This window comes from Leptodactylus fuscus, chromosome 3 (assembly GCF_031893055.1).
Source record: "Leptodactylus fuscus isolate aLepFus1 chromosome 3, aLepFus1.hap2, whole genome shotgun sequence".
NCBI lineage: Eukaryota > Metazoa > Chordata > Amphibia > Anura > Leptodactylidae > Leptodactylus > Leptodactylus fuscus.
Window position 1 is genome coordinate 24,155,099 of NC_134267.1, and position 128,157 is coordinate 24,283,255.

General features: G+C 42.4%; 2 protein-coding genes across 2 annotated transcripts; one reads left to right on the forward strand and one right to left on the reverse strand.

Annotated features, from left to right (window-relative positions):
• Nucleotides 1-1,474: 1,474 nt before the first annotated feature.
• On the reverse strand, nt 1,475-63,971 carry PLB1 (phospholipase B1). The gene is made up of 56 exons (XM_075269492.1): nt 63,889-63,971; nt 56,297-56,334; nt 53,963-54,021; nt 53,540-53,580; nt 53,309-53,352; nt 53,093-53,147; nt 52,963-53,014; nt 50,418-50,495; nt 50,039-50,101; nt 49,479-49,561; nt 48,997-49,063; nt 47,094-47,177; nt 46,654-46,719; nt 46,475-46,558; nt 45,469-45,535; nt 42,607-42,665; nt 42,146-42,219; nt 41,612-41,655; nt 40,899-41,007; nt 39,815-39,875; nt 39,479-39,563; nt 38,156-38,217; nt 35,943-36,043; nt 30,199-30,280; nt 29,676-29,780; nt 28,963-29,058; nt 28,080-28,151; nt 27,641-27,706; nt 26,564-26,624; nt 26,395-26,453; nt 25,206-25,279; nt 24,323-24,366; nt 23,205-23,313; nt 21,084-21,135; nt 20,171-20,251; nt 19,771-19,836; nt 19,058-19,158; nt 18,756-18,837; nt 18,551-18,655; nt 17,180-17,275; nt 16,449-16,520; nt 16,006-16,083; nt 14,702-14,765; nt 14,375-14,433; nt 11,856-11,923; nt 11,520-11,563; nt 10,835-10,934; nt 7,594-7,645; nt 7,233-7,313; nt 6,301-6,366; nt 6,120-6,214; nt 5,928-6,009; nt 5,666-5,764; nt 4,364-4,459; nt 3,700-3,774; nt 1,475-2,070 (listed from the first exon to the last, which is right to left on the reverse strand). The coding sequence occupies exons 1-56, from the start codon at nt 63,969-63,971 to the stop codon at nt 1,837-1,839; spliced, it is 4,275 nt and encodes a 1,424-aa protein (XP_075125593.1). The 3' UTR covers nt 1,475-1,836.
• A 6,716-nt stretch (nt 63,972-70,687) lies between these two features.
• LOC142198458 (phospholipase B1, membrane-associated-like) lies at nt 70,688-122,640 on the forward strand. Its single transcript, XM_075269493.1, has 62 exons — nt 70,688-70,790; nt 70,857-70,948; nt 71,095-71,250; nt 71,308-71,584; nt 71,772-72,314; nt 72,410-72,631; nt 79,555-79,598; nt 79,818-79,878; nt 80,120-80,178; nt 80,564-80,604; nt 80,792-80,835; nt 81,574-81,628; nt 81,707-81,758; nt 82,422-82,499; nt 83,064-83,126; nt 85,739-85,821; nt 86,368-86,434; nt 87,028-87,111; nt 87,481-87,546; nt 87,638-87,721; nt 88,372-88,438; nt 88,846-88,904; nt 89,453-89,526; nt 90,279-90,322; nt 91,499-91,607; nt 92,693-92,753; nt 93,510-93,590; nt 94,631-94,696; nt 95,543-95,643; nt 97,584-97,665; nt 97,951-98,055; nt 98,235-98,330; nt 100,062-100,133; nt 100,472-100,537; nt 100,651-100,711; nt 100,804-100,862; nt 102,118-102,191; nt 102,461-102,504; nt 102,930-103,038; nt 104,986-105,037; nt 105,575-105,655; nt 105,954-106,019; nt 106,359-106,459; nt 106,683-106,764; nt 106,875-106,979; nt 107,816-107,911; nt 108,605-108,676; nt 109,432-109,509; nt 109,805-109,868; nt 110,135-110,193; nt 111,612-111,679; nt 112,689-112,732; nt 113,344-113,443; nt 116,136-116,187; nt 116,703-116,783; nt 117,132-117,197; nt 117,284-117,378; nt 117,489-117,570; nt 118,468-118,566; nt 120,627-120,722; nt 120,813-120,887; nt 122,392-122,640. The coding sequence occupies exons 1-62, from the start codon at nt 70,688-70,690 to the stop codon at nt 122,638-122,640; spliced, it is 5,667 nt and encodes a 1,888-aa protein (XP_075125594.1).
• Nucleotides 122,641-128,157: the final 5,517 nt, after the last annotated feature.

Below are 128,157 nucleotides of genomic sequence, written 5' to 3' on the forward strand. Positions count from 1 at the left end.
CTATAAATGAGGCCCCCACACTGTAATGTAACCTCATTTTGACCTCCATACACTATAATCCCCTCTTGTGGCTCCCACACTACAATGCCTCCTTTGTGCGGCCCCCACACTATAATGCTTCCTCATTGTGGTGCCCACACTATAATCCCCCTTATTGCAGCCCCCACCCCTTCTTGTGGTGGCTCCCACACTATATTGCGCCCTCACACACTATAACCCCCCCCTTTTGTGGTCCCCACAGTGTAGTAGCCCTTCTTGCAGGCCCCACACTATAATGCTCACTCATTGTGGTGCCTACACTAAAATCCTGTTTATTGCAGCCCCCACCCTTTCTACCATCCCCTTCTCATGGTGGCCTCCACACTATAATCCCCCTTATTGTGGCCCTCACAGTAAAATTCCCCTTTTTTGTGGTCCCAAGTTAAATTACACTAAGGAAATAAAATTCCCACCCCATCCCCTCTGGTCTCTGTTGATAGTGACTTGGGAGTGTCAGGTGTATAGCATAACTCTGTGTCAGTCTTCACTGTCTAGTGTCCCATTCTATTCATGGACCTTTTTTAAATTAATATTTCCATATATGTACTAACTGAGGAGATGATGGGGGTTATCACCTATGACGATGTATCTGATCTCTCTTGGGGCGCATCTATCTATCTATCTATCTATCTATCTATCTATCTATCTATCTATCTATCTCCTATCTATCTATCTATTTATCTCTCTCTCTCTCTTTCTCTATATCTATCTATCTGTCACATTCCATGAGTGCCCTCTAGTGGTGACATTGATATCTACAGCACATGGCTTTTTCCTCTGTCATTACCTGCTGGTATTACCCACAGTCCAAGTGACAGCAGGTAGGTAGCTGGCACAGGGCGTGCTGCTTGGCGCCCTCTACAGTAGACCACAAGCAATGACCACGATGCTTTTTTTCATGTCCTTTATTATTAGGCTGCACAGTCACAATATAATACAAGATCCATTTATTAACACATTCCCTGCCATTCTGGAATCTATTTACACACGGGCTGCAGAAGTGATCCAAGGGTGTGATCATTTATGCAAAACATCACGATCATTCACATTGTGTTATACTCATTGTATGTTAAGAGGATCTACGAACTGGTGGTGCTGTGCGCCCGCCAAATGGACTCTTGGGGTGCCCTGAGGTGTGAGGGGCGCACACAGTGCCAATGTAAATCTCTGATCCCTCTCACAGTCTGTGGCATTGGAAAGCCCCATCTGAGCCATTCCTTAAAGGAGCGGCTGGTCAGGTGATGTGTCCTGGCTGCAGCCATGAGACTGTCATATTACTTACATCTAATTTACTGAATTATCTCCTGATCAGTCCTGCATTGCTCGTATTATGGTGGGGTCACATATGTTCTCACAACTGACTCCTATTATATCATGTCTACTCCATTCACACCTAAAGCTGCAGTCAGAAATCATTTCATGTCAGGCTGCAGAATGTTTTCATCTCTCTGAACCCCCTGCTGGTTTAGTGTCTGCACACAACTTTATAGCGCAATGTTGAAAAGTTACATCCCCCATAATGCAATGCAGCACAGAACAGTATTTATGATTTATAGCTATCCCAGCAGAATTGTGAGTACAGCTGTGGATGTGACTGGAGTATAAGACATGATATAACCTAGATAGAGGGAGTCCTCTGGGGTGTCACCGACCATCTTATGTACAGTACGGCTGCTACAATGTATCTCAGCAGGTGAATTAGACAGAGAGATGTTTATAGAGTTCATTATCATGAGATGTTTCTGGAACACAGTCAGTCCTTGTTCTTATACATGTTTCTTGACCCTCACTCACCCCTCAGAAGGAGGAGCCACTTTCACTCAACCGTTTCTTCTTTTTAGATTTGCTCCGGTTTTTTATGCAGACCACAATCCCGACAATTGCACAACCCAGAGCCACACCGCCGACGGAAGCCACAATCACCGACCACATGGGCACCTGATCACTGTCATCTTTTACTGGGTCCTCAACCTCTGGGTCATCGACCTCTGGGGGTCGGCTGTTCTTCAAGGTGAAAAGGAATGGCTGATCCTGAGAGAAAGATAAAACATGTAAATCATATGTTATATACATTACATTACTTACTCTTATACTCCAGAGCTGCGCTCACTATTCTGCTGGTGCAGTCACTGTGTACATATATTACATTACTTATCCTGTACTGATCCTGAGTTACATCCTGTATTATACTCCAGAGCTGCGCTCACTATTCTGCTGGTACAGTCACTGTGTACATACATTACATTACTTATCCTGTACTGATCCTGAGTTACATCCTGTATTATACTCCAGAGCTGCGCTCACTATTCTGCTGGTACAGTCACTGTGTACATACATTACATTACTTATCCTGTACTGATCCTGAGTTATATCCTGTATTATACTCCAGAGCTGCGCTCACTAATCTGCTTGTACAGTCACTGTGTACATACATTACATTACTTATCCTGTACTGATCCTGAGTTATATCCTGTATTATACTCCAGAGCTGCGCTCACTAATCTGCTTGTACAGTCACTGTGTACATACATTACATTACTTATCCTGTACTGATCCTGAGTTACATCCTGTATTATACTCCAGAGCTGCGCTCACTATTCTGCTGGTACAGTCACTGTGTACATACATTACATTACTTATCCTGTACTGATCCTGAGTTACATCCTGTATTATACTCCAGAGCTGCGCTCACTATTCTGCTTGTACAGTCACTGTGTACATACATTACATTACTTATCCTGTACTGATCCTGAGTTACATCCTGTATTATACTCCAGAGCTGCGCTCACTATTCTGCTGGTACAGTCACTGTGTACATACATTACATTACTTATCCTGTACTGATCCTGAGTTATATCCTGTATTATACTCCAGAGCTGCGCTCACTATTCTGCTTGTACAGTCACTGTGTACATACATTACATTACTTATCCTGTACTGATCCTGAGTTACATCCTGTATTATACTCCAGAGCTGCGCTCACTATTCTGCTGGTACAGTCACTGTGTACATACATTACATTACTTATCCTGTACTGATCCTGAGTTACATCCTGTATTATACTCCAGAGCTGCGCTCACTATTCTGCTTGTACAGTCACTGTGTACATACATTACATTACTTATCCTGTACTGATCCTGAGTTATATCCTGTATTATACTCCAGAGCTGCGCTCACTATTCTGCTTGTACAGTCACTGTGTACATACATTACATTACTTATCCTGTACTGATCCTGAGTTATATCCTGTATTATACTCCAGAGCTGCGCTCACTATTCTGCTTGTACAGTAACTGTGTACATACATTACATTACTTATCCTGTACTGATCCTGAGTTACATCCTGTATTATACTCCAGAGCTGCGCTCACTATTCTGCTGGTGGTGTCTAAATTAATTCTAATTATTACATGAAGGAGTTCTGCAACTTTCTGCAGCATATTTTGTGTTTCACTCTTTCATAATCTATGCTTTCTGTCGGTTTGTGTGTATGACTCTTTACATGACAGTGCTCTGATTCATTGTAACAAGCCCTCCACCTGTATAAGCAGCACTCTACACTTCTGGATACAATGGTTCTACTCTATGTCATCAAGCAGAAATCTTCTATGTTGCGAAGGAAACTGCATTTCGCTCAGTGTCTCCTGTGATTGTTCTTACATTGGTGGGACAGTTCAGCTTTAAGCGGCTGTGGGTGAAGTTGTTGTAGCTCAATTTTTGGCCAACAGGCTGTATCTGTAGATAAAACACAGATAAGTAGAATTCAGCACACAAAGTATAAAGATTATAATACAATGCCTAAGATAAAAAATATATATATTATAGAAACCTGCACGGCCAAAACTCTTTAAGGAAATCCCAATCTCAAAAGAAAGTGTGTCATAATTCGTGTTTTATAACCATCTGTGTACAGGAGTTTGGTTGGTAAGCCTGACCCATCTCTGACATTGAGTACGTGAACCGTTGTGTTCATACCCACCCCAAATTATGTATCAATTGAAGGGTTGATGATTTTATCTTTTTTGCTCTGCTTGGACTTTACGTGCCAGGCCTATCATCCGTGTGTGTAATTAACCAGACTTGACACAGATGGGAGGTTCCTGAAGGGGGGCTGGGTTAAGGTTCCTTCAAAAATTGCTTATAGAAAGGACCCCTTAGCCAGATACCTGAAGCTACAACCAAACTTGTAGTCTGCACATCTTCCTGCCGAGCTCCACGGCCAGACTAGGGCCTTAGCCTTAAGGTCATTTTCAGAGTCACATGTGACTGTGTGCCTAAGAGATTGTCTTGAATCCCTAAATACGCCCCCTACTGCTGCTCTTACCATGTTATTCCACAGGGCGATCGCCATCTCAGCGTGTCCTCTCTCAGAGAAGTGGAAACAGTCTACGGCGAAGAAGTCAAGGTCTGGGTTCCCGTCCTGTGGTAAAGAGTCATATCTTAATGTGTTCTATACTACTGCCCCAGCATTATACCAGAACTCTACACTACTGCTCCAGCATTACACCAGAGCTCTACACTACTGCTCCAGCATTATATCTGAGCTCTACACTACTGCTCCAGCATTACACCAGAGCTCTACACTACTGCTCCAGCATTACACCAGAGCTCTACACTACTGCTCCAGCATTACACCAGAGCTCTACACTACTGCTCCAGCATTATACCAGAGCTCTACACTACTGCTCCAGCATTACACCAGAGCTCTACACTACTGCTCCAGCATTATATCAGAGCTTTACACTACTGCTCCAGCATTACACCAGAGCTCTACACTACTGCTCCAGCATTATACCAGAGCTCTACACTACTGCTCCAGCATTACACCAGAGCTCTACACTACTGCTCCAGCATTACACCAGAGCTCTACACTACTGCTCCAGCATTACACCAGAGCTCTACACTACTGCTCCAGCATTATACTAGAGCTCTACACTACTGCTCCAGCATTACACCACAGCTCTACAGTACTGCTCCAGCATTACACCACAGCTCTACACTACTGCTCCAGCCCAGCATTACACCAGAGCTCTACACTACTGCTCCAGCATTATACCAGAGCTCTACACTACTGCTCCAGCATTACACCAGAGCTCTACACTACTGCTCCAGCATTACACCAGAGCTCTACACTACTGCTCCAGCATTACACCAGAGCTCTACACTACTGCTCCAGCATTACACCACAGCTCTACACTACTGCTCCAGCATTACACCACAGCTCTACACTACTGCTCCAGCATTATACTAGAGCTCTACACTACTGCTCCAGCATTACACCACAGCTCTACACTACTGCTCCAGCATTACACCAGAGCTCTACACTACTGCTCCAGCATTATACTAGAGCTCTACACTACTGCTCCAGCATTATACTAGAGCTCTACACTACTGTTCCAGCATTACACCAGAGCTCTACACTACTGCTCCAGCATTACACCAGAGCTCTACACTACTGCTCCAGCCCAGCATTACACCAGAGCTCTACTCTACTGCTTCAAATTTAAACTAGAGCCATTAGCTACTGCACCAGGACTCCTTCACAGTCCTTGTTTATGTAGTGGGGTGTTATTCCCTGCCATATTTACTCTCTTCTCCTCTGTACCGATCTTATATAGTCACTTACACCGTCTACAGGCACCACAGTGTTGGTGAAGAATGGTTGAGCCACTGCAGCAAAATCCTCCCGCTCTGTGTATTTCTCCGCCAGTGCAGCTACATGTACCTGTAAGAGGATGAGATAGAGAGCGACCATTAATAAATATCATATCTATACCTATACATATCAGGTCCATATCTTGGGGTATTCGTCTGTATGTGCGGAGCTCCCTCTAGTGGAGGCTGCAGTATACAGGATTTGGCTGCACTGACATGATGTGGTCACTTACCTGCAAGTCTCTGTTGAATTTCTTTATTTCATTTAGTTCTGGGGATCCCTCTGGGGGGTTAATGAAGCAGGGGCACGCGTTTCTAGGAAAAGCACCGATTCTCCGTTAGTACATGTAACATAGGGCGCTATTATTTATGCAATGAGAGTGATGGCCATTATAAGACACAAGGTCAGGGGATTAGATACTGACGGCTTTAGGATGCTGCAGCCAAAGGTCTCTGCGTTGACTGTGCGCAGCCCCTCCACCTCCATGATTTGCACCAGGTTGATGAAAACGCGAGGAATCTATGAGACGAAAGAAAATCAGAAGAAATAAGTTGGTGGCTCAAAGATGGCGTCCGAGTTATCAGATGGGAATGTATTAGCCGCACCTCCTTATAGAAGAGGTCCAGGGCTCTCTCTAGATGCTTGATGTGATTGGTCAGAGAATAGCGATCCTGCAAAAGAAACGCAACATTATTATTTATATTAACACAGTTTAAATTGAGTGCTGTATAGCGGCATTATTTCAGAAACACATGCGAGTATTAATGGAGCAATAGAGCATTGAGGTATAAATTGAGCACTTTATGGTGGCATTAATTCAATGTAATGTATTGGTATATTAATTGAGCGTCATATGGCAGTACTATTGTCAGCAAAATACTGTATGGGAGTATTGAATGGAAGTATAGCGGCATTAATTAATCCTTACATAGGATATATTAATTGAGCATACTGGAGGTGTATAGTTGAGCTCTGTATGGCAGCATTATTTCAGCAAAATACAGTATGGGAATGTTAACTGGCAATATTAAGTACTGCACTCTATACTGCCATTATTTCTGCAAAATATAACTGTGGGAGTATTAATTGAGCAATGTATGTATGTGTAATGTATGGGAGTAATAAATGATTGCATTTAATAATGTATTGCGGTATTAATTCACTAATGTATATTAACATTAATTTAGCAATATATTAAATAAGTACTGTATGGCAGCATTAATTTAGCAATATTGAACATGAGATATTGTACAGTATATCGATGAACTAATGCTACCATACAGTGCTCAAAATTGTTCATTGGCAGTATTGAGCACTGTATAGTGTCATTATTTCAGCAATACTTTAGTGTATAAATATAGCATAGTGTTTGGAGAACGGAAAAATGTAGTATTAAGAAATTAATTGAGCACTATATGACGGATTTAATTTTAGCAATATACTGTATGGTCATATTAAATAGCAGCATTATGTAATGTCTTGAGTATTATTTGGAAGTGAAGTCTATATGGCAGTGTTTTATATGGTATTTACTCACCCGATCCCTACAGTACTGGCAGAGGTCATTACCCCCAATGAAAAGTGTGATCAGCTTCCAGTCGTGATCAAAGTTTATATCCTAAGAGGAGGCGGAAAAGAATGGAATCAGCGGAAGGACACAGAATACCGTACACTGGTGCTTATACTGGACATTGGGAAGTGTTTTTGACATGACCACGATCACATGAATAGCCGGGGAGAAACTTACAGGTTGAATAAAATTAATGCTATACCTGAGGAATGAGAATATCACTGACTTTACATTAGTATTCCCTGTACTACATGGCTAAGCCATCTGATGGGAGAAGATCAACCCAACACCATAAAGTGGGAATTGTAATTGAGCTGATAATACTCACATTACTCTCCTTCATCTTCTTTACTAGATTCTCAGCTTGTGATGGAATATTCCTACATGAATAACAGGATAGAAAGATCTTATAATAGTAACATAACACAATGCTGGGAGTGATAGTCACATATAGAATATATAGGAAACGAACTAGACATACTGTTTATTAGTAGAGATGAGCGAACAGTGTTCTATCGAACACATGTTCGATCGGATATCAGGCTGTTCGATGTGTTCGATTCGAATTGAACATCACGTGGCAAACTCCAAAAAAATTCGATTCCCCTCCCACCTTCCCTGGCGCTTTTTTTGCACCAATAACAGCGCAGGGGAGGTGGGACAGGAACTACGACACCGGAGGCATCGAAAAAAATCGGAAAAAGTCATTGGCTGCCGAAATAAGGTGACCTCCATTTTAGACGAATAGTGGATTTCAAATCCGGGTCATATGAGAATGTGAACTTTGTGACTAAGAGACAGGGATAGCTGTACAGGCAGGGGTAGCTAGGGATGTGCCGGTCAGCCCATCTGATATAGCAGAGCCGAGTGTGTGATGTAGCAGAGCCAAGTGTGAATATAGGAATCCATAGGAATGCATTGGCCAGCGCTGATTGGCCAGAGTACGGAATTCAACCAATCAGCGCTGGCTCTGCTGGAGGAGGCGGAGTCTAAGGTCGGACCTGAATAGAGACTGGTGTGGAGCGATCTTAGACTCCGCCTCCTCCAGCAGAGCCAGCACTGATTGGTCGAATTCCGTACTCTGGCCAATCAGCGCTGGCCAATGCATTTCTATGGGGAAAAGTTAGCTTGCGAAAATCGCAAGCTGACAGGGATTTCCATGAAATAAAGTGACTTTTATGCCCCCAGACATGCTTCCCCTGCTGTCCCAGTGTCATTCCAGGGTGTTGGTATCATTTCCTGGGGTGTCATAGTGGACTTGGTGACCCTCCAGACACGAATTTGGGTTTCCCCCTTAACGAGTATATGTTCCCCATAGACTATAATGGGGTTCGAAACCCGTTCGAACACTCGAACAGTGAGCGGCTGTTCGAATCGAATTTCGAACCTCGAACATTTTAGTGTTCGCTCATCTCTATTTATTAGCAATTATAATCCTGTACATAGGAGGTAGTATTATAGTAGTTATATTCTTGTACATAGGAGCAGTATTATAGTAGTTATATTCTTGTACATAGGAGTAGTATTATAGTAGTTATATTCTTGTACATAGGAGTAGTATTATAGTAGTTATATTCTTATACATAGGAGCAGTATTATAGTAGTTATATTCTTGTACATAAGAGCAGTATTATAGTAGTTATATTCTTGTACATAGGAGTAGTATTATAGTAGTTATATTCTTGTACATAGGAGTAGTATTATAGTAGTTATATTCTTATACATAGGAGCAGTATTATAGTAGTTATATTCTTGTACATAAGAGCAGTATTATAGTAGTTATATTCTTGTACATAGGAGCAGTAATATAGTAGTTATATTCTTGTACATAGGAGTAGTATTATAGTAGTTATATTCTTGTACATAGGAGCAGTATTATAGTAGTTATATTCTTGTACATAGGAGCAGTATTATAGTAGTTATATTCTTGTACATAGGAGTAGTATTATAGTAGTTATATTCTTGTACATAGGAGTAGTATTATAGTAGTTATATTCTTATACATAGGAGCAGTATTATAGTAGTTATATTCTTGTACATAAGAGCAGTATTATAGTAGTTATATTCTTGTACATAGGAGTAGTATTATAGTAGTTATATTCTTGTACATAGGAGTAGTATTATAGTAGTTATATTCTTATACATAGGAGCAGTATTATAGTAGTTATATTCTTGTACATAAGAGCAGTATTATAGTAGTTATATTCTTGTACATAGGAGCAGTAATATAGTAGTTATATTCTTGTACATAGGAGTAGTATTATAGTAGTTATATTCTTGTACATAGGAGTAGTATTATAGTAGTTATATTCTTATACATAGGAGCAGTATTATAGTAGTTATATTCTTGTACATAAGAGCAGTATTATAGTAGTTATATTCTTGTACATAGGAGTAGTATTATAGTAGTTATATTCTTGTACATAGGAGCAGTATTATAGTAGTTATATTCTTGTACATAGGAGCAGTATTATAGTAGTTATATTCTTGTACATAGGAGCAGTATTATAGTAGTTATATTCTTGTACATAGGAGCAGTATTATAGTAGTTATATTCTTGTACATAGGGAGTAGTATTATAGTAGTTATATTCTTGTACATAGGAGGTAGTATTATAGTAGTTATATTCTTGTACATAAGAGCAGTATTATAGTAGTTATATTCTTGTACATAAGAGCAGTATTATAGTAGTTATATTCTTGTACATAGGAGCAGTATTATAGTAGTTATATTCTTGTACATAAGAGCAGTATTATAGTAGTTATATTCTTGTACATAGGAGTAGTATTATAGTAGTTATATTCTTGTACATAGGAGCAGTATTATAGTAGTTATATTCTTGTACATAGGAGCAGTATTATAGTAGTTATATTCTTGTACATAGGAGTAGTATTATAGTAGTTATATTCTTGTACATAGGAGCAGTATTATAGTAGTTATATTCTTGCACATAGGAGTAGTATTATAGTAGTTATAGTCTTGTACATAAGAGCAGTATTATAGTAGTTATATTCTTGTACATAACAGCAGTATTATAGTAGTTATATTCTTGTACATAGGAGCAGTATTATAGTAGTTTTCGTTTTGTACATAGGAGTAGTATTATAGTAGTTATATTCTTGTACATAGGAGTAGTATTATAGTAGTTATATTCTTGTACATAAGAGCAGTATTATAGTAGTTATATTCTTGTACATAGGAGCAGTATTATAGTAGTTATATTCTTGTACATGGGAGCAGTATTATAGTAGTTATATTCTTGTACATAGGAGCAGTATTATAGTAGTTATATTCTTGTACATAGGAGCAGTATTATAGTAGTTATATTCTTGTACATAGGAGTAGTATTATAGTAGTTATATTCTTGTACATAGGAGCAGTATTATAGTAGTTATATTCTTGTACATAGGAGCAGTATTATAGTAGTTATATTCTTGTACATAACAGCAGTATTATAGTAGTTATATTCTTGTACATAGGAGCAGTATTATAGTAGTTTTAGTTTTGTACAATAGAGGGCAGGATTAGAGTTTTGTTTATTACTTCATGAATGTTAACTTCTCACTTACTCAGCTTTGGCACCACTGACTGCCACATTAAACATTTGGTTAGCTGTGCCAGTCCCAGTGGAAAACCCCTTTAAGTTTGAACTGAACTTCTTAAAAATGTCTAAAATATATAAAAATAACAGGTTAAATAGAAAAAGGACATTAGCATAAAATAATTTAGTCTAAAAGTACTCATCATTTCCAGGATAACCTGAATCTTACTATTACTGCTTCATTTCATTACTGATGAATGTATATGTTTCTATGCTCACAAACAACACTTCAGAACTCTGACAGATTAGTGTTATCCTAGGGACACAGGGCCTTATATTACCACACAATCAGATTTTGCCTTTCAATAACAACTAGATCTGGAAAGGAATGAAAACTGGCTTCCAATTGTATTCTATGAGGCCTAGTATTTCTGTGAATGCAGGAACAAGAAGTGTTATCATGGGGTCACAGGCAGACTGAGCTCTTTTCACAGTGGACACTGCATCTCCCGGTTCCCCTGTTCTCAGTAGTTGTCCCCGGCTACAGAATAGTCCTACCTTGGTCAATTTTGGCTATGTCCATATTCCATCACACATAACGTACACGTGTACATTGATCTCTCCACAGACAATCATAGATGTAGTTTAATAGACTGTCACTCAATGAAAAATCAGAATCTGTGTAATATCCAGATGTTTATGAAAGCTCTTACTTGGTAATGTGGTGTAGGTCTCCAGAGTCCCATCTCCTCCAATACTGAAAGGAAATGTAAATATATCAGTCACAACTGGTGGAGATGGCGCCTATAGAGTTGTTCTGTCCCCCCTACTCATATACAGTAATGGTGGTGGTGATGCTACAAAATCTGAAATCTGTCCAGACTTACAGTAATCCAACAATATAATGCGATGTGTTATAATATAATGTATAGTCTAATATTACATAGGTAATATGATATCTAATATAATATCTAATCTAATGTGATATCATATCATATACAGTAATATATAATAGAAGTGTAGTTCTTTCTGTATATTGCAGTTCTCACCTCCAGGAAATTCCTCTCGACTCTACAGCAAGGTTTACCAGTGACGTTGACTTGGCACCAAATGCAGCCTAAAATATAAATAATATAACACTACAGTAAACTATTACACATTGATACTTACATAAACAGTGAGCATCTAAAATATACAGAAGAAAAGATACTAAAAATAATGTTCAGTAGTCAGAGCTCCCCCCATTGTACTGGCAATGAATAGTATTTATCTTTAGATTTCTGGGCAGATGATATTAAATACACTCATTAACAAAATAAAAAAATATCCCCCCATATTAGTTGTTGTCCTGGTGAATATTCTCAGTGTAATATAATGGTTATTTATTGATGTGATGGGGATGGTTACGCTAGAACAACAACCAATTCTGGGGGATGGATTCACTCCCTGTTACTAGGGAAGTTCCGTCTTTAGTAGAGATGAGCGAGTAGTATTTGATCGAGTAGGTATTCGATAGATTACTACGGTATTCGAAATATTCATACTCAATCGAATACTACTAGCTATTCGCAGTAAATATTCGATTCAGAACCAGCGTTGATTGATCAACGCTGGTTCTGCAACAGGCTCGTTCTTGCTAGTCGGGAGAGCTGGCAGCTTGTGGTTACGAGGGAGATGACTTTTTCCTCATAGGAATGAATTGACCAGCATTGATTGGCCAGTGTACAACATTCGGCCAATCAACGCTGGTTCTGCCAGAGGCTCGTCTGTGGTCCGATTTTAGACTCTAGGGGCACAGTTCATGAGATCTGCATCTTGCTCTCTACACACCATGGCTACAGGTATATCATTTGTCTTTAAATCTAAGCAGTGACTTTTCTTACTGCGCTGACATACTGTTGTGGGATATGCTGTATATCTGTATTGGTCTGCTGTAGCTACAAAGTTAGTGGGTTATTATAGTCATTTATTTATATAATTGTTGCTTCTGTCCAGCACATATTCTGTGGTACAAGCTCTGGTTCAGTTTTGCATATATTCTTGAGAATTTATTTTGACTGTTGATTATTACCCCTGACACATACTTACCTGTTACTCCTTGATATACTTATATGCCATTTTACCTGGTGTGCCACTTTACCTGGTGTGTAGCTATTTATATCTGTGTCTGTATATACTCCAGATTATTTGTTAGATCTACTATCTAGTACATACACAGCATTACTATGTTGTTGTTTCCTTGTTTGTATGGTTCAATTTGCTTTTTCCATCTGCCCTGCTGAAATGAATTTTTAATATTTATTCAATAAAAATTTATATATTTTATAGATATTGTATTGAATTCATAAAATTTTTGACCACTATTTCTATGGTATGTTTAACCGATTTTAGACTCTGCCTCCTCACAGACGAGCCTCTGGTAGAACCAGCGTTGATTGGCCGAATGCTGTACACTGGCCAATCAACGCTAGTCAATGCATTCCTATGACAAAAAAGTCAGCTGCCTTGTAACAGCAAGCTGCCAGCTCTCCCGACTAGCAAGGACGAGCCTGCTGCAGAACCAGCGTTGATTTGCCGCAGGCTCGTCTTTGCTAGCTGGGAGAGCTGGCAGCTTGTGGTTACGAGGGAGCTGACTTTTTATCAGCGCAACTGCAAGCGCTGTGCAGTTAAAGCGCATGGACCCCATAGACTATAATTGGGTCCGTGTGCGTTAACTGCACAGCGCTCCTCCTAAACACTTTCCTCCTGCTATTCGTGGACTTCGTGACTCTCCTTTAGTCGAATAGTGGTTTCTCCTGAAACGAGCATTTTTTCCCATAGACTATAACGGCATTCTATATTTGATCGAGTAGTCGAATATTGAGGCTCTATTCGAAACGAATCTCGAATATTTCACTGTTCGCTCATCTCTAGTCTTTAGTTACCTTTAAAATCAAGATGCGTTCACAGTAAGCAAAGGGAGGAGGGGATAGTTTCCTTCACACACTGAATACAGAGGGGAAGGGCTGGTACACGTCTGCACAAAGCTTTCTGCAGTTTCTACAATGTAAGGAGAGTTTACAATGTACTTCTAAGTACTACTGACTAGCTGCTTGTGTTATTACACATAGACATTGAGCTTCTTTCCCTATTGTGCTCATAGATTTCTCTATTTTTGTGTCAGGGATCTTTTTAGGTGCATCATGCCCTGTATTTGCAGTCCAGTGCCCTAGACCTCCTATATGATGCTTAGTTCAGCTTTTCTCAGCTATTTGTTTGCTATTTTACAGTTACACCTGGCAGAATTACATATAAAGAAACCAATAATAGTAGTAGTAGTAGTCGTGATTAATAAGGGAGGGGTACACTGCTCTGTATTGTACACACTTCTTGCATCATGTTGAAAACTAAAATGTTCTACAGTTATTATGGGGCTATTAGCAGCAGAAAACTGATATGACTCCATATATGAATGTATACAGCCAGAGAACAGACTGCCTAGCCAGACATATTTCAACTTTTCAAGAAAGCTCAGGAACCCTTTGAATCCCACATTAATAATAACATAAAGACAACATAAGAGACTTACAGTCAGTGAATCCCCCAGAGCTGCCACCACCTTGATATCTCCTGGGCGGAGCTTGTGGACTGTAAATAATAAGAACTAGTTGTGATATAAAGACCAAACACTATAATACGTCCCCTTGTGGTCACCTCCAGTATTACAAGTGATATAAAATACTGTATATTCTGAATTCTGGCCTTCCCCGTACACTAAAAGCTACAGAAATTGTCCCTGCTGGATGGCGTAATATACAGAATAAGGAATATCTGCACAGTAAAAAGTTATAATAATAAAATCAGTGAAATTATAGTAAAATATTAATTGGAGATTTTCATTTTATGTCATCCTCACCTGACTCGGGAATACTATTGGACTCTGCGATGAAATCTCGACAATTCATATCACTGCCCCAGTTCTGTGAGGAGACAGAAGATATGACTGGAATAATAATATAATATAATAATCATAGTAATGAGCAGCAGATCCGTTACTGATAAATGATGTCCCATACAGAGAGTTATAGCATACGGGCACACTAGGCAGCTGTCCGGGGCAGCAGAATTTACAGAAAATGTACAGACCATGTTGTCAGGGGTCCGTAATGTCACAGAAGAGACGTAGCCAGAAGAGGACTAAGGATGTGAGAGAACGCGCACCGAATGCTTCATTACAGCCAAGGAGAAGGTGGCGGACATCATTATTTTACCGCACCTCCACTAGGCCTCAGTTTATTATACATCGAGGTCTGAGGAGACCCCAGTGCGAATATGAGCAAAACGAGTCACACAAGGTTCACCCATCTCTAGTATCATGTCTGAGTGCAGGGTGACAGATCAAAGACATAAACATGTAACAAAATAGGTATGGGAACCCGGACGCTCACAGCAATGGGGACTCAGCCACGAGCAAAGGTGGCCATACCCAACGTACACACAACAGAATGATCTGTAAGGGGTTAATGTAGAGCATAACACCCTAAAATTCTACCATGTTTTGCATTTGGTTTGCACTTGTCATGTATATTTAATGCTGTGTCTTTTATTTGCAGAGATGAAGGCTGCAGTTGTTAGGAGGCGGCTATACAGAGTCGGGCTAGAGAGACCCTGCGGGGAACCTGGAGCCAAGTGGTATGACTGTAAGGGTAAGTTCAAATGGGGTTTTTTGGACCGGAACCTGAGGCGGAGGCCGTCTCAGATTCAGGTCCAAAATACAGGTAGCTGTGACTGGATGCCGATGCAGTCACGCACTCCGCTCCGGATTAAGCCCAAATGAATGAGCCTAGTCGGGAGGAGGGAATGTCTTCAGGCGGATGTCGCAAGGCAGTAAAGTACTGTTCCTGCTTTTAACCACTTGCTGTCCGTGTGACTTTCCCTGCACCTTGCCTTGCCCCTAAACTTGGTTATGGTGCATAATTCTACCCCTGGTGTCCGCCTCTAACCTTATACAGTATACGATGTGTATAAAATATTTAGGCGTGCTTGTTTGATGAGGGAGATTAGAGAAATGGGAGACCTTGCACACTTGCATTTGTTTAAGGGGGGGTTCAGTAGGAATGAATAAGAATATGGACAGCTTAAGATGGAACTCCCCTCTAAATACATGACCCAAGCGGTTAATATGCAGTGAGATAAGGCCCATGGTATGAGTAACCTTACATCAACAGGCTTTGGTGTGGGTGATGGGACGGGATAGTTGTAGTTGCTGTTCTTGTAGGTCCTCAGGTATGGCTGTGCCTGAAAAAGGAAGGAAGAGTCATAATTCAGCATATTTACAAGTGTTTGCTCTTAGAGCCCGATCCTTGTAGGAGGTGGAGTTGCTTATTCATTGTTATAGTCTAAAGGACGACCGTCATAGGGTTTCTCTAACACATGGCTGGCTAAATGAGATGAGGTCTTGACAGTTTCCCAAAATAGTGGAAATTGTCTTAAAATATGCCAAAAATTATAGCAAAATAGAACAAGCTTGGAGCTGACCCCACATCCAAAGTGATTGCAAGAGGCGACTCTACAGGTGGATTTTAGGTGCATGTTCTCAACCCATCTCTGTTACTTTAGGGTTGTCTTATCTCCAGTAGCGGATGAGGACGGAGGCCGCCTACCTGTGTAGGACATCTGAGCGGGATATTCTCAGTAAAATCAAAAGTGTCCGTCTTCTGGTCAAGAGGCTCAAGCTGGGAAATAAAAGCAGATAAGAGACCCAATGAGAGGCAGGAACTTTGTAAACTTTGTCACAACGAGATGAAGATGTGTAAATCCAGACTAGACATGAAGATCCTACACAATATTGTAAGACACTGCCTGGCAGCGACTAAGGCTCTGCCTCTGAATAGTATACGTTGGGACCCCTGCAGATCAGCTGCCTCTGGGAGCGTACATTCAAGTCTATAGGATACCAATGCAGTACTCATTACATCCTCTTTTCTATCCATCCTCCTCTGAAAGGGGTTTACAAAAATTGATGGCATGTAAACAATGCGCGCGCTCCAAGGAACAATTTTGCAACAGTCAGACCCCCGATCATCGAAAATCAATGGGTTATCTTGAGATTTTGTATAGGTGGATGACCCCTTAATGTTTTGTTACATTGCCTTGTTTATATTTATTCCATACAGAGTAGGAAAACATATCACTACCTGGAAACTGTCAACAAGATCAGATGATATTGCAGACAGCAGCGCTTAGTGAGCCCAGCCCATGTGGTGCTGCATGGCCCCCAATCTCATCCATCACCAGCAGCTTGTGGACATTTTCAGTTGATGAAAGTCAACTGAAGAATCATCACTAAAGACAATGAAGACCTCAATGTTATGTAATCCATGAATGACTTTACCATGTTGTTCCAGAGCATCCTGGCGAGCTGAGTGTGAGACTTCTGGCTGAGGTGGAAACAGTCCGGGGCGAGATACGAAATATCAGGCTCTCCTGTCTTATAAATATGGAAAATAGATTTATATATTAGATATATGTTATTTAGTTTTCCCCTCCTAGTGTACAGTACCTCCTTATAGTGTACCCCTACCTGCTCCTGGTGTACCGCTATCTTCTCCTGGTGTACCGCTACCTCCTCCTAGTGCACCTCTATCTTCTCCTAGTGTACTGTCATCTACTCTTAGTGCACCACTATCTCCTGCTAGTGTACAGTACCTCCTCATGATGTACCGTTATCTCCTCTTATGTACTGCTATCTCCTGCTAGTGTATCACTACCTCCTTCTAGTGTATGGCTATATCCTCCTAGAGTACCGCTACCTCTTCCTAGTGTATGGCTATATCCTCCTAGAGTACTGCTACATCTTCCTAGTGTTCCACTACCTCCTCCTGATGTACCGCTATCTCCTTGTAGTGTACCGCTACCTCCTCCTAGTGTATGGCTATATCCTCCTAGAGTACCGCTACCTCCTCCTAGTGTATGGCTATATCCTCCTAGAGTACCGCTACCTCCTCCTAGTGTATGGCTATATCCTCCTAGAGTACCGCTACCTCCTCCTAGTGTATGGCTATATCCTCCTAGAGTACCGCTACCTCCTCCTAGTGTATGGCTATATCCTCCTAGAGTACCGCTATCTCCTCCTAGTGTATGGCTATATCCTCCTAGAGTACCGCTACCTCCTCCTAGTGTATGGCTATATCCTCCTAGAGTACCGCTACCTCCTTCTACTGTACCTCTACCTCCTCCTAGAGTACCGCTACCTCCTCCAAGTGTATGGCTATATCCTCCTAGAGTACCGCTACCTCCTTCTACTGTACCTCTACCTCCTCCTAGAGTACCGCTACCTCCTCCAAGTGTATGGCTATATCCTCCTAGAGTACCACTACCTCCTCCTAGTGTATGGCTACATCTTCCTAGTGTTCCACTACCTCCTCCTGATGTACCGCTATCTCCTTGTAGTGTACCGCTACCTCCTCCTAGTGTATGGCTATATCCTCCTAGAGTACCGCTACCTCCTCCTAGTGTATGGCTATATCCTCCTAGAGTACCGCTACCTCCTCCTAGTGTATGGCTATATCTTCCTAGAGTACCACTACCTCCTCCTAGTGTACTGCTATCTCCTTGTAGTGTACCGCTACCTCCTCCCAGTGTACAGCTATATTCTCTTAGTGTACAAGGAATTCCAGGGACCCCAATATTGTATATTTAACCACTATGTATTATTAGAAAATCTAGGATAAAACACAAAGTCTATATACAAGGACTGGATTACCGAGAGATGAGGAATTTTTGGATTGCGGAAGAATGGCTGGAGAACCACCGTGAAATCTTCTCTGGTGTCGTATCTTCCAGAGTCAATGAACTGACGGAGACTGTGCTGTACGGGGAAGAAAACATGAGTGGTCAGAAAAGGCTGAGTGTTTGATCCAAAGGATTCATGCGGTTCACCAATCTCAGGTTATAACACCGTCTTGTACCTGATAGGCGCTGTTGGTTCTCCTCAATACTTGGAGCTCTTCAGTATTCCCCTGGACATTCAGCAGACAAGGGCACAGCATACTATGAGGATTACAGGAGACATCCAGGTTATACAGACTCACATCTACCGCCCGGGGCTAACACCACTGCTCTACTACTTATATAATACTACACGACAATACTCCTTACACTCAGTGGATGCCGCCTGGTCTTTCAGTTCAGTATTCAGTGCTATACAATTTATTAATACATCTTTATAAGAGGCAGAGTCTTGTGTTTTAGATATGGAGCTCCATATTACCTTGTCAGGACAGTAGGACAGCTGACACGCTGGTCCAGCACCGCCTCTCTTAGTGGCATAATGTCCATCACCTCCACCAGGTTGACAAAGGCCCGGGGAACCTGGAGGAGCAATACAGGTAGTCAAGTAACAGCAGACTCAAAGGAAATTCACTTACTGACATGTCGTATAGAGAAGGGTGGGGGGCTGGGTGACTGCAGGTCAGCGACCATTCAAGTGGACACAAGCAGAGCTGCAGTACTCTTGCACCGCCACTATACAGTGGATGGAGCTCTCTGGCCCTGGCACTGCCGCTATATAGTGGATGGAGTCTTCTGGTTCTAGCACCACCACATACAGTTGATGGCGTCTTCTTCTTCCAGATCCATTCCCTGTATAGTTTTTGGCACTGAAGACTGCCTGGAACAGCTGATCTCTGTGGGGTCTGGGAGTTGGACCCCCACAGATCTGATACTGATTGGGATACTTCAGTATCAAAAATTCCCCCTAGCTAAGGAAACGCCTTCATAGAGGTCCTCCACTTTTCAACTGCAGTTTTATGAAGGGTCTTCCAATAATAAACTGATCACTTCTGGAACCCCCAACCTTCACCTGTGATCGGACAGGAACCTATCACCAAGGGGTTAATTATCTGCACCACCATAAGGGAAATGACGCAATACACACTTGTCATCGCCATCAATGGGTTGCCTGTGTAATGTCCAGAAACCAACCTCAGCATGCAGGATATCCAGAGCCCTCCGGATGTTGTTGGTGTAGGTGGACGGTGAGAAGACATTCTGAGGGGGAACCACAAGGACATGGACATTAGATGAAGTCTGAGGTACAACATGCATTACAGAAGTATTCACACTCACTAGAAGACTCACCTTATACGTCCATACAAATTATATGATCAACTTACTGAACACAATCATTTTTGGCTCATCTGCAGATGTAGCCCCTTAAATGTCTATGTGCAGACCCAATACATATCTAGAACTGGGGGAAGGGAACTGACAACCGATCGGAGTATCTTCTGGAACCCTGACATAATCCTCTATGATAGGTTGTCACTCTGTTACCATCTTGTATTCCATATATATAGCAGTAGTATTAGTTCTCATGACTTACGCTGTCGGTACAGGACGCACACAGGTCATTGGCTCCGATGAATACTGTGATCACCTTCCAGTCATTGTTAAAATTAATTCTCTGCAAAATATTTAAGATTTTATTAATCGTCATCATTATATTATAGTTATATTTCCATCATTGTGTATTCAGTTTCAGATCTCTCTCACGTAGACGTGTCCCTCAGTATTACATGCTGGATGTGAGGTCTGTGTGTCCAGGATGTGGCTGCCATAACTATTAGAGATGAGTGAGCACTGTTCGGATCAGCCGATCCGAACAGCACGCTCGCATAGAAATGAATGGACGTAGCCGGCACGCGGGGGGTTAAGCGGCCGGCCGCCGTCAAAGCGGAAGTCCCAGGTGCATCCATTCATTTCTATGGTGCGTGCTGTTCGGATCGGCTGATCCGAACAGTACTCGCTCATCTCTAATAACTATCTATCATGTATCAGCACAGATCAGTCCTTGGATAATCATGAGGGATCTTCTCTCCATTGTGCTGCCTGACACTGATGCTGAGTAGTGTGCAATTCACCTTCCCTCCCCTGCAGAGTCTGTCCTCTTAACATATACAGCCTGAGTGATTCACGTCTCCCTCTGTGATCTGCCCTCCCTGCAGACTTGGATGCTTCCCACCCCTCCACACTCTGATCTACCCTATATAACCTTCTCCCCAACACATATAGAAGGGAGAGGGTTTGCTGACCTAACAAAGAGCTGTGTCTTGTCAGAGATATATAAGACTTAGCAGGACAGCCAACTATATGAAGGAGTTACACAGAGGGAAAAATAGGATGTAACTGTAATAATGTAGATTATTTAGCAAATTGCTTAACTTTTCATTTACAAAATTTACAAATGAATTAAAATTGGTTATAACACACATCTCTGAGGTTATGTAGTAACTCACCTTGTCTTGTTTCATATGGTCCACCAGAGCTCTGGCCTGGGTGGGCATATCACTGCAAAGCAACAAGACATCGTTTTTATTACACAGCTTTATAATAGTGTACATGTAATAATTTTACACCGCTCTTTAGCTAATGTTTATACCCTGGCTATAAAGGGCTGAATTTAGAATACTGTTGGTTGTGAGCACTACAACTCCCACAATGCACGGCAGCAGAGCAGTCTATAGGCACATACTGAATGATACAGGAGGGAACAAGGAGATGCGATGTCCTGCAGCCTGTGCATTTACCTTATACAAGCACAATCCCGAATGTAGCTTAGGATGTGACTAAAGTATAAGATCAGTTCACAACAGTATTTACTGAGTGCTACATATGTATTGATATTAATGGGGTTTTCCAAGACCTACACATTGATGATAATGTGGCTGCCATCACTAGCTCTCATGTATCAGCACAGATCTGTCCTGGACTGATCAGGAGGGATCTCCTCTCCCTTGTGCTGACTGACACTGATGCTGAGTAGTATGAGAATCACCCTCCCTTCCCTGCAGAGCCTATCCTGGGTGCTGTTCTTTTAAACAAACAAAAAAACATATACCCAACCTGAGTGATTCATCTCTTCCTGTGTGATCTGCCCTCCCTGCAGACTTGGATGCTCGCCACCCCTCCACACTCTGATCTACCCTATATAACCTTCTCCCCAACACATATAGAGGGGAGAGGGAAAGCTGACCTAACAAAGAGCTGTGTCTTGTCGGAGATATATAAGACTTAGCAGGACAATATCTGGTTGGTGGGGATCTGACACCTGGGACCCTCACAGATCAGCTGTTTGGGTGAGGGCCGAATTCTTAGCACAGCACCATACATTGCATAGTGGTTGTCCTTGGTATTTCAGATCAGCCTTATTCATTTAAAAGGGACTGATCTGCAAGCCTCCTAGAGGGTCAGATGAGGGGCCACTATCACCTATAGGGGCAGTATTGTACTGTAGCTCCTGGTCTTCCAGTAGTGATCAGTTGGCGGTATATAATAAGAGGTAATGATACGTATATCTGACATTATACAGTTCATTATATCATGGGTGTTAATGGTTCCTTTACTACGGGCTGTAAAATGTACATTTATGTGCTGTATAGATCACAATCCGCTGGAACATTGGAGCAAAGTACAGGACGATATAGGAAATCCTAAGATAACCCCGTGATCCGGACCAGGAAGAGCCGCCTCATTTAACATGTATGGACTATGCTCTAGGGCGGGTCCTGTGATATGTAAAGTGCTGCGGAATATGTTGGCGCTATGTAAATGAAATCGTATTACTTGGGGCGCGTGGTTTTGTGTAGGGGAGATCTCAGGCACTTCCAAAGACCAGTATATTGAGAGTTTCCTTCATTGTGGAAAATCTTCATATGATCTTTCCCTGGTGTTATTCTGCTTGGTAAGATGCCCTCGGCCACCATAGTCTCCCATAAATGAGAGGAGATGATGTCATTGGCTCTCACACGACAGAACAGCTTCGGAATAAGTTGGAGATTTGTAAGCCACCAAAATAAGTCATGGTTATGCAACAGTTAATAAAGGCTTCTCATTTTACAGCCTGTAGTAAAACACTATAGAGGGAGGATCGGGGGACAAAGTAGATATTTCCTACTTCCTAGGTGGAGCTTAAGGTACTGACAATTTGTACCTGTAGTTTCCTGATTATTATTAGTATTCTATATAGTATTACAATAGTGTAGTATAATGTGTATAGATATTATATAGTATGTTTTATATGAGTTAGGGTGCATTCACACTGAGTAAACGCTAGCTTATTTTGTAGAGTAAAATTACACTTGTAAATTTTGCTATCCCATTGACTTCAATGATATTTTTTTACAAGTGTAAAAATACGCCAGTAAAAAATACGCCTGTAAAAAATACGCCTGTAAAAATACGCCTGTAAAATGTCATTGAAGTCAATGGGATAGCAAAATTTACAAGTGTAATTTTACTCTACAAAATAAGCCAGCGTTTACTCAGTGTGAATGCACCCTTACATAGGGCTAACATAAGCAATTCTGCAACTTCTACAATTGTAAAATAAACTTGATAAAGAAAGATAAAATTCTTACATAGCTTTGGCCCCGGGAACGGCCTTATTGAGAAATGAGTTGTGCGAGTTGCTATTCCCATCCTCTAAAGAGAATCCCGCAACGAAAGGGTTAAACTGTCGGAGGATATCTTAAAGCACAAGAGAACAGTCAATGGGAAGGGTTAGAATTGTAAGTGACTGAAGATAACATCCAAAAGTGATCAAAAATAAACGTAAAACTAAAAACCAAAAATCAAAAATAATTAATTTGTCTTTTTGTATTGTTGGAATGACCTGTCTGTGTATTCACTGCCTTCTACACCCTACTATATGGGCTCCATAGTATACTCTATAGTGACACAAAAAGATGGAGGAAGCACGGATGTTTTTATTGGTACCATTTTTGGGAATATAAGACTTTTTGATCACTTTTTTTGGTAGTGGACACACAAACCTCAGCAATTTAGCCAATGTTTTTTTTAAGCTATAATATAGCACAATGTATTATGTTGTCAGTAATGATACTGACAGGTTCTGAGTTCACACGGAGTAAAGTGCCGCGTGATATCGCAAAATCACGGCTGCAAAATAGCACTGCGTATACGATCCCGGCTCCCATTGAAATCAATGGGAGCGTATACGGCCCGCAAAAGCTCACGCAGACTCTACGTGCCACATCACGCGGCACGTTACTCCGTGTGAACTTTCCCTTAGGCTGCGCCTCTGGAATATACTGTAGGCAGACCTGGGGACCTGTTACCATCATATAACATGTATTGGGGGTCATTAAGGGGTTAAAGGGGCTATCTAGGGATGTGTAAACAATTTCTCTGAGGTTCCTTCTGTGCCGATCTATGGGTTTCCGCCCAGTACCGGCCCTGGGTCATGTGATGTAAACCAGAACTGTCTCCTCCTTTCTCTCTCGTGCTCATAAGTAGCTAATCCTCTACTATTCTAATAATATGGTCTGCCCCATAGTAAGCTATGAACACAGGGGAGAAAGAGGCAGAGAGACTGGAGGGCCCGATGCTGGTTCTGATCACATGACCCAGGGTCAGAACCAGCCTGGAAACAAAAAGTTTGGTGCATAAATAAACCCAGAGGAGGTTTACTAAACCCTTTAATGCAATGAATCATTTTACATATGGCTGAACTTACTTGGTAAGGTAGTGACTTGATCTAGAGTAGAATCCCCTCCGACACTGAAAGACATTGACATAGGACATCATTATATTACATTCATTATATTACATTCATTACATCCTGGCTGGCTATAAGACATGGTATCCTGGCTGCCTCACCAATATATATGTTATCCTGACTGGCCATAAGACACATTATCCTGGCTGGCCATAAGACACATTATCCTGGCTGGCCATAAGACACGTTATCCTGGCTGGCCATAAGACACATTATCCTGGCTGGCCATAAGACACATTATCCTGGCTGGCCATAAGACACATTATCCTGGCTGGCCATAAGACACGTTATCCTGGCTGGACATAAGACATGTTATCCTGGCTGGCCATAAGACACGTTATCCTGACTGGCCATAAGACACATTATCCTGGCTGGCCATAAGACACATTATCCTGGCTGGCCATAAGACACATTATCCTGGCTGGCCATAAGACACGTTATCCTGGCTGGCCATAAGACACATTATCCTGGCTGGCCATAAGACATGTTATCCTGGCTGGACATAAGACATGTTATCCTGGCTGGACATAAGACATGTTATCCTGGCTGGCCATAAGACATGTTATCCTGGCTGGCCATAAGACACATTATTCTGGCTGGCCATAAGACACGGTTTCCTGGATGGACATAAGACACTGTATTCTGGATCGCTCGCCAACGGTTTTATTCTAGATTGCAACAGTAACATGGCTCATTTCATAATAAAGCATTACAATGGATGTCATCTGAGTGTGATCCTAGTGCAACCACTCAGTCGTGTGCATGAGGCCTATAGGTATAAGATGTTTGGAGTGTTGTGTGAGGTTTATTGGTATTATTTATTATTATCTAATAGCCGTACCTCCATGATAATCCGCGATATTGTTTGATCACATCCAAGACATCATTGGGATTGGAACCAATTCCATTACCTGCCTAAAATATATGAAACCAGAAAGAGTTATAGCACAGTAACATAAGGACCTGTGTATTATAGAAACTCACCAGGGACTTCTGAAGGGAAAGCTGTTTATGTATATTCTACTTATATTCTTACAGTATAATGGGGGCCGGAGGGTAGACCGCTACTAAACTGGGATATACAACACAATATGCATTCTCTGATTGTCTTGCCGATTTTTTTATATTGTTATTATTATTATTATTATTATTTTATTTTAATGTCACATTGTTATTTTTATTATTATTATTATTATTATTATTATTATTTAAACCAATTAATAAAATCTAATCTATTTTTTTCTTAATCTGTTTTATTTTCTGCATATTTTTTTATTCTATTTCCTGTCCATGGATATGGGGGCGGCCATGTTGTCTGAGATTCTCCTCTGTCCTGGTAACAGCATTTAGTGATCTGCTTTACAGCACAGTCAAGGCCATAGGCAACAATACTCTGGAGCCGACTCATTGAAGTCTATGGGAGAGTTTTTGAGACATGTTTTGTGCAGGGAGGGGGTGCAGGATTTAGTACTATTTAAAAAAATATATAGTGATGACATTTTTAATAAAATTATCAAAAAGTCTTGCAAAACACGTTTAAGTTTTTTTGTGATGTTTTTAAAAAATGACATGTTATTCTTATATTTAAAAAATTCCTAAAAATTTTGCAGTTCCAACTTTTACCACTAAGGCTAAAATAGTTTGTCACCTCTTGTCTCTTGGAGATGGGATAGACACAACAGTCAGGAGCAAACACTTTTAATTTTTATGGGAGAGTTTTCTAGGCATGCTCATTGTACAAAGAAGAGTAGCTGAGCAGTGATATCACCTATTTTGACTCGTTCTATGTATACATGATTGTTGTGATAATCTGTGTGCTGTAAGTGAGGTGACTGCTGCAAAGAAATCCCTTACAGAAAACAGGAAGTCTCTGTATATTATTTGGCTTAGTGGTCATAGTCAGAACTTCAAGATTTTTAGAATTTTTTAAAAATATAAATAATAACATTAAACATGTATAATTACCACAACAATTGATTAAAAAATAGGTAATACATAAATGCCATCTAGTAAACATTTCAGTTTCTTACTGTCAGGGAATCACCAAGAGCTGCCACAACAGTGATATCGGCTGGCCGAAGTTCATGAACTGAAAAAATAGGAAAACCCATAAATAAACTCATCTGTGAAGACGAAACTCGAAGAAGCAAAGAGATATTTAGGCAAGTGAAATGGATTGTATAGATATTTGGGATTTACCAGAGGTGGGTGTCACAGGGGATCGGTCGCGTTCTGTACATTGCATTTTGGTTCCATGCACCTAGAACACATGACAATGAATAAGTAACATTGTACAAAGATGTTCCTCATGTTCCAATAGCAATGGTGATGGGAACAACTAGGACAGGACCCTCACTCTCCACTGGGCCAAGCAGCAAATGGATGGGATATCTCAGTGGTACGTAGATCACTGGTAACATAAAATGCCAGAGAAGTCTTCCTTCTTCAGCCTGGCAGCTCCTCCACTGACACCAGCACAGTTGGATTTTTTTCTCCAGCCCCACCATTCTGGAGTAATCAGTGCAGTTCAGTATGATTCAGAACCTCCCACGCTCGTATACAAGACTTCTCCCGAGCTGCACCACTTCTCTGGCATGCTCTACCCCGGACAATCAGATTAACTCCCAATTTCTACAGCTTCAAACGCAAACTAAAGACACATCTTTTCAGACAGGCCTATCACAATGTCTAACGTAATCCCTTCCGTACTATAATTAGAATCCCCAAAATGTAACCTTCCTCTGTCCCCGCTCCCACATTTCCCCACATGATATAGCCATCTCAGGCTAACTTTATATGTCCAAGCTCCATCCACATGTTAAAGGACACCACTAGTGACGGCTCATAAAGTTTTATGTTTGTGTAATGACAGTAACCTATATTACAAAAGTGTCTGACCTCTGTATAAGCAATGCCGCCCCTGCTACCTCTTGTGTCACCCCCTCTACCTCATGGATTGTAAGCTCTTGCGAGCAGGGCCCTCAGTCCCATTGTGTGAAATGACTTTCTTTGTAATGTATCTTTCTGTCTGTATTTGAACCCTACAAATTGTCCAGCGCTACGGAATATGTTGGCGCTATATAAATAAAATTTATTATTCTTATGATTCCTGATATGGTATATCAGACACTGAAAATAACAGCACTGATTGCTCAGTAATGGTCAGGGCTAGAGACAAAAATTCCAACTTTGCCAGAATCAGTTGAGGGTGACTACTAAAGGATGTAAAGAACTGGAGGTGGTGAAAGTTTTTCTTTATGCGACATGAATACTTACTGGGTTGGTTGTAATGGTGGGATAGACATAGTTGCTGTTCTTCACAGTCTTCACATACGGGTCATTCTAAAACAAAGTACAATATTAGGGTGCATGCACACTACGTAACGCCGGGCGTGTATGAGAGCCGTACACGCCGGCATTACGGCAGACTGCCGAACACTTCCCATTCACTTCAATGGGAGCGCTCGTAACAGCGGCCTTTACGAGCGCTCCCATTGAAGTGAATGGGAAGTGTTCGGCAGCCCTGCTGTAACGCCGGCGTGTACGGCTCTCATACACGCCCGGCGTTACGTAGTGTGCATGCACCCTTAGATGGTGACCACTCAGTTGGTTTTCAGCTTCAAGGACATCTATAAAGTGACCATATCTCAGATACAGGTAAATACTGTATGAAGCTCGACAAGTTATTATTAGTTCTAGATCTAAGTGCACTTACCTCAGGGGGGCAGAAAATACTGATGTTCTCATCAAGCCCCTGGTTATCCGTCTTCTGTCCGACAGGTTCAAACTAAAACACAAAAATGTATTAATGGTTTTACAGGGTGGTGGACTACAGGGCGGTGGACTAAGGGGCGGTGGACTACTGGGCTTTGGACTATGGGGCAGTGGACTACTGGGACGGTGGACTACGGGGCGGTGGACAACCTCTCTATACATGGAGAAGCAAAATGTGTACAAATGTATAAACAAGCATGGAGTCATGTCCATACTGAAGGTAAATCAGACCTCATTGTCCATGGCAAATCCATATTTTAAAGAGTATCCATAGACAACTCCAAGGCTAACACAATAACGCTGATGTGCCATCGATGTGTCTCAGATCCCCACAAGCCTAAGGATGATGACTGTGACTTTTCCTTGAAGAATTAACAATTTCATTGTTCTCATGGTCAATGCAGGTAAAAACTAACCAGATTTTTTATGGAGCACATGGAGGAGCTTACAAAAACATTGACACTCATTGGAGTTGGACCATTACTGTGTTTTGGAAATTTTTGTATAGACAATGAATCTTCTCCAAAAGATCAGGTCTTTGAAGAGACTACCCCCTTAGCCAGAACACTTTTTCGGAGACAGATTCTATCCTAGCCATCTTCTTTGAGAAGACCACCCCATAGAAGACCACTTTTTAATGTGGTTGTCTGAGAGAGATTTCAGTGTATATGACCAAACCTTTAGCCCATTTCTCGACTCAGTAGATGATGCTTTATCTTATATAAAGACTTATGGCCAATACGAAGGTTGTCTACAATGCATTGAGGTTGTTAGGAATAGGTCGATCAGTCCATGCAAAGAAAAAAAAAAAATCTGAATCTCACCATATTTTTCCATAAAGCACGTGCCCCCTGAGCGTGAGCCTTCTCTCCAAAATGGAAACAGTCCGGAGCCATGTAGGATCTGTCCGGGACTCCTTCCTGTACAGAGCAAACAGATATCTCTTTAGATTAAAACCAAGACTCTATCACAAGATGGTCCATTCTATTCTTCTATAGAATGGACACCTTCGTTTTTGCTCAGTCATTACAAGACGATGTAGGATTTCAACCTAATCCTCTGTGAAGTCCACAATTCAGAATATTTAAAGGAGTTGTCCAGGATATAAAATTTTCCACCAGGAGACCAGGGAAGGTGAAAAATTAAAAAAAAAAAAAAAACTCACCTGTACTCAGTTCTCCGGTGTCCCCACTGCTGTTTCATCCCGTGGCACTTGATGGAAGTCTTCATGTCACATGACCGCCAAGGCCAAGCAGTGGCCTAAGGAAAGGAACCGGGACATCACTCAGATACGTCACTTGTGATGTCCCATGTCCTTTCCTTAGACCGCTGGTTGGTCTCAGGGGTTACATTCAGTGATGACTTCTGTCAGAACAACACCCTGGGAACAGCAGGATTGGACCACAGTGGAAGACACCGGCCTACCAGGGGCAGGTGAGTATGGTTTGCTTCTTTTCACCTCCCCTGGCCTCCTAGTGAAAAATTTTATATCCTGTACAACCCCTTTAAGATTATTTTTATACTACAAATTGCTTACTTCATTTCTTGGTATTTGAAGGTGCTCCATAAATGGCTGAACGACAACGGTGAAGTCTTCCTTGGTGTCGTACATCCCAGTCTCTATCAACTGGCGAGTTTTTTCCTGAAAATAATTGTAAAATTTCAGTAATGGTTTTATATATTCTATGGTCTATTTCATTGGTAGTCTCACGATGAGGGTCATTCTGAGGTTAGAATAGAATATCACTTTATTTATTCTGGGGGGATTGGTTTGCCTTAGTGGCATCTGAGTACAATACCGTATAGCCAAAAAAGATACAGACCAATGCACAACACAATCCAGGGCGGAGGATAAGGCATGGGAGTGCAGATGTAGATCATGGATGGATGGATAGATAGATAGATAGATAGGAGATAGATAGATAGATAGATAGATAGATAGATAGATAGATAGATAGGAGATAGATAGATAGATAGATAGATAGATAGATAGATAGAGTCCATAGTTCCAATGTGGTGTGAACAGAGCCCTATAATGGATTAGTTCAGTAATGACTTACCTGATATTGCTTGTTGAATAATTTAAGAGTCGAAATTTCATTTGATCCTTCCGGATTGCTGACCACACAGCTACACAGCCCCCTGCGGACAGGCATATTTTCAGTTATTACTCTAATTTTCTACATTTGAGACAGGATCACAAAGAGCTCTGAGATACACCCCCTTGTCTGCTCCTGCCTAACACGGCCCATCTGACAGTACAGAACCTAAATAGTATCAGGCACCAAAACAGCACTTGTTACTCTGAAATGGTGGGGGCCAGAGAAAAAAACTCAGCTCAGAATCAGTGGAGGGGCGGCTATTAAAGTATGTAAAGAGGTGGACTTGGTGGAGGTGGTATAAGGTTCTCTTTAAATGGAGTGTGTCATTAGTACCCAGCCCAGCAGATCTATAGGCTACAGTCACCTGAATAAAATAGTGTTTTCCCCTTGTGAATCGCTGACACCAATGCCAAGATATCACTGGTTTTATCATCATGCAAATGAGCTCTTTGGAGCAATGAGGGTGCTGCTGAGCTGGGGTGATATGCTGGTTCTGGTGACAGTAACCTATCTATCTGCAGGACTGGGGTGATATGCTGGTTCTGGTGACAATAACCTATGTATCTGCAGGGCTGGGGTGATATGCTGGTTCTGATGACAGTAACCTATCTATCTGCAGGATTGGGGTGATATGCTGGTTCTGGTGACACTAACCTATCTATCTGCAGGGCTGGGGTGATATGCTGGTTCTGGTGACACTAACCTATCTATCTGCAGGGCTGGGGTGATATGCTGGTTCTGGTGACACTAACCTATCTATCTGCATGCTGGGGTGATATGCTGGATCAAGTGACACTAACCTATCTATCTGCAGGGCTGGGGTGATATGCTGGATCAGGTGACGCTAACCTATCTATCTGCAGGACTGGGGTGATATTCTGGTTCTGGTGACACTAACCTATCTATCTGCAGGACTGGGGTGATATGCTGGTTCTGGTGAAACTAACCTATCTATCTGCAGGGCTGGGGTGATATTCTGGTTCTGGTGACAGTAACCTATCTATCTGCAGGACTGGGGTGATATGCTGGTTCTGGTGACAGTAACCTATCTATCTGAAGGGCTGGGGTGATATGCTGGTTCTGGTGACAGTAACCTATCTATCTGCAGGGCTGGGGTGATATGCTGGTTCTGGTGACACTAACCTATCTATCTGCAGGGCTGGGGTGATATGCTGGTTCTGGTGACAGTAACCTATCTATCTGCAGGGCTGGGGTGATATGCTGGTTCTGGTGACACTAACCTATCTATCTGCAGGGCTGGGGTGATATGCTGGTTCTGGTGACAATAACCTATCTATCTGCAGGGCTGGGGTGATATGCTGGTTCTGGTGACAATAACCTATCTATCTGCAGGGCTGGGGTGATATTCTGGTTCTGGTGACAGTAACCTATCTATCTGCAGGACTGGGGTGATATGCTGGTTCTGGTGACACTAACCTATCTATCTGCAGGGCTGGGGTGATATGCTGGTTCTGGTGACACTAACCTATCTATCTGCAGGGCTGGGGTGACATGCTGGTTCTGGTGACAGTAACTAGAGATGAGCGAACAGTGTTCTATCGAACACATGTTCGATCGGATATCAGGGTGTTCGCTATGTTCGAATCGAATCGAACACCGCGTGGTAAAGTGCGCCAAAATTCGATTCCCCTCCCACCTTCCCTGGTGCCTTTTTTGCACCAATAACAGCGCAGGGGAGGTGGGACAGGAACTACGACACCGGGGGCATTGAAAAAAATTGGAAAAAGTCATTGGCTGCCGAAATCAGGTGACCTCCATTTTAGACGAATAGTGGATTTCAAATCCGGGTCATATGAGAATGTGAACTTTGTGACTATGAGACAGGGATAGCTGTACAGGCAGGGATAGCTAGGGATAACCTTTATTTAGGGGGGAATGTTATTAAAAATAACTTTTTGGGGCTCTATCGGGTGTGTAATTGTGATTTTTGTGAGATAAACTTTTTCCCATAGGGATGCATTGGCCAGCGCTGATTGGCCGAATTCCGTACTCTGGCCAATCAGTGCTGGCCAATGCATTCTATTAGCTTGATGAAGCAGAGTGTGCACAAGGGTTCAAGCGCACCCTCGGCTCTGATGTAGCAGAGCCGAGGCTGCACAAGGGTTCAAGCGCACCCTCGGCTCTGATGTAGGAGAGCCGAGGGTGCACTTGAACCCTTGTGCACCCTCAGCTCTGCTACATCAGAGCCGAGGGTGCGCTTGAACCCTTGTGCACACTCTGCTTCATCAAGCTAATAGAATGCATTGGCCAGCGCTGATTGGCCAATGTATTCTATTAGCCTGATGAAGTAGAGCTGAATGTGTGTGCTAAGCACACACATTCAGCTCTACTTCATCGGGCTAATAGAATGCATTGGCCAGCGCTGATTGGCCAGAGTACGGAACTCGACCAATCAGCGCTGGCTCTGCTGGAGGAGGCGGAGTCTAAGATCGCTCCACACCAGTCTCCATTCAGGTCCGACCTTAGACTCCGCCTCCTCCGGCAGAGCCAGCGCTGATTGGCCGAAGGCTGGCCAATGCATTCCTATGCGAATGCAGAGACTTAGCAGTGCTGAGTCAGTTTTGCTCAACTACACATCTGATGCACACTCGGCACTGCTACATCAGATGTAGCAATCTGATGTAGCAGAGCCGAGGGTGCACTAGAACCCCTGTGCAAACTCAGTTCACGCTAATAGAATGCATTGGCCAGCGCTGATTGGCCAATGCATTCTATTAGCCCGATGAAGTAGAGCTGAATGTGTGTGCTAAGCACACACATTCAGCACTGCTTCATCACGCCAATACAATGCATTAGCCAGTGCTGATTGGCCAGAGTACGGAATTTGGCCAATCAGCGCTGGCCAATGCATTCTATTAGCCCGATGAAGTAGAGCTGAATGTGTGTGCTAAGCACACACATTCAGCACTGCTTCATCACGCCAATACAATGCATTAGCCAGTGCTGATTGGCCGAATTCCGTACTCTGGCCAATCAGCGCTGGCTCTGCTGGAGGAGGCGGAGTCTAAGGTCGGACGTGAATGGAGACTGGTGTGGAGCGATCTTAGACTCCGCCTCCTCCAGCAGAGCCAGCGCTGATTGGCCGAATTCCGTACTCTGGCCAATCAGCGCTGGCCAATGCATTCTATTAGCCCGATGAAGTAGAGCTGAATGTGTGTGCTAAGCACACACATTCAGCACTGCTTCATCACGCCAATACAATGCATTAGCCAGTGCTGATTGGCCAGAGTACGGAATTCGGCCAATCAGCGCTGGCTCTGCTGGAGGAGGCGGAGTCTAAGGTCGGACCTGAATGGAGACTGGTGTGGAGCGATCTTAGACTCCGCCTCCTCCAGCAGAGCCAGCGCTGATTGGCCGAATTCCGTACTCTGGCCAATCAGCACTGGCTAATGCATTGTATTGGCGTGATGAAGCAGTGCTGAATGTGTGTGCTTAGCACACACATTCAGCTCTACTTCATCGGGCTAATAGAATGCATTGGCCAGCGCTGATTGGCCGAATTCCGTACTCTGGCCAATCAGCACTGGCTAATGCATTGTATTGGCGTGATGAAGCAGTGCTGAATGTGTGTGCTTAGCACACACATTCAGCTCTGCTTCATCGGGCTAATAGAATGCATTGGCCAGCGCTGATTGGCCGAAGTCCGTACTCTGGCCAATCAGCACTGGCTAATGCATTGTATTGGCGTGATGAAGCAGTGCTGAATGTGTGTGCTTAGCACACACATTCAGCTCTACTTCATCGGGCTAATAGAATGCATTGGCCAGCGCTGATTGGCCGAATTCCGTACTCTGGCCAATCAGCACTGGCTAATGCATTGTATTGGCGTGATGAAGCAGTGCTGAATGTGTGTGCTTAGCACACACATTCAGCTCTACTTCATCGGGCTAATAGAATGCATTGGCCAGCGCTGATTGGCCGAATTCCGTACTCTGGCCAATCAGCACTGGCTAATGCATTGTATTGGCGTGATGAAGCAGTGCTGAATGTGTGTGCTTAGCACACACATTCAGCTCTACTTTATCGGGCTAATAGAATGCATTGGCCAGCGCTGATTGGCCGAATTCCGTACTCTGGCCAATCAGCACTGGCTAATGCATTGTATTGGCGTGATGAAGCAGTGCTGAATGTGTGTGCTTAGCACACACATTCAGCTCTACTTCATCGGGCTAATAGAATGCATTGGCCAATCAGCGCTGGCCAATGCATTCTATTAGCGTGAACTGAGTTTGCACAGGGGTTCTAGTGCACCCTCGGCTCTGCTACATCAGATTGCTACATCTGATGTAGCAGTGCCGAGTGTGCATCAGATGTGTAGTTGAGCAAAACTGACTCAGCACTGCTAAGTCTCTGCATTCGCATAGGAATGCATTGGCCAGCCTTCGGCCAATCAGCGCTGGCTCTGCCGGAGGAGGCGGAGTCTAAGGTCGGACCTGAATGGAGACTGGTGTGGAGCGATCTTAGACTCCGCCTCCTCCAGCAGAGCCAGCGCTGATTGGTCGAGTTCCGTACTCTGGCCAATCAGCACTGGCCAATGCATTTCTATGGGGAAAAGTTAGCTTGCGAAAATCGCAAACTGACAGGGATTTCCATGAAATAAAGTGACTTTTATGCCCCCAGACATGCTTCCCCTGCTGTCCCAGTGTCATTCCAGGGTGTTGGTATCATTTCCTGGGGTGTCATAGTGGACTTGGTGACCCTCCAGACACGAATTTGGGTTTCCCCCTTAACGAGTTTATGTTCCCCATAGACTATAATGGGGTTCGAAACCCATTTGAACACTCGAACAGTGAGCGGCTGTTCGAATCGAATTTCGAACCTCGAACATTTTAGTGTTCGCTCATCTCTAACAGTAACCTATCTATCTGCAGGGCTGGGGCGATATGCTGGTTCTGGTGACACTAACCTATCTATCTGCAGGGCTGGGGTGATAGTATGGGGTCTGGTGACACTAACCTATCTATCTGCAGGGCTGGGGTGACATGCTGGTTCTGGTGACAGTAACCTATCTATCTGCAGGACTGGGGCGATATGCTGGTTCTGGTGACAGTAACCTATCTATCTGCAGGACTGGGGTGATATGGTGACACTCTCTTTACAAATGAGGATCATGAGACTGAAAATAAGGAAGGTCCAAACAATAGACATGATACTATGGAGTGACTGTATAGCATATACTGCAGCATATACTCTTGTACTGTATGTAGACAAGTCGTTGAGTTGATTCCTCTATAGGTTAACCATTAGTGATCAGAAATGTCTGTAAATAATTGAGTCCTCGGTATCATCTCTTCATCAGGTCAGGGTTTCAGAGATGACATTGAACAATAGTGTACACCCCTGGGCTGACAAAGAGCCATAAATATATGTGATTAACCCCTTCACAAGATCTGCTGTATGGGTTCATGGCTCTTTCTTGCTCCACTGTTTATGTCTTGAGATATTGATTTACATTTACAGGGATATGGAGCGGTTACTCATCTTGTATCTCATATTTGTAACATTAAGAAGACCAAACATTCAGGAATAAGAGTAATGGAATACAGAGACATGCTTCCATTATGGTTATATCCATTGGTTATGGGAACCTCACTGTGCTCCTAAAAACCTGACGCCCTGGGATGAATGTGCAGGAGGTGACCTGCAGTATTGACCAATCTGGAGAACGTTTCGAGACTAACCTCATGATGATCTGTGGGCAGTACGTCCTCCTATCATCGTACAGTTCTTTCAGGGGTAGGATATCCAGAATTGACACCAGATTAACAAACATCCTGGGGACCTGCAGATTTACCCAAACAGGAGAATTTAATAAAATGTTTTTCATATATATATATATATATATATATATATATATATATATATGTATATATATATACACTCACCGGCCACTTTATTAGGTACACCTGTCCAACTGCTCGTTAACACTTGATTTCTAATCAGCCAATCACATGGCGGCAACTCAGTGCATTTAGGCATGTAGACATGGTCAAGACAATCTCCTGCAGTTCAAACCGAGCATCAGTATGGGGAAGAAAGGTGATTTGAGTGCCTTTGAACGTGGCATGGTTGTTGGTGCCAGAAGGGCTGGTCTGAGTATTTCAGAAACTGCTGATCTACTGGGATTTTCACGCACAACCATCTCTAGGGTTTACAGAGAATGGTCCGAAAAAGAAAAAACATCCAGTGAGCGGCAGTTCTGTGGGCGGAAATGCGTTGTTGATGCCAGAGGTCAGAGGAGAATGGCCAGAGTTGTTCGAGCTGATAGAAAGGCAACAGTGACTCAAATAGCCACCCGTTACAACCAAGGTAGCCAGAAGAGCATCTCTGAACGCACAGTACGTCGAACTTTGAGGCAGATGGGCTACAGCAGCAGAAGACCACACCGGGTGCCACTCCTTTCAGCTAAGAACAGGAAACTGAGGCTACAATTTGCACAAGCTCATCGAAATTGGACAATTGAAGATTGGAAAAACGTTGCCTGGTCTGATGAGTCTCGATTTCTGCTGCGACATTCGGATGGTAGGGTCAGAATTTGGCGTCAACAACATGAAAGCATGGATCCATCCTGCCTTGTATCGGTAACGGTTCAGGCTGGTGGTGGTGGTGTCATGGTGTGGGGAATATTTTCTTGGCACTCTTTGGGCCCCTTGGTACCAATTGAGCATCGTTGCAACGCCAAAGCCTACCTGAGTATTGTTGCTGACCATGTCCATCCCTTTATGACCACAATGTACCCAACATCTGATGGCTACTTTCAGCAGGATAATGCAATGCCATGTCATAAAGCTGGAATCATCTCAGACTGGTTTCTTGAACATGACAATGAGTTCACTGTACTCCAATGGCCTCCACAGTCACCAGATCTCAATCCAATAGAGCATCTTTGGGATGTGGTGGAACGGGAGATTCGAATCATGGATGTGCAGCCGACAAATCTGCGGCAACTGTGTGATGCCATCATGTGAATATGGACCAAAATCTCTGAGGAATGCTTCCAGCACCTTGTTGAATCTATGCCACGAAGAATTGAGGCAGTTCTGAAGGCAAAAGGGGGTCCAACCCGTTACTAGCATGGTGTACCTAATAAAGTGGCCGGTGAGTGTATATATTAGTATATATTCAATTAGCAATTTTCAACCTGGCCACTATGCCTAATAATAGACTGACACTTGCCAATTCTGTTGGTTTTTTGCAGCAATCACCTCATTTACATCATAGGCAGTATTACAATAGAAGATAACACCTCTACATATAACACCACTGAGCCATCACATGTCACATGTTATCTCCGCCCCCTCCCTGCACTGAGCATGTCTAGAAACCTCTCCCATACACCCCAATGAGTCGACTGCGGACTATTGTTGCCTATGGCCATGTCTATGCTGTAAACCTGATCTCTAAATGCTGCTAACAGAGCAGAGGAGAAGCTCAGGGAAGATGGCCGCCCCCATAATCATGGACAGAACATAGAATAAAAAACGTTCGATTTAGTTGCAATGGATAAATCAAACAAATTGGTGACACATTCCTTTTAAGCTGGCCCTGCACCTTGGATGGGTATTAACTGAACCTGCTGATTTTGATGGGTTCTGTCCACCCTCTAATAGGTATAGGGACCCCCTCCAAAACCCCCCATGTGCAGAATGTGGGTAGAGATAAGCATAGGACCAGAACCTTAATTTTTTGGATATAGGCAACTATCAGAGGGGTCAGGCAGCGGAGTTCTCCCCTCCCCCTCTTCAGGACACATGCATGGCTGTGCCGCACCGAGTGTGCATGTACCTGGGGAACAAGATGGCTGTTGGCAACTATGTACAGTGTATGGCCAATGGATGAAAGTCTAGATAATCTGACAGACAGGAATGTGGTTGTGTGACGCCATGTACCGTACCTCTTGCTGCAGATAATCCAGGGCCTGCTTAATGCGGGAGACAAATTTTTCTGGCGAATGATCTATCTGTTAAAATGAAAAATAAATGAAATCTTTTCAGTCCATTTTTTTCACTCGTGACACATAGAAAATATTGTATTATATTATAGTAGAAGTGGGTAAATAACCGGATATACGGGTATACAATGTCACCATATAAAGCACTGATACAATGTATCGTCTATATACATATATAGTATTATATCATCTGCTCAGTAATATAACATGCGTGACCTGTAGAGACATTGCCCGGGACAGATACTGAGGAGTCTTGGATGATATCTCAAGGAGCACAATGGATATCGGTAATGTGTTTATTGCACATAAAATACATCACAGATAGAGAGAAAGCCGCCATAAATATACAAAAGAAAATATACAATACATTGTGCTACAAGTGGGATAAATCGGATTACAGAGACTGAATTTTCCACAAATTTTGGGTTTGATCATACGTCTGTAATATATTAGGGTGCATTCACACTGAGTAAACGCTAGCTTATTCTGAACGTAAAACACGTTCAGAATAAGCGGCGTCTAAAGCAGCTCCATTCAGTTCTATGGGAGCGGGGATACGAGCGCTTCCCATAGAAATGAATGGGCTGCTTCTTTCACTCCGTGCAGTCCCATTGAAGTGAATGGGGAGTGCCGGCGTATACGGCAAGCTCTGCTCATGCCGGAGCGTACACGCCGGCACTCCCCATTCACTTCAATGGGACTGCACGGAGTGAAAGAAGCAGCCCATTCATTTCTATGGGGAGCGCTCGTATCCCCGCTCCCATAGAAATGAATGGAGCTGCTTTAGACGCCGCTTATTCTGAACGTGTTTTACGTTCAGAATAAGCTAGCGTTTACTCAGTGTGAATTCACCCTTACTCTGTATTATCCTGTATCTGTATTACTATGCTGCTGTAACATGCTGAAATTTCCCCAATGTGGGACTATTAAAGGATTATCTTATCTTATCTTATACTTAACTTTTGGGGGTTGCTACCCATTAATTACTTTTACATTGTGGAGTCTCTTCAGACTCAGCGTATAATAACTGGAGGTCCAGGGAGGTGCAATAAGATAATAAACACTGATACTCACTTTCTACCACTTCTCCTGGGTTTACGACAGAAAACCTGCAGATTTTAATGGTCCAAGTTCTATATAGTTATAGCTGGCTGGCACAGATCTCAGTGCACCAGAGGCCCATGCCAGGGAAGGAATGGTCTCAGTAAATTGGGCCCCCCAGGTCTTTATGGTGTGCCAATGCCATAGATGACTTAATAATACAACATACCGGATTGTTACAGACACCGCATAAGTCATTTCCTCCAATGAATATGGTCAGGAGTTTCCAATCTTCTGTGTAATTAATTTGCTAGACAAGAGGAATACAGTAAAATTATCAGATACAGGAGATATACAAACTGATGGTTTCCCTGCAATGTTGTTCTCATCCCTGGAAGGAAGCCACTTAGAAAATGCCTTTCAGAATGGCCCAAAGCCAAACCGGTTGGGTGATACAGTAGGCCTACATCCTGCTGACTGTTAAAGTGGGCATTTTATGTGGCATAAATGAACCCAGAAGGAAGAATATGTGGCGTGCAGGAATCCTTCATTTATACTCACTTTTAGAAAGTCCATATCTTTCAGTTTTTTTACCAACGATTCGGCCTGTTCAAGCATATGACTGAATAACAAGGGAAGACAATCAAAATAGAAAAGTTAATGGTAGAACAACATTGATTTTCCGATACAATCTTAGGAGTTCATGCACAGGTCATATCTTACCGCAGTATTGTATAATGTAATAGACATGTAACATAAGAATATTTGATGTCCATACAGAAACATCATGGTCTTCTGACTATGCTATAGTCTTGTCCTCCGGTCTGTCACTATCCTGACTCCAGTGAAAGGCTCTCTATATGTATTATGGGAAAATTTATAGTGTAAAGCTGGTCATCACAAATTGCGCTACCTCTCCCATATTGGGCTCACAATCTACATCCCCTAGAAGGATGTCTTTGGAATGTAGAAGGAAACCCACACAAAGACAGGCAGAACATACAAACTCCTTGCAGATGTTGTCCTTGGCAGGATTTGAACCCAGGACTCCAGTGCTGTCCATTTCCTGTTCTTCCACATTGCTGTACTCCGTTCTCTTACACAAAGGGCCAGCGGGTATGTAAAAAAAGTCATCTTCACTGGACAAACTCTGCCTGAGCAATTAGGTTCATAGCCTGCTTGTGTTGCTGCTAAGGTGTTTTTATGTAAGTCTGCTACTATTTTTTGACCACCTGTTGCCAACTGCAGCCTGTTCCTGACTACTGAACCTGTGCTGCGTACTCTCACCTTCTGCCCGTTTTCTCTGCACATGCTCTGCTTGCCCTGACTTAAGACCTGTCATCTGATCTTGCAAGCACGCTGCCAGCCCTGACCTTGGCAGTAGTCATCCTACTCCAATTCTAATCAACCTCTAGGTGCTATGCAAAGTAGTCCATGATCTACTTGGTCTAACACTAGGGCAACTCTAAGACATAGTGATTTGGTGCTTTCCCTGCAGCACTGTCCATATCCCCCACATAGACAATGCCCTTAGGAGTCGCCCAAAACTAAACCTACAAAATAGCCAGGTTTTAAAATGTGGGAAATCAGTTTCCATTATATTTTGTAAGAAGACTAACATGGTAATTCCCCTTTTTGTACATACCGGGCTTTTGCTCCAGGGACGGCACGGTTTAGCTTTGAATTTGGTAAATGATGAGATCCTCTTTTTAAGGAGTAACCTTGTATATTCGGGTTGAACAGCCGGAGGATGTCTGTAATAGATACATTTTTTTTTGCAACGTTGCAAATTTTAACCCCATTAATCTGCTCTATACCCCAAAGAGCTACACATTTTTCATATTATATAACAAAAATTAACATTGTGGCACTATCATGAAAAACAGCACTTTTTGCCCCTTCCTTCTCCCTCTCCATGACAGGTCTCGGCCATCATTTCTTTTGCCGTAGGGAGGAGGGAAACCTGGAAACCTCTACCTCACTTACTAATGCATGCTGGACCCTCCATTCTCTTCAGACCTAACTACATGGTATGTCTTTATGGTAACTTTTTGGTAGTGCACCCAAATATAAAATCCCCCTATGCCAGAAGACTGGCGTAGAGGGATTGATAAATTCGTTCCAGTGTAGACCTTACCCTGTAACAGATAAAGCGGGCATGACGATTACTGTCCATTGTAGGAGAAACACAATTCAATATTGTCCCATCTCGACCCCTTGTCTTTTCTTACGCCCTGTCCCAGCAACCCCAGGTAGGAAACCAGAAGGAAAGATCAGCGAGGGGCAATAAGAAATATCAAATCCACTCAAGTGTGCTCGGATTTTAAGATGTAAAGAACCTTTCTTGATTGTACGTACTTGCCACTGTGGTGACATTACTGAGATCTTCATCCCCACCGATGCTAAAGGAAGGAAGAGGAACAGTCTAAGAAGTAGAGGAGGTATCAGGCATTACATAAGATGACATAGCTTAGAACTGCAAATTATAGGACGGCTTTTTAAGAAACAAATATTCAAAAAAATTTTAAGAAAATCTCACTCCCCCCCCCCCCCTCCCCTCCAAATACTAAACTGAAGCGACTGTAGAAAACTTCTGAGCATTGGCCCCCAGCAACTATCTTTTGGAAGACATTAGGGCACATTGACTCTATCCCTAGCGCTCTCAGAGAGAGATAGTAAACAAGCTCCGCCTCCTTGTCCATCAGCATGGAGAACAGGATCTCCATTCTCACGATTGATGGGGGTCTCAATAGCGAGATCCAATTAGGAAGTTATCCCCTATCTTATCAATAACTTCAAACCTTGGTCTAACCCCTTTAAACTGCACCAGATCTATCAACATGTATAACGCTGGATGATAAATCTGGACTGACGTGATTTCCTTCTTCTTACCTCCAGGATAATCCTCGATACTCAGTCACCACGTCTAAAGGATCCAGGACATATGCACCGGCACCGTTACCTGCCTGTAATAGTAATGGCGGAAAGGGTTAAACAAGTTATTACAGGCTAATGCAATATAAGGCGTAGTCCGGTTATAATATATTTGTTACCTGTTTGTCTCAACATGAAGAATATAGCTGTCTCAGTATACGTCTGTTCTGTATATGGTGGCCAGTGGCTCATATATATGCCTGTGGCTATACTCTGACATATGTTGGAGGTATACAGCAGAGGTATAAATTGGGAATAGGTATATAGTGATGTGAACAGGGTCTTACAATGATGGGAATGCTTCTTTAAGCTATATCAGAGTGTAATATACATAAGAAGGAGCGACACCATAGTCTGGAGTCCTAAGACGTCTGACTTGACTAAAGAAAATTTTACTTAAAAAAACCGCCATAACTTACCGTAATGGAGTCTCCCAGAGCAGCGATCACTTTAAAATCTGCAGGTCTCAGTCTGTGAACTAAAACCAAACTGTGTTACCTTGGTCATATAATAAGACGAGGAACTTCACAACAGCCCCATATAAAGCAGCAGAATAAAACAGACAGATGACATATAAAAACCATCACACCAGAAGAATAGAACCCTACAGGTGACATATAAGATATATATATATATAGGGCACTCGTTGTGAGTAAGGATTTTTTGCAGAGTTTGAAATAATTTTATAATATTTTGTGTTTGTCTTTTTATTTCCTAGCTGTGATTTATTTATCACCATTGGGGTCTTCTGGAAATACAGGCAAATCTCCTGATGTCCGGGTGCTGTGTGATGTGTCGGCCAGGTTTGGTAACTCTAGGTCTCATGTGAGGGCTGGACAGATTTTGGGGTCTGGTTCCTTTAATTATTTTGAGGTCTGGGGTCTATTACTTGGTATCTATTTTGAGGTCTATATTTATTTTGTAGTAAGGAGGTCTGCTATAGGGTCTACGTATATTCTAGGGTCCAGGATGAATATGTATTCTGGGGTCTGTAATTATTCTGGGGTCTATATGTGCACGGGGGTTTGGTCTGGAGTGTATATGCATTCTGGGGTCTAGTCTGTGGTTTGTATGTATTATGCATCTGGGGTATGTATGTATTTTTGGGTCTTTTTTGGGGTGTATATATACTCTAGGGCAGGGGTGCTCACACTTTTTCAGCATGTGAGCTACTTTGTAACATGCCCAAGTCTAAAGATCTACTACCCACTTCTTGTGGGCGGGGCTGGGGCGGACCTGTGGGCGGGGTGGGGCAGGGCATGTGGGCGGGGCATGCAGGTCTGTGGGTGGGGCCGGCACGGAGCGTGAGAGCAGGAGTTAGCGGCGTTCTGTTGCCGCCCAGGGATCCCCGGTGTCTGCTTGTTCACAGCGCAGGCAGAGAGTTATCTCTGGACACTGGCAGTCTGGGGCTGCGGCAGCCCCAGCCTGCTAGTGTCCGTAGATGGCTGTCAGCCTGCACTGTGAACAAGCAGACACCGGGGATCCCTGGCTTCATCCCGCAATCGACCCATACGTCCATTGCGATCGACCAGTAGATCGCGATCGACGTATTGGGCACCCCTGCTCTAGGGTGTATATTCAGTCTGGAATCTTGTCTGGGGGCCATATGTATTCTGAGGTCTGCTCTGCTGTGTGTATATTCTCTCTCTCTCTCTCTCTCTCTCTCTCTCTCCATATATATATATATATATATATATATATATATATATATACTCTGGGTCTATAAACATCCTATCCTACTAATATTATAAATGTGAATGTGAAAGTTTGGATGTTTGTTCCTCAATCACGCAAAAACGGCAGAACAGATTTGGATGAAATTCGGCACATAGATAGATTGTAACCTCGATTAAAATATAGGCTACTTTTTTTTCGGGTAAATTACATGGGTTCATGACAGTTATGAATTTAGTTTCACATACTATATTACACTGCTCTTAGCAGCACCTTATCTCAGCCAGGCCTGTTATCTCTGAGGTGTAAACACACTCAACCCTCAGCGTATAGACACGTTGGCATATTATCTGATCTGCTCCAGTAGCGACAAACATGGGCAAACACATTTAATCCAAATTGGCAGTTTGCCAATTTTTAACATGCCTGGAAAAAGAGAATCTAATTTGTCGTAAAACAACGAGAGCTATGAAGGAGCCAGAAGTCACAGAGTTCTTCTCAAGCGGAGCTGAGGGGGATCATCGACCTCAACAACACGCTCATTATATGGTGTCCCAGCGAGCTGCTGAAATGCCGGAACAATCACAGGCACGGTGTGAGGAACAAGTTCAGCAGTAGGACAGCTTAACAGCTGCCGGAATGCTGAAGCAGGCAAACCATTGATGGCAGCAATTTGCTAAATATAGCCGGATCATCGACGCCAACAACCCGCAGACGAAGTCGCAGGCAGAGGCTAGTATATATATATATATATATATATATACAGTATATATATATATATATATATATATATATATATATATATATATATTCTGGGGTCAATATAGATATAGATAAAGATATAGACAATCTAGGCTTTGTATTCCCTTATGAGTCTCACATATGAGAATTATCTGACAGGAAACTTCTCATCCACAACAACCAATCAGATCACTGCTTTCATTTCTTACACTGCTCTGAAAGAATGAAAGCTGCGTTGTGTTTGGTTGCTGTGAACTACAAGGTCTCATTTTCTATCTCCCATAGCAACCAATCACAGAGCAGTTTTCAATTTACCACGGCAGTTTAAGAAATGAAAGCTGTGATCTGATTGGTTGTTGTGGACAACAGTGCCAGTTTCTGTAGATTTTGGGATTAGGCCTGTCTGCTCCTGAGTTACATTACCTTACAAACACAGCTCAGTGACTCAGTAGCGAGGTGAGAGAATCCTCCCAAGATATGAACCCGTCACCTGGTTTCAGCCCCTAAACTATCATACCCGATTGTTGAGATCTGGTAATCCCAGTTTTTCCCGCAGCACTTTTTACCTGTGCCCGCCATGTGGAGCCTAACAGAGGGGTGGATAGGACTGAGCCTGCCGCTACAGTATAAGGACATGCTGTTGGCTTAGGTGCCCGAAACCTGGTGACGGGTTCCTTAAAAAATACATTATAATATAACATTGGCTGTGATGTTCCTTTAAATGTAATTTACTTATGTAAATAGGTAGTCACAGCTCCGCCCCTTTTCCTTGTATCAGCCGATCGTGATGTCATTGGGTTGCAAAGGAACCTTTACATATAATAGTATAAAATAAGTATAAGGTATCATTCACATCATACACTCACCTGATGTAGGGATTGTGTCTGACGGCGACAGGTTTGTACAAGAGAACTCGGATCCGAATTCCCTCACCTGTAAGAACAAGACGGATAGGTCAGTAGGTGCGATATTAGCATTTCTGGGGGTATAGAGGGGACCTGCTCTACTGTCTCATAAGATTTTCATCTTCTTGTAGATATATCTATAGAAGGGCTTGTTTTTTGCATGACAAGTTGCATTTTTCTATTGTTTTTTGGGGGATGAGCTGCAGTTTCCAGTGGTTCTGGGTTTTACATTTTTTAAACACTTTATGTTAATTCATTTTTTAAAAACATTTTTGATTAATATCCCCAGTATGGGACTTGAACACTAGGGGGCGAGATTGTATGTATAAAATACAGTAATACTTCTTTATTGCAGTGCATTATATAGCTCAAGATAACACTGACTGTCATTTAGACTGTCCCTGGTGACATGTTGGACCCCAAATCGCATGACCGCTACCTGTACCCGGATATAATAGTACATCCGAGTCCGGGAAATGGTTTTAATTGATAATTCCCAGAGGTTCAGAAATAAGAATAATATGGAAGTCTGCAGCGTATTTCAGATCCTCAAATCCTCCTGCACACTGTATATAGGAAAAGCTACTTAAAGGGAGTTGTCACCAGATCCCTGCACATCAGCCTTGCAGATAGATAGGTGAGTGTGAGCTGAATGATACAGTGTTTTCCCCTTATGTATCGCCGCCTCCGTTGCTGAGATATCGCTGTATTTGTTATAATGCAAATGAGCGCTCTGCGACAATGGCGGCTCCATTGACACTGACAAAAAAGGCGATATCTCGGCAAAGGAGACAACGATTCACAAGGGGAAAACACAGTATGATTCAGATGATCCTAACCTATCTATCTGCGGGGCTGGGGGTGTTAGGCCGGAGCCTGGTGACAATTCCTTTAAGCAATGTGGCTATAGTGGAGTTTCCTCTTTCTATTAGTTTATGTACAGTATATAGGACATATATGACGTTACCTCTACTTTATTCTCTGTATCCTGCATCATGTCCTTCAGCCACAGGTACGGACTGTTCTGATGGGTGCTCAAGTAGACGGAGTCCTGTGTATAAACCCCACACGTTACAACGTTTCATCGAGTCAGTCAGGTAAGGTAGCTAAACACAGCAATGGGGGCACTTACTTATCAGGACCTACCTGCTGTGCGCACTGCACCTCATACACCTCCCCATAGTGATGAAGGTTCTTCTTCTCAGAATCCACCTGCAGAGTCCACCATGTTATATGAGTCTCGGCTCTTCATGATATATTGTAGTAATAACTAGATATAATACACTGCAAGGGTTAACAGCCCACGTGTCCTCAGGACAACACTCCCTGACCATCCTGGGGTGGATCAGTCAGTCCTACAGGCCGTGTATAGTCGCAGTCACTATCAATGTCCTCCTCTATACACAGATATTCCCGCGGCTCAGGGTGTGGACATTGATAGGAGCCATAATGGCTGAAACTCTATAAACACACTGACAGGTAGTGTTGTCATAGGGAACAAGACTACAACTATTATACAATGCTTCTGACCCCGATGTACCCCATAAATCCAGATGTGTACCCCAATATTATCCTATAGTCCTCACCATACGCAGCACAGGGTGTAAGGCCACCGTGAAGTCCGGCCTTGTGTCGTATCTCTCCGAGCTTATTAGATTCTCCAGGGCAGACTGGAAAAGAAGAGTCATACATTAGCGCCCCCTGCAGGTCCCCAACAAGACACCCCCGTTCTATTATAATATGTAATATAATATATTATGTCTACACCAGCGGTCTCCAGATACTTGAGGGATGTGTGATAAGAGCGAAGGAACCTGGAGATGTTCTAGAGGAGGCCATTCAGCTACGTGAGGTCACGTCATGCTCCAGATTCAGGAATTCAGTTTTGTTTTGTTATTCTTATAAATGTAGATTGTCATGCCCATATGGCGAACACAATATATATTTTTTTTAAATTTTCCTATCAGTATGTTTTTGTAGAATAGGAGGAAATCCACGCAACATGGGGAGAACATACAAACTCCTTGCAGATGTTGTTCCTGACAGGATTCGAACCCAGAACTCCACATAATTTGTTTTGTCACCCAGAATTATTTTGTAAGACATGATACTTTGTGTGAACCCAGGAATACACGTTGGGATATAAGTATTAACCCATTATTATCTGCTTTAGTTTTCAGGGGTAATTGTGGTGCATCTTATAGAGACAACATCACACAGTAAATGATTTCAGCCCATACGTTGTGTATTTTTGGGTATACAGAATGTATTTTGTGTTACTGTAATATATTTTGTGATTAGAACATTTTTCTTTGCAGTGAATATATGGCGCCCCATAGATTTTTGGCCTCTTTATACCACTGATCTCCATCCTCTGACTCTCCATCTGCAAAACTACAAATCCCAGCATGCCATGGAACGTTTTACAACTGCTGGAGACCCAAGGTAAGCCCTGTGTAGGTTGATGCTACTTGTGGCAAGGGAAGAGCTGGCAGGGCATTTGTGGGATACACCACTAGTGCGGTCAGGCATTGTCCCCATTTACCTCATTGGGGGGTGAGAACCTCTGCTCAGGATCCTCATCTATTAGCCAGGCAGGGGCTACTGGAAAGAGTACAAGGTGGCCCAGGAACTACTTCTGCTAGGACTACTGTATGGGTACTAAGTAAACCCTTTACAATGGTCCCATAGTGCCCCTTAGAGGAACACCCTATAGCCATCAACCTGTAGACTGTAAGGTGCGCGGCCTGCGTCATCTGCTTATTGTCACCACACGAGGTGCAGATATGGCGCCACAATGACAGGTCGGGTGTTTACAGGTTACTAGGATGAGATGTAGACTAGAAGGATACCAGGAGGACTTTGTCTTAAGATGTTGAGATAAAGGTCATTAATATTATCTGCGGCGTCTCCTGACTCATCTCATCCGATTCTGGTGATAATGGCGGAGGAGGTTTTATCTCCACAGGACGGTCCAACTCCGAGATGGAATTCATGATAGACAGGCATTATGTAATGTATTTATGTGATAATCGTGCGCTTATCAGATGGGGTCAGAGAGCAGGATAGGGGGAGTAGTCCTCAGGGTGCGTCAAAGGATCAGACATACATATTACAGAGAACCTTTGGATATGTGGCTTATATTCTACATAACCCAATCATTCAAGTGATCGCGGCGGCTCCTACCCTCCGATGAGTTGGGGTCCTCTGTATGACTGGAGCAGTACTGGGCATGTCTGACCACCGCTCTATTCACTTCTATGGGACTGATGGAGACAATGAAGCCAATGGCCAACGTCTACATCAACTTTTACAAAACTTGTATTGTACTGTATATTGTTGTGGGGGTTCAGTCAAGAATCTGCACTGAAAATCCGCAACAATTCCACCATGTCTGAACATGGCCTTAATGTTTATGCTTAAATTAACTTGTGACCCCAAATATCTTCACCACATTCTGATACTCTGTCACATAACAATCTATCTCACCTGAAAGGAGAAGCGAAACATGGCTTTATTGTAGTCTGAAGGTGTGCGGAAACACTCACAGGACTGCCTGAAATACAACAAAAGTGGAAACCATCAGCAGCCAGGCACCTGGGTATAATAATGATATTTGCAGTCTGGAGCCCCCTCCTGATCTTAAACAGGAAGTCACATCTGAGTGACGGAAAAACATTTTAATAAAAGTGTCTCCCAATGTTCACAATGTGACTTTTATCTCATCAAGCGTTCAATGCCCCCACAGCTCCACCATTGGTGAAATGTGGTATTACCTGGTGACCACCATTGATATCTACCTATAGTTCTCTTTCTACAACCCAACCTGCTTGATCCTTGTTTTCCTCGATATCAGGATTAATATGACGTGCCAGCACAAATCTCCCAGCATGCTCAGCGTTATACTCCGTAAGTGACGCTATAATAACAAGACCATCTATTATAGAGAAGGTGACAGAGATAGAACCTACCGGAGCTCCGCATTTTCAGGATAGGACAGGTAGAGGCCACTGAGCAACGTCAGATCCACCAGACTAATAAATGTTTTTGGGAGCTGAAATGTAAGAAACGGATCAGAAGATGAATCCATGTAATATAAATGTAACATCTGTATAATATCTATCTCCTATCTATCTATCTATCTATCTATCTATCTATCTATCTATCTATCTCCTATCTTTCTATCTATCTATCTATCTATCTATCTATCTATCTATCTATCTATAATAAAGTATAAATAAGAGAAATAAATAGAACCTTTCATATCCATCATATATAGGACGGTGACTGCAAAGAATTTGATTCATAGCCAATTTACTAAAAGAAATAGATTGAAGAATTCCAAAAATTTGTAAAAAGAAAAAAAGAAAAGAAAATGCGATTCCTTATTCTGATGAGTCAATAAAGAAGAATCTCCTTTTTCTGTAAATTTGTAGAGTTCTTCTATAGTATATATATTTATATATATATATATATATATATATATATATATACAGTATATACAGTGAGTATGTGACCATCTGCCACTTACCTCTTCATGTAAGTAGTCTAGCGCTGCAGTCAGGTCTCTTATTGTGTTTTCTGTGTGATCCTCCTACAGGAAAGGAAAGAGTCCATTTATTATTTGTAGGTAGACGGTGCTGATCTTAAAGGAAATGTCCTCTTATAATCAATCCTTTATTTTTAAAGGATTCCATGGTATATTTCTATATACACAGAGCTGCATTTATCTGATACAGAGCTCCAAATCCTCTGCTACATCACAAAATTCTAGTTGTAATGTATGCCGTCAGCTCCTGAGCTCCCCCTTGTGCTAGCTCCAAGTATCTAAAATTTTGTGGTGCATCTCTGTCTAGGCATCAAGTAATTTTGGTAAAACTTTGTTATTTTGTTAAAAGTTCCTTTTTTACCTGAATGCAGAAGCCGCACGGATCTTCAGCGGACACAAATAGTAAGATCATCTTCCAATCATCAACGAAAGACACCGTCTAAGGAGTGGAAAGAGTTAATTGTACAATGTGAAGGCCTTAATATGATATTTTTGCAACATGGGAATACCCCTTTAAGCAAAGAAGAAGGAGGAGGATATGAATAGAGGAAAGAGAAGGAGAGAACAAAAAGAAACAATATCTCATGACAAGAAAGTAAAGAGAAGAAAGAAAATGAAAACAATGAAAAAAGAACATTAAATGAAAAAGAAGAAGTAAGAGATAGAGAAGGAGAAAGAATAACCTGATACAAAGAAGAAGGAGGAGGAACAGAAGGAAAAAGTAGACAACAAGGTTTTAGAAGAAGAAGAAAGATAAGGAGAGGTCAAAAAGAAGGAAGAAAAGGAAAACAACGGAAAAAAAGAACATTAAATGAAGAAGAACAAAGAGCTGAAGGAAACGGAAGATACATAAGAAGTAGAAATATAAAGGAAAAGAGGAAGAAGAGGCAAATAAGCAAGAGAAGAGGAAGGAACACCTGCAAGAAAAGGGAGTAGGTGAAGACTCATGAAAACCTTAAAGGGGTATTCCCATGTACATAGTTATTTTTAAATTTGTAGAGAATTAGAAGTTAAACATTTTTTCAAATATAAGTAATTAGACATTTTGCAGAGTTTTTATGATCTTCTCTAAATATCTTGTGGTCACAGTCTGTTGTCTTGATTGGTTACCAGTGGATATGACCATGAATGCAGGAACTTTCTAAGGTCAGAAAATCAGCCATGATGTCTTTATTGTGGCCGGGATATCTCCTGATACATGACGTGTCCCTGTCTGATAACCCGGCTACAATAAGAAAATCATGGCGGGGTTCCTGACAAGTCCCAGACCATAGAAAGGTTCTGCATTGGTGGTCGTAACCATTGGCAACCGATCAAGACAACAGACTGTCAACACTGATAAAGTTAGAGAAAATCTTTAAAACTCTGCAGAATTTTTAATTACTTATATTTGCAAAAATGTTTCACTTTTAATTATCTACAAATATAGATAGGATTATATTCATGGGAATACCCCTTTAAAATAAGGTAGAATCAGAAGGAGAGTAAACATAAGATAGGCAAGAAGGAAAGAGAAGAAGACAAGCAAAAGAGAAGGCAGAATAAGGAGTGAAAGGAAATGAACAAGGAGAGGAGGAAGGGAAGAAGCAACATTAAATGAAGGGAAAGAGAGAGAGAGAGGAAAGAAAATAGACAAGTAGAGGAAGACACAGAATAATCTGAGACAAAGGAGAAGGAAAGACAAAAACTAAAGAGAAGGTGTAAAATGTATAAGAATAAAGAAGGGGAGAAGAAAGGAAGGTGGATGATAATAAAGAAGGCAAGACTAAATTATGAAGGAGAAAAAAATGAAGACAAAAGAGAAGATGAAAAGATGAGCAAGAAGAAGTAACGGGAAGGGGAAAAGAAGACAAGTGAAAATAAAAGGGAAGAAGATAGAAGGGGAGGAGGACATATTATGCATTATAGGGGTTGTCCCATCACAAACATCGTATCTATACTGCTAGTTTATGTGGATATAAGACTTTTCCTAAATACATTGCTTTATCACAACTGCTTTGTTTGGCCGCTATCTTAATTTATTCACTTCATTGTTGACATTGGCCCTTGGGATTGTCTGCTCATTTGTCAAGTGAGGTAGCTGCCTGCTCTCAGGGGGGAGGGAGGGGCTGACAAGCAACGGAGCTCCTCATATAGGGGAGGGGGAGGTGAGAGCTCCGGGATTACTGTGCTGTCTATCTTCAGCTTTTCCACTTATCAGCTGGTTTAATTGAATTTGGCTGATAAGGGCTGAGATAAGGAGTCTGTTACCTCTGTATGTAATGCAAACTGACTCAAATCCAGCTCTGCTACATCAGTTTCCACATCAGCGTCATAGTGGGGATCATAGCAGATAGCAGAGCGTGAATCCCCGACCACCAATGTGCGAGAAATCCAGGAAGTGACGAGAGTACAGAGCCAACAGTTAGGGGAATACCCCTTTAACTTCTCACTTTATAGGTGAAGCTGTTTTAGTGAAGTCTACAAGATGGCGGAAATGTCGCCTTTGCTGTATACTGAGGACTAATGCCCTGATGTTCGGTGCAGTGACATATTTACTGGTTGTGGTGGAAACATGTGTTGCACAATTGTCCTAAAATGATTCTGTGGGACACACTGATACTCCTGGAGTTGATTTTTAATATAATCTATCCATAGAACTTTAAGCTTCTGTTCACACTACAGTTCAGAGGTTCTCTTATATCCAGGTTGCAGCACTTTTCTTGCCGTCACACTTATGGAAACCCCCATAGAGCCCCAGTATAACCCATTAAAGTCAATGAAGTCCAGTGGTGAATTGGTCATACAACAAACCTATGGCAGCTTTCCTTATATACAGACACTATAACCGTAGTGTGAACATGGCTGAAATCTCCATCTTTGCTCAGTCCCATTAAAACAATGTGAATGAAATCTCCTGGACTTACTGCACTTTTCTTGAGACTTTCCACCAGATTCTTGGCATCATCCAGCAGGTTCCTACAACACAGATATCCATGTATGTTGTATATAACAGAGACATCCTAATAATAGTAATAGTCTCTCCTTACTACTTACCCCTGGGGGGCCGGGGAAACCTTGGATACTGAAGGAGGAAACCTCTGTCCTACAACTAGAATATAGAGATATAATACAACATGGTGTAATGATATTATATACAAAGACCCTCGTGTATTAGCCCGCTGTGATATTGCTAGTGTAAGGGCGGACACATCTGTAGCGCCCCCATATAACACCCCCACACCCTATAGGACATGAAGTGATGGGACTTACACAATCCGGTGACCTGGCTGGCTTTCAGGAGCGTCTCTTCCAAGCTGCTCACAAACACAATAGTAATAAGGAAGGATCAGTTGGTGATGTGCCCATCGGTTATTATAAGATAATCTGGATGACATCATCAGATAACGGCCTCAATTCTTAGATTTTGCTTTTATGATCACATGTGATACGATAAGACAATTCTGATCAGATCTGAGATTTGACTACAGTTCATGAACCTACCGTGTGGCAAGATGGACGTTGTGATCATCTGTATCAGATTTCTATGGAGTAGAGGAGAGGTTATAAAGTTATTACAGTCACTACGTGGAGGTAACAAAAAGTTAGATTGTATTATATCTGCGTTTGGGTTTCTGTTCAGGGAGTCCATTTGGGGACCCCCTGAATAGAAACCTATCTGCATTGAAAAGCGGTTACCTAAAAAAAAACGCAGACCCCATAGACTATAATGGGGTCTGTGTGGTGTCCGCTCGAAACATACGGAGAGAAAAGTCCTGCACACAGCGCCTCATATCTCTGCTCCCAGGACCTCTCTGAGTGTGACATAGATGGAGGGATATTCGCTGGATGTGACAGGTTACTTAATATATGAAATGATGGATTTATTTTTTTTTACATTTTTGAAAAAAAACTACATTGACTTACAATTTTTAATCTTTGAAGGGTTGAAATCACTTTGATGTCTGAAGGTGTCAACGAATGAGCTGAAACACAAGGAGAACGTCAGACGTCTGGGCGAGAAGCTGAAGTAACGGGGTGAGCTCTAATAGGCATATGGGGGGGGGGGTCTGAGGAATCAATGAGATAGACAGAGGGGGGAACCATGATAATCGTCCCCGCTCACAGACCCCTCCCCCTGACAATGACAACTTCTTGTGGTTAAGTATCAGAGACTGAAGACCCCCCAATTATAGTATATAGCTGGAGACCCCCGAGGGGCGCTCACCTGATATGTCTTTCAGGGCAGGTTCTCCGTGTGTGTTAGTATTACAAGGTAAAAGGTATCTCTGTGGAAGATAATGGGTTAAATGAGGCGGCATTAATATCAGGATATATCAGCCACGCGGCCTCCGAACCATCACCGACCGGTATTTCAGGATTGAAATGAGGTTTATTGTACTAACAGAAAATGTGCAATATGCATTAAACCAAAATTTGACCGGTGCAAAAGTATGGGCACCTCAACAGAAAAGTGACATTAATATTTAGTACATCCTCCTTTTGCAAAGATAACAGCCTCTAGTCGCTTCCTGTAGCTTTTAATCAGTTCCTGGATCCTGGATAAAGGTATTTTGGACAAACAATTCAAGTTCAGTTAAGTTAGATGGTCGCCGAGCATGGACAGCCCGCTTCAAATCATCCCACAGATGTTCAATGATATTCAGGTCTGGGGACTGGGATGGCCATTCCAGAACATTGTAATTGTTCCTCTGCATGAATGCCTGAGGATTTGGAGCGGTGTTTTGGATCATTGTCTTGCTGAAATATCCATCCCCGGCGTAACTTCAACTTCGTCACTGATTCTTGAACATTATTCTCAAGAATCTGCTGATACTGAGTGGAATCCATGCGACTCTCAACTTTAACAAGATTCCCGATGCCGGCATTGGCCACACAGCCCCAAAGCATGATGGAACCTCAATAAAATTTTACAGTGGGTAGCATGTGTTTTTCTTGGAATGCTGTTTCTTTTTGGACGCCATGCATAACGCCTTTTTTTATAACCAAACAACTCAATTTTTGTTTCCAAAATGAAGCTGCCTTGTCCAAATGTGCTTTTTCATACCTCAGGCAACTCTATTTGTGGCGTACGTGCAGAAACGGCTTCTTTCTCATCACTCTCCCATACAGCTTCTATTTGTGCAAAGTGCGCTGTATTGTTGACCGATGCACAGTGACACCATCTGCAGCAAGATGATGCTGCAGCTCTTTGGAGGTGGTCTGTGGATTGTCCTTGACTCTTCTCACCATTCTTCTTCTCTGCCTTTCTGATATTTTTCTTGGCCTGCCACTTCTGGGCTTAACTGTCCCTGTGGTCTTCCATTTCCTTACTATGTTCCTCACAGTGGAAACTGACAGGTTAAATCTCTGAGACAACTTTTTGTATCCTTCCCCTGAACAACTATGTTGAACAATCTTTGTTTTCAGATCATTTGAGAGTTGTTTTGAGTAGCCCATGATGCCACTCTTCAGAGGAGATTCAAATAGGAGAACAACTTGCAATTGGCCACCTTAAATACCTTTTCTTATGATTGGATACATCTGGCTATGAAGTTCAAAGCTCACTGAGGTTACAAAACCAATTTTGTGCTTCAGTAAGTCAGTAAAAAGTAGTTAGGGGAATTCAAATCAATAAAATGATAAGGGTGCCCATACTTTTGCACCGGTCAAATTTTGGTTTAATGCATATTGCACATTTTCTGTTAGTACAATAAACCTCATTTCAATCCTGAAATATTACTGTGTCCATCAGTTATTAGATATATCAAACTGAAATGGCTACTGCAAACACCAAAATATTTAGAACTAAAAATGATTAAGATTAATAGGGGTGCCCAAACTTTTTCATAGGACTGTACATTGCTCATAAGACAGTACCACACATAATAGGCTTAGATACACTGCTCATAAGACAGTATCACACATCATAGGCTTAGATACACTGCACATAAGACAGTATCACACATGATAGGCTTAGATACACTGCTCATAAGACAGTATCACACATGATAGGCTTAGATACACTGCTCATAAGACAGTATCACACATGATAGGCTTAGATACACTGCTCATAAGACAGTATCACACATGATAGGCTTAGATACACTCGTACAATGACAGTATCTTACATTATAAACATGTCTATGCTGTTCAGCAGACAGTATCACAGATGGAAAGCTTAGATACACTGGATAAGACAGTATCATACGATGGGCTTAGATACATCCCCTAATCTACACACTTAGTTTGCTCTCTTACCGGGGTTCTTGCCTTCTCCATCTTTATTGCTGGGTTTCCTAAAATAAGGAAGAGTAGGAGAACGAGGTCAGTAAATAATTGATATATATATGTGCTGTGGACTCTATATATACTGTATTCAGTCTCTCTGGTTAGGACAGGGGTGTAACTATAGGTGGTGCAGTCACTGGGCCCCAAACATCTCCAGTCCCATAAAATATACCGCTATTATAAATGGCACAAGGTTGGCGCCCCGGTACAGATTTTGCATTGGGGCCCAGTAGCTTCTGGTTAGGCCTCTGCTCAGTGGAGAAGATTCTGCTTCAGATTCTCCCATCATTGGTCTCTGGACAGGGAGTAGCTGTCTGTGTCCTACTGTCCGCCATGTCACCTCTCATGGGGCGGCTTTATCTGTCACCCAGGTCGTTCAGTCCTCCCTGGCAGTCACTTATATCTCGCATACGGCTTATCAATGTGAATATAAAAAATTCAATACATAGATAGATAGATACGATAGATAGATACGATAGATAGATAGATAGATAGATAGATAGATAGATAGATAGATGGATAGATACGATAGATAGATAGATACGATAGATAGATAGATAGATGATAGATAGATAGATACGAAAGATAGATAGATACAGTAGATAGATAGAAGAACCTGCTCCTAAGGGATTATACAGATTGCATAGTCATTGGTTCCAATACACATGTACATGTTTTGGGGATTATTTAACAATGGGCCTAGGGACAATTGCCAAAAAATCCCTGAGAATAGCTGCCCCTGCAAAATCCTAAATGTACAGCGATGGGGAGTGAGTGACTCCTCGGACTATACACCCTTTTATATGGCAGTCAGACCTTTAGGACCCGTTGGTCCAGATTTACTAATGGTTACACAGTGTAAATTTTTAACTGCTATTTTGTTGTATTTTTGTTACATTGTGGCCCATTTCAGCCACACCCATTTTGAACTTCCAATCCAGAGCCCCAACTCGGAGACCTACAACTGAAAAGGACTTTGGGCGGAGCCTATTGAAGGAAGTTCTATCTGTCCCTCCTGGCCAATCACAGTGCAGCTCCAGGTTAGGAGTTGTACAAGAGGAGTCTTAAGAGCCCACAATCTTTAACCCTTTATAGGCCACCTCTGATGTGCAGGTATAAACGTATGTGACAAGTATATTCCCCGGAGCACTTGCCCCATATCAGCCAATCACATTGCTCCCTTTATGTTCTAAATTCTGCGGTATGATCTGACTATGGGCGACGACCAGAAGACGTCCGGGGTTACTTCAGGTGATTGGAGTCACTTTTATCTCTTCTCCTTGCGGCTAATAAAGTCTTCAGTGGAATTAATGCCGTGATGTTTCTTATTAGTGATGGCGGAGATGAGACGCGGCGGCCAAACAAGCCGGTGGCATTAATGAGTTAATGATCTTAGACACTGCACTGATTTCCTGGACTCTGAGAATTTCTGGAAGGAGCCCAAGTTTAATAAGTGACAGGTTTCTACAGCCGGAAACAGCAGTGACATGGTGGAAATACAGATTTCCAGAGAATTGTTACAGGTTGGGGCAATTACCAGGCTCAGATAACAGGTTTTGGCTCATTATGCGCCCCCTCCTAAGTATGTATGGGGTTCCTACCCAATGATAATCTCACTAGGGTAACCATGTGTCACCTACATGAAAATCTCCATCATTTTTAGTAGTACTTTGTGCTATTAAAAAAAAATAAAGCAAAAAATGTATTTCTAAATGTATCTGAAAAAATATGCAAAAATAATAATAACACAAAAACTAAAGCCCAATGTTTCACCAAAAAAAATAATAAAATAAATCATTTGAATACCCCCCCCACTACCCCAAAAAAGTTGTAGCCTTCAAAAAGACATGCACCAAAAAAAAAATCTGTCCAGTCATGGATCAAGGTCTGTTCATGAAGATATTAAAGACCTTTAGGGTGCCCGCTTACTTCATAGCTATTTTGGAAGTCCTATCTTGTGCTGAGTAGTCCAGAACCTTAAAAAAACGGAGATTTGCAGGAAAATGGGGTCAATGATCGGTCTCAGCGATTATGTTGCATTTTCGCTTCCAACCCGGCAAGTCCCAGCATGAGAGGGAACAAGGACTCCAACTGGGCTCCTGGATGTCCTGTCATTTCTGCAGAACCCTGCAACAATTGTATCCAATCTACACAATGTCCTGTGAGCTAAGGCCTGGTTCACATCTGCGTTCGGTATTCCGTTTGGGGAATCCGCTTGGGGACCCCTCGAATGGAAACCTATACGCATTAAAAAGCGGTTAACTAAGAAACCACATGGACCCCATAGACTATAATGGGGTCCATGTAGTTTCCACACGAAACATGCAGCGAGAAAAGTGCTGAACCGGGCCTAAGAACAAATGTCTTATTCACAGACTGCAAGCAGAGGTCTTGAAAATCATGAGAAACTGAAGCAGAATTTTGCAGCGTGTTTTATGATGTTTACATGAACTAGAAATCCATATTCCGTGAGAAGTAATAAAGATCTTCGTACAGACTTGTGGTCCTGGATTACCTGCCTGAACCCTTCATATGTCAATCTCCAGAATATTTCTTACTCTTATCTGACGTACAAGACAAGGACACTTTACAGCCTCACAGATTAGATGTAGAGCCGGTCCAGCGATTATGGACGCCAGAAGGAATAGATCGATCTTACAATACAAGTGTGGCCGAGATACTATGGAGGAGACCTGGTACCTGCCAGTCATCACCATATTGCTTATACAGCTGATAGAACATATAGACTTATTATACTTATGTCTATGCCTCTCTTACATAGTGGATCGCCCTCTAGAGGGGTGTCCCGAGTAGGTGACCCTAATCTATGATGTCTATGGACAGGGGCTGGATAGTCTGCAGTCATTATTGGGGTAGTTATAGCATGTACAGAAGTAGCAGTCACCCCAGGGCCCTGGAGCAGAGGAGGCCCCTCTACCACAGAAGACATCAGTGATGTAAATGGCACATGGTAGGTGGGGGGCTTGGTGCAGATTTTGCATTGAAGTTCAGGAGCTTCAGATTACATTTCAGGTCTGTGACCTATGACCATCACTAATGAATAAAATAAAGGGTGCTGCTCCGAGCATCATTGACCCTTCATCTTCTGAGTTGGTAGAATCTGGGAACAGATGTAGACAACAGATGGACAGAAGATTTTCACCATACTTGAAGAGCGAGACGTCTCCAAGTAAGAAGATGAATGAGACAATTCACAGGACACAGTCCCCATCAATGTCATCTTTGGACATGTTTATAGGTGAACCTTAACAATGTTATTAAGTGGAAATGGGCTAAACCAGAAGAAGGCGAAGCAAATCCCTAGTTAAAGGAGTTGTCTTAAAAAAGGGGATCCTGACAATTAGTGGAGCATTACATGGTACAAGAACCCAAAGAACCCCTTACCTTATATCAGATTGGTTCCATCTAATAACCTTCACATTGGTCAAGTTACTATTTATTCCTCAATGTTTCGTTACAGTAAAATTCCAGTTGTCCAATGAATCCAGTATGTGTCTCAATGCCGAAGTAGATGGATTGGACCAGCTAATATCAGAATGCACTGGATTATAAGACGTCCTTCCAATAGTTCACAAATCTCTTGGTTAAACAACACGATTGTCCGATGAATGTTGGAGTCTTTTGGATGAGTGAGTCTACCAAGAACAACCTTTGGGTAGCAGATTGGACGGACTGGGAAACTTTTAGGTATGCTCATTGGTGGACTGGGTAGCTTTAAAAAGTCTACAGACCCCCTTCACCCATCTGTGGAACTTATTGGACGAGTAGGTGACAGTAAGTTATGAACAGTCCCATTAGTCCTGGACTTAAGGTGGTCATACACCAACAATAGAACATTTGGGCAACAACAATTCCTTCCAACACACATGCATACAAGTTTGGCCAAGTACATGTGTTCTGAATGTGATGGCAGCCTATATCCTCCAAGAACAAAAGGATCAGGTATTGTAATTCAACCCGGAAACCCCCATACATGTAAGATACTTGACCAGTGATGTATATAGTGGCCTCAGCCCCAAGAACTACGAGCATCTAAGACGTTTTATGTAGACGAGTACCAATGTCAACCAATATCCCATCCATTATAGTATATCCAATACTATACAATATAATCTATATTTACCCAGAAGACTCGAGCCCACAATATACTGTATCAGTTACCTTAAAACCTCTCAGTACAATTGAAGAAACATAAATATCAACTATTGACAGAAATCAATGAAGATAATGTTGAAAAAATAGATAACAATGGACGTTATCAACCCTCCATTACTTACCGTCCACGTGAATCAACAAGAGTGCAAATAAGAAGCACAACGCTCCACCTAGGTGGACCCCCATGCCTGGACCTTCTCTGGGGCTTCTCCGAATCGAGGTCACTACCTTATGTATATAACGGAGAAGAACGTTTCCTACATCTCCGGCTGCTTTTATACCCCTAGCAAGGGACTGATAACCAGGCAACCATAAATCGTGTTATCATCTTCACCTTTGAGAGCTCGAGCCCGGCCTCGTGCACAATAAAAAGTCATCATGAGCGCAAACATTTCAATGCCACACTTGTAAAATCTTATCTGACACGATGAGTCCCCCAGGAATGACTGTCACTGTATCTTAGAACAATGTATGGCGAGGAGCCCGACCCCTACGGGGCGAAGACTCTTTACAATCCAAAGGAAAGGCACAGTCTGCTTCCATCTTAACTTCATAAGTATTCAGCAAACAGCAAGTGTCACAAACATCACATCAAACCTTCCTACGTTCCATCGGAGCACATTACATATAAGCCAAATGGTCAGATCAAACCCCCCCCCCCCTATAATGGGCCTGAGAGGTCCAGCAGAATCAGCCCCATTTTGAGGTGACTTTGGAGCCAACCACTTGTCACCGGGGTCTTGTCAAACTCTGGGTGACCGGAATCTTCCTCTTGGCAGCTGCTCCGATGTAGCATTATATCATTCTAGCCGTGGGCCGCACACATGCACCATATATTAAAAAGACAGCACATACTAATCACCCCGGACTACGGCCAATGCCTGGGTCCTGTTAAAACACAGTTTTCCCTCCACGCGCCCTCTATGTTATTGTCCGAAACACTCTATACTTCTATTATATACATTACACAGTCTCCTATTTGTTTCCGAACAAACACCATCTTGGTTTTTAGATTGTTTTTTCTCTATGCTCTGTAATCAATCCTATCATGCCACAACACAGCATCACATGGGCAGCTAGAGACAGAACCATCCTTACCTGGTGGGGACAGTGTACTTACCCTTCTGTTTATAGTCTCCTACATAAGCTAAGACTATATGTGCACAGCCATTATCATCTCCTCTACTATAACTGTGTGACCGGCGCCTGTCTAATCATCATCAGTGACTGTGATAGGAGATTGTGTCCAGCCTGCGGAGAGTCATACAGGAGTTGAGCTGGCCACTTTTGTAGAGATGTGGGGTATCTTATTCTATGTAGGTCAGAACATAATCACATGGCCCAACTGAGAGATAGCCAGTAATAACTAAATAATTATATATATTAGGGGAATAAGTACGTAATGAAACACACGGATGGCGCCATTTTGGGGTAGATTGATGGGCCCCAGGAGTGGGCTGGAAATACATTAGTATAACAGCCGGGGGTTAATTGAATTCTCCCAGATTTGTCATTATAAAACGTCTGTTATAGGTTATGCCAGGCAGCTTGTAGTAAATGTATAGAGATTTTACAATGCATTAGCATCACCCTGCACTGTATTAGTGATCAGATCATTTGGGTTTTGAGACCTCTAGGGATGGGGGTCTAAAATAAAATAAAATAAAATAAAATTCTAAAATAAATAAATCAGCAAATTGCTATGAATAAAAAGTACATCTGGCTCCACAAAAAAAGACGCCTTATGCATCCCCATACATGGAAATACAGTTAGTTATGGGTGTCAGAATATATTGACTCCAAGAAAATTTCATTTGTAAAGTTTTGGATTTTTTTAAAACGTAAAAAAACTATATAAATTTAATATCGCCATAATTGCCCCAACCCATAGAATACAAGCAACATGTCATTATGGCTGCAGAGTGAAATGAAGCCCATAAGAAAGTCGCGCAAATGCAGTTTTTCTCCAATTCCACCCCATTCCGAATTTTTGTTCCAGCTTCCCAATACAGTGTACAGAATACTAAATGGTGCCATTACAAAGTACAATTTGTTTTCCCAAAATTAAACCCTGATACCAAAAAAAATAAACAGTTATGGCATTTGGAAGACATAGAGTCAAAAAACAAAAGTCAAAAAAACTGTGGCAGGAAAGGGTTAAGGATTCCTCCTCTATCAACCTGTACCTGAGCAATAAGGTCTTGTTGTGTCTGCAAAATGTTTTCATTCCTCTACTGTTTGCTATCATCCCGGCTTGTGTCCTTTACCACATCTTCTTGTCTGCTGACCGTCCTGACCTCCGGCTATGTACCACTCATGATCAAACTTTGGCTGTGCTCCAGTTGACTATGACTTCTGCCCACTTCCTTGGTACCAACACTAGGTGACCTCTGCCTGTAGCATAGACTACTCTGGGCATAGCAACTTGGAGATTTCCTTTCCCCTTCATGCTGAATCCATACCTTACAAGTAAATTTTGCAGTCTGGAGAAGTTGTCATGGTGGTCTGGGCTGGATTGAAAAAATGAGGAACAAGAACATCTCTAGTCGGAGACGTCACCCATGAGTCACAAGATTTATACAGTAGAGTGCTAGTTGGTCCCAATATAGTCATCAAGGTGTTTCCATTCTCATTTGTTGATAGGATGTTCCCTACACATTTGTTTATAGCTACAACATGGCAGGGAGATGGTGGGAGAAGGTGCCAGGGCTACCTAATGTTATGGTGACTTAGCATGCTTTGCAAAACCATAGATTGCCTTCCTTGCTGATTATATGAGTCCACACGAGACCTCATACAGTCCCAAAAATCTGCCGATATGATTCATGGTCAACACAAAGTGCAGCGTCATGTCATTGCACAGGAGAAAGTTGACATCTTGGAAATCAAGGGAATGATCTTCTGATTGTTGTTCTACCTTAAGAAAACATTTGGCTATCAATTGTCTCTTATCTTTTCACCTTTGAGTGAAGCAGAAATTATATTATATACCATAAAAAGTCATAAGAAACAATAAACATTACAAACAAATCACTGCGGGGACTAATCCCCTCCCCCCCTCAATGTGCACATGGCCCTAGATTGAATCCCTCCATGCAAATTCAACTGTTATAGGACAACGTCAGTTTTTTTGGCTGTAGCCATCGTGGGATGGTGACCACCTTCAAAGACATTAGATAGTCCTGTTTGATTCCCATGTCTAATAATTTTCAGCAGAGATGAGTGGAACTGGTTTCTTAAGAAGCCCAATTCATTATAAATTTTCCAAAAATTTTGGGTTTGGCTGAACCCAAGATATTATTATACTCTGAGGTCTGAAGAGATGTTTTTAGAATAAGCAGAGACCCAGGGGAGGTGCAGACAATATAGAAACCATGGATACTTACCTCTCCTCACCTCTCCTTAGAGTCTGGTCTTCATCTGAAGGCTCTTTTGGTTGCTCAAACATCACGCACTCCAGGGTCACCATTGGGATCCTGATGTCGGACTACCCAATATGATTGGGCCTCATCGGTGATCCCAGGACACTTGATATTGGAAAAAATGTATTAAAAGGCTGGACGAGACAACGGGTGAAGTCCGGACACTCAGAAGAGGTGAGGAAATGTGAGTACCAGGGGAAGTACAGACAAAATAACAAAAAAATATTGATACCTCTCCTGGGTATCTGGTCTTTATTCGACCAGTCTTTACCCATGAGCTCTTGTGACTATTGTCCCATGTCACGCTAGCACTCCCCACATGATTGCTGTGGCCCAATCACAGTCCTCAGAGGTGACCCTGGGGCATCTGATGTCAGAGAAGACAATATAAAAAACTAGAAGAGGCTGCAAGAGTCCTTGGATGAGGACTGGATATTAGAAGGAAGACCGGACCCCCAGGAGAGGTGAGTATCTGAGTTTAATTTTGTCTGCACCTCCCTTGAGCCTTGTTATACTCTGCACTCTGAAGAGACCCTAGAACAGGGGTGGGCAATTAATTTTCCCATGGGGTCACATGAGAAATTGTAACGGTTCTAGAAGGCCATGCGCGCTGCAGCAAATTTAGCTCCACCCACTTCTCCGCTGACTCCGCCCATTCTCAATCATTTTTCCATGTGCCCCACAAAGTAAAATCTGTAAACCATTATACACCCCCACATTATAACGTTTTCCTCCAAATGTCCCACAGTATTAAGTCCCTCTCCTGGTGCCCCAGTATAAACCAGCAGAAACTAGAGGGGACATTAAACTGGTGGCAACTAGAGGCAGACGTGTCCCCCTCCAGCTACCCCCATGGTTTAATATCCTCCTCCAGCTGCCACAGTTTAATGTCACCCTCCATCTTCCCCTAGTTTAATGTCCCCCCCTCCATGTGCATTCAGTGTAACTGCCCCCCTACATCTGCCCCTAGTTCCCCCCTCTTGCTCCCACATGCTGTCTCTTCTCTCTATCATCCAGCAGCCTCCATTGCCGGCAGCTTGCAGGAAGCACACAGTTCAGTGTGGCTCCGCCCACTAACGAGTCATAGCCTATCCTGGTGATAGGCTGTGATGACATCATCACAGGGCCTTGAAAAAACTTCCACTAGCTATGCGGGCCGCATAGAAGCAGTCAGAGGGCCGGATGTGGCCCACGGGCCGGACATTCCCAGGTCTCCCATAGAATATAATAACAGCTGGGCCAAAACCAAAATATTTCCTGGTTTCTTACAAACCCTTTCGCTCATCTCTGTATATTATTAATGGAGTGCACCAAGACATTGATATAGTGGACTATTCTAATAGTAAGTGCATCAGAATGGTGCTATACATTAATAATACAGTGCCGCGGCTCCCCACATAATACTACAGTCTCCATCTGTAAGATAGCGCCCGCTCCATCTATAATCCATTCTGCAGAACATGTTACTGAGTGAGGGCAGAGCGCTGTCCTATCTCATCTCTATATCTGTGCTGGAGATAAGTTTGTCCCTTCGCAGATATCTGCTCACTTATTGCCAATAACAAATTTCAAGGCTATTGCGTCTTTACAGAAATAACTCCCTTATCTCCGCACAATATCCTTGACCAACATGATACAAAGCTTGTTATTCCATTTATAGTGTTTATGAAAATCGCCATATGGTATCTAAAGTTGTCAGAATGAGGGCTCAGATATGCTCAGATATTGTGTATCCCATAATGTAGGGTATAGCAGGAGGCAGCATAGTCACAGGAGGATCAATGGGGAGGCATTGTACTGTATGTTTGTTATAGAATCCCAATGTCCTGCCGGTACCTAATAGGATCAATAGACCGCCAGCTATATACCCTACCTCTAACCCTACACCACTCCGGTCTGAAGAGCTGAAGGCTACACTGGGGGTATACAACAGAGCCCACTGCAAGGCAGGATAGACTTAATGGAACCAAGGTGTGTCAGAAAACAGGCTGAGTACTTGCAAGCTAAGGACCTAACCAGAAATCCTATGGCAAGTAGTAGAGTCATCCAATTGCCAGAGTCAAAAACCAGGAGAGTACAGGTATGGCCAAAATTAAAGGGATTCTATCATTAGAATCCTTTTTTCTCTAATACCACCTAGGATTAGACTTAACAACAGCTATTCTTCCCCTACCTCTAGAATTCTTCTCCGCACCGCCGTTCCACAGATATCCTGTTTTTTCCTGATATGCTAATGAGTCTTCAGACAGCACAGGGGGATTTTCCCACATGCTCAAACAGCACTGGGGGCGTCCCCTGTGCTGCATGAAAACTCTCCAGCACCGCCTCCGTCTTCTACAGCTGCGCCTCTCCGCCGTGTCCTCTGTGGTGTCTTCTTCCAGTGATCCCGGGATGTAAATCCAGTGCATGTACAGTCAGCTCTGCCAGAGCTTAGAACAGATCTGACTGCGCATGTCTGTTCGACCATTTTACTGTGGCCACTTACTGGAACAGTAAACTCAGCCATAGTAAAATGGCACAGACACACGCAGTCGGCTCTGCCTGAAGCCCAATGGCAGAGCCGTCTGACATTTACATCCCGAAGACAGGATCGATGGAAAAAGACAACGCAGAGAACGCAGTGGAGAGGCATAGTGGAATGGATTATTCCTACGTGGCATTAGTTAAAATAGGGATTTTAAGGATAGAATCCCTTTAAAGAAGAAATATTAGAAAACAAGGCCATGGCCGAGTCCTCGAATTGTCAGATATAGCCAAATCCGCAAGAGAAGGGTTAGCCAAGAAAACGAGCAAAAAGAGAACCTAGATACTAGAAGGTAATGGACACAGGTAATGGACGCTGGGTCAGCTCTATGATTGGCTCCAGCTGTCAATGTTCCGACTAGGGACTGGCTCAGTTTTCCAAAAATTTTGGTATAATAATATAATCTCGCAAGGTTCGCCCACCACTAGTTGTGCTGTTGAGCAGACCTAGTCAGAGTTTGGCTGGTAGGCATGGCATCCATGGCATCCTTATAGCAATGGCCACGAGCTCTACGTCACTGGAGGGAACAATGACTGCTGAGTGGAGAAGCAGAAACATGGATACTGAGATTCCTGACCATGGTGTTATTATCTCAGCACTGTATCACACTAGTAAAAAGCTGTGAAATATTTGGCGGTGTTATTGAGACTCTATATGGCAATATTATTCGGTACTGGTATTTCAGCATAATTTAGTGTCACTATGTCAGTACATTATGTTAGTATTATTGGTACTACAACACAGGTATCTGGATGGGCACTTTATGGCAGTATTACTTGTGTGCTATATGGCAGTATAATTTGTGCAACAGATCATTATTATCGCCATCTCCTACTTGCAGCGTGTATATAAGGTGAGTGATAGGCCGTCTGATCACATATCGCTCATTTTGTCAGAATTCGACCACCACTAACTGGCAAAGGATTGCCTTCTCCAAAGAGTGACGTGTTCTGTTTCACCCAAAGGATGGACATTAATGTGGGGACGGCGTAAGCGTTCTCAGGGCCCGTTCATTTATGTGGATGGTACTCTGAAGCGGTTTGGGTATGAATCCATCCTTGAAGGTCACATATACCCATATATGATGTTTCTCTACCTGGGGGCAAACTGAATCTTCAGGCGAGGCAACATGACACGTCACATGGATAGAAATGTCTGACAGTGGAAGAAAACGACCAAGACTTCTAAGTACTTCCCTGGCCTCCTAATTCTTCACACTTGAGCCCAAATGTGCATATCTGGGAACACCTCAATAGCCTTGTTCACACTGTGGATCCTCCCCAAAACATCCTCCACCATATTCTTGAGACATTCTACTGGCATCTTATGGAGTCCCTCTCGGCCCACCTAGCTGCTGTCCAGGCTGCACATGGTGGTTACTGAGGATATTAGCTGGTGGTCATATTAATGTGACTTGACTTTGTATGATGGTGTCAAATCCCATTACATGTCCTGCCATTGACAACCTGACCTTTATCTGTAGGGTTGTCGGGAACAAGTACCCTGGACTGTACAGACTGGAGCCGTATCATCTATAGTGATGGATCTGTTTGGGATCTGATGATGGTCAGGTTGGAGTATGGAAGCCTCGTGGTGAGCGCTGAGCCCCTAGTAGTGATACAAGGACATAAACAGCTAAGGCTAGGTTCAAATTAGCATTTGGGTTTTCATTTGAGGGAGTCTGATTGCTTACCCCTTGAAGGAAACCTAATCTGCTTAAAAAAGCAGTTATCCATAGAAATTTGCAGACCCCATAGACTATAATGGGATCCGCGTGGTTTCTGTTCAGTTTCCACCCAAAATAAGTGAAAAATACAGACAGAAAAGCGCTGCTTGCAGCTCTATTCTCTTGCATTTTTCATGCGGAGAAGAGAACAGAATCGCTACCCCTCCGCCCTGTCACATGCAGGTTATGCAGAGACAAAGATGATTTATCATCTCTGTGCAGTTTGCAGCTCCTTCCACCCCCTCCTTCCTCCTTTATGCTGCTCTAAGATGCTGACTGAAGAAGGAGCCTCATAGCTCAGGATCCGTTAGGGCTATGAAGATGACCTTGGAATCATTTTAAAGGTGAGAATTTCATCATGATAGTCCTTCCAGATTCTGAGCGATTTACTGCTAAAAGTGCTGCCGGGAATTGGGATCTGCATTGGGATCTCAATGAAGGACATTTTGTTCATTGGAATAATGTTAAAAATGAGATTCTCATCTTTAAAATGAATTCAAGGTCATCTTCATAGCCCCAACCAATACTGAGAAATAGGTATTAGTAGCAAGGAACATATTACATACGTTCTCTGCAACTAAACTGCCACTAAGGAAAGGGTTAAAGCCCCCTGAATGAATTCTTGGTGTCAGATTCTTTTTTGTATTTATAAGGCTACATTGAAATGAGTTGAAGATCACGCAGCTGATTCTGATGTTTTTGTGAATAAATCCTGAGCTGTAATATTTAGCATGAGCGCTGAATACTTCCTGGCAGGTTCTTGTGTTCCTCTAAGGGCCCCTTCACATGGAGTATACGCTGGCTGATTCTGAACGTGTAAATGTTCCAAATCAGCAACGTTTAAAACAGATCCCATTGATTTCTATGGGAGCCGGCATACGTGCGCTCCCCATAGAAATGAATTGGCTGCTTTTTTCCATCCATTTCTACGGGGAGCGCACGTATGCCGGCTCCCATAGAAAGCAATGGGATCTGTTTTAAACGCTGATTCGGAAGATTTACACGTTCAGAATCAGCCAGCGTATACTCCATGTGAAGGGGCCCTAAGCCTGTAATTCTTGATATACAATGGATGCTTTCATCAAAATGAAAGTGACACAAAAAAATGATTTCTATATGACCATATCTCAGGTAATGGTGTCTTAGAAACCTCTCCTACAGCAGTTTTGCAATGCTGCACTTTTATCAATCCGCCGCGCTATCAGGTCCTTATCGATTCTCAATCACAGACATCAATATCTGAGAAACACTAAGATTTATGACTTTGGCAACTTAACTGCAAGAGAAATCCAGATAATATCAGTCAGCATTAACCCTATCTTCGATATATACCCAGTGAAAATGTATTTCTGTACTACACAGTAAACTGTCTTTATACACAAGAATAAAACTACTATAATACTGCCCCCTATACAAAGGAATATAATTAATACTACCTTCTATGTACAAGAATATAACTACTATAATACTACTCCTATGTACAAGAATAAAACTACTATAATACAAAAAATATAAAACTTCAGATCCTAATTACACAAATGTAAAAATATTTCCCTGTCGTCCCTACCAGCGGCACAACTGGGGGGTATTTTCTGCCCCTGTGTGCTGGTAGGACAGGCGGATTTTTAATTAGCCAGTATCAATTTCACATGGCTAGGATCCCTTAAAAGGACACAGCTTCCTTCCCCAAAACGTGTTTTTTTTTTATGTCTTGTTTGGACCAGGACAGGTGGGGAGGATGTTCTGTCCTCCTAAGGGATCAGGACCACTTACCTGATCCAGGTGATCTTTGCTTTAAGAAGATCTGTCCCTTCAGCTTCCTCCATTCTGTAAGCTGGTGCCTGTAATAAGAAGAAAATATTCACTTTAAGGGCACAGTTTGGTTCCAGGGAGCTGGGGCAAGTTGATGTATGCTAGAGGACTCACTACGCTCCAGTTTGGAGGCAGGGAAGACCGGCGCTGCTGCCGTGCTTCCATTTGCCCGGGGATCCTTAGGGCCTTCTGAGCGATCGCCGGCATGTGGAACCTTGGTGCTGCGGCTAGTTCCCGGCCGGTTCCTGTTTGCGGGTGCACACTTCCGGTGCGGCCCGCATACTTCCTGTGTGGCTGCAGTAGAGAATTCTACCTGCCTTTAATGTTTTAGGGGACTAGGTCCCCCGAGGAGAATGTTTGGTATCCTAAATAGTTAGGTTACCTTAAATCTGCAATTTGGAAGGGTCTTAAAGAGCTGGCATTTTAGCCCCGTCCCTTCCTCTCAGCCGATTAAGATGCCGGATGCCCAGGCTCTCTTTACCTTCCAGTATTGCTCCTGGCAGGTCGCCTAGACTTCTAGGTTCTTCTGTGCCAATTGGCCTTACTCTCAAGTGCATTGTGAAGAATTTCAGGTGCAAGCTCTCTACAGTCTAAAGGTAAGACTTTCTAGCCTTCCAGCCTTTTAAAAAAAATAATAATAATTTTTTTTTGTCTCCTTCACCCATATTTTATTGCATAGGTGCCTTGCGTCAGATTGTAAAATGTCCTCCTCTACTACGCCACCTTGTGATCGTGGCAGAGGGAAGAGACCCACCAAAAGAAGGCATCCACCTTGTGTGAACTGTGATATCCCGCTCCCTGACGGTAGGTGGCAGTCTGTGTCTCTATTTTCTCAGGAAAAATAAAATCCTAACTCCAGTTTTCAATTAGGCTACAATTATTCTCGTTGCCGCCAGTGTAGAGGTCCCCCTCGGGATGAAGCCTTCATCTCTGAGGTTGTGACATGGGTCAAGGAGTACATGGTGAGTAATCACACCAATGATGCAGAGGGCTTTTCAAGTGGACGCTTCCATGGTCGGCATCATGGAACAGGAATGGAAACAGCCAGAGAAAGCTTATGTCACATCTAGGGCCTATAAAATCCATTTATCCATTCAACCCATCACAGCTGGATCGGTGGGGCCCCCCACCTAAAGTGGACCTGGTTGTCTCCAAGCTCTCCCGTAGAACCGTCGTTCCCCTAGAGGATGGTTTGAATCTCCAAGATCTCCTGGACAGAAGAGTCTACACTCAAGAAGGCTTATTCTTCTGCATCCACCCAATTGTCAGTGGCCATAGCCTCTACTGAAGCGGCCCAGAGACGCATCTGGATCGCCTCAAGCACGATATCGATTCCGGGGTGAACAGGGATGATATCCCGGCCTCCATGAGTGACCTTCGCCTAGCCTCGGATTTTCTCCGTGAATCATCGAGACAGCAGCTTAAACTGGCTTCAAAGTCCATGGCCCTGACCACCGCTGCCAGGAGACCTCTCTGGCTCAAGCCCTGGCGGGCGGACGCCACCTCTAAGTTCGCCCTATGCTTCCTCCCCTTCCAACCGGGGAAGATTTTCGGCCGAGGGCTGGATGATCTTATGGAGGGGCTAGCCGAGGGGAGAAGTAGGTCACTTCCTCAAGTTTCAAAGGGCAAGAGGCTCCTCTAAAGGGCTAAGCTATCACCCCCAACAGTCCCAGAGACGCCCTGGTTATCGTCCAAGAGGTGCAGGTCGGGGGGTTCCAGAGAGGAGCCCAAAAAGAAACCTGCCTTTTGTCGGGATGCGGCTCCCTGTGACCTTTCTTCCCGTAGGAGGACGACTTTCTGCATTTCTCTCGGCCTGGCGTCTAACCATCTCGGACCCATGGGTCCTTCAAATCATCCATCAGGGCTACGCTATAGAATTCTCCACGCCTCACTATCACTCGGTTCCTCCCGGCCCTTCAACAAGCCTGCCTAGAAAAATCAGTGGAAGAGTACATCGCGAAGGGGGCCTTGTCCGGCGGGTCTATTCACCAGTTTTTCTTGTCCCAAAATCTACAGGAGGCTGGTGCATGATAATAGATCTGAGGTACCTCAATCTCCACATCAAACAGAAGCCCTTCAGGATGGAGTCCATAGATTCAGTCACAACATTTCTTCAGCAGGAAGAAGCTATGGCTACTTTGGACCTAAAGGACGCCTATCTTCATATTCCCATCTACCAGCCGCACAGAAAGTATCTTCGGATCTCCGTACTCATATCCGGTCACAGCGAGCACCTACAGTTCACTTCTCTCCCCTTTGGCATATCATCAGCCCCCTACGTCTTCACCAAGGTCATCGCTCCAGTCGTCGCTGCGCTCAGACTGCAAGGCCTTTTTGCTGTTCCTTACCTTGACGACTGGCTTATAAAAGCTCAGTCTACTTCAATTCTCCATCACCACCCGATAGCCATCTCCTTCCTACAGAAGTTGGGCTGGCTTATCAATTGGGAGAAATCAGAAATTGTGACGTCTACCCAGAAGAAATTCCTGGGATTCCTCATAGATTTGCAAAGGATGCAGATCTTCCTAACCAGCCCAAGGAGAGCGAGGATAGAGACCGACGCGCAATTTCTTCTGCGGACTCGCCGCGTTACAATACGCACAGCTATGCGAGTCTTAGGCCTGATGTCATCCTCAGCCAAGGCGGTCTCTTGGGCTTTATGACATTTGCATCCCCTGCAGATGGAAGTGTTGAGCGCCTGGAACAAGTCACCATGGGAATTGCACAAGAAGATCTGCCTTTCTCCCAGTACCCGTCTTTCCCTCAGATGGTGGAGACACCTGAAAGACGGAAGGTCCTCGGTTCAACCTTGTTGGACCCTGTTGACAACAGATGCATCCCATACGGGGTGGGGAGCCCATCTAGACGACAGGACTATCCAAGGTCGTTGGAGGAATCCGGAGGAAGGAGCATCCAATCTGAAAGAGCTAAGAGCGGTTTACCTGGCGCTATGTCACTTTGCCCCCTTTCTCAAAGGGAAGGCAGTGAAGGTGCAGGGGCAGAAACCTCTCCCAGTTGTGCCGCTGTTAGGACTAAGGGAAACAAGATTATCTTCATAATCACTTGTTCTCCCGTACGGTGCACGGCGTAGCGGTGAAAAAAATGAAAATGGCCAAATGGCTGGGTTTTTTTTCCACATTTTAGGTCCTTTAAAAAACGGAATAAAAAGAGATCAAACCATCTGAAAGTTCCCAAAATGGTATCAATAAAACCACCATCTATTCCTGCATAAAGACACTGCACCCAGCTCCATACACATAAATATAAAAACAGGTCACAATATGGCAACACCAAAAAAATTTTCTATTTTGCAAAGTTTTCAAATTTTTTAAAGGTATCAAAACGTCACAAATACAATATAAATTTGGTATCACTGTGTAACTTCTGTGTGCAGTTCAAGGTAACGAGGGGTTAACAGTTTGCAGACATTATCCATGCAGGATGAAAGCAATTGTGTTTGTTTATCAAATCCTTGGAGGATGGGAGGGGCTGCTTTGCAAGGAAGACCATGTGCTCAGTCAGTCTGCAGGAGAGAGGGATCACAGGTCAATGTAAAAGGAGGATCTCTTGAGCTCCCAGAGGCTGAAAGCAAAAAGAAAGAGGATTTCATTCCTTCAGAGAAAAGGTTACCGGCTCCACAGGAGGATCTGCTGAAGAGACTGGGTGTTTATACCTTCCACAACCAACGGAGGCGCCTCCCAGCTACACCTGAACGTTCTTCCAGACTTAACCCTTTGGCAGCCTTTTGGACGGGACGGGGTTAATCCCTCTGGGACTATAAGTGTACCTACCACCAGCATTCTTATTTAGACTGAATCCTATGATCCAGGAGTAAATGGTTCTTGCTAGTGTAATCTTCCTCTAGGTGTAAGAGACTTGTTCCATGCAGATATATGCTGTGCTGCTATTTCATATTACAAGGTATAGAGATTCTGCTGCTGATACATGATTGTAGCCAGTATTGGATTTTCTGCAGTGTACTACATCATCTGCACTAAGGAATCTCACCCTGCTAGGATTTAAAGGAGAATTATTAACTTCTGATATATTTCATGTGCACCAACGAACGAAGAGTTTCCCACAACTGCGGCAACAGGCCTTATAGTAAGTCGTTTTTTTGTGATTGTTATACATTGTCCTAGGGCTTTGCCACATAGACTTGCCATTTTCTATATAGGTTTATCGCTTAACCCCTTCCCGCCGATGGCATTTTTTGATTTTCGTTTTTGACTCCCCTCCTTCTAAACCCCATAACTTTTTTATTTCTCCGCTCTCAGAGATCTTAAAGGGTTATTCCCACCTCGCATACTCACCAGTCTTCACTCCTGTAAAATCTTCTTTCTTCCTGGTTTCTTGCATCATTTTGTGGGTGGGGTTTCACATGCAACCTGCTGTTTAGCTCCGCCCCCAAATTTGAGTGTAGCTCCGCCCACCCACATTGGACTATGAAGTACAGGCAGCAGCAACTCCATTCTGTGTTACATACAGAGACTGCCTGTCTCTGCCATAATGAACACAATTGTATTAGCTAGCCTGATAACTGGGAGAACAGAAGAAATGCAAGCAGCTCCTCTCCCCTATCTGATAGCAGGAAGCTAGGTCACGTGGTGTAGACACAGGAATAGCTAGATACACAGGCTCGCTCCCTGCACTTAGCCCCTCCTCCCTCCCCCCTGAGAGCAGCAGATACATCACTTGCCTTTTGAGCAGATAAGTCAGGGCTGTGGCCACAAAGAGTTGAATAAATTAAGATAGTGGACACACAAAGCAGTTTTGCCGAAGCAATGTATTTAGGAAAAGTCGTACATCCACATTAACAAGCAGTATAGATAGGATCCTTGTGATGGGACAACCCCTTTAATCTTTGCGGGACAAATTATTCTTCATGATGCCACCATTAATTATTCTATATAATGTACTGGGAAGCTGGAAAAAGATTCAGAATGGGGTGGATTTGAAGAAAAAGTGCATCAATGCGACTTTCTTACGGGCTTCGGTTTTACGGCGTTCACTGTGCAGCCAAAATGACATGTCCCCTGTATTCTGTGTTTCGGTAAGATTCCGGGGATACCAAATTCATTTGGTTTTATTTACATTTTAACCCCTTTAAAAAAATCCAAAACTGTGTTAAAAAATTTTTTTTCTAAAAGTCACCATATTCTGACAGCCGTAACTTTTTTATACGTCCATGTACGGGGATGCATAGGACGTCTTTTTTGCGGGGCCGGGTGTACTTTTTAGTTCTACCATTTTTGGGAAATGCTATTGCTTTGATCACTTTTTATTCAAATTTTTATCAGAATCAAAACAATGAAAAAACAGCGGTTTGGCACTTTTGACTATTTTTCCCACTCCATCTTCTTCAGGAACGGCCCCTTCATGTCTTCTTCCAGCACGGGTGGTCAAACTTCTAGGCCTCGAGCCGAGCCAACTGCGCATGCCCACGGACACAAGAAAAATGGCTGCTTACACAGTAAGTAAGCGGCCATTTTCTTGTGGCCCGTGGGCATGCGCAGTCGGCTCTGCCCTAGGCAGAAGTCTAGAAGATTGACCGCCCGCGCCAGAAGAAGACACTTGAAGAGGCCGTTCCTGAAGAAGATGGAGGCAGTGCTGGAGAGTTCTCTCGCAGCATTGGGGACGCCCCCAGTGCTGCGAGAGAACTAATTTGCATACCAACGAAAACCGGGATTTATACCGAACGGCGGCGCGGAGGAGACATCTAGAGTTAGGAGAAGAATAACCTTTCATAAGGCTATTCCTTTGTGTCAAAGAGAAAAACAATGATTTTAATGGAAGAATAGCTTTAAATCTTGAAAGTTCTCTCATCTCTAAGCAACATTCAGGATCAGGTGTTTATTCTGAGAGGCCTTAGAGCGCCCCCTGCTGTCTGAACAGGCAACTAAGAATAAACCTCCCACTCTAGGGAATGGAAGGAGTGATAGAATATTTATTACATTTCCTGCACTTCACTTCCGTACAGCACGGGCCTGCAAGGATCAAAGAGTAAAGGATAACCTTTTACAGACAAGGCAAAGTATTGAAGGCTGATTTATAAGCTCTAGTTCATACAGCTAGTAATAAACAAAACCGGTCATACAGCACAGGGGTTACTTGTCCTCTGATACGACCAATATTTAGATATTATACACTTAAAGGGGCAGATGATGAGATATCTACATCAGTATCTCTAAGACTACTGCCCATGGACCACCTCGCTGTATAAACCAGTCCTTGGGTTCTCCTGAAGCCGTTTCCCTTTTGGCTATTGAGATATATCAACATAAGGGTCAGTTCACACGTGAAAACCGCCTAGCTTATTTGTGCGAGGTAAAAAACCTCGAGGAGTTTTTTTGACGCTGTTTTTTGCATTCCACGCGGTTTTTGACGAGGTTTTTGACGCGGTTTTCGCTAGCGGTTTTCGCTAGGTTTTTTTTTTCCTATATGTGCTATAGGAACTGCAGGCGAAAACCGCGCGTTTTTTTGCAAAAAACCGCGCGGTTTTGTGTGCAAAAAACCGCGCGGTTTTTTACCGCGCGGTTTTCGCCTCCCATTCACTTCTATGCAATTCTTCAGGCGTTTTCCGCCTGAAGAAAGGTCATGTTGCTTCTTCAGGCGGAAAACGCTAGGAGGAAAAAAAAAGCTAGTGGTCTACATAGACCACCATGTTAAAGGAGAGGTTTTTGAAGCGAATTCCGCTGTCAAAAACCTCCCCTTTGCCCACGTGTGAACTAGCCCTTATAAGTACTTTTCTTTTACTTGGATCATCTGACTAGGAGTCTAGGAGAAGTCTTACAACTAGAGTAGGGTTGGAGTTTCTTGGCTACAGCACAGGAGATGACTCTGAGGACCACGCTCCATCTATAGAGAATAGACACTTACGTTCTTTGATGTTATCACTACGAAACCAATTATGTGATCAACAGAAGACGTGAACCCAGTGGGCAACTACTGGTCTGACTAGGGCTAAACTAGAAGGGTTGCCGAAGAGAAGTTCTTCACCACCATGAGGAGTTTGGACTTTCCTACAGGACATCTCCAGTCCAGTTTGACTTCCAGAGTAGTTGCCAGAAATCATATAATGAGTAGTCGAAGTCAGGCGGAGGGTGGGATAACCCAGTCCGAGTTTGATCATGAGAGGTAAATAGGGAGAGGTCAGGAAGAGCAGAGGACAAGAAGATCTGGTAAAGAACACAAGCCAGGTGGATAGAAAACAGTGGAGGAACAAAAACATCCATACAGACACCAAAAGTGTTCAGGCACAGAATATGGGAAGAGTCCCCACAGCAGCACTCCGCAATCATTTTTCTTTTCCTATATACCCATTCCCCTATGTCTTAATATTCGCTTATTTAGTTATTGATTTCTATCTGAGAATTCACGGGATCCTTCTCTTCAGTTGGGTCATGCGATCTCATTCTGAGATGTCTCTTGACCTCATGTATGACTCTCCGCAGGCTGGACACAAGCTCCTATCACAGTCACTGATGATGATTAGACAGGCGTCGGTCACACAGTTATAATGGAGGAGATGATAATGACAGTGCGTATATGGTCTCAGCTTATATAGGAGAATATAGAGAAGGGTAAATAGACTGTCCCCCACCAGGTAGGGATGGTTCTGTCTCTAGCTGGCTATGTGATACTGTATTGTGGCATGATGGGATTGATAGCAGAGCATAGAGAATTCTAAAAACCAAGATGGTGCCTGATCAGAAGCGGAGAGGAGGCTGTGCAATGTATCTAACAGAAGTGCAGAGTGTGACGGACAATCCCGTAGAGGGTGCAGGGAGAGAAAAATGTGTTTTCACTGCTTCATACAGATAAGATTACATTAAAATGTTTGCGTTCATGATGATATTGTGTATGAGGCCGAGCTCAAGTTCTCAAAGGTGAAGATGATAACATGATTTATGGTTGCCTGGTTATCAGTCCCTCTCAAGGGGTATAAAAGGAGCTGAAGATGTAAGAAGCGCGCTTCTCCCTTATAGTAATATACTTAAGTGACCACGAGAAGCCCCAGAGAAGGTCCGGCCATGGGGGTCCACCATGGGGGAGCGCTGTGCCTCTTATATGCACTCTTGTTTTTTCACGTGGATGGTAAGTAATGGGGATTGATAACGTCCATTGTTATCCATTAGTTTCCATTTTCTGTTCATAGATTGATATTTTTGATTCTTACAAGACCCTTTATATTCGGGGATATTCAGTAAATGGCATCCACTGATATAGTATAGCGGTATATACTATTATAATGGAATTCGGCCAACATTGGCTTAGTATCTTAGGTGTATGAGGGCTTCCCGGGTGAGTTTAACACCCAATCTTTTCGTTCCTGGAGGATATAAGGTGTCCATCCCGTTCATAACACACACACTTGGCCTAGGTGCATATGTATGGATGTTGGGAGAAGTCGTTGTCACTATTGAAGGTGTATGACCCCCTTAAATGGTGGACTAGTGAGGACGTTCATGCCTTGCTGTGATGGTTGAGGCGTCTGCAGGTGTTTCTCAGCTTCGAGGCCATCAGGTTATTGACTCTGACTCCAGCGTCAATTATTTTACACTGTAATACATCATTATTGATATTGTACAATTGTATAGTTTATTACATATTTACTGCTATGGTCAGCAATCGGTCAGTAGGAATATGAGGATCTTTACCGCTTCTGTCTAACCATGGTTGTCGGCCATTTATGGAGTCGGAGTTGGCCTACCAAAACCATGGCCTTGCGTGCAATATATCTCCACCATGTTACTGCTGTTTCTGGTTGTAGAAACCTGTCTGCATTCAGGTTTCGGTCCACTTGGGGAACCCCTGAATGGAAACCTATGCACGTAAAAAAGCCGTGGACCCCATAGACTATAATGGGGTCCATGTAGTTTCCGCACAAAAAATGCAGAGAGAAACGTTCTGCTTGCCCTTATTCCCCTATCCACATATTTCATGCGGATACGAGAACGGAATGGCAGATGTGAACCGGACCTCACTTATTAAACTTGGGCTCCTTCCAGAAATTCTCAAAGAGTCCAGGAAATGAGCGCAGTGTGTAAACTTATTAACTCATTTACGCCACCGGCTTGTTTGGCCGCCGCGTCTCATCTCCGCCATCACTAATAATAAACATCACGGCATTAATTCTACTGAAGACTTTATTAGCCGCAAGGAGAAAAGAAGATAAAAGTGACTCCGATCACCTGAAGTAACCCCGGACGTCTTCTCGTTGTTGCCCATAGTCAGATTATACCGCAGAATTTAGAACATAAAGGGAGCAATGTGATTGGTTGATATGGGGCAAGTGCTCCGGGGAATATACGTGTCACATACGTTCATACCTGCACATCAGAGGTGGCCTATAAATGGTTATCTCCTATCTCCGGACGCAGATCTGAGTTGAAATTGGGACATACCTCCCGCCAACCGGGACCGCGGGACAGGACACCGAAATCGTGAATGTCCCACGGAAATTGGGACGGTTAGGAGGTATAGGGTGTGCGGCACATATATAGAGTTTATGTAGTTATATATCCATCATTTATTGACCTCGCTGTCTTGCTCATCCTTATTTTAGGAAACCTAGTAGGAAGTACAGAGAAGGAAGAAACAGGAACCCCGGTAAGAAAGCAAACTATGTGTGTAGATGAGGAGGTGTATCTAAGCCTATCATGTGTGGTACTGTCTTATGAGCAGTGTATCTAAGCCTATCATGTGTGGTACTGTCCTCTGATGTCACTACAGACAGATTTGTGCTGCTGGTCGGTGATTGTTCAGACGCCGTGTGACTGATATATCCTGATATTAATGCCGCCTCATTTAACCCATTATCTTCCACAGAGATACCTTTTACCTTGTAATACTAACACACACGGAGAACCTGCCCTGAAAGACACGTCAGGTGAGGGCCTCTCAGTGGTCTCCAGCCAGCCATATACTATACTTGGGGGTCTTCAGTCTCTGATACTTAACCACCAGAAGTTGTCATTGTCGGAGGGAGGGATCTGTGAGCGGAGGCGATTATCACGGTTCCCCCCTCTGTCTATCTCATTGATTCCTCAGACCCCCCCATATGACTATTAGAGCTCACCCCGTTACTTCAGCTTCTCGCCCAGACGTCTGACATTCTCCTTGTATTTCAGCTCATTCGTTGACGCCTTCAGACATCAAAGTGATTTCAACCCTTCAGAGATTAAAAATTGTAAGTCAATTTAGTTTTTTTGCAAAAATGAAAAAAAAATAAATTCATCACTTCATATATTAAGTAACATGATGCGTCCAGCGAATATCCCTCCATCTATGTCACACTCAGAGAGGTCCTGGAAGCGGAGATATGAGGCACTGTGTGCAGGACTTTTCCGCATGTTTTGTGCGGAAACCACACAGACCCCATTATAGTCTATGGGGTCTGCGGGTTTTTTTTACGTAATCGCTTTTCAATGCAGATAGGTTTCCATTAAGGGGGTCCCCAAATGGACTCCCTGAACAGAAACCCAAATGCAGATATGAATACAATCTAACTTTTTGTTACCTCTGCCTCCACGTCTTGACTGTAATAACTTTATAACCTCTCCTCTACTCCATAGAAATCTGATACAGATGATCACAACGTCCATCTTGCCACACGGTAGGTTCATGAACTGTAGTCAAATCTCAGATCTGATCAGAATTGTCTTATCGTATCACATGTGATCATAAAACCAAAATCTAAGAATTGAGGCCGTTATCTGATGATGTCATCCAGATTATCTTATAATAACCGATGGGCACATCACCAACTGATCCTTCCTTATTACTATTGTGTTTGTGAGCAGCTTGGAAGAGACGCTCCTGAAAGCCAGCCAGGTCACCGGATTGTGTAAGTCCCATCACTTCATGTCCTATAGGGTGTGGGGGTGTTATATGGGGGCGCTACAGATGTGTCCACCCTTATACTAGTTCTGAATGTTTAAGAGACCAATTCTATACTATATCACAATGTGCAATCATAATATTTGACTGGCTGTAATGCACCACACAGCCACTAGGTGGCCACACTCCAACACTGATGGATAGACGTCTTGTGACAGAGTGTCACAATATCATGCGTTGTTGTTTTTTTTCGCAATTTATCAGGGTGTGTGAGCCAAGAGGAAAGGTCAGGGTGATGACAGCTTCCATGCCCCTAATACAGGAAGTCACGTGGCATGTTGGGTAATCCAGCTGTGATTGTAGGTGTTTCTCCAGTGTTCATTGTATATTGTACGGTATATCCTGCAACTTCTTATATTTTGTAGTCCAAAGGGTTGTCTTCATTGGAAGGTCTCTTTATTAGAAGGGTCTCAACAAAAGCTGATCACATGGTGTTCTGCTGTTCTAGATCATAGTGATCGCCTCTGATCAGAAAGGGAAGTGTTTCATTCTCCTGCAGCGCCACCACAGGAGAAATGAAGTATTGCAGCTTATACAAATATACAGTATACAAATGTATGGCCAGTCCATATAAGCCATAGATGTGCTGGGTCCTCTAGGAGGAGATGCTGAGCTGTAGATATAAAACGAGGGTCTTAGTATATAATATCATTACACCGTGTTATATTATATCTCTATATTCTAGTTGTAGGACAGAGATTTCCTCACTCAGTATCCAATGTTTCCCCGGCCCCCCAGGGGTAAGTAGTAAGGAGAGTCTATTACTATTATCAGGACTTCTCTACTATATACAACTTACATTGATATCTGTGTTGTAGGAACCTGCTGGACGAAGCCAAGAATCTGGTGGAAAGTCTCAAGAAAACTGCAGTAAGTCCAGGAGATTTCATTCACAATGATAAATATAGGACTGAGGAAGGATGGAGATTTCAGCCATGTTCACACTAGGATCATGGTGTCTATTTGTAAGGGAAGCTGCGATAGGTCTGTTGTATGACGGAGCCAAATAATTATCACTGAACTCCATTGACTATAATGAAGCTCCATGGGTTTTCCAAAATTGTAATGGAAAGAATATGGCCGCGAACTTGATAGACCCCAAGAAAGAGGCTCCGAACAGTAGTGTGAACAGAAGCTTAAAGTCATATGTAAAAAAGCTGTGAAAATTGGAGTTTAATTCCCATCCTCTCAGAGAGGGGTTAATAAACTGCAGTCAATAAGTTATAGGCATGCTAAATAGGTGCCATTGAAAAATTTAACATGTCCCACAAAATACAAGTCCTCAAACAGCTGCATTAAGCTAGAATTTGTTCTATGTAGATGTAGAGGATTAGGTCACGTGTCCTATATTAATAAAAGTGTATTAAAGGGGTTATCCAGGAAGTGACATCACATCCATAGGTCATGTGACCGTGCAACAGTTCAGCCCCATTAATTTGACTATGTGACCAAAAGAAATGACGTGACTGTTATGGTCATGGATCATCCCTTTAAGGTCTTCACGTCACACAATGAACTCTTTCTGCTCCTTAGACGGTGTCTTTCGCTGATGATTGGAAGATGATCTTACTATTTGTGGCCGCCGAGGATCCGTGCAGCTTCTGCATTCAGGTAAACAAGGAACTTTAAAAAAAGTCAAATCAAAAGATGTGTCAATAGACTGAAGTAGTCATTATCAGAGGCAGGTGAGGGCCCCTGACATTAACAAGGGCCACAAAAGATACTGACTACATACACAAGTGGAAAGTATCAATCCAGACCCTCAGCAATGTACTGTACTGTAGGAGACTCCAGCTGCAAGTGTTTCCTTTCTCTACAGCGCCACCGCAGGGCGAATACAGTATTACACAATGCTCACTGAAATGATTGAGCTGTCCATGTGACGAACAGATGGGTCGGGTCCTCCAGAGGGAGAGACGCTCTTTGCAGACTCTCCTCTACAGGAAAGAATTTCCTAACAAGATATTTGAGCATTGTCTTTCTAATCCCGACAATCCCTTTCCCCGGGGTCCAGGTGATGGGATGGGGGGCAGGTAATTGTCTATCACACATAGGTTCTTCCACTCTTTCCTAATTTGTGAATTTGCAAAAAAAAAAACAACTCTTGGCATGACTGTGACATGTGAATAAGCCCTACTTGTATGAATAATACATTTACTTATTTGTTTCCTGCAGGAGGATCACCCAGAAAACACAATAAGACACCTGACCGCAGCGCTAGACTACTTACATGAAGAGGTAAGTGGCAGACGGCTATATATATATATATATATATATATATATATATATATATATATATATATATATATATCCTACTAATATTATAAGTGTGAAAGTTTGTGTGTTTGGATGTTTGTGAGTTTGGATGTTTGTTCCTCAATCACGCTAAAACGCCTGGACGGATTTGCGTGCAATTTTCCACAAACATAGTTTTCCCTTAGGATTGAGTCACAGGCTACTTTTGGTGCCACTAAACAACATGACTCCTAGCCCCAGCTATAGACTCACACACACTGCCTGGCATTTCCTGCCTCAACCTGCCTGCACACGCCTTACTGTCACCTCAGGAGTCGCCCTCACTCTACTCACTCACATAACACATCACATTGTCTGTATCACTACATACACAACACATCACATTGTCTGTATCACTACATACACTCACACACACTGCCTGGCATTTCCTGCCTCAACCTGCCTGCACACTCCTTACTGTCACCTCAGGAGTAGCCCTCACTCTACTCACTCACATTTTACATATAGCTTTCCACTATATAACACATCACATTGTATGTATTACTACATACACAATATAACACATCACATTGTCTGACACAATTGTCTGACACAATACAACACATCACATTGTCTGTATCACGACATACACAATACAACACCACATTGTCTGACACAATACAACACATCACATTGTCTGTATCACGACATACACAATACAACACATCACATTGTCTGACACAATACAACACATCACATTGTCTGCCACAATACAACACATCACATTGTCTGTATCACGACATACACAATACAACACATCACATTGTCTGTATCACGACATACACAATACAACACATCACATTGTCTGTATCACGACATACACAATACAACACATCACATTGTCTGTATCACGACATACACAATACAACACATCACATTGTCTGTATCACGACATACACAATACAACACATCACATTGTCTGTATCACGACATACACAATACAACACATCACATTGTCTGTATCACGACATACACAATACAACACATCACATTGTCTGTATCACGACATACACAATACAACACATCACATTGTCTGTATCACGACATACACAATACAACACATCACATTGTCTGTATCACGACATACACAATACAACACATCACATTGTCTGTATCACGACATACACAATACAACACATCACATTTTCTGTATCACGACATACACAATCAACACATCACATTGTCTGTATCACGACATACACAATACAACACATCACATTGTCTGTATCACGACATACACAATACAACACATCACATTGTCTGTATCACGACATACACAATACAACGCATCACATTGTCTGTATCACTAGATACACAATATAACACATCACATTGTCTGTATCACGACATACACAATACAACACATCACATTGTCTGTATCACGACATACACAATACAACGCATCACATTGTCTGTATCACTAGATACACAATATAACACATCACATTTGCTAGCCCACCAAACTTTTTGAAGCACTTTTACAGTTTCACACGTCTGTGTCCGCCCAATTCTCAAATCACCGCAGACGAAGTCGCGGGTAAAAGCTAGTATATATATATATATATATTAGTATACTTTGTAGATTAAGTATTAAATAGATGGAGACCACCAGCAAGCAGGTGTAGATGAAGCTGGCATTTTGCTTCAGTTTACACTGTGACAAATTTATGTTTAGATATGTTGGGAAAAGTGCTATGTTCTGCGGTTGCTAAGTGGAAACCATCAACAAGCTATCATTGATTGATCTGTTAGTGTAGAGTAAAAAAAATGTTACATTAATGACTTCTCTGGTTGCTATTTGGAAACCGTCAAGAAGCTGCCATTGATGGATCTGTTATTTCATTTATTACGTAAAGAATAATAAAACGCTTTATGTACACTGAGAGAAAAGGCCAAGTTAAAGAGTTGATTACTCCAAAGTGGAAACTGTCAGCAAGCTGCTGCCTTTAATGAATATGTTATATTATTTTGCAACTGACTATGACTAATAAATTTATCTTTATATATGTTGAGAAAAGGGTAAGGTTCTTCTTCTGGTTGTGTAGAAACCACCGACAAGCTGTTGTGGATGGATTTGTTAGTGTGAATTGGATTAAGAAGATGAGAAAAAATGACTTGTCTAGGTGTTATATGGAAACCATCAAGAAGCTGCTGTTGATGGATCTGTTATTTCAATTATTTTATATAAAATAAAATTCTATTTATATATATTGGAGAAAATGGCAAGTAATATACTGTAGTTCATTACTCCAATGTGGAAACCATCAGCAAGCTGCTCTTGGATCTGCTATTCTGAATATTTGCTTGTATTAATTAGTTTGAGTACCTAATGATGACCCACAAATATCCCATGAGAGTATTAACCATTCATTGGCTCATCAGACCATGTGTTAGATGTCCATGTCCTAACAAGTGTCAGATATTTATTTAGCACCAGGCACTTGTCAGCCTGCTTACTGATGGTTTCCAGGTAGATGTTATTCCTACTATATATTATACAGATATTACATTTATATTACATGGATTCATCTTCTGATCCGTTTCTTATATTTCAGCTTCCAAAAACATTTATTAGTCTGGTGGATCTGACGTTGCTGAGTGGCCTCTACCTGTCCTATCCCGAAAATGCGGAGCTCCGGTAGGTTCTGTCACCTTCTCTAGTTATTATAGCGCCACTTCTGGAGTATAACGCTGAGCATGCTGGGAGATTTGTGCTGGTAGGTCCTGTCAATCCTGATATTTAGTGAAACAAGTATGAGGCAGGTTAGGTTGTAGGAAGGGAACTATAGGCAGATATCATTGGTGGTCACCATGTAATACCACATTTCACCAGTGGTGGAGCTGTGGGGACATTGCTCGCTTGATACTACCATAGATTAAAGGTGGTCACATTGTGATCATTGGGAGACTCAAAGCATTTTTGCAAAGCAAACTATCCCTTTTACATAACCAATAGAATTATACACGCAGCTCTGGATGTGACTAGAGTACAAGACATTGTGTCATTATGAGATAAATAAAGCATTTACAAATAAATAAATGTATATATTACATATTATAGATAAGGATTTACAAATTTACTCAGGATGTAACTTTCTCATTGGGAGGGGGCTCCAGACTATAAATATCATTATTATACCCAGGTGCCTGGCTGCTGATGGTTTCCACATTTGTTGTATTTCAGGCAGTCCTGTGAGTGTTTCCGCACACCTTCAGACTACAATAAAGCCATGTTTCGCTTCTCCTTTCAGGTGAGATGGATTGTTATGTGACAGAGTATCAGAATGTGGTGACGATATTTGGGGTCACAAGTTAAACACTAAGGCCATGTTCAGACTTGGGGAAATTCATGACAGAACCTCTGCAACAATATACAGTACAATAAAAGTTTTGTAAAACTGTAAAAAAAAACTAAAAAAAACCCCCAAAACTTGGTGTAGACCTCAGCTATCGGCTTGTCCACCAGTCCCATAGAAGTGAATAGAATGGTGGTCACACATGCCCAATACTGCTCCAGTCATACAGGGGACCCCAACTCATCGGTCCCCATAGGACCCCCCCCCCAGCGATCACTTATCCCCAAGATAGGGATTATAGAGAATATAGAGTCACAGGATAGAGCCCACTGGTCTGAAGAGGTCAGAACCCAAATCTGGAGCATGACGTGACCTCACATAGCCGAATGGCTTCCTCTAGAACATCTCCAGATTCCTTCGCTCTTATCACACATCCCTCAAGTATCCGGAGACCGCTGGTGTAGACATAATATTACATATTATAATAGAACGGGGGTGTCTTGTTGGGGACCTGCAGGGGGCGCTAATGTATGACTCTTCTTTCCCAGTCTGCCCTGGAGAATCTAATAAGCTCGGAGAGATACGACACAAGGCCGGACTTCACGGTGGCCTTACACCCTGTGCTGCGTATGGTGAGGACCATATGATAATATTGGGGTACACATCTGGATTTATGGGGTACATCGGGGTCAGAAGCATTGTATAATAGTTGTAGTCTTGTTCCCTATGACAACACTACCTGTCAGTGTGTTTATGGAGCTTCAGCCATCTCCTATCAATGTCCACATCCTGAGCCGTGTGAATATCTGTGTATAGAGGAGGACATTGATGGTGACTGCGACTATACACGGCCTGTAGGACTGACTGATCCACCCCAGGATGGTCAGGGAGTGTTGTCATGAGGACACGTGGGCTGTTAACCCTTGCAGGGTATTATATCTAGTTATTACTACAATATATCATGAAGAGCCGAGACTCATATAACATGGTGGACTCTGCAGGTGGATTCTGAGAAGAAGAACCTTCATCACTATGGGGAGGTGTATGAGGTGCAGTGCGCACAGCAGGTAGGTCCTGATAAGTAAGTGCCCCCATTGCTGTGTTTAGCTACCTTACCTGACTTGATGAAACGTTGTAACGTGGGGGGTTTATACACAGGACTCCGTCTACTTGAGCACCCATCAGAACAGTCCGTACCTGTGGCTGAAGGACATGATGCAGGATACAGAGAACAAAGTAGAGGTAACGTCATATATGTCCTATGTATAATATAGATCGGGACCCCACTTCATGGCCGCATTCCTTAAAGGGGATGTATCAACAGACAATCACTTAATTCATAAGCCAAGTTTTTATTTTACAATTAAGAATTTTTGATGATTTTTTTTTTATTCTATGTCACTATCTATATTTAAAAATAAGTACTAGACCTGAAATTTTCACTCTCTCCACTAAGCCTAATAATAGACTGACATTTGACAATTCTGTAGTGGCTTTCTTTGCAGCAGTCACCCTATTTACATCACAGACAGTATTACAATAGAAGATATCACCTCTATAGATAACACCACTGACCCATCATCACATCACTACTGACAATAGATGATGTCACAGCTTATCTCCTTCCCCTCCCTGCACAGAGCATGTCTAGAATACTCTCCTATAGACCTCAATGAATCGGCTCCAGACTATTGCTGCCTATGACCAGGCCTATGCTGGGGAATTTGCCTGTATATTATTCTCATATCTGAAATTTCAGGGATTGTTATGTCAGCAGTTCCCTGATATCCCCTGGTTGTGGCCGCCATGCTTGTGCCTCTCTAGGATACAATCTCGTGCACAGACCGAGCGCTAATATCGCACCTACTGAAATATCCGTCTTGTTCTTACAGCTGAGGGAATTTGGATCCGAATTCACTTGCACAAACCTGTCCCCGTCAGACACAATCCCTACATCAGGTTAGTGTATGCTGTGACTAATACATTATACTTATTATATACTATTATATGTAAAGGTTCCTTTAAAGACTCGCGGCCTGATGCATCACTATCTGCTGGTACAAAGAAAAGGGGCGGAGCTGTGACTACCTATTTACATAAGTATTACACTTAAAGGAACATCACAGCCAATGTTATAGTACAATGTATTTTTTAAGGAACCCTTCACCAGGTTTGAGGCCCTTGTCCTTACAGTGCAGGGATTTAGGGCCCTGCCCGGCAGTCTCAGGCCCATCCGACCCCTTGTTGGTTGCTGTGGATGAGACATTTGTTGAACCTCCATCACACTACACCTCATATTCTCCCACTCTATATGTGGCCTCATCTTCGTCTTATTATATAATCAGGGTAACACAGTTTGGTTTTAGTTCACAGACTGAGACCTGCAGATTTTAAAGTGATCGCTGCTCTGGGAGACTCCATTACGGTACGTTCTGATTTTATAATTTTCTAAAGGCTTTTAGTAACGTTACCTTGTTGTGTACATTTCATCTGCCATGTAAGGCTCTGTTCATATCACTATACACCTACATGCCAGAGCTACACGAGGAGGCTTATACCTCTGATGTACAGTATACCTGCAAGACATGCCAGTGTATAGCCATACAGATATGTAAGCCATTGTCCACAATATACAGTATGTATGTATATATATATATATATATATATATATATATACACACATAGTATATGCTGTGTTCACATATTGTATATCACCTACCTAAAGCCCTGGTTACTTCTGCTTCCCAATCTTATAAATGGCGGAGTAGACCCAGTCTGAGTTTGGCTGGTAGACATAACAACCTTAAAGCGATAAATGCACACGGTATACAGAATCTCCCCAGCAGGGCGGCACAGAAGAGCGCCACAACCAGGGGACTAGGCACAAGGATATTTATATCCCTAACATTATAAATGGACTAGTCCTCTAATATTATTGTAGTCGTACTGACTTGTCCGCCATTACTATTACAGGCAGGGAATGGTGCCGGTGCATTCGTCCTCGATCCTTTAGATGTGGTGACTGAGTATCGTGGATTATCCTGGAGGTAAGAAGAAGAAGAAAGAGCGCTTCATGGAAAGCCCATCACATGTCTAATGCAATATACAGGATTGTAATAATATAATTGGCCTTTAATGTTGACTCCATCTGATGCCCCTTTATTACTGGCTTAATGGACCCGACCACCTTAAGGAACCAAGTTTACAAAGCTTTTGAGATGTTTTATCAGCAGGTTAATGGCTTCTGAGATAACCAGAGCCCCACATCATGCCCCCGGACACCCCTCCGCCTTAATGGAGGGCAGGATGAAATATATTGGGGTAGATTTACTACTGAAAACGTTCCAGAACTCTTACTTTTAGGCTGAGGCCCCACATTGCGGAAACGCTGCTTTTTCTTGTTGCTGATTTTGCTGCGGTTTTTTGAGCCAAAGCCAAGAATGGATACAAAAGGAATAGGCAATACATATGAAGTTCTTAGACTTCTACCTTCTGCTCAATCGACTCCTGGCTTTGGCTCAAAAAACCGCAGCAAAAGCTGCGTTTCCTCAATGTGGGGCTTCAGACTTAGACAATATTAGTAAATCTGCCCCAGGGTTTCCAAAGCGAGTTGCTGTTATCCAATGCTCAGCTGATCCCTACAATTGCCTCATATTAGTGATAGGAAGGGTGTGCGATTTTTTTTTTTTTTTTTTTTTTAAACGTTTTGGAATTTTAATTTCAAAGACATTGGTTATGCCAACGTACATGATGCCTGACACCTAATACCAACTAACACTGTTCCCCTTCCTTCCTATAGCATTGGTGGGGATGAAGACCTCAGTAACGTAACCACATTGGCAAGTACGTACGTTTAAGGAGGTCTATTTACATGCAAAATCTGAGTGGACATTAGTGTAGAGATGGCTGAACCTTGCAAGATTCATTTTGCAAATATTCACTATTTTGATCCGACTGTTTTGTTTCCAGAACTGCTAGTATTATAGAGTATAATAAGAGGAGGCCCAGACAAGGTGCAGGAACATAATAAACACTTCTAGTAACTTTCCTCACCTCTCTTAGGCTCCGTTTCGTTGTCCAGTACTCCACCAGGGTTCTCCTTGGTCATCTTCTTGCTTCTTCCAGTCTTCTGGATGATGTCATGGGCCCCGGGGGACTACTGAGGCTTGTGATTAGGTCCTGTAGGGCTTGTGACATCACCCAGGTGGCTGGAAGAGGCCAGAAGATTAGTGAGGAGGACTACAAGGGAGTACTGGACGCCACAAGGGAGTCTAGGAGAGATGAAGGAAGGTGAATATTAGTGTTTATTAGAACTCTGCATAATTTTGAAAGAACATGGGAAGAATATGCAAATCTGACTTCCATGGTGTAATTAGGATGTCAGTGCATCAAGTATGCACACCAATAGAGGGCGCTGACTGAGTGTGCAAGTCTATCTTCCATGATGTAATTAGAAAGACAGAGTCTCAGTCAAGCAAGCCTATAGAGGGCGCTCCCTTTAACATCATGCAGACCTTCTCAGAGGCCTTTGTTTGCAATGATGTTGGGATTATACCAGATACAGTCTTCTCAGCCAAGGACAGCCGTTTCGATGTATTTGCATCTCATCAGCTCGGCGCAGAGAGGACTGATCTGGTAGAGGTGAGCGGCTTAGACAGGGTTGAGGGGATATCATCACTCCATAGGGCGAGAACCACCATTAAGGTGTGTGGATTCTTATTAAGCCATGAACGCTCCACTGTGCAAAGGAACATGGGAAGAATATGCAATTCAGATTGAACCTGGTTCACTCCTCTCTACTAGAGTAGCTATGATTTTTGTCCCCTCCCTCACCTTTCTGACTTCTTATCTTGAGTTGCCAGGACTGGGGGCAAGAAAAGAAGAGATTGTGTTTTTGCTGTATATGGAGACCCTTGGGTCTAATGACATTACATGATGGTGATAACCAGAAAATGAATGGGGGTAAAGTAGGTGAAAAATTATACTTGCAACTTCACAAAACCAATATATCTGTTCCAGACATCCTGCGACTGTACAACCCGGATATACAAGGTTACTCCATAAGAAGAGGATCTCATCATGTACAAAATGCAAGGCTAAACCGTGCCGTCCCTGGGGCGAAGGCAGAGTATGTCGGAAAGGAAAACTTCTAGTCGTCTTACCTGATATATTAGAAACCGATCAGCAAGTTTCCCATAATGTATACCAGGCTCTGACTACACAACCCCGATACATATAGAAAACCTTTATGTAATGCTTCTCAGTAGAGTAGTAACATAGTCATCAATGGTCACCATGAAAAGATCAGGATGTGACAGGCCAGAGGGCGACAATAGTATGGGGACAGGCAGGAGAGAAGAACAAGTACAAGGCGAACAATCCCAAGGATGATGTATTCAGGTCAAGGCCAATTCAGGAGTCAAGATTAGAATCAAGGCCAGGCAAGGGTAAAACTGCAATCTGCAGGCATGATCGACTGTTAGAAGAGGCTTGTTTAGTGCTTACCAAGCACAGCAATATCCATTCACTGACTTGATTTGTCATAGTTGTCCCCTAGTTTTCACCCCTAAAAGTCTGTATGGGAATCTGGGTTTCACTGCAGGGGCCACCATGTTGTTACCTCTTGGAGTAGTTCAGGTGCTAGTAACAGCTATTCTAAGTGACTGAAGATATATCAGTGCATAGTACTGAAGGAACAAGTACAGATGGAGGTCAAGGCAGGAGGAGTTTGTGCATAATGGTAGTCAAGGTAGAGGTCAGGGCTGGTGGCACAGAGTCAGACCGATAATCCATATAAAGGTTGGGGAAGGCAGCGCAGATTCACAGTCAGATAAAATGGTGAAGTCAAATATGGGTAATGCAGACACAGATAAGGGAACACCTTAGCAGGGAACTAACAAGCTAGAAATGAAAATAGCTCCGGCGTCTTCCTGTGGAGAAAGATGTATAACATAGCCCACAGGTCTAGGGACTGACTGGGGCTGACTACAAGGTAAATTGGTTTATTGGTTATCAGACAGACTGGAATGGCCAGGAAGATCTCAACCAGCCAATTAATCTTGGATATTGACCGACCATCCACTCTTGTGTATATAGCACACCATAGCTGGATTCTGACTCCTTGACTGTGCACTAACATCTTCTAGACAGATCCTTAAATCAATGTTGTTCTCCAGGTATCTTTTCTATTGACTGTCTTCCCTTGCTTTGCAGTGATATGCTCACACAGGCCGAATCATTGGTGACAAAGATGAAAAATATGGAACTTCAAAGAGTGAGTACAATATACATCTCTACATTTTAGCAGCATTAATATTTCCTTTTCCTTCTCTATCTGGGCCTAGACTGCCTTGAAGACATCTTCACAATGTCTGTACTCACAAGCTTCCCATCATTCTCGTTCCTTGCCACATAGTAATTGTTCCCTTTTTTATGCCACAACCTACCTTTCCTCCCCTCTGACCAGATGCTATTTTTGCCATTAAAGGGTTAATTGTCTCCTTTCTGACAGTGGAAGGCTGTGTATCATAAATCTTCTCACTCCAGTGCACCAGAGGAGGGAATACATTTACGATATACAAGCTGCCGTCCATAAAAGACATTTAATAATTCTTGGTGTGGTGAGGGGCACCTGTGGGACCCCCTGGCTTCTGGCTCTAATCACAGCTGCAACCACTGTGACCCCCCAAAAATGCAAAGTTATTACAATGACAATGGAGACATTATATCTGGAGTTGTGCTCCTGTCACAATCGATTTAGTCACTGATAATTTGCTGCAGCATGATGGGTCAAGTTAAACTTTGCTACATCTCATGGTTTGCTGTGACAAGCCAATATACAACCTTGGTCTTGGTGTCCATTGTATTTTTCTGCAAAGCTTTAGTAAGAAATAAACAAGCTAAACAGCGCCACCTAGTGACAACCTTATTATGAAAACCATAGGCAGCATGCTCACACTTAGAAACCTAACAATGAAGAGCTGTATGTATCCTCTGTATTTGGTAATATTACTGTATTCTTCTCGTCTAGCAAATAAATTACACAGAAGACTGGAAACTCCTGACCATATTCATAGGAGGAAATGACTTATGTGGAATCTGCAAAGATCCGGTATGTTGTATCATTTCTCTAAAAAAATGGACAAACTGGAAAAGAAAGTCAGTTTTCTCATCTGTGGAAATGTTGCATTGTAAAGAGCTTGGTTTTGGAAGTACAGTGACATTCTGCATACAGCACTCTCAGATTTAGAGACACAGTAACATTCTGCATACAGCACTCTGGGGTTTATAGACACAGTAACATTCTGCATACAGCACTCTGGGGTTTGGAGACACAGTAACATTCTTCATACAGCACTCTAGGGTTTACAGACACAGTAATATTCTGCATACAGCACTCTAGGGTTTATAGACACAGTAATATTCTGCATACAGCACTCTAGGGTTTATAGACACAGTAATATTCTGCATGTATCAATCCCCTTGTGGGACTATAAAAAAAAATAAAAAAGAAAGTTTACAAGTTTATAAAATAAATGAATAAATATATATATATATATATATATATATATATATATATATATATAACAAAAAATAAATAAATAAATAAAATGTAAAAAAAAAAAACTAAAAATATATTAAGTATCACTATTATTAGATATTATTTATTATTATTATTGTATATTATATGTTGTGTTGATATTTTGTTAGTTTTAGGCCTCCCTACCTATATCTAGTAGTGTCACACATGAGGCGCACTTGTTACACAATGTATTGAATATTATCCCTTGTATATTTCTGGCTGCTTTGTCTTTATCTGTGACGTATTTATAGATAGAACTTCCTCATGTGCAATAAACACATTACCGATATCCATTGTGCTCCTTGAGATATCATCCAAGACTCCTCAGTATCTGTCCCGGGCAATGTCTCTACAGGTCACGCATGTTATATTACAAAGCAGATGATATAATAATCTATATGTATATAGACGATACGTTATATCAGTGCTTTATATGGTGACATTGTATACCCATATATCCAGTTATTTACCCCCTTCTGCTCATGTTAAATAACTCGCCCTATTTTACTTTGTATCACAGGTAAAAAAAAATAAACTAAAAATATTTCATTTATTCTTCATTTTTGCAGAAATATCACTCCCCAGAGCAGTTTGTGTCCCGCATTAAGCAGGCCCTGGATTATCTGCAGCAAGAGGTACGGTACATGGCGTTAGAGAAACGCAACATAAAGCAAGACTCCGATAAGTCAGCGTTCAGGGGTCCCTTCATAATATGCTCCTGCCCAGTGTCAGACCCCCACCAATCTGATATTGATGAACTGTCCTAAGGATGGGCAATCAATATCCAGTCTTGGATAACCCCTTTAAAGGGAATGTGTCACCAGAAAATGACCTTGTTTTTTAACCATTTTTTAAAAAAAGGTATTATTATTATTATTTTCTTTTTATATTATTATTATTTATAACTATTATTATTAGTTTATATATTTTTTTGTTATTATTTATTATTTATTATTTTAACATGGTTTTAAAGAATTTTTGGTGAAATTTAAAAAAAAATTCCATGTCACTATCTATACTTTAAAAATTTCCTAAAAATCCTGCAGCTCTGACCACTAAGCCAAATAATATACTAAGACTTATTGTTTTCTGTAGGAGATTTCTTTGCAGCAGTCACCTCACTTACAGCACACCGATAATCACCGCTCTCAAGTATAGGTAGATAAGACACAGAATCCACCAATCACAATACAGGATTTCATGGCTTATCTATAATTCCCTCTCTGCACAGGTCACAGAGTGTGCCTAGAAAACTCTCCCATAGAAGTCAATAGGGTCTGTTCCAGATCGAATGGCCCATCTACAGGAGACAGGATATCTCAAACTATATTAGGCTTAGGGGCAAGACTTGGAATTGCAAGATATTTAGAATTTTTCCTGTTCCTGTTCCTGTTTGGCCTTAAATGCATCCTCCAAGGCACACGGCACCCCCCTCTTCAGGGCTGACATTGGTTTGATCCATGCTTTTCCCCCCCACACAGGTCCCAAGGATGTTTGTTAATCTGGTGACAATTTTGGACATTTTGCCCCTGAAAGGCTTATACGATAACCCGGATACTCACTGCCCACAGAGGCTCATGAGGTTAGTCTTATGAAAGTCTATGTTGTTGGTAAAAAAAAAAATCCAACTTGTACAACTCATCTAATACCGAGGTCAGACCTGGAAACTGATCCAAGGTAGAGATAAATGAACCAGTTCGTAATGTGTCAGGTGCATTATAAACTTTCCAAAAATTTTGGGTGTGGCTGGGGTTCATAACCCAAAAATCATTATTATACCCTGGGGTCTCTCTTTAGAGTATAATAAGTGGAGGTCGAGGGGAGGTGCGGAAATATTATAAACACACTCATACTCACCTCTCCTGGGCTCCCTCACAATGTCTGGCCTCCTATATAATGTCAGTGGCCCTGGGTTACCCCGGGGGGCTGTGATTGAGAAAAGCCAGGGATGCCCAGGAAGGAAGATGAGATTCCACAATGGAGCCCAGGAGTGGTGAGGGGAGGTGAGTATCAGTGCTTATTATGTTACCACACCACCACTGAGCCTTCAGTTATTATACTCTGAGGTCTGAAGAGATCCCAGTGTATAATAATAGCACTTACTAGGGGCGATCCTCCCAAATATCTGCAAATTGAATCTCCCCGGGTTTGGCCATCACTTCTAGGAGTATAGCAAGGCACCCTGTATAACCACTAGATAGCCATTGACGCTGTTCTCCGATGTAACCCCTCACCCTTGTACCTAAAGCTGGCCATACATGTATACTTTTGGTGGGACAGGCCATCCATCTAATGTGGGTGACCACAGTTGTCAGGGGATAGGGATTTGGTAGCTGGATTTTCGAGTATTGGGAGAAAGGATCGGGCAGGATGGAGAACCCAGCAGCTGCCTGATCTTTTTGTTCTTGGGCAGATAAGGTGTAAGAAGGGGCTACCCGCTCCCCCAGCCAAGTCAAGTTTGTCAAAGGGGAACGGGCAAGATAGACATCGGCCCAATCTGCGTTCGGCAAGCAGTTACTCATATGTTCGGTCTATAGTCAGTGAACTAACTCACTATTAGAAAATAATTGACTAACATAAATCCTGTTATCACCTACTGTATGATCACCTAAAATATATCAATATAAAGGGTCAAAGTGTAAGATATAAATAGAAGCACAGCGAAGCAAACAGAGCCATGAACCCATAGAGCAGATATCGTGAAGGGGTTAATCACATATGTTTATGGCGCTGTATCAGTCCGGGGGCCGATCACTTGGTGTACACCATTGTACAATATCATCTCTGAAACTCTGACCTAGTGAAGAGACGATACCGAGGACTCAATTATTTACAGACATTTCTGATCACGAATGGTTAACCTATAGAGGAATCAGCTGATCAGCGGAGGCTCTGCTCACATCTCAGCTTTATTTCATAATAGCAGTACCGGCGACTTCGTCCGCGGAACCCTGACCCCCTGCGCAACCCGCTTGGAGTGCCGCACAGGCTTGTTCCTTTACCTTTCCTACACCTGTGGGCCCATGGACCCCTGGGCCCCACCCTGTGGCCCGCTGGATCTCTTTTCCTCCTCTCCCTCCTGGCACCCGCCACCCCCCTTTCTCCCAACCCGCATCCCCCATGTGCTCACTCATTCCTCCTACCCCGTGCCCCTTTGCCCCCCAGGCACGTGCCCCCTCCCCCCCCCCAACCCCATGCCCCCTTCCCCGTCTTACCTACCCCGTACCCCTTACTGGCCCCTGCACACAGTATTTTGTCCCTTAGTGGCCCCTGCACACAGTATTATCCCCCATAGTGGCCCCTGCACACAGTATTATGTCCCATAGTGGCCCCTGCACACAGTATTATGTCCCATAGTGGCCCCTGCACACAGTATTATGTCCCTTAGTGGCCCCTGCAACAAATGGAAGGGATGTTTATCAATTCAGCCCCCCAAAATGGCTTCCTCCTACCTCGTCTCTAATATCGAAAGAACAATGAGGACGAAGGACTGAAAGATATGTATAACGTGTCTCTCCGCAGTGCGCTGTGTGGATGCGTCGTCACCAACCCAGAAGGGTCTGCCGAAATTTCCACTCTTAAGTTATTCAACAAGCAATACCAAGTAAGTGAGAATATATGGAGTCAATTCTTAGGCTCTGTTCACATTACAGTCAAGCTTTCTGTAAGAAGTATGAATCAGGGCAATCTCCCGATGTATACCTCAGATGGAGCCCACCATCGTATACACCATATGCCTATATACAGTAATGCATACGTCAGCCATAGGCGTTCATGTTATAAACCATAAACCACATGGTATATCCATTGGGTACAGCTGCACCTATGGCACAAACGTCCAATGTGTAGACCCCAGAAATAAAAAACAACTATGTGATCCATTTTTTAGGAAAAAACTCGTCAGTTGGTGGACAGCGGCCTGTATGACACCAAGGAGGATTTCACCGTTGTCGTTCAGCCATTTTTGGAGGGTCTCGTCATACCGTTAAATGCGGTAAGAATACTGGAAAATCCCAAATTTTAGAGAAGTGATTTGGTCTTGCAATTCCTATTCTACAGTTAGACAATCACAAGATGGCGCCTTCAGTAGGGGGCGCCACCATTATTCTTGTGTATGTGGAATTTCTTGGTTTAGAAAGTCTAATGTAAAGAGTTATATTTGTGTTGTGCCAGAACGGCGTCCCAGACAGATCCTTCATGTCCCCGGATTGTTTCCATTTTGGAGAGAAGGCTCACGCCCAGGGCGCACGTGGTCTATGGAAAAACATGGTGAGGTTCAGTTTTTTTGTCTTTGCAAGGGCTGATCTGTATAATAACTCTATTAGTAGCGCATGTTCTGGTCATATCTAGGCAACCCTTCTATTACCTGCCTATAAGTCTGTACATTTACCTAACTACCGATAAAGCTTGATCACCCAAATCACACCTGACGCTTTACAGGGACTCGGGTGACAAGATTAGACCTTCTAAGAGGCCATCATTGGACTATGGTGATAGTGACCTCTCCGTCTACTGTAGCTGAGCAACCAATGAGGAGATAGCCGGGTTAGCCCCATACCATGAGCAAATCTTACATAGTGCCAACATGGAGAGAGTGAAGGTTGGGGGCAGGGTAGAAATTACACAATATCATGTCTACTAAATTAGTGTGATGGGACATGTTAAAGGGAGTGTCACCAGAATAAAATATAACACCCCACCCAGGGAGTCTGTCAGCAAAGCACAATATATCACCCCAGCCCTGCAGATAGATAGGTTATCGTCACTATAACCCACGTCACCCCAGCCCTGCAGATAGATAGGTAACTGTCACCAGAACCAGCATATCACCTCAGTCCTGCAGATAGATAGGTAACTGTCACCAGACCCCGCATATCACCCCAGTCCTGCAGATAGATAGGTTATTGTCACCAGACCCAGCATATCACCCCAGTCCTGCAGATAGATAGGTTACTGTCACCAGACCCAGCATATCACCCCAGTCCTGCAGATAGATAGGTTACTGTCACCAGACCCAGCATATCACCCCAGTCCTGCAGATAGATAGGTTACTGTCACCAGACCCAGCATATCACCCCAGCCCTGCAGATAGATAGGTTACTGTCATCAGAACCAGCATATCACCCCAGCCCTGCAGATAGATAGGTTAGTGTCACCAGACCCAGCATATCACTCCAGTCCTGCAGATAGATAGGTTAGTGTCACCAGAACCAGCATATCACCCCAGTCCTGCAGATAGATAGGTTAGTGTCACCAGAACCAGCATATCACCCCAGTCCTGCAGATAGATAGGTTACTGTCACCAGAATAAAATATATCACCCCAGTCCTGCAGATAGATAGGTTACTGTCACCAGAATAAAATATATCACCCCAGCCCTGCAGATAGGTAGGTTACTTTCACCATACTCCAGTATATCAGCCAGCCCTGCAGATAGATAGGTTAGGGTCACCTGAATTATACACTGTTTTCCCTTGTGAATCACTGCCCCATTGCCAAGATATCGCTGTTTTTGTCAAAATGCAAATGAGTTCTTTGGAGCCATGAGGAAATTGCCATTGCTTCAAGAAGGTAAGAGGTGACGCCCTCATTCTTACAAAGAGCACATTTGTGAATTGACAAAAATAGGGTTATCTCAGTAATGGCGGCAGTGGTTCACAAGAGAAATAGACTGTGTTATTCAGGTGACCGTGGCCTGATATGCTGGTTCTAATGACAGACTCCCTTTAAGAGTGTTACATCTCCATTTTTTTCCTTTACCATCAACTTCATCTAATGCTACAGGCAGGAATCAGGATAGGTGACGCTGTGGTCATAGTTTAGTTTTGGGATTAGAGGAAGCTTTGAACTGCTTTGATCCTTCTCCCTCTATATGTCCCTGACCCCATATTCTTGTAGGTTTTTCTTCCTTTGCACACTTTTTCTTATCCCTTGACACAAGGTTCTCACTATCCTACAGGTCATTCTCTTCAGTAATAGATATTTTCTTTCTGCTCATAGTTTGAACCTGTCGGCCAAAAGACGAATAACCAGAGGCTTGATGAGGACATCGGTATTGTCTGTCCCCCTGAGGTAGGTGTGCTGGATCTAGACCAGGGATGGGGATGATGGGAAGCTTGTGTGTACAGACATGTTGTGTAGAGGTCTTTATGGTGGTCTGGGCCAGATATAGAAGAAAAGGGGCTGCTAAAATATACAGATTGGCCCCGGCTGGCTGTGAGGAGACATTGTACCCAACGTGGGCCCAAGCCGAGCTTTTATAGAAGGCCCCGAACTGGAGCACGACTTGTCAACAATCAGATGGGACCATCTAATAGGGTGAAATTCATGTCATAGGGAAACCTTTGGAGCTGTGTAGCCCTAGACTAAGTGAATAGTCACCATCTGATATTACATTGGTTTGTTTTTAGAATGATCCCTATGTGAAGACTGCAAAGAACAGCAACTATGTGAAGCCCACCATTACACCTGACCTGGTGAGTATTCGTCCTTTCAGGGAGAGGAGTCCGGGGTCTCCAGCGCTTCTCTTGTGTAGTTTCTCAATGAACATTTTAGAATGGTCATCTTCATTCACTGCTATGTATTCTAGGTGCACGGGAGTAAACTGGAGTGTACAGACCGCAGCCGATCCCCTGTAACGCCCAACTCCGGTAATACCTGAACAATCCAGACCGCTTGTCTAAAGCTTTCTCGGCTATTTGCATGACTAGAGACGTATTCACAATTTTGCCTCCATTTCCAGTTCATGAACTCCGGCCCGCAGACGTCAGCGTTGTGGCAGCCCTTGGCGATTCTCTGACTGTAAGAAATTGTAAAGAGTAATTTTGCACATGAAAGCGAAGCCGTCACCAGTCTCTAAAGCCCAATGACAAACCTCACGTGATCGGTGCTGCTGCCCTGAGAATTTGGGTGTTTTGATTATCCAAAGCCATTCAGTTGTTCCAAAAATTCTCAGATTTGGACAAACCCAACATTTATGGAAAATTTGTACATTACCCTAGAACCATGATGGCGAACCTATGGCACGGGTGCAAGAGGTGGCACTCAGAGCCCTCTCCTTGGGCACCCATCCGTGGAACCGATTATACTGTGTGGGAGCCACCGTGGAGCAAATTGTACTGTGTGGGGACCATTGTGGAGCTGATTGTATTGTGTGGGGCCATTGTGGAGCAGATTATACTGTGTGGGGGCCATTGTGGAGCTGATTGTATTGTGGGGGGCCATTGTGCAGCAGATTATACTGTGTGGGGGCCATTGTGGAGCTGATTGTATTGTGTGGGGGCCATTGTGGAGCTGATTGTATTGTGTGGGGGCCATTGTGGAGCTGATTGTATTGTGTAGGGCCATTGTGGAGCTGATTGTACTGTGTGGGGCCATTGTGGAGCTGATTGTATTGTGTAGGGCCATTGTGGAGCTGATTGTACTGTGTGGGGGTCACAGTGGAGCAGAAAGCTCTATAAAGCCCCATTCGTATGACCGTATTTTGCAGGTCCGTAACTGTGTGCAATTGTGGATCCGCACATTATTAAGGTTAAATTGCCATGTTGGCAATTTGTGATAAAATAGTGGGTTTTGGGTTGCAGTTTTGGCACTCGGTCTCTAAAAGGTTTGCCATTAGAGATGATTCGAATACTATGAATAGTTTCGAATACCTCCGTTCCCATAGGAATGCATGGGAGCGGTGGTACCGCAAGGGGTTATGCGCCAGCCGGCAGTGCCGTCCGCTAACATGCATTCCTATGGAGCGAGGTATTCGAATCTAGTATTCGAATCATCTCTATTCGCCATCACTGCCCTAGAAGATGCAGCAGCCTCAAGCAAAGTGACTCATTAGCAAAAGTTCTCCAAAAAGTTCTCAAAAAGCCACCGATGGGTCTTAGGGCTCGTTCACACGGAGTAAATGCGCCGCGCAATGTGGCGCGTTTACGGCGCGGCGCGTTTACTCCATGTGAACGAGCCCTAGGGGTATAGGGAGCCTCCCGACTCTGGGCATGTTATAAGTGGGCATTCCTACTTATAAGATGTAATTAAGTGTTTGTGGGTTCATATATTTCAGGCTGGTAATGGAATCGGCTCCAGTCCCGACGATGTCTTGGATGTGATCAAACAATATCGCGGATTATCATGGAGGTAATAATAAATAATACCAACAAACCGTGAAAATCTTAGAAATAGAATATTATTACTGAGCAGGTTTATGACATTACTGTTACCATCTAGTACAGATGTGGCCGAATAAAGAATATTTCAATGTACCTACGAATATACTCACATTTAGAAGTTCTCAAAAAAGTTTTGTTAAAATTTGGTATGGGGGCTTAGATGAAATGATACTTTGTGTAATTGCTGTAGAATATAATGTCTGGATTATACTAATATATTATTCTAATGTATTTCAGTATCGGAGGAGATTTTACTCTACACCAAGTCACCACCTTACCAAGTAAGCCCAGTATTGCATCTATTGATGACATTTAGGCCAGGGCCCCACGTAGTGCAAACGCCACAGAGATGGGAGCAGGAAGCAGATAGCGCTGTTCTCTTTGTAGTGGTCAAAGGAGGTACTGCAGATCAGCTCTCTTTCATTTGAATGGGAGCTAAGCTACAGTGACTCCGTTCCGCCACTACACAGAAAACAGCGCTGTCTGCTTCCAGCTCAGTTTTCTGTGTATCAGCTGATGAGGACAGCTCATTGATGGGGTTGCCGGGTGTTAGACCGCCACCAATCTGATATTAATGCTCTATCTTTAGGATAGGTAAACCTCTTCAATGTTACCTGCCACTATGGCTCATCCCTATCCAACGTTTCATATAATGTCACTTGCATTGCCAATCCTTATTATGGACTGTTCCTCTCTGTTATTTCAGATATCCTACTAGAATTTAATCCATTCGTTACGGGATACTCAATAGAGGACGGGAATAGCAGCTCGTACAGCGCATTTCTCAATAGGGCTGTTCCCGGGGCTAAAGCTACGTAAGAACTTGACATGTTCCTCAATCTGATCTTACTGAGTTTATGTCACCATTGCAGATGTTGTAGAAATGATCACATGCGCCTTATATTACTTAGATAAAAAATACACAGTCTTTTATGAGTAATAACCATTAATGAACCTGTAGATACAGACCATCCGATTCTTCAGACTCCATCCTTACGATATCCAGCGGCCTCCCCTGGTGACCTCCTCTTATCTCCCAGTACTGTGAATGCTATAACTCTGTCATCTCCCTTCTCTATTCTAATAATAGTAAGGTAATAACATTACGTTTCACAAAAGCAAAACAGGACTCTTAACCACTGAGCCACAATCCCTATAACTGTAAACTGTTATGCTGACACCTAGTGGCCAGTGTGAAGACTGCAATATTTCACAATATATTTACATAGGGCTCTAGATTGTAAACTCTCTGTAAAACATCATGGTATATTCTGGCTCTAGGTACTTAGCCAACTAAAATATGACAGGGGAAGATTCACGCAAAGATATTCCACCATAATGGAAACTCTCCTCCAAGATACTGAGCCTATTGGTCATTGGAGATTGCTTGAGATCTGCCCCTGTATAATGTATATCACCCAGAAGGCTAACATGAAGCTCCTGGGCCTCTGCGCCAGGCCAGCCAGCTATAATATATACTATACTATATAATCTGTTATAATATTGCTCTCCCCTAAGGCTCCTTCACTCGCCCTAGAGCATAGTCCATACATGTTAAATGAGGCGGCTCTTCCTGGCCCGGAGCACGGGGTTATCTTAGGATTTCCTATATCGTCCTGTACTTTGCTCCAATGTTCCAGCGGATTGTGATCTATACAGCACATAAATGTACATTTTACAGCCTGTAGTAAAGGAACCATTAACACTCATGATATAATGAACTGTATAATATCAGATATACGTATCATTACCTCTTATTATATACCGCCGACTGATCACTACTGGGAACCCAGGGACTAAAGTGTACAATACTGCCCCCATAGGAAATGATGAAATCCAAATGTAATAACATGACATGCAGTGGCGTAACTAGGAATGGCGGGGCCCCGTGGCGAACTTTTGACATGAGGCCCGCCGAATGACACCGATGCCAAAGACCTCAACCGACCCCCTCCTACGCATTCCTGCGTGCTCTATTATGCCCCATAGTGGCCCCTGCACACAGTATTATCCCCCATAGTGGCCCCTGCACACAGTATTAGGGTGCATTCACATGATGTCTTTTGGCTCGTAATCTGGCACGTAGACGCCGTGGGAGCTTTTGCGGGCCGTATACGCTCCCATTGATTTCAATGGCAGCGTGGATCATATACGTGGCGCCACGTGTACGATCCACGCTCCCATTGAAATCAATGGGAGCGTATACGGCCCACAAAAGCTCTTGCGGCGTCTACGTGCCAAATTACGAGCCACACAGTATACTATGTGTGAGGACAATAAGGGGGCAGTATACTATGTGTGGGGACAATAAGGGGGCAGTATACTATGTGTGGGGACAATAAGGGGGCAGTATACTATGTGTGGGGACAATAAGGGGGCAGTATACTATGTGTGGGGACAATAAGGGGGCAGTATACTATGTGTGGGGACAATAAGGGAGCAGTATACTATGTGTGGGGACAATAAGGGGGCAGTATACCATGTGTGGGGACAATAAGGGAACAGTATATATAAAGTATACTATATGTATTAGTATATACTATAAGTATATACTATTTTGCATTGATCTTATACTCTGTTTATTTCAAAGGCTACACTGAGAATTCTCTGCATTGTGGGAGTTGTAATGTTCACAAACAGCAATATTCTAAATTCAACAATTTATGGCCAGGATTTAAACATTAGATTGGTATAAGACGAAAGATGTCCCATAATAAAGCTGTAGAGGTTATTAATAGAAATTGTGTTTTGTTGCTTTGCAGTGATATGCCCACCCAGGCAAGAGCTCTAGTGGACCAGATGAGGCAAGACAAGGTGAGTTACTACATAACCTCAGAAATGTGCATAGGGTATAACCAGAACAAAAGTTGTCAGCAAAAGACAAAGTTAAAAGCTATAGACTCGTACTTTTATACTTTTCTGTTTCCTAAATACAAAATTAAGCAATTTGCTAAGTAGACTGCATTATACAGTACATTTCCTCCCTTTTGCTGTGGTAGAATCTGTGTAACTCCTTCACATAGCTGCCTGTACTACTGAAATTATCTATATCTATATAGATAGATAGATAGATAGATAGATAGATAGATAGATAGATAGATAGATATAGATATATATCAGTGTCAGCCAGCACAAGGGAGAGGAGAGTCCTCATGATCATCCAAGGACTGATCTGTGCTGATACATGAGAGCTAGTGATGGCAGCCGCCTCCTGGATACACAGACCTCACATACAGCATATAGTACTGGGGGTACTACACAAGAGACATCTGAAACTGAATACACAATAGATGATGTAAATCTAACTCTAATATGATGATGACAATTAATAAAATCTTAAATGTTTTGCAGAGAATTAATTTTAATAATGACTGGAAGGTGATCACAGTATTTATCGGAGCCAATGACCTGTGTGCGTCCTGTACTGACAGCGTAAGTCATGAGAACTAATACTACTGATATGTATATGGAATAGAGGATGGTAACAGTGACAACCTATCATAGAGGATTGTGTCAGGGTCCCAGAAGATACTCCGATTGGTTGTCACTTCCCTTCCAATACACAAACTGCTATAGAAGGTAACAGAGGTAGGTATCATATACAGGTGTCCATAGCAGAAGGACATGCGGCCACGCAGGAATACATAGCAGTGTGAGTGTGAATACTTCTGTAATGTACGTTGCATCTCAGACTTCATCTAATGTCCATGTTCTTGTGGTTCTTCCCCAGAATGTCTTCTCACCGTCTTCCTACACCAACAACATCCGGAGGGCTCTGGATATCCTGCATGCTGAGGTTGGTTTCTGGACATTACACAGGCAACCCATTGATGGCGATGACAAATGTGTATTGTGTCATTTCCCCAGTGGTGGCGCTGTAGGGATATAACCCCATTAAATGCATAGCGGCAAAGCTGGAAGCAGAAGACTCCATCCACTATATAGCAGTAGTGCCAGGGCCAGAGAGCTCCATCCACTGTATAGTGGCGGTGCCGGAGTACTGCAACTCTGCTTGTGTCCACTTGAATGGTCGCTGACCTGCAGTCACCCGGCCCCCCAACCTTCTCTACACGACATGTCAGTAAGTGATTCCTTTGAGTCTGCTGTTACTTGACTACCTGTATTGCTCCTCCAGGTTCCCCGGGCCTTTGTCAACCTGGTGGAGGTGATGGACATTATGCCACTAAGAGAGGTGGTGCTGGACCAGCGTGTCAGCTGTCCTACTGTCCTGACAAGGTAATATGGAGCTCTATATCAGAAACACAAGACTCTGCCTCTTATAAAGATGTATTAATAAACTACATAGCAGTGAATACAGAACTGAAAAACCAGGCGGTGTCCACTGAGTGTAAGGAGTATTGTCGTGTAGTATTATATAAGTAGTAGTACAGTAGTGGTATTAGTACAGGGCGGTGGGTGTGAGTCTGTGTAACCTGGATGTCTCCTGTAATCCTTCTAGGATGCTGTGTCCTTGTCTGCTGAGCGTCCAGGAGAATACTGAAGAGCTCCAAGTATTGAGGAGAACCAACAGCGCCTATCAGGTACAAGACTGTATTATAACATGACCAGAAAGTACCCATCGGCTCACCTATAAATACCCGCAAAGCCTATGAAATTATAACTGACTTTTCATGTTTTCTGCCCCCTACAGCACAGTCTCCGTCAGTTCATTGACTCTGGAAGATACGACACCAGAGAAGATTTCACGGTGGTTCTCCAGCCATTTTTCCGAAATCCAAAAATTCCTCATCTCTCGGTAATCCAGTCCTTCTATATAGACCATGTGCTATCTCCTAGATCCCCTAGTAAAGCATAGCTATTAAATCTACAGTATGGGGGTCCTTGTATACTCTGGAAATTCTCCTTGCTTTATAGTGCCACACTGTTCTATTCAGACTCATCTAGAAGTCAATTACACAAATCTTCCCGTATCTGCCTTGATATGTGATAAGATGGGGCGGCTGTTATCTGAAAGCTGTGGTCAATGGGGGCAGAGGGGCTAGAAGTATATTAGGAGGAGATAGAGGTACACTAGGAGGAGATCATTATTATTTATTTATTTATATAGCACCATTAATTCCATGGTTCTTTACATTTGGGATCGCAGTACACCTGAAGGAGGTAGAGGTACTCCAGGAGGAGATAGGGGTACACCAGGAGGAGGTAGCAGTACACCAGGAGGAGGCAGAGGTACACCAGTAGGAGATAGGGGTACACCAGGAGGAGATAGGGGTACACCAGTAGGAGATAGGGGTACACCTGGAGAGGAAGCGGTTCTCTTGGAGGAGGTAGTGGTACTCTAGGAGGTAAAGGTACACCAGCAGGAGTTAGTAATACACTAGGAGGAGGTAGAGGTACACTAGGAGGAGATAGTGATGCACTAGGATTAGGAGGTAGTGGTACTCCAAGAGGAGGTAGCGGTTTTCTAGGAGGTAGAGGTACACTAGGAGGAGGTAGTCGGAATCTAATAGGAGGTAGTGATACACTAGGAGGAGACAGAGGTACACCAGGAGGAGGAGGTAGCGGTACAATAGGAGGAATTGAATATATAAAATACATATAATATACAAATCTGTTTTCCATATTTATAAGACAGGAGAGCCTGATATTTCGTATCTCGCCCCGGACTGTTTCCACCTCAGCCAGAAGTCTCACACTCAGCTCGCCAGGATGCTCTGGAACAACATGGTAAAGTTATTCATGTATTTTATAACCTTGAGGTCTTCATTGACTTTATTGATGATTTCACCGATTATTCAGTACTTTCACCAAGTGGAAAATGTCCACAAGTTGCTGGTGATGGATCCGACCACACATGGATGTGATTGGGGCCGCGCAGCACCACATGGGCTGGGCTCACCATCCTCACGGTCGTTCTGCCTCTTCCCTCCCCTCTCTCATTTTCTACTATAGTGTGCTGGCCCCCATAGCACAGGTAACTATCTGCAAAAACAAGAGGGAAAGAGGAGGAAGAGCGACATCAACTGGTTCTGATCATGTGACCATGTATACAAAACTGGAGGTGTCTATCTCTAAGATTAGTTTAGATTGGTAGAGGTCCTACTGTTGGGAATTGGGACCCTCGCAGATTAGCTGTTACGTGAAGCACGCGGGGCTTTGCTTACCTGCCGGGCATTGTTCTGCTCACTTGCCGCACATTTACTGTAGCAATTAAGCCTCACGCTCCAGGAGGCCGTTGATCTGCAGGGGTCCCAACGTATACTATTCAGAGGCAGAGCTTTAGGCGATGCCAGGCAGTGTCTTACAATATTGTGTAGGATCTTCATTGCTAGTCTGGATTTACAGATCTTCATCTCGTTGTGACATAGATTACACAGTTCCCGCCTCTCATTGGGTCTCTTATCTGCTTTTATTTCCCAGCTTGAGCCTCTTGACCAGAAGACGGACACTTTTGACTTTACTGAGAATATCCCGCTCCGGTGTCCTACACAGGTAGGCGGCCTCCGTCCTCAAGTGCCACTGTGACTATGGAGATAAGACAACCCATTGTAAAAGAGATGGGTCAAATCCATCCACCCGAAATCCACCAGTGCATTCCTCTTGTAATGACTCCACTCCAACCCAGTGAGGAGAATCCCCCTCTAATAACTCAGAATTCATCAATAAGGTTCACTAGAGGGAATGACTTAAAAGGGTACTCCAACAACTCTATGGATCCATCCTTGCTGCTGCTCCATTGACCCTGGCACAGTTTTCTTCTCTAGCCCCTACGGTTCTTGAGTAGTAGTTTCTGTTACTTTGAGCCCAAATATGGTGTCTGTTGTCAGATAGGTGGTCCCAAACTACCTGCTTCAGTCCAGACAGTAGAGAGACTGCTTAGTATCTTGGATACTGAAACTAACAGCACTGATGGCTCAGGAATGGTAGGAACTAGAGAAGAAATTCCAACTACTCCAGAATCGTGGATGGATGCAAAGAGATAGAGTTGATGGAGGTGGCGAATGGTCCCCATTAAGTGATATGTCCAGTGCCAGCCCAGCAATGGTCCTGGATTTTCCGACTATAGTGGAAAGCCCTCAAGACCTCATCTCATTTGGCCAACCATGTGTTTGAGAAGCTCCATGATGGTTGTCCTTTACACTATCGCAATACAGACCGTAATCATCTCTTCTCCTCCCATGAAGATCGGTCTATTAGACCAAACACTTGTAAATATAATAAATTAAACCATTTACTTCCTCTTTTAGGCACAGCCATACCTGAGGACCTACAAGAACAGCAACTACAACTATCCCATCCCATCACCCACTCCAAAGCCTATTGATGTAAGATTACTCGTGGGACTTGTCATTCTGATTGGGTCAGACATTTAAAGGGGGATTCCATCTTAAGCTGGTCATATACTTTGTGCTACTAAATTCTGCTGCCCCGGACAGCTGCCTAGTGTGCCTGTATGCTATAACTCTTTGTATGGGACATCCTTTATCAGTCACGGATCTGCTGGTGTGACTTTCCTTGGTTTTATATCAGATTCCCCATGTAAAGATGATTTCCTGCTTCTTACTATTATTATAATTATATTATATTATTATTCCAGTCATATCTTCTGTCTCCTCACAGAACTGGGGCAGTGATATGAATTGTCAAGATTTCATCGCAGTGTCCAATGATATTCCCAAGTCAGGTGAGGACGACATAAAAATGAAAATCTCCAATTAATATTTTATTACAATTCCATTGATTTTATTATTATAACTTTTCAATATGTAGATATTCTGTATATTACAACATCCAGCAAGGACAAGTATCTGTAGTGTTTAGTGTATGGGGGAAAAAGACAGAAATCAGAATACACAGTATATTATATTACTTGTAATACTGGAGGTGACCACAAGGGGACGTATTGTAGTGTTTGGTCTTTATATCACTTCTGGTTCTTATTATTTACAGTCCATAAGCTCCGCCCAGGAGATATCAAGGTGGTGGCAGCTCTGGGGGATTCACTGACTGTAAGTCTCTCATGTTGTCTTTATATTATCATTAATGCGGGATTTACTGTGTATTAGGAGATCGAGCCTCATCCTTACATATCCAGTGCTGTACGATCACATTATGTTCTACAACAATGGCTGCCATACTAGACCGCCTGCAGCGTGGACAGTCTGTGCTGCTATTTAGAGCAAAGTCAATCATGAAAGGGATTTTGAAAAAGATTTTGTAATAATTTTTCTGTGAATATTTGAAGGTGAATGAAATGATAATGAGATGACTCTGCAGATCTATCCCAGTCTATATGGCAAAGCTGAAAAAAAAAAATGTGTGTGTGTATATATATTTTTCTATATGTTTATATATGTATACAGTATATGCGTGTAATAAAGATGGGCAAACCTCACAAGATTTGTTTGACGAATATTTGTAAGTTTCACACACCAGTTTCTTTCACCATAAGGGTCTCTTTAGACCCCAGAGTATAATATTTAGAGGCCCAGATGAGAAAACTGGTTTGTAAGGGAGCGTTCACACTACCGTCGGTGTCCGACATGTAGTGTCCGCTCCTAGTGTCCGCTCAAAATCTGTCACGGACACTAGGAGCGGACACTAGATGTGTCCGTGACACCTGTCATTCACTTGAATGGGCATCGGGTGCGTTCTTTTGCACTCCGTGCCCGTCCTTCCCTGTCCGCAAGAGAAGATGTCCGACTTCTCAAGCGGACAGAGGAACCCTGCATGCCCATTAAAGTGAATGACAGGTGTCACGGACACATCTAGTGTCCGCTCCTAGTGTCCGTGACAGATTTTGAGCGGACACTAGGAGCGGACACTACATGTCGGACACCGACGGTAGTGTGAACGCCCCCTAATAACTCGGGTTCATTACAAATTTTCTAATAATTTAGGTTTGGTGAATCCAGAATTTTTGGGGTTTGCCATCCCTAAATTATTATGAAACTTTAAGGTCTATTCAACCCCCAAATACTGGAGACCCAGGGGAGGTGTCGGAAAATAACTGATCATCGCCCTCTTCTGGGCTCCCTCGAGGCATCTTGTGGCCTCTTCCTTTCTCTTCAGGCCTACTGGGGGATATCAGTGGCCTGTGATTGCACCTCAGTGGTCATTTGGAGCACGTCAACGTCATGAGAGTTACATCAAGGTATCATCGGTGAAGCCCCATGTGACCAATGAAACCCAATCACCGGCCTCAGCGTTCCCCTGAAACTGCTGATATCACCCAAGAAGGAGGACTGAACGCTATGAGAGAGTCCTGGAGAGGTGGGACAAGGTGTGTATGACTGTATGATATGTTCACCTCCTCTGGGCCTCCAATTACTATACACCCAGAGTGTCATAATGATCCATGGGTAGCAAACCTCAAAACCTCAGATTCCACTAAAATTGTTGCTTCATTACTATACTTTATATTTAGGCTGGACTAGGCGCCAAGTCAACGTCCCTGATGAACCTTATTACAGAATGGAGAGGAGTCTCCTGGAGGTGAGAACAGCAATATACAGCTAGAACTACACTCATATATTACATTATATATTATATCATGTCACATCATGTTATACTATATTATATGATGTTACATCAAATCATATTATATCACATCATATTCTATTCTACTATATTACATCATATATTATATTACATTATATCACATCATATTACATTATACTATATCACATCATATTATATTCTACTATATTACATCTTATATAATATCACATCATATTACATTATATCACATATTACGTTATATTATATCACATTATATTTTATTATATTATATCTTGTCACATCATATTATATTATTGGATTACTGTAAATCCAGAGTGATTTTAGATTTCATAGCGTCACCATACAGCTTTACTGTAAATGAGTAGGGGGGACAGGACAACTCTATATGAGTAGGGGGACAGGACAACTCTATATGAGTAGAGGGACAGGACAACTCTATATGAGTAGGGGGGACAGGACAACTCTATATGAGTAGGGGGGACAGGACAACTCTATATGAGTAGGGGGGACAGGACAACTCTATATGAGTAGGGGGGACAGGACAACTCTATATGAGTAGGGGGGACAGGACAACTCTATATGAGTAGGGGGGACAGGACAACTCTATATAAGTAGGGGGACAGGACAACTCTATATGAGTAGGGGGGACAGGACAACTCTATATAAGTAGGGGGACAGGACAACTCTATATGAGTAGGGGGACAGGACAACTCTATATGAGTAGGGGGACAGGACAACTCTATATAAGTAGGGGGACAGGACAACTCTATATGAGTAGGGGGACAGGACAACTCTATATGAGTAGGGGGGACAGGACAACTCTATATGAGTAGGGGGACAGGACAACTCTATATAAGTAGGGGGACAGGACAACTCTATATGAGTAGGGGGACAGGACAACTCTATATGAGTAGGGGGACAGGACAACTCTATAGGCGCCATCTCCACCAGTTGTGACTGATATATTTACATTCCCTTGCAGTATTGGAGGAGATGGGACTCTGGAGACCTACACCACATTACCAAGTAAGAACTTTCATAAACATCTGGATATCACTATTATTATAGCACAGATTCAGATTTTTTTATTGAGTGACATTGAGTCTATTAAACTAAATCTATGATGGTCTGTGGAGAGATCAATGTACACGTGTACGTCATGTATGATGGAATATGGACATAGCCAAAATAAACCAAGGTAGAACTATTCTGTATCCAGGGACAACTACTGAGGACAGGAGGACCGGGAGATGCAGTGTCCACTGTGAAAAGAGCTCAGTCTGCCTGTGACCCCATGATAACACTTCCTGTTCCCGTATTCTTATTGCTTATTGTACAATAACCAGCCTCATAACAACAAATTAGAATCAAATTTAATTTTTTCACTAAGTCCAGTAGGTAAATGACAGGTGAAATCTCACTGGCTGGTAATAAGAGGCCCTATGTCCCTGTGATAAAACAGTCAGCCCTCTGGAGCAGGAAGTGTTGTGAGAATAGAGACATAGACATTCAGCGATATTGTATAGGAATAGTAATAATAAGATGCAGAACATCCTGGGACTGATGGGGATTTATATATTCAGTTATTTCATGCTAATGTCCTTTATCTTTATTACATAATATTCTATTTCTTTTAGATATTTTTAGGAAGTTCAATCCAAATTTAAAGGGATTTTCCACCGGCATTGGCACTGATAACCAAATGTTTAATATGGCAGTCAGTAATGCATCGACTGAGTAAGTGAGAATTTAGCCTTCATGCAAAAATATTTTAACATATTAAACTACAACTATAATATTGCCCCATATGTACAAGAATATAACTACTATAATACTGCTCCTATGTACAAGAATATAACTACTATAATACTGCTCCTATGTACAAGAATATAACTACTATAATACGGCTCCCTATGTACAAGAATATAACTACTATAATACTACTCCTATGTACAAGAATATAACTACTATAATACTACTCCTATGTACAAGAATATAATTACTATAATACTACCTCCTATGTACAAGAATATAACTACTATAATACTACTCCTATGTACAAGAATATAACTACTATAATACTACTCCTATGTACAAGAATATAACTACTATAATACTACCTCCTATGTACAAGAATATAACTACTATAATACTACTCCTATGTACAAGAATATAACTACTATAATACTACCTCCTATGTACAAGAATATAACTACTATAATACTGCTCCTATGTACAAGAATATAACTACTATAATACTGCTCCTATGTACAAGAATATAACTACTATAATACGGCTCCCTATGTACAAGAATATAACTACTATAATACTGCTCCTATGTACAAGAATATAACTACTATAATACTGCTCCTATGTACAAGAATATAACTACTATAATACTACCTTCTATGTACAAGAATATAACTACTATAATACTACTCCTATGTACAAGAATATAACTACTATAATACTACTCCTATGTACAAGAATATAACTACTTTAATACTGCTCCTATGTACAAGAATATAACTACTATAATACTACTATTATGTACAAGAATATAACTACTATAATACTGCTCCTATGTACAAGAATATAACTACTATAATACTGCTCCTATGTACAAGAATATAACTACTATAATACTACCCCTATGTACAAGAATATAACTACTATAATACTACTCCTATGTACAAGAATATAACTACTATAATACTGCTCCTATGTACAAGAATATAATTACTATAATACTGCTCCTATGTACAAGAATATAACTACTATAATACTGCTCCTATGTACAAGAATATAACTACTATAATACTTCTCCTATGTACAAGAATATAATTACTATAATACTGCTCCTATGTACAAGAATATAACTACTATAATACTGCTCCTATGTACAAGAATATAACTACTATAATACTACCCCTATGTACAAGAATATAACTACTATAATACTACTCCTATGTACAAGAATATAACTACTATAATACTACCCCTATGTACAAGAATATAACTACTATAATACTACTCCTATGTACAAGAATATAACTACTATAATACTACTCCTATGTACAAGAATATAACTACTATAATACTACCCCTATGTACAAGAATATAACTACTATAATACTACTCCTATGTACAAGAATATAACTACTATAATACTACTCCTATGTACAAGAATATAACTACTATAATACTACCCCTATGTACAAGAATATAACTACTATAATACTACTCCTATGTACAAGAATATAACTACTATAATACTACCCCTATGTACAAGAATATAACTACTATAATACTACTCCTATGTACAAGAATATAACTACTATAATACTACCCCTATGTACAAGAATATAACTACTATAATACTGCTCCCTATGTACAAGAATATAACTACTATAATACTACTCCTATGTACAAGAATATAACTACTATAATACTACCCCTATGTACAAGAATATAACTACTATAATACTACTCCTATGTACAAGAATATAACTACTATAATACTACCCCTATGTACAAGAATATAACTACTATAATACTTCTCCTATGTACAAGAATATAATTACTATAATACTGCTCCTATGTACAAGAATATAACTACTATAATACTGCTCCTATGTACAAGAATATAACTACTATAATACTACCCCTATGTACAAGAATATAACTACTATAATACTACTCCTATGTACAAGAATATAACTACTATAATACTACCCCTATGTACAAGAATATAACTACTATAATACTGCTCCCTATGTACAAGAATATAACTACTATAATACTACTCCTATGTACAAGAATATAACTACTATAATACTACCCCTATGTACAAGAATATAACTACTATAATACTTCTCCTATGTACAAGAATATAATTACTATAATACTGCTCCTATGTACAAGAATATAACTACTATAATACTGCTCCTATGTACAAGAATATAACTACTATAATACTACCTCCTATGTACAAGAATATAACTACTATAATACTACCCCTATGTACAAGAATATAACTACTATAATACTACTCCTATGTACAAGAATATAACTACTATAATACTACTCCTATGTACAAGAATATAACTACTATAATACTACTCCTATGTACAAGAATATAACTACTATAATACTACCCCTATGTACAAGAATATAACTACTATAATACTACTCCTATGTACAAGAATATAACTACTATAATACGGCTCCCTATGTATACCCCATATGCTGCATAGTAAATAATATAATTGCTATAAATAATAATAATAATAGTAACAATAATAATTGTAATAATAATAAATAAATAGGATGTTCTAGTTCATTTCCTACATAATCTATATGTGACTATCACTCCCAGCATTGTGTTATGTTACTATTATAAGAGCTTTCTATCCTGTTATTCATGTAGGAATATTCCATCACAAGCTGAGTCTCTAGTAAAGAAGATGAAGGAGAGTAATGTGAGTATTATCAGATTAGTAACTACGGTGACCTCACAGATGGTGTGACATGGGGCAGTGTTATATTGGGGGTTATATTGCCATACATAACCTATTAGTCTTGGAGTAGATTTAATCTTTGTAGGGTTTATCCAAATTGTAATGTTTTCCTGTTTTCGCAGGGGATACGATAGTGATCGGTGCAGGCCTGACCTCTGGGTCTGTTCCCCTGTGGAGTATCAGGCCGCGCAGGCGCTGTCACTACATTCATTCTCCTTGGGACTGCTGGTGATACAGTAGCTAAGCCCTGTGCTCCGCCGTTTCAGACAGATCCATAGACAATAAATGGGGCTGTAGTGCATGCGCATAGACTCCCGCTCCATTCAGACAGGGAACAAGAACCCATTCTCGTGATTATTGATGGTCCCAGTGGTTGAACCCCACTAATAATAATACTCCCCGATGTCCAGTATAAGCACCAGTATACGGTATTCTGCTTCCTTACACTGATTCCTTTCTTTTCCGCTTCCTCTTAGGATATAAACTTTGATCAGGACTGGAAGTTGATCACAATTTTCATTGGGGGTAATGACCTCTGCCAGTACTGCAGGGACCGGGTGAGTAAAACACTGCAATATAGACTTCACTACCACATAATACGTTACATCACATTGCCATTTACTCTCATACAGTATATTGCTGATTTAATGCCGCCATACAGTGCTCAATTAATAATGCATAATGCCATTGAATACTCCCATATCGTTGTGATTGAAACAATCATGATAAGACCATATTCACACAGTTTTATTCTGTGGCATGGTGTAAGGGCTAGCAATGCAATTCTCTTGTTATTAGTTCTAGGACACTGTGCACACAGTTACGGACTCACATTCAGAAACTAATTCCCCACATTCAGGATTTTTGGAAGATCTTACTGTTACAACGTTGCGTTTCTTTTGCAGGATCGCTATTCTCTGACCAATCACATCAAGCATCTGGAGAGAGCCCTGGACCTTTTCTATAAGGAGGTGTGTCCCGTAGATTCCCATCTGATAACTCGGGCGCCATCTTTGAGCCGCCATCTTATTTCTTCTGATTTTCTTTCGTCTCATAGATTCCTCGCGTTTTCGTCAACTTGGTGCAAATCATGGAGGTGGAGGGGCTGCGTAAAGTCAACGCAGAGACCTTTGGCTGCAGCATCCTAAGGCCGTCAGTATCTAATCCCCTGACCTTGTGTCTTATAATGGCCATCACTCTCATTGCATAAATAATAGCGCCCTATGTTACATGTACTAACGGGTAATCGGTGCTTTTCCTAGAAATGTGTGCCCCTGCTTCATTAACCCCTCAGAGGGATCCCCAGAACTGAACGAAATAAAGAAATTCAACAGAGACTTGCAGGTAAGTGACCACATCATGTCATTGCAGCCAAATCCTGTATACTGCAGCCTCCACTAGAGGGAGCTCCGCACATACAGAGTAGTCATGGCTGAATCTCTCAAGTTTCGTTTCATTTTGGTTTGTTCAGTTTGGGCCCAGATACATGTCTGCCAGTGCCGCCACCATCCGTGCTTGCCTTAGATCTACCCCAGGCAGGTCTTGGATGTTGGGGTTGCACATCGGGATCTGTTTACGTGAAGAAAGTCTGGTAAATTACATGTTCCAGAGGAGGAACAAGCAGAACCCTCGCTCAATATTTGTGGTTCACTGCTTTCAAAGACTTTATTCTCAGTAAGTACAACAACACTACGGTTACTGATGGGGCTTTCAACACAAGAAGGTAGTGTTGCTGTTACCATCCACATTTACAATGGTGGCAGTTTGTATGTATATTGGATAACCAAAATAGAAACCCTTAACAAACAGAGACTTTATAGATTAACAGGCTGTGTGTTGCTGAAAAGTAATTCCTTTAGATCCTGCAGTGATGAATTACACATCCATCCTCTACTTCCACCATCACTGATATGCCTGGTGTTCCTCTTCCATTGCATCTTATACCCAGTATATTACCTAACCACTGTAAGGTGTCCACCTAACACTGACTATGTCTGAGAGGCTGTCAGGTGATGCCAGTACATCATACATGTCTCTCCTCCATACTTTCTCTGTGCAGTGCTTGTGGCTGGGGCTATTATTAGCTCATCTACTACAAATGGTAAATGATTCGGCCTTGTTCAAAACAGAACAATTTGGAATATTCTGGTCAAACCCAGCTTGAATCAAATTGGTTTGCTCACCTGTAATGCTCAGGTATGAATTATATTAATGGTCGCTCTCTATCTCATTCTCTTACAGGTACATGTAGCTGCACTGGCGGAGAAATACACAGAGCGGGAGGATTTTGCTGCAGTGGCTCAACCATTCTTCACCAACACTGCGGTACCTGTAGATGGTGTAAGTAACCCTATAGGATCAATACTGAGTGGAGGGGAGGAAATATGGTGGGGCCTAAACCTCCCCTGCATAGCACAGAAGTGTGGAGAAGACCTGGTGCTGTAGTGTAGAGCTCTGGTGTAATGCTGGAGCAGTAGTGTAGAGCTCTGGTGTAATACTGGAGCAGTGGTGTAGAGCTCTGGTGTAATGCTGGAGCAGTAGTGTAGAGCTCTGGTGTAATGCTGGAGCAGTAGTGTAGAGCTCTGGTGTAATGCTGGAGCAGTAGTGTAGAGCTCTGGTGTAATGCTGGAGCAGTAGTGTAGAGCTCTGGTGTAATGCTGGAGCAGTAGTGTAGAGCTCTGGTGTAATGCTGGAGCAGTAGTGTAGAGCTCTGGTGTAATGCTGGAGCAGTAGTGTAGAGCTCTGGTATAGTGCTGGAGCAGTAGTGTAGAGCTCTGGTGTAATGCTGGAGCAGTAGTGTAAAGCTCTGGTGTAATGCTGGAGCAGTAGTGTAGAGCTCTGGTGTAATGCTGGAGCAGTAGTGTAGAGCTCTGGTGTAATGCTGGAGCAGTAGTGTAGAGCTCTGGTGTAATGCTGGAGCAGTAGTGTAGAGCTCTGGTGTAATGCTGGAGCAGTAGTGTAGAGCTCTGGTGTAATGCTGGAGCAGTAGTATAGAGCTCTTGTATAATGCTGGAGCAGTAGTGTAGAGCTCTGGTATAATGCTGGAGCAGTAGTGTAGAGTTCTGGTATAATGCTGGAGCAGTAGTGTAGAGCTCTGGTGTAATACTGGAGCAGTAGTGTAGAGCTCTGGTGTAATGCTGGAGCAGTAGTGTAGAGCTCTGGTATAATGCTGGAGCAGTAGTGTAGAGCTCTGGTGTAATGCTGGAGCAGTAGTGTAGAGCTCTGGTATAATGCTGGAGCAGTAGTGTAAAGCTCTGGTGTAATGCTGGAGCAGTAGTGTAGAGCTCTGGTGTAATGCTGGAGCAGTAGTGTAGAGCTCTGGTGTAATGCTGGAGCAGTAGTGTAGAGCTCTGGTGTAATGCTGGAGCAGTAGTGTAGAGCTCTGGTGTAATGCTGGAGCAGTAGTGTAGAGCTCTGGTGTAATGCTGGAGCAGTAGTATAGAGCTCTTGTATAATGCTGGAGCAGTAGTGTAGAGCTCTGGTATAATGCTGGAGCAGTAGTGTAGAGCTCTGGTATAATGCTGGAGCAGTAGTGTAGAGCTCTGGTGTAACGCTGGAGCAGTAGTGTAGAGCTCTGGTGTAATGCTGGAGCAGTAGTGTAGAGCTCTGGTATAATGCTGGAGCAGTAGTGTAGAGCTCTGGTGTAATACTGGAGCAGTAGTGTAGAGCTCTGGTGTAATGCTGGAGCAGTAGTGTAGAGCTCTGGTGTAATGCTGGAGCAGTAGTGTAGAGCTCTGGTGTAATGCTGGAGCAGTAGTGTAGAGCTCTGGTGTAATGCTGGAGCAGTAGTGTAGAGCTCCGGTATAATGCTGGAGCAGTAGTGTAGAGCTCTGGTATAATGCTGGAGCAGTAGTGTAGAGCTCTGGTGTAATGCTGGAGCAGTAGTGTAGAGCTCTGGTGTAATGCTGGAGCAGTAGTGTAGAGCTCCGGTATAATGCTGGAGCAGTAGTGTAGAGCTCTGGTATAATGCTGGAGCAGTAGTGTAGAGCTCTGGTGTAATGCTGGAGCAGTAGTGTAGAGCTCTGGTGTAATGCTGGAGCAGTAGTGTAGAGCTCTGGTGTAATGCTGGAGCAGTAGTGTAGAGCTCTGGTGTAATGCTGGAGCAGTAGTGTAGAGCTCTGGTGTAATGCTGGAGCAGTAGTGTAGAGCTCTGTTATAATGCTGGAGCAGTAGTGTAGAGCTCTGGTGTAATGCTGGAGCAGTAGTGTAGAGCTCTGGTGTAATGCTGGAGCAGTAGTGTAGAGCTCTGGTGTAATGCTGGAGCAGTAGTGTAGAGCTCTGGTGTAATGCTGGAGCAGTAGTGTAGAGCTCTGGTGTAATGCTGGAGCAGTAGTGTAGAGCTCTGGTGTAATGCTGGAGCAGTAGTGTAGAGCACATTAAGATATGACTCTTTGCCACAGGACGGGAACCCAGACCTTGCCTTCTTCGCTGTAGACTGCTTCCATTTCTCTGAGGGAGGACACGCAGAGATGGCGATCGCCCTGTGGAATAACATGGTAAGAGCACCAGTAGGGGGCGCTCTATAGATGATGTTTCTCATAACCCATTGACAATTTATAAAGTTTATGTCTGTGTTTTATCTACAGATACAGCCTGTTGGCCAAAAGACGAACTACAACAACTTCACCCACAGCCGCGTAAAGCTGAACTGTCCTTCCAATGTAAGAACAATCACAGGGGATAGTAAGCGAAATGCAGGTCATGTCACTTACTGACAGTTTCCTTCACTATGTTGAAGCTCTCTACTTATTAACAAAGAATAGAACCATTATATACAGAACCTACTATAACCTGCTCACACAGGTGGAGGGCTGTCATATAAAGAGTCATATACTTATGTCAGCTGAACATGATCAGGACAAGATGACAACACATTGCACAGTGACTGTACCAGCAGAATAGTGAGTGCAGCTCTGGAGTATAATACAGGATGTAACTCAGGATCAGTACAGGATAAGTAATGTAATGTATGTACACATTGACTGCACCAGCAGAATAGTGAGTGCAGCTCTGGAGTATAATACAGGATGTAACTCAGGATCAGTACAGGATAAGTAATGTAATGTATGTACACAGTGACTGCACCAGCAGAATAGTGAGCGCAGCTCTGGAGTATAATACAGGATGTAACTCAGGATCAGTACAGAATAAGTAATGTAATGTATGTATACAGTGACTGTACCAGGAGAATAGTGAGCACAGCTCTGGAGTATAATACAGGATGTAACGCAGGATCAGTACAGGATAAGTAATGTAATGTATGTACACAGTGACTGTACCAGCAGAATAGTGAGCGCAGCTCTGGAGTATAATACAGGATAAGTCATGTAATGTATGTATACAGTGACTGTACCAGCAGAATAGTGAGCGCAGCTCTGGAGTATAATACAGGATGTAACGCAGGATCAGTACAGGATAAGTAATGTAATGTATGTACACAGTGACTGCACCAGCAGAATAGTGAGCGCTGCTCTGGAGTATAATACAAGGTGTAACTCAGGATCAGTACAGGATAAGTAATGTAATGTATGTACACAGTGACTGCACCAGCAGAATAGTGAGCACAGCTCTGGAGTATAATACAGGATGTAACGCAGGATCAGTACAGGATAAGTAATGTAATGTATGTACACAGTGACTGCACCAGCAGAATAGTGAGCGCAGCTCTGGAGTATAATACAGGATAAGTCATGTAATGTATGTACACAGTGACTGCACCAACAGAATAGTGAGCGCAGCTCTGGAGTATAATACAGAATGTAACTCAGGATCAGTACAGGATAAGTAATGTAATGTATGTACACAGTGACTGCACCAGCAGAATAGTGAGTGCAGCTCTGGAGTATAATACAGGATGTAACTCAGGATCAGTACAGGATAAGTAATGTAATGTATGTACACAGTGACTGCACCAGCAGAATAGTGAGCACAGCTCTGGAGTATAATACAGGATGTAACTCAGGATCAGTACAGGATAAGTAATGTAATGTATGTACACAGTGACTGCACCAGCAGAATAGTGAGCGCAGCTCTGGAGTATAATACAGGATAAGTAATGTATGTACACAGTGACTGTACCAGCAGAATAGTGAGCGCAGTTCTGGAGTATAAGAGTAAGTAATGTAATGTATGTAACATGATTAATATGTTTTATCTTTCTCTTAGGATCAGCCATTCCTTTTTACCTTGAAGAACAGTGGACTGCCAGAGGTTGACAATCCAGATGTCGATGACCCAGAGGTTGAGGACCCAGTAAAAGATGACAGTGATCAGTTGCCCATGTGGTCGGTGATTGTGGCTTCCGTCGGCGGTGTGGCTCTGGGTTGTGCAGTTGTTGGGATTGTGGTCTGCATAAAAAACCGGAGCAAATCTAAGAGGAAGAACCGATTGAGTGAAAGTGGCTCCTCCTTCTGAAGAACAAGGACATGACTCAGGTTATTCCGGAAACATCTCTCTGTCTAATTCACCTGCTGAGATACATTGTAGCAGCCGCACTGTACATAAGATGGTCGGTGACACCTCAGAAGACTCCCTCTATCTAGGCTATATCATGTCGGGCTAGTTCACACGTGGGCAAAGGGGAGTTTTTTGACAGCGGATTTCGCTTCAAAATCAGCCCCTTTACAATGGAGCCCTATGTGAACAGCTAGCTTTTTTTTTTCTGCTAGTTATTTTTCAGCTAGCAGAAAAAAGAAGCGACATGACCTTTCTTCAGGCGTTTTCCGCCTGAAGAAAGCAATAGAAGTGAATGGGAGGCAAAAACCGCGCGTTTTTTTTCCGCGCGGTTTTTTGCAAAAAACCGCTAGCGGTTTTTTCAGCCCATTCACTCATATGGGAGAGGAAAACAGCCTGGCTTTTTTTGGAAGCGGTTTTTACAAAAAAAAAAAGCTCCAAAAAAGCTTGGCAATGTCAAAAAAAGCTTCCTAATTAGGAAGCGGTTTTTTTCAGGACCAAAATAAGCCAGGAGGTTTTTACGTGTGAACTAGCCCTTATACTCCAGTCACATCCACAGCTGCACTCACAATTCTGCTGGTTGCCACTTGAAATATATCAAATTCTAAAAATCATAAATTCTGTTCTGTGCTGCATTGCATTGTGGGAGATGCAGATGGGCAGTTTAGCCGAGGGCTCCTACACATATTGGAGAAGGTTATTTGATGCTTTTTCCTTCACTTCTAGCTTTGTAGAAGTTACCGGTGGTCCGGAGTGAAGTGTCACTTTCCAAGCCAGTGACCATGCACATAGAATGTATACTCTGTATATAGCTCTATTCATATTGTATACATTGAAGGGGGACTGGGGGGTCACGTCACAATAGCTCATTCCTCAAGACATCTATGGGTTTCTTATAACCCTTGATTTGCTTTGTGTATCTCAGTTTGCTGTTCTTTGGTGGTGAACCCCAACAAATACTGCTATTATTATACTCTGGGGTCTCTTCAACCCCCCCGAGTATAATGATTGGAGGCCCAGGGGAGATGAGTGGACATAAAAGCCAATGTTACTCACCTCTCCTGGACTCTTGCGCCTCTGTACTGACGTCACATGGGCCAGGCCGGCATTGAAACGCATAATGACACTGGTGTAACCCACGGCTGTGACCTCACTGAATAGGACCGGACTCAGCAGCGCAGGAGAGGGGAGCACCACTGGTTTTGATGTTTGTCACTTCCGCTGCGCCGCCAATCATTATACTCTGGAGCATAATAATAGTGTGTGGGTGGTGTGACCCCAAATTTTCAGGTGCTGAACTCAAAATTTTTGCAATATCAACAATGAACACAGTTGGGGCCACGATGGGACATTATACTGTGTGGAGGGTCCGCTATTAGTAGTGTCATGGTGGCTCCTGTAATGTGTGTGTATATATAGATGTATACAGTATATAACTCATTGAGCACTGTGTATACAGAGATTGGTGAGGTAGCCACGGTAATAAGTCACCCCTGCCTTCTCTCTGGGATGTCCGACTGTCAATAACAGGAACGTCCTTGCAGGGTTAACCATCTGCAGCCTGGATGTATTTAGTCAATGGGCTCAGGGCAGCTCTGGCTGCAGGTCCTAGGAGACGCTAGCTAACCCACACTGAGTCCAGATACTCAAACTACATGGAAAACGAACACCGGAGCCCAAAGGGAAGGCCTGAGACTGAAGGAGTCAGCATTGGCCTCTCCATACTCAGCAGATGGATGGCGGCGATCACAGTAGTATCTCGACCAACTCTATGCAAGGAAGCCTGAAGACAACAAGACAAAGACACCTTCACTGTACATTCTCAGTCTGCACATTGTTTCCAATCTGTAGTAAACTAGTTGTTGTTACAGATACGTTGCGGTATACTCAGCACCTGCACAGCTTGCACCCTGGCCCTGACCACATCTGCTATGGCCATCTGGGACGTCACGGCCTCTCCTGCAGCCTGGGTGGCCCTCTGTCACATCTCCAGCCTGCTGCAGTCTGTACTAACTGCCCACCCATGCCCTGCTAATCTTAGGCCCGCTTCACATCTGTGTTCAGGGACTCCACTTGGGGACCCCCCCGAACGGAAACCTATATACATAGAAAAGTGGTTACCTGGGAAAACACGCGGACCCCATAGACTATAATGGGGTCCGTGTGGTTTCCACTCGGTTTCCGCATGAAACATGCTGAGAGAAAAGTCCTACAAGCAGCACTTTTCTCTCTGCATGTTTCGTGCAGAAACCACACGGACCCCATTATAGTCTACGGGTCCATGTGTTTTCCCAGGTATATGATAAGGGTATATGATGATATCATAAATATCAAAGGATATCTCCACTACTGTGTCTCAGCCTGTGGAAGGAGAGAGGACACTGGTGAAATCCTGGACAAGTGCAAGTATTATAGGTTACTGTTCACACTGGTCTGAGTTCAGCCTAGTCCAAGTATTCAGGGACTGTCTTTGCTCATTTCGACCCCGGACAAGGCTAAGATTATGGGACGACCTGTGAAACAACTGGCTAAGGTCAGGTAAAATGGAAAACCCGCAGTGTTGTAATTCTTGGGTTAAGTTCACACTAGTGTCGGAGCCTCCTTGGGAGACACTGCCACGAAAAAACGACAAAAATCAGAAAAGTCCTTCATTATGAAAACAGCAGACGTCTGGATGACCCCATTATAGTCAATGGGGTCTGAGCGGTGTCCGCGTGTAACCGCTGTTATAGAAAGGAAGTCAATCATAGGCCGTGGGTTTTGTATACATCACCATAATATGATACAGTATATTTTATTTAGTATCAATGGGGCTGTACTGGAAGTCCAAACAGATGAGAAATGGCGGATACAACAAACCCAGGAAGAAACCATTAGCGAGCCGGCTCAGTACGTTGTCAAGTTCCATTGAGCATCTTGGTTGTACTGGTTCGTGTCCATCAGGTTCTGCACATTACATAGTGCTAATATTATATACACACTGAATATTACAAGATCCTCTAGTTTTGTAATTCTGTGTATACAATGGATGTGAAATGAAAGTGACACAAAGGTTTCTCTATGACCATTTCTCAGCTAATGATCTCTTAGAAACCAATCTGAGTGATTTTACAAGGCCAAACTATCAGGTGCTTATCAGTTGTCATTCACTGATATCAATATGTAAAAAATAGTAAGGTTCATGACTCAGGGTTTAATTTGACTATTATCCAATCTTCAATATATGTTTCCTATATACAAGAATATAACTACTATAATACTGCCCCTATGTACAAGAATATAACTACTATAATACTGCCCCTATGTACAAGAATATAACTACTATAATACTACACCTATGTACAAGAATATAACTACTATAATACTACTCCTATGTACAAGCATATAACTACTATAATACTACTCCTATATACAAGAATATAACTACTATAATATAACTCCTATGTACAAGAATATAACTACTATAATACTACTCCTATGTACAAGAATATAACTACTATAATATAACTCCTATGTACAAGAATATAACTACTATAATACTACTCCTATGTACAAGAATATAACTACTATAATACTACTCCTATGTACAAGAATAGAACTACTATAATACTACCTCCAATGTACAAGAATATAACTACTATAATACTACTCCTATGTACAAGAATATAACTACTATAATACTACTCCTATGTACAAGAATATAACTACTATAATACTGCTCCTATGTACAAGAATATAACTACTATAATACTACTCCTATGTACAAGAATATAACTACTATAATACTGCTCCTATGTACAAGAATAGAACTACTATAATACTACTCCTATATACAAGAATATAACTAGTATAATACTGCTCCTATGTACAAGAATATAACTACTATAATACTACTCCTATGTACAAGAATATAACTACTATAATACCACCTCCTATGTACAAGAATATAACTACTATAATACTACCTCCTATGTACAAGAATATAACTACTATAATACTACAGCCAATGTACAAGAATATAACTACTATAATACCACCTCCTATGTACAAGAATATAACTACTATAATACTACCTCCTATGTACAAGAATATAACTACTATAATACTGCTCCTATGTACAGGAATATAACTACTATAATACTACTCCTATGTACAAGAATATAACTACTATAATACTACTCCTATGTACAAGAATATAACTACTATAATACTACTCCTATGTACAAGAATATAACTACTATAATACTACTCCTATATACAAGAATATAACCACTATAATACTGCCCCTATGTACAGGAATATAACTACTATAATACTACTCCTATGTACAAGAATATAACTACTATAATACTACTCCTATGTACAAGAATATAACTACTATAATACTACTCCTATGTACAAGAATATAACTACTATAATACTACTCCTATATACAAGAATATAACTACTATAATACTGCCCCTATGTACAGGAATATAACTACTATAATACTGCCCCTATGTACAGGAATATAACTACTATAATACTACTCCTATGTACAAGAATATAACTACTATAATACTACTCCTATGTACAAGAATATAACTACTATAATACTACTCCTATGTACAAGAATAGAACTACTATAATACTGTTCCTATGTACAAGAATATAACTACTATAATACTACTCCTATGTACAAGAATATAACTACTATAATACTACTCCTATGTACAAGAATATAACTACTATAATACTGCTCCTATGTACAAGAATAGAACTACTATAATACTACTCCTATGTACAAGAATATAACTACTATAATACTACTCCTATGTACAAGAATATAACTACTATAATACTGCTCCTATGTACAAGAATAGAACTACTATAATACTACCTCCAATGTACAAGAATATAACTACTATAATACTGCTCCTATGTACAGGAATAGAACTACTATAATACTGCTCCTATGTACAAGAATAGAACTACTATAATACTACCTCCAATGTACAAGAATAGAACTACTATAATACTGCTCCTATGTACAGGAATAGAACTACTATAATACTGCTCCTATGTACAAGAATATAACTACTATAATACTGCTCCTATGTACAAGAATAGAACTACTATAATACTACCTCCAATGTACAAGAATATAACTACTATAATACTGCTCCTATGTACAGGAATAGAACTACTATAATACTGCTCCTATGTACAAGAATATAACTACTATAATACTGTTCCTATGTACAAGAATATAACTACTATAATACTACTCCTATGTACAAGAATATAACTACTATAATACTGCTCCTATGTACAAGAATATAACTACTATAATACTACTCCTATGTACAAGAATAGAACTACTATAATACTGTTCCTATGTGTTCATACTGATCAAGCACACATTTTTCCTGAGTGGTCTTAGTCTGCCACCTGGTGGCTGAACAAGCAACTAAGAAATCTTATTAAAGTGGCTTCTTT

Excerpts from the sequence above, each read along its gene's own strand:
- PLB1 (XM_075269492.1), bottom strand. The coding sequence starts at position 63,971 with ATGGTGACCCTGGAGTGCGTGATGTTTGAGCAACCAAAAGAGCCTTCA. Across the intron at positions 41,656-42,145 it reads TATCGAGGATTATCCTGGAG|CATCGGTGGGGATGAAGATC; the intron begins GTAAGAAGAAGG and ends TCCTTCCTTTAG. Across the intron at positions 18,656-18,755 it reads GAACCAACAGCGCCTATCAG|CACAGTCTCCGTCAGTTCAT; the intron begins GTACAAGACGGT and ends TTCCCCGTACAG.
- LOC142198458 (XM_075269493.1), top strand. The coding sequence starts at position 70,688 with ATGTCCTCCTCTACTACGCCACCTTGTGATCGTGGCAGAGGGAAGAGA. Across the intron at positions 87,112-87,480 it reads TACACCCTGTGCTGCGTATG|GTGGATTCTGAGAAGAAGAA; the intron begins GTGAGGACCATA and ends TGGACTCTGCAG. Across the intron at positions 88,439-88,845 it reads AGACACAATCCCTACATCAG|TTCACAGACTGAGACCTGCA; the intron begins GTTAGTGTATGC and ends GTTTGGTTTTAG.